Source organism: Gnatocerus cornutus, chromosome 1, assembly GCF_029298725.1.
Source record: "Gnatocerus cornutus isolate USDA-ARS CGAHR chromosome 1, icGnaCorn1.1, whole genome shotgun sequence".
Classification (NCBI taxonomy): domain Eukaryota; kingdom Metazoa; phylum Arthropoda; class Insecta; order Coleoptera; family Tenebrionidae; genus Gnatocerus; species Gnatocerus cornutus.
In genome coordinates, this window is record NC_142233.1 from 19,810,260 (window position 1) to 19,954,438 (window position 144,179).

Sequence of the window (144,179 nt, forward strand, 5' to 3'; positions counted from 1 at the left end):
ATTATTCCTTGTTGCGGCGTTTATATCTTGGTCTACATCGTAACAAAGAACAATTTGAATGGCTTTATAATTTCGAATACGATTTATTTTTCGAATTAAATACAGGTGTCCGGAAGGTCGCGCACCACCGTGATACTGTATCATCGGACAATGCCATAGGGATATCGCACATTTGACTTCAGCGCCGCCTACCGCCAAGTGATTGCATATATTGAAGCAAAACAAAGCATTTCCCGCGTTGTCGCGTTACTTTCGGGGCCTAAATTGCAGAATTTTTGTTGTACACTTTGCATTAAAAATTTCACATTGTTCGTGGAGTATTTTAAATGAAAGATCTCTTCTGTAAACGATTTTGTGGTGTTACTTAAGTAAAAGACATGAAACTAGATAAAATTGTGCATTACTGTTTAAAAAGCCTATTAAATAAGCTTGCCAACGAGCTATAGAACTCAACACTGGGGTCAGTAATTTCAAAAATATGGATTAATAAAAAACTAAAGTCATTTCCGAAATCCAAAATGTTACTTTTAAAATAATTCCAGGCAGCGACACTATTGGTGGTTTTGTTTTGGGTACAAAACAAATTCTTTTATCGGTTTTCTGGTTTTATGACAACAAAAAGTTCATCTTGCACGAATAAGGGCTTTTTTATATCTTTTTTTACAGCCGTGACAAATAGATTCCTAAACCACAATAATTGATTGATATGATGGAAAGAAAAAACTATTATGTTATACAGGGTCCGGCAACACTTGTGTTCACCCCTAAAATCGTCTTTAATTTTAAAGATAAAATTTTGAAACTTTGCATACGCTCATAGTTGACAAAGCTCTAGAAGCTACCGCAAAAAATTTATTTTTTATCACGGTTTGGTTGGCGTCGCGACGTCTAAGAAGTATAATTTTTAGCGATTTTTGAGTTTTTGTAGAAAAATTCGCGAATTCAATTTTTTTTCAACATAACTGTGATACAAATATCTGAGTTTTTATTTTAAATCTAATACAAATTGTGTTTAAAATTTGCGAAATAAACGTTGTTTTATCAAGTTAGTTTTCAAAATTCTGACAGCGCAGTGGCAAACTACATTTACACCAAAATTTCACAAGTCACTTCATTCACTCTTATAAAGGTTAATTTTGAATATCACGGGCATGTTGCACTTTATGGACACCAGAATTCATTAATTAACATCGACAAGACGACAATTTCACCAAGTAAGACTTTTGTTACAATCTAAAGCGAACCAAAGGATAGATGTCATTTGTGACACAAGATGTTGACAGATGGGTGTAAACGTAGTTCCCAATTTTGACGTAATAAAATTGGAAACTAACTTGATAAAACAGCATTTTTTTCTCAAATTTTGAAGACAATTTGCATTGAATCTAAAATGACAACTGAGATATTTTTAACACATTTATAATGAAAAAAAAAAAATTAGAGGCTGATATCACAAACCCTCACAATTAACTAAAAATTACATTTTTAAGGCGTCGCGCAATAAAATTGGAAACTAACTTGATAAAACAGCATTTTTTTCTCAAATTTTGAAGACAATTTGCATTGAATCTAAAATGACAACTGAGATATTTTTAACACATTTATAATGAAAAAAAAAAAAAATTAGAGGCTGATATCACAAACCCTCACAATTAACTAAAAATTACATTTTTAAGGCGTCGCGACGCCAAAACTATTAGTGATAAAAAACAAATCTTTGCGTCAGCTTCTAGAGCTTTGTCAACTCTGAGCGTATGTAAATTTTCAAAATTTTATCTTTAAAATTAAAGACGATTTTGGGGGTGGACACAAGTGTTATTATTGCGATAGTAATTACAAATTGTAATAAAAATGTCAGAGCCGCCGCGTGAGGGCGCTGATGCAAGTTTTATGCGATACGCCTATAGATCACCGAAAAAATGTTAAAAAAAATCCATGACTTTTGTCTTGTCAATTTTTTGACATATGTTGGATTGGAGATTAAAGTTTAATGCCAAAATTAACAATTTCTGTGCGATAATTTTACGTTCAAATGAGTTCATGAGCCGACCTAACGCCAATAATACAACAACAACGTTACTATGGCTTTGAATACAGAAAATTAAAATTATTGCAGGAACAGTTCAGCAATGTTGACATTTTTGACAAATGCTGTAAATTGTGAAATTAATTTATTTTCACATAAGATAAAGATAAATCATCGAAAACTGCTCCCAACGGTTTGTAATGCTCATGGGTTTAATACTATTCAGAATAAATAGATACGTGATAAATAGATACGTTTAAAATTCAATTCTCAAAATCTTTTTTGATTTTGCAAGTATACCTACAGTTGATAGATAGATAAAGCTAAGCTCTCTTAAATACAGTTGTTAAAGCAATGATAACTCTGAAATTTAACTAGAGCTTAAAAATAGATATACATGAGTGCAAAACGAGCATAACTTCTGCTTCAGTAAGGTAAGTTAAACCAAGCTTTTCTCTTTCAATTTTGAGTCAATAAACTTCCCAATTTATAATAGATAAATGAAGACGTATAGTCTGTAATTACCCCTCTTTAACGAGAATCCGAAAAGTTACCAAAGCCGCTCGTTAGTTAAATTTTATGCGTTTATTGGAGATTCGAGCCGGTATGTGAATGTCTAAATTTGTCGGTGGTACAAAGAACCGATCGCGTTATCTCGAGGAAACGAGAATCATCCTTCAACTAATTAAATAAATTCGTTTAGATAGTGCATGTACAATATTCTCGATTAATTAAAATTGTTAAAATTTCGTGTCCCACAATTAAGATAACAAGCCGCTGACAATTTTGCCATTCGTTTATAAATTGAACGCTGTTGTCGGCATCGACTTTTTTTTAATGATCGCTATTATCAACAATTAAATTTTATATATAAATCTTAGGGTCTTATTACACACGTACCGCCTAATTATCATATTTCAAGAAAGCAAGCACGGTTTGTAGAAAGGAAATGACATCGATACGTGATGAGATGAAGCTAATTATTGAAAGGTAGCGATCCTTGTTTATAATTAAAGAAATTCTTCAGTTTTTGAAGCACAAGTCTGCCGATATCAAAAAGCTACAATTACAAAGTAGCGTCATTATACCGGACATAAAATAAACGGGCCAAGTTTAAAAAGCGGATCAAGTTAAAAACATCTCATTAGTGGATTCAGCAACAAACGACGAAATAAGAAATAAAAAAGCGAAAGTAAAAAAATTAACTAAAGAATATATTGGACCATATTTTAACATTAATAGCGTCGATTTCTTAATACAAAATATGATTATGTGTCACCTTTAAAGAAAGTTATTATGAGAAAAGAGAAGAAACTATTTGCTAATATTCTGAAGTGTCAGCTAAACATTGCTTACATGCCAAAAACTAGATTTACATAATTAATATCCATGGTGTGGCCGCACACGAATTTCATTCCAAGCTCATTAAAGAAAATAAATATTTTATTTCTAAAATTCCGTTCTTGAAAAGTTGACGAACTCAAATTCTTTTCCAAAATTTTAGAATTGTTGCTCCGGTTTATCAACAGATGTGCATTATAATTCTAACTGTTCTAAAATAGTTTCAAACGAATACAATTTCAACTATCTATGCAATTAGTGCTGTAGTGTTACTATGTCTTGCAAATGTTGCGGTTTTTTCAGTGGTCGTGACCTTGTAAAAACCGTAAATTACAGTCTTATTCTCCCTAAATTAAATTTTTGCACAGGAAATTATTATTAATTTATTTATTCTGCTTAAGCAGAATTGAGATAGATAATGTGTCAATCTTTTGACGTTTGAAAAAAAAAGTCTTTATAACAAGAGTTGTGTTTTAAAAGCCACAAACGTCATGTAGAGATTTTTTAAACGTTCTTACAACGTTTTATTTACACTTGTTTTGTTTTAAAAAGTTTATTATCAATCATTTGGCATTAAAGATCAAAATAAATAAAATTTGACATCTAATTTCTTGGACCCAACAATAAGCAAAAAGAGTGTAACAATTCAGTTTTTGCAAAAACGTAGGTAAAAAACGTAAACTGAGCAATATTAGTTCTAATAATAAATTAATGCTACTTGAGATTTTTCTGGTTGTCACTTAACAAATGAAATGTACATATTATTATGTATGTATGTATAAAACGACGAGATACGCTATCTATTCTGACGCTGCTTTGACGTTAAATTTACATGAATATATAGTAAAATAAAAAGTTGATAAGATGATAAGACAAAAACGCTAATTGTTCATAAAAAAAACAAGCTCTATTGGAGCATACTGTGCTTAAGTAAATTATCTTCAACATGAACGATGATAGACATAATCTTATCAATCACTGCCACTTGTACATTCGTTGATAAAAGTACAGGTGTCATAGAACTCGCGAAGGACGCGTTAACCGCTCATATATTTAGTCTTGCATCCTACTAGTAGGTAAATCTGCGATTTTTTTTATACTCATTAGACTTTAAATTAGAGCATTTTTAAGTTCAAAAATCAGAAATGTCCCATTTTAAAATTTATGTTTTTAATTGGTATTTAGTTGCACCCTTATTCAGAATTAATTAATTTAGACAAGTATCCAGGGTCCGGCAATACTTATGTCCACCCCCAAAATCGTCTTTAATTTTAAAGATAAAATTTTGAAAATTTGCATGCGCTCACAGTTGACAAACCTCTAGAAGCTGACGGAAAAATGTGTTTTATATCACTGATAGTTTTAGCGTCGCGACGCCTTAAAACTGTAATTTTTATGTCATTGTGAGGGATTGTGAAATCCACCGCTAATTTAATTTTTTTTCAATGTAAATGTGTTAAAAATATCTCAGTTGTCATTTCAGATTTAATGCAAATTGTATTCAAAAGGGCAAAGCCGGATTAATATGTTAAATCTGCCCCAGTGGCTTTTTTGACTTATACTTATGGGATCGATTGGGTGTCAAATAAAAATAATTCACCTCAATTTTTAGGTCTTTAACCCAAACGGTTTGCGAGATTTTTTAAAAAAAGTTTTATCGATTTTATTTTTATTTTTATAGTAAAATTTAAAATTAATCAACCATGATTTTTTTCCTAATTCTTAGGCGCCCAAAACATGAAAAAATCATCATTTTTAAAGGAAAAGCCGGTTTTTGGCGGACGAAAGAAAATTAAAATCTATTTATTTTTGCCTTCTTGAAATATGTCAGTCACCAAAACTCGTCAGAAAATGTCTTCTAAACTCCTCTACACTCAGGAATTTTTTCGAATTTTTTGAAATGGTGGAACAATATAAAAAAAATTAAAAACACATTTTTTTTTAAATCTCGCGTTTTAACTTATATTGTTTTAGTTCAAAAAAATACGTAAAAAATACTTTTTTATTTTTCTACTATTAGAAATTATTTTAAATCAACCAAAATAAAATAGTATATTAAAACACCGAGTTTCATAAGGCAATTTTTTAGGCACGAATCCAACTTTATAAAACGAGCGGCAAAGTGCTTAAATGGCCTTATGAACGAGGTTTTTATATTATTTTTCCTAATTTGTTCTTGTAACCGCTATTTTCGCTATTTTCGCATTCGTTTTTAGTGCTATAATATCCTATTTCAATACACGATGCTATAATAGCTTTGTTTCTATAGCAACTTGGGAATTTTTAAAATACAAATTAGGAAAAAATATTTTTTACGTATTTTTCTGACCTAAAAAAATATAAGTTAAAACGCAAGGTTTTAAAAAAAAATTTTTTTTTCATATTGTTCTACCACTTCAAAAAATTCGAAAAAATTTCTGAGTGTAGAAGACATTTTCTGACAAGTTTTGGTGACTGATATATTTTAAGAAGGCTGAAAAAAATAAATTTTAATTTTCTTTCGCCCTCCAAAAATCAGCTCTTTGTTTAAAAATTATGATCATATTATTTTTTCATGTCTTGGACATCTAAGAATTAGGAAAAAAATCATCATTGATTAATTTTAAATTTTACTATAAAAATAAAAATAAAATCGAAAAAACAGGTATTTTTAAAAATCTCGCAAACCGTTTGGGTCAAAGAGCTAAAAATTGAGGTGAATTCTTTTTATTCGACACCCAATCGACCCCCTAAGCGTGAGTCGAAAAAGCCACGGGGGCAAATTTCACATATTAATCCGGCTATGCCCTTTGAGGAAAAAGTGCTGTTTTATCAAGTTAGTTTCCAATCTCATTACGTCAAAATTGGGAACTACCTTTACACCCAACTGTCAACATCTTGTGTCACAAATGTCATCTATCCTTTGGTTCGCTTTCTATTGTAACAAAAGTCTTTCTTGGTGAAATTGTACCTTTGTTGATGTTAATTACCGATTTCTGGTGTCCAAAAAGTGCAACATGCCTGAGTTAATCAAAATTGACCTTCATACGAGAGAATGAAGTGAGTTGTGAAATTTTGGTGTAAACGTAGTTTATCACAATTATGTTGAAAAAAATTTGAATTCGCGAATATTACCGCAAAAACTTAAAAATCGCTAAAAATTATACTTTTTAGGCGTCGCGACGCCAAACAAACCGTGATTAAAAAACAAATTTTTGCGTCAGCTTCTAGAGCTTTGTAACTATGAGCGTATGCAAATTTTCAAAATTTTATCTTTAAAATAAAAGACGATTTTAGGGATGGACACAAGTGTTGCCGAACCCTGTATATATCTTGGAACACATACGATAAATAAAGTTGAAAACTTGAAATCGTAAAATAAATATAGGTATAGATTTTGGATAACTATTCAGTTACACCTTAAATTTGCTGAGAAAAGAAGTAGTCATAACAAAGAAAAGCTTACAAACTGGTTATTTTTCAAAACCAGAATTTCGAAAATACAGATTCTAAAAATTTAAAATTTGAAGAACCAAAATGTTGCATACAATCTTTTTTCTACGACCGTTACAAAATATTAACATTCTGTGATGGTTTTTGGTTACAAAACTATAGTGATATTCTATCAAGCTGTGATGGAATCACTTATTGCAGCTATGTTTAGAATTACATGTTACTGCAGTAGTGAAAAACTCAAATTAAAAAATGGAAATTTCATATTTCCCGCTTGGAATTACGAAGGTTGAAACTATCTTGAAATACAAAAAATGGAAAGCATGAGCTCGTGTTGCGATTAATTCTCTATAAAGCAACTTTTTAAAAAACGATTTAAACATTATTTGACAGAAAGACATGACTTAAAATTTCAAAGCCAAGGATATTGTTTTTTTATCGCACGTGTTAAAAGACTTGTCCGGTTCAAATTGTCTGACGACAAATGAATTCAGTTGCATAAAATTAAAATAGTTTTATTTTGGAAATATTGGTGCAATTAATTTCGTTGAAAATTATTTATTATAATTCATAACTAAAGTTATTCTGTGTTATTTTCAAAGTATTCTTCAGTTGCTGAAAAGTTTTCCAAATGACCTTTATTTTGATTTTTCTGTATTTAAACAGAAAATTAACCTTTAACTTAAACGCCGCCGACTTTCTCTTTAAAGAATTATAAATAAACATTCCACGAAATTGATAATCATGTTAAAATTTATGGAAAAAAAACCTCCCCCTGTTCGATTTGCGCCCGTTCGTTGAAACATCCTCTGGTAATAAATTATAAGAAAAGATTACTAATACTATATGCAAGGAATTCTTCAATTATTTACCCAATAATTATTATAGAATTTAATTACGTTCGTGGTCGTAACGAACTAGCGCGTTACTATTATAGATATTTGTTGACCACTCCCACATACTTTGCGGATCAGAGGTGATGCTGTTATATAACAAATATCTTGCACATGTTTTGGAACAACTCTGTATGTATGTACCTATCCAACATAAAATTTTCTGCCGTGTAGTACAACTGATGTCATTTTTTGTTAACCGCCGAACAAAACTGGGTCAGTTTTTGCAACAATGATTTACGTGAGATCTGGTCATTTCGAAAGTCATTGGAATGATCGAGTACTGGCAATAAACTTCTCAATAAATTTTACTAAACGATGGACAACTGCTTCCATTTTCAAATTTTCATGGTATGTAAGTTTACCTTTGTTGTTTAGCGTTCATCCTTGACTGTTCTCTTTTTTGATGTTAATTGTCTTCGATGAAATTCTTCAACAAGCTCTCATTATTAGCACAATTTTTTTGAAATACAAGCCTGTGTTTGGCATTTTTTATCGAAATTATAATAAATGTGATATGGAAATTTGTGGCGACTTACATCCTCTTTCTTTAATGATAGAGTTCTAAATCAATATGAAGCAATACTAAAACTGATGCTTGGTATCGATATTCACGAAGTTTATGTAATTTATGGGCACGGATTTATGAACTGGATTTAACATGGACATGTGTTTAGATTTATACTGTCAACATATTTTAGTCAACCTGCAAGTTAGTTGCAACTATGAATTATGGACAGGGCCGGATTTATCAAGTCAGTGCATCGGAATAAAATCTAGAAGTATGTACATACCTAGTTACCTATATTTCAAACCTAAGGATTGTGCTTAATTTATCTTTTTTTGACTGCCGCTTTCGCTTTCAAAAATTGGGTTTTAAATACTTAGATTTTTACCAACGTTACATTGTCTCATAAATCATTTCTTTTTTGATGTCAAATTGGTATCAAATTAATTGAGCTTTACATCACAAATAGGTTTTTACACGGCAATCAATCCAGTTAAAAACAATAAAATCTCGATTATTTCTGATAAACAGAACAATACAAATGAACAATTTAAAATTGGAGTACATATTACAATAATACTGTCACTTGAAAATTTACGACCATTGTGTACAAAGTTGCAGTTTATTGTGTAATATTTATAATTTGACTGATTTTATTTGTAATGTAATTTATACAAAGATTAAATAGATAAGAAACAGAAACATAAACATTTAAAAACAAAATAATTTGTTATGGGTTTTGTGCTTTCTGGATTTCGTTTCCTACTCTATCATTTAAATCTCCTGCGATAGTCAAGTTCTCTTAAGGATCTAAATAGAATTCAATGAAACATAAAAAATACAACAAAAATCTAGATAAATAAACAGAAGCGAAAGATTATTTAAAGAATTTGACAAAAACATGAAAAATGTAAAGAAAACTTTATAACTTCTCCAAAGAAAATCTAGAAGCTTTAAAAAGTAGGTATATACTGAGTGATTCTTATTAATATTTGTCATATATCAGCAGTTCCACACGAATTGAATCTGACACATTAAAAACTAAAACATCTTGCAAAAAAATAATTTTGTTAAAAATCGAATATATCAATGTTAAATTAACCAAAACCATGAATGGTTGAATTGTTTGCTTTTTGATACTTTAAATAACCACCTTCTTTTAACTACACTTTCGTTCATCTATTTTAATTAAATTTTTCGCACTTATTTTTTTTTCACTCAGAATATAAATTCCAAGAATTTAAAATTAGTGGACAAATCAGTTTGAACTATTTACTTAACACATCAGATACTGAATACATAAAAAAGTAATTTCGTAATTTGATTTTGAATTAAAACTTTGTTCAGAAAATTTGTCACACCCGCGACAATATTTTAACAAAAGTTGGCAAAACTGGTTGAAATCTGTGGAGTTAAAAACTGATAATTTGTATACAAAGTAACAAATTGATAATGCAGTTTTTGAACTAATTAAAGTGAAAAAATATATTAGAGAAACACTGAAAATAAATGTCACGAGTGTGACAATTGTTAGATCGGACTTTCCAAATTTGATGATTTAAGGCTTAAACATGTACACACAGTTGGTTTTAACAACTCCTATTAAAATGCTCACATGTTAAAGAAACTCTGGATGATATGGGAGGCACAAATAAACGTATCGTTCACAGAAAGGTAATCAACAATTCTGCTAAGGATTTCTTCTTGAAAGCAAAAAATCAATTAATAATATAAATATTTTGTATGCTGGTAAATTCAAAGTCAAAATATCTGAATCAGCTAAGTAAAAATATTCAAGCAATCAATACCAAACATCTAACAATATCTCATATTTTGTCCAAATAAAGAAGTTAGTTTAGGGTGGATGTAAGTATGTCTAGCGGATATAAGTACACTCGATCAATTTGTGAAACCGAAACTGGGGGCTGCGGGCGCCTTCGCCTGTGTAAAATATAACTTACTTTGTTCAAAATGTTACAAGCATTAATAAAATTAGTCTTTCTGCTACATTATTTTCATTTTTTAGCAACGTTTATTTAACAAGTTTTGCTTTGTCACGCCCGTTACAAATGTATGTCACACCCGTTACAGTTTTCTAAAAAATACAGTGCACAATTGAATTGGTTATTCTAATTGCAAAGAAGCTTAAAATGTGTGCCTATAGTTCATATATTTGTGTACTAAAGGAGAAGGAATCTGACTTTTGTTATTCGCAGAAATATAGAAAAATGTTATTAAAAACAATAAATTTAATTTGTACGCGTCACACCCGTGACACCACAAATTAATTTGCTGCTCTATGATCTGCAATCGTAACTTAACAAATTTTATTTAGATAATTTGCAGCACTTTAACCTACCTGATAACAGTGTACTTCTGCTTGAAAAAGCTCTTAATCGTAAAAATAAATTAAAAAAATGTTGTCATTTTGTCACACCCGTGACATATGGAATTGCTGATATGGCTTTGCAAATTTTGACGTAGGGCGTAATGCAATTCGCTACTTAGTTGAACGTGTTACAAATAAGCGTAGAATTGACGGGGGTTAGGGTGCATGTATTAATGAATTAGTTTTTGTCAATATTGAACATTGAATAACTGCTACTTGTTTTGCACCATTAAGGCGAGTGCCAAGACATTTTTCTTATGGAGAATCCCATGTAAAGTATCGTCTAAATATTTCGCTTATTTTTTCATGTATCAGTTTCGTTCTTAATTTCAACTGCTTGTATTCATATTTTCTTCTAAAACTAAGAATCAAACATTGGAAAAAACATTTAATTTAAAAGTTAAAGGACTTGAAAATTCGATAATTTAGGGGTAGTTTTACGAATAGAAGTTTATGTCCGATTTTTGTGAATTTTTAAACTTAGAATTAGTAAAGAATACTTTCAAAATCACTTTCCCGCTAAATTTAAATCGATATCATTAAAATTGGTCTAGTTATGAGTGAGATAAACTAAAAATTTTTCAATCGAAGCTCTGAGCTTTGCAGATAATTTACGACTAGGTTGATTTATAAGCGTACCCTCATTTGCGGTTTCTTGACCAGCTTTGGAAGTTGTAAATCCAGGGATTTCTTCTAAAATTTTTACCTGCTTGTTTCGCACAGAGGATAACAAAATGGTTACAATTAGAAGAGCGTTATTAAAAGTGCTAATAAGTACAAGCACATCGAAGTTTCATAATGCTTGATGTATGAAATTATAGAAACAACTATGTAGTTCTTGTTACATATTTTATTATTTATCTTTATTTTTTTCTTATTTCACTAGAATTTAAAAGTTCATCAATGAATAGAGGTACCGCTTGACAACCTTCCCGATGTGACAGCTCAGCTCGAATTCTGACCAGCGACGAGTCTTGGCACTCGCCTTAATGCGAACTGAAATGATACAAACCTAGTGTAGGTAGTTAAAGCACATTTTGAACAATTAAAATAAATTTGCTTTACCGCAAAATGTTACCACATGATACGCTTTTGGGCTCCAACTTCGCTGTCACTGATCTGGCATCTGTCAAGTCAGCTGTAAGTGTTACATTTGCGGATTGCGGTTGTTACAAGAAACATAAACACATTAATAAGAATCACTCTGTACATATAGAAAAAACAAGGAGAGAATTTCAAAATCTAAAGAAAATACAAACATGCTATACAAAGTTCAAGTAAAATAAAAAAAAGAGCTAGAAGCTCTAAAGGCAATAAAGGTGTCCCAGAACTCGTAAAACTTTTATTCTAAATTATGGACGAAAGAGTTAATAAAATGCACTCATTTTATAGAGTTGGCCATTTGAACTATTATAGAAGAGTTGAGATAAGCAGCTGTTGACAGCAAAATAGGACAAACGACACTGAACAAGCACAACGGTTTTTGCCCACAAACCTCGTGTTTACCCGAACCGATGGAACGATGACGGATGGATTTCAAAGATTTCTGATTTTTTGGAACGACGGTTTTTGCCCACAGCCTCGGTTTTTCCAACCGTTCGTTCCAACATTCGAAACTGTTGTTCAAAAGCGTCGTGCAAGAACGAGGTTTGTGGGGCCCTTAATAACAAGATTAAGAGGGAATGATGGATTATACACCCATACTCTATCACAATGTTTCCTGGTAACCTAGCAATACAATATTATCATAAATTGAGGATAAAACCAAATAAACTGTGTAATAATCATAAACTTTCATTAAATTAATTTCGTTAGCATTGTTGTAGTCCCAATCCAATAATTAAATCGAAGATAATGAGAAGTTATGACTCCTAATCTCGTACGTCTTTGTTTTCAACTTTTACTAAATCAAAAAACAATGCACAATTAAAGATTGGAAAAATAGGTCAAACATAAATGTATCAAACAACAGTAATAATGCTGATATCTTTTTCAGTCGGCTGATTAGTCGTTTTAAAGCGGAATCTACTTGATTAAGTTAACTAAATTAGATTCAATCTTTTACAATAGTGTTAATAATTTGACGTGTTAATCTCAAGCAAAGTTAAAAACGGACTAAATTGACACAAGACAGCTCCTAACTCGCTGCCCAGGTCACAGGTTATTGGGCTATTGCTTAAGCTCGTGACCATTTTAACTACCTCACGATCTCCATGGACTTAAAACTTGTAGATCGTCGGAAAAAATAACACCTTTGGTCTAACGGTTTGATCTTCTGACAATAAAAGCTGGTCAAAATAACCATCAATTTCGCATTGAAACTTCCGTTGTAATTCCGAATTAATTTCGACACCCTAAAATTAGAGATACTTAAACATGTTTGTTCTAAATTATGAATAGTCCTTGACAGTTTTCTAGGAGAGATAATCATAATGTAACATTCTCACACGTTACAGGTTTGTATCATTCATAATTTGATACTTCTGGGTCGATTAGATATGTTACAATTTATGACGATCATAAATCAAACAATTATATGAAATTAATTCTAACCGCGTACAGTGGAATAAGACAGAGCCTTGAATATTTCCCAAGAGTATCAATGAAAATTTGTTGTATTAACAAGAAGAACAAATCAAATAAATTTAGGTTTAATTGTTGACGAGTTGAGACAAGAATGTTCAGTAAAAGTTCGGTGGCGCGTATAAGAAACATCACGATCTTCCAATTCATTTGTAAATAAAACAGTTCGTGTTGTCCAAATCCAAACCGAGCTCGACCTCCATCAACGTGAAACGTTCACTAGGTGCGTGTTTACAATGTTAAAATCGTACCAGAGCGGTACACTCTCCTAATCACTGGTACTCCGGAACAGAATTACCGTCAAGTAGATGGCCACCATCATTAGCTATTTTTTCTAAAATCCAATGATTCATAGCTTTGCACTTAATTGCACATATTATCTCATCGTTTCTCTGCTTTACTAAGCATGAAACATAAATCCACCATTTAACATCAGACGTAATTTGTGGTAGGTAACAGGAAAAGTTTTCAAAAAGTAAGAGCAAACGACTGGAATGAGAGCGAGAGAAATGAACGATGGCCAATCAAGTGTTGGATAGATTTAGAGAAATGAAGGAGATGTGTACGTTAATTACATTTTATTGATGCAAAGAATACTAATTAGTGGACTGTAGTTTGAAAGGCTTTAATTGACGTTATCAAAAAACACCATCTGTTACCATTTTTACAGTTTACAAATTGGTGGGTAGACATTTATTAAAAATTCGGACTTGTTAATATTCGATTTTCTAATTAGTATTCTGAAAAGCTCGGTTATTTGCATATGGGCGTACACTAATAGATGGAATATGGAGCTGTCAGAATATTTTACAGGCTAATGTTGAATGAGACTACCATTTTGAGCAGTTATCTTCCTGGAATGTCAATGGTGTGGATTTGCTTAGCATGAAATCAGCAAAATCGACTTTCATTTGATGAATTACTAATAACCAAAATATACAGGTGTTCTGTAAGTTAAGCGCCAATTCTTACCTCGAGAATCAAATTCCCTACAGAAAGAGGTCTAAGTAAAATTATTCTGATTTTAGCATTTTTCTCCTCGCTTACAAGAAGAGCTGCAGAAAAAAAATCTTTGAGGTTTCAATTATTACTATCAATTACTTCTAACACTACTATGTATTACAGTTTGGTGCTTTAACACTTTCATAGAAAACAAAACCGCGGGACGTTTAAAAGAGCTAGGTAATGGATGCTTTTATAGATTTTTTATACTTCTGTAGTTCATTAATACATGCAATATTTCAAAGGAAAAAAGAATTTATTTGTAAATATAACAATATTAAAAACTTAACTTAGATGAGATTCAAAATCTGTTGGTGTGCTTAATTACCGCTTGACCCAAGTGCACTCTAATTAATATCGTGAGGTTAGTAATTTGTAATTATGTAATTAGCGTTAGGATGAAATTGATATAAATCGGAAGATCGAAAGCAAACAACTATTTTCAAGCAGAAATGCCTGGAAGTCTGCAAAATCTAAGTGTTTTCCATGTGCTTGTGTCAGCAACTTTTCAAAGAGTACGGCTTTCGATTTTTCATTTGATACCAAGTTTATCTTGGTACTAATTACTCAAGTCTTAATTATCATCATCAAGATGCCATTTAGAGAACTTCAGTCAAGCTACGATTACGCACACCAAGAGATCTTGAATTTACTCATAAAAATCTTAAAAAAGTTTGTTTGATTGAATTAGGTAGCTTAGAGTTGAGTGTCATCAATAGCGATCGCGAAAATTTTTCTTTGTGGAACCTTTCACACAGAAAGTGGAGTATTGAGGAACTTTTCCTCTGTATTTAATTTATTGGGTTTGTTGGGTTGCTAGAATTTTTGGAGCTGTTGGATCGACATCATCAATTTTTAAGTCAAGGGAAGTAAAAATTTTGGTGAACTGGCCTGAAATGTGATACGCTTTTATATATTTTTATACACATATCAGATGAAATCGATTGTATACCATTGACTTAGTCCAGGGTGGTGTTTAAACGTGGGACTCGACAAGTCCTAAAATTATTATTATAAAACTGTAAGCATTTCCAGTGTTACTTACTAGGATGAAGATATTAAATACGTCACAAGAAAGGAGAAAGGTTAGAAATAACTAACAATTTGGTAATTGCCGCATTTCTTCAACTGCAATGACAATTATTATGACATGAGTTAATACTCTAGATATGAAAATTTGAGGGTAATGGTCGATACTGGCCAAAGTAGTAATTCGCCCATCTGCGCTTAGTGTCGCTCTATTCTTCTAATTTTATGAATGGACTGAATCGTCTTACTACTGCTTAATCGTCTATGATAAAAGTTAGTAAAGTTGGCGAAAACAAAACATTCTAAACGTGACAGTTGGCGAGAGTGGAAACTACAGGTTAGTCTTTCAGCAGAGATTTTACCGACTTACAAAGCAGCAATTTTATAAATTAGCAGGATTTGAAAGGGATAAGTTAGATACCTGTAATAGATACTTGTTAATTTTGAATAATTTATGGCTCCACAACTAAATGTTAAGTTTATTAATAATCGCAAAATATAGGGTGTTTAAAAATGACGGAAAAACATTTTAGTACGTTCTTTAGAATGTACTGAAGCCTAAAAAAATGGTAAGAAAAATTCTCACATAATGGTGGAGATGATTCACCTTAAAGGTCAATTCTTTCGGTTCATTTAACAACAATATAAAACGTACATTATGAAAATAACGTTTTTTTAAGAACTCTGCTTGTGCGCCACTGATTTAAGAGTAAACAAAATCGAGATGCTGGTTGCTTAGGAAACAAGTCATTCCAGGTGCGTTTTTTGCCAGTGGTGTAGAAAGTTTGTGGGTTGGGGTTAATTTTATCCTGTCAGTTTTTTAATTATAAAATTGGTTTCCCTACTTCATACTCCTTCTGGAATAGCGCAGAACTGTTTTAAACATGCATTTCAAAAAGACCTGTATGTATAAATTATACCATTTTTAAAATTGATATAAGTACCGAAGTACCTACCAGTAGGTACTTTGCTGAATAATCATAGATGTCATTAAAAATAAAATAGTAAACAAATTTCTATTAAAGATTTTCCAAAATAATTCATTAGTGATACCGGTTTTGCACAGATAAATGTAGTTCACCTTATATATTTTTTATGATCCAGTCATCTAATAAAATTGTATCATGTCAAAGTGATTTACTCAATTGGTTACAATTCATTTTCCCATACTTGCATACACACGTTTATGCAAATGATTTTATTTATATCTATTATTAAAAGCCAGTTTTCTAATAACAAATTCATTCACGATTGAAGATTGGATTCCTCATTTTTACGTTATGGGACAATTAATCACAGTAATTAAAAAAGTTTATGCTCAATTTATTTCTTTTGTTTTTATACACTAGGTTACCACATATTACATATTTTTAAAAAACCATATTTCTAATTAAAAAAGTAGTGTTGAAGCCTTCAATGTAAAATAGGCAAATTATATGTATCTTACATACAGTTCAGGGAAATCGCAAATGGGTGACAAATTTTAATAGAGTTTTTCTTTTGACACACTGAACAAAAAATGTAAATAATGTGTGAAACTACAAGACATTCGACTCCGGATTTAGAACCACTGACGTTTACCTTACAGTTCTTTGAGATTAGATTGAAATATACATAGGTACTAAATGAGATTCTATTTGATACTCATATAAATGTGTGCAAAGTTCAATCGAGAAGCAACATAATATGTAATATGTACAACTGAAACATTTTTTTTCTACGACCTCATATGAAAGTGACATTTTTCACACGGTTAAATGACTCCGAAAGTTGATGTTTTCGTACATCCATTTCCGAAAGTAAAAGTCACTAGTGTGATATGAATATATCAAAATTGACAGTTAATTTCAAATACAAATGTAACTCCTGAATTTTTGTTTCAAATATCTAGACGATTCACTGTAAAACAACATGCATAACGATAAAAATGAATTGGTTAGGTCGTTTTTGACAAATCAGTTTTGACAGGTCTGTGTGGATATATTCATATCACACTAGTGACTTTTACTTTCGGAAATGGATGTACCAAAACATGAACCATCTAAATATGTGGAATACGTCACTTTTTTATGAGGTTGTAGAAAAATGACATTTAGAATAGATAAGAAATGAACTATTGTCGAAACTTATGGTTTCTTTCTGATGATGAAAGGTCGTAGGACAAATAGTGTACATAACTCGTCGGAAAGTGTCTTTCTTGCACTCGTGTAATATCTGCACTCGGCTGGCGCCTCGTGCATATACTTTTACACTCGTGCGAATTTGGTCACTTTCCGTACTTGTTATGTAAATATCTATTATCATACTCTTGGAGATACTTTTTTCAATTTTCTTATTATCTCATATTGATAAAACACACAAAGCAAATATACCGGCCTTCTAATAAAAAATATAAAAAGTTGGCAATGAAACCAGGTGTAAATGTGTCCCCTTTTAGCAAGGTTACTAAAATTAACAGGTTTGCTACAAAGTTTTAAGCCAATAGGAACAGGCCTCTTGACCTGGCGCGAATACGTCATCGGAAAGCTCTTTTAAATTAATTGAATTTCTTCATTGCTATTATTATTTAAAACAGCAATATTTAACACTCTGATGCTTTTACAAGAACTTTGTTAAACAACATTGGCGATCAACAATGTTTTTACACCCCAAACCAATTGACAGAACTTTCTTGTGACGTCATTTATGGTCCCTAGCAACCAAAAGAGGGTGGAGTTTCAGCCTTAGTAACGAGGAAACCTGCTTAAATTAGGAACCTTGCCCTTTTAGTGAACTCAAACTTTACTAAAGTAAGAAACGTCAACTGTCAAGATTTGACAGTTGTCTCCACTCTCGTTGCATGTTTTTACAATAAATGAGTCGAACCCAATTTCCGTTTCCGTCTATTCTAGGTCAACAATTGATTCTTCCAATTCTTTACCAGCTTTAAATTCATGCATAATCTCTAATTAAAACAGTTAACCTCAAAATTTGCCACTGTTAAATTGCTCACTAGTAGAGGTAATTGGCAAATCATGGTTTTTGTTTACCAGAGCACATTGAATGTTTAGTCTTTTATAGAAACCCTATACCTACACACATAATAATAATAACTTAATTCTTAAACATTTAATTAATGCCATTGCGATTATGACTTTCTATAAAATAACTGTTATCCGTTATGTTTTATTAGTTATTTTATTACGCATTGAAAATGGGAAAACATAATCAAAGCTCCCATCAGATAAAAGATTGAAATTGTAAATATGTTAAGAAAATAATAAATTACTACTTTGGAATAAAACAGTTTCACCTAAAATTAATGTAATTTGTATCACAAGGCCGGAAAATCTTCTTTTTTTGGAGGTCTGAGTGAAATTGCGAAGACGAGGCGGAGCCGATAAACCCCGTTTTCCAGCCTATTTATGTCTCCAAATATGTCAAAAAAAGGACCGCGGCCTAAAAATGTATTTTGTGCGCCTCCGTCATTTTTCATGAGATTTGTGATACTCATTTGCGGCAAGAAAATCACCTTTTGAATGTCTAGGCAGTCAAACGTGACATTTCGAATAGTTAGTTTTATTTTGCAAGTTGACATCGCTGCATAAATGTCAATTGTGTCAATTTGTGTGCCGATTTAAAGACCAATGACCTTCGAAAATAATAAAGGTAAATTAATTAAGTAATGATACCACAAAAATTTACTGAATCACATTTGAATTTAAATTAATCTGCAATCGTTTGATTTGAATGGGGTGCTACCAACCTATTTTCCAGCTGATGAAATACCCCCAAATGAGGAAATGACGTTTCAAATTCAAACCAAAAGTCAAAATAAATAACTTAAAAATTGTCGGCGCACAAAATTTCGTGTTTGACACGGCTAGAAAATGTTTTGGAAATGCTCGGATGTCAATACTTTCCTAGCATTTCCAAAAGACCATTTTCTAGCCTAGTGAAACAAATAACTATTGAAGAAAAGTTTGTAATTATTTTCAAATTAAGATTGAATGCTACAATAGTTATTTACAGTCGCGTGTGGTAACTTACATTTTTCGTCGTCGTGCTTCAAACTGATTTCGCGCTGTAAAATGGTTAACGCACAAGAGTTGTATTAAACTTTTTGGCCGAAAAATTTTAATTTAAATAATTGGATTTTTCAAAATTTATGAGAACTGTCACATCTGACATTTGTAAATTTCATCATCTGTCAATTCTGTCAATTTTGTAGTTGGTGCACAAAAAGTACACAAGATGGCGCTGTATAAAAAACGTTTTAATATTACTTTAAAAATAGAAATATTGTCTTAATTGAGATAATAATTTAGGTAGATTCCACTTTGGTGATCAATCTTCATTATGGCAAAGTGATTTTAATTTATAAACGCATCTGAAGAGCAGACGATTTGGGCAATTTTTACAGCACGGCGTGTGTAAACGTCCAGGGCGCTTGTAAATCTAGTGTTTCCGAAGATGTCAATTGAATGTTAATTTGACGTTTACAATTCATGAGGCCAAAAATAAATATTTCAAACTTGAACATAAAAATGATAAATTTAATTGAGTAAAAATTAAAGCTGATTAGTAAATTTCGTATTTAAATATATCCGCCTCTGCGGTTAATATATCACAATTTTTTTTATTACAAAACAGGTTCATCTTCATCTACTCTAAATGCCATCTTTCACACTAACGATCTCAATTTGCAGCACGAATGAAACCAAAAACCCATAAAAATATCCAACAGTCTACGTCAACACATTTTATGTTACCTTCCCATATTAAAATGCAAATAATGTCACAATCGTAGTTCGAATCAATAACTTTTCACAGCGGGTGGTCTATGGTCTGATTTTCCTCGTTGTCTTCAAGTTTGGTGCGAAAACCAGATCGAAATCAATTCCAGCTTTCCCACAAATGTCTTTTCCATCGTGCAATTTCGCAAGCACCGTAACTCGAAACCTGTACAAATACAGAAATCGAGTGCGTGTTTGAGAATATTCTCTGTTGTAGGCAATAACCTCGTGATTTTTCCGGTAGTTTTTAGCCTCACGATCGATATGTATTGGTCTAGTTGCAGGATCTGTACAATCTGCACGACTGATTTATGCGACTACCAAAGGTTCCAGGATCGTAATAACAGCTGTACACACCCGACCTCTATTCATCTTTTGCTGGATGCCATTTCTTATGATGCAATAAGAGTAGCTAATGTCAAAACGAGAACGATAAATTATTAGCAGGTTAAATAAGATAAGATCCTTGATCCTTGAAGAAAAGGGTAAGTGCTAAGTCGCACGGAACAACTTGTCAGCGGGTGTCCTTTTGCAGAAATTCAAATTGTTCAAAAATCGGGATTCGTTTCAAGCCAATTTACATGTAAACGGAATTGATGCCAAGTAATTAAAGTCGTGACAATTTGATTGCCGGTTATAATATAGGTACCGAAAACCTTTCGAAAAATCGGAAAAAAAATTAAATTAAATAAACCGTTACGGCATAGTTACACTCATTTTTCTTGCTCAAGTGCTCAGTTCTTCTTGATTTATTACTTTAAAGTGATATTTTTCTGCTTCAAGCTGATTAATTGACCAATTTCATTAAGTTAATAATCTAATACAATAATTAATAGCCAGTTCGTAATGATGTTCTCTGCACAGTATTGAGATTAATCGTCCAAACAAAGATAAAGGAGTCGATTACCTCGCGCTTGTAAATTATTTCTAATTCCACAAAGTCTGCTTTTGAATTAAGTCATTATCATTTTTTAGACTAAATTGCTATAATCCGCGATAAATCATCCGAATTTGCGGGAATTAGAGCTCAGAGCTTCGTTTTGGAGAAATTCTCACCTAAATCACAGTAATCGCACTCGGATAAATTACGAGCATTACTCTAATTTGTGTTGCCAAAGAAGTGTTTCACCAAAACTGTACTTATTTGTAATCGGTCCGTGTTTTACTAAGGGAAGATGTCGTAAGTGGGACGAAATTATGTAATGGATTGGGCGAAAACGGCACGAATTTTTTGGTGTAGAAATAGGATTGGGACATGAACGTCTTCTAGTGGGAAACCTATGTTATTGTTTATAGGTTCAATACCTCCAAAACGGTTTTTGCAATTAAAATTCAAATTTCTGTTTGTTTATTTAAGAGGAGTTGTAGGTTGTAAAAAGTTGTTAAGTTGACACTTCTGGATTTTAGATATTTATTATTCGAAATACTATTTTTGTTTTTGTGCTTATTTTCATGTTAATTACGTGAGATTTGTTAGTGGGTTACAAACAATAAAATAAAGTAGGTAAAGTTTTTTTCCCCAAGTTGTTGAAGCCAACAATTACAGAGTTCACTGAACAGTAATTATTTTCGTGGCTATTAAACAAGGAATTTAGCATGACTGAAACAGTTAGATTTAAAAACATTTAACCTTAATAAACTAGATCAAATTTTTCGGAAATCACGATTTCTCAGATGGTTATGCACGGCGTGGTCAAGCATTCTTTGAACTTTCATAACACTGTGATTAATCGCCAACACGTATGGTTTAAAACAGTTACAGATAGAAAAAAGCGATAGCTAATTACTATAAAATTATGGATTATAGACACGTAGTGGCCTTCTTCTTCTTTAGTTTTGATTCTACGGATTCCGAACTGTCAGAACACACCTGCATTGATTTATTTATTATTGGAGTCACCTTGTTGAAGGTCGATGAGTAACAAAACATTGCGTGGTGAAATTTGGAGTTGTGGTGAGTCAAATACTAATTAATCGAAAGTAATTTAAAAAAAAATAGAGCAACAAAAACTTAATAATTGTCATTTTTTGTTGCAAACTAAAGTGATAATAAGGGACTGATCGAATAGTTCAGTGAGCAAAAAAATCTATCAACAAACTAGGAAAAATGTGAAGAATTTTAAATGGGGGACCAGGGAATTAAATAATAAATTATAATTAATAATATTACTTATTAATAATACAACTTATTTTACCTGGTAAGACGCCAAATTTACAATGCGGCTTTGTAGTACAGATCAGTTAAACTTGTTTCTGGTATTTTCAGTGTTATAGTTTAGTAAATAATTTATTAAGTATAACTTTATGTTTCTCATCATATTTTGCGAATAATATAAAAAACTTGACAGCATAGAAAAATAATACTACGTAAATTCAATACAAAGTCAGTTATAATCACAGACTGATCAACCGAATTATTTATGTACGTAGTTGGCTGACACTTTTTGAACGTGTGTCTGAACTTGACATTTAAATGTTGAATATAATAATTGCCAGACAGAGGAAATGGCAGACAACAAAACACACGTTCATATAGTCACAGCCAATAGATAAATAATTCAATTCATTACTTTATAAGTATACATAGCATTGAGTGATGAGTGATGAGTTTCCATTTTTTGTTAATTATAATTATTACAATCTTGTAAAGCGTTTAAAGTAGCTCTTATCGCCTTGGAAAAAGAAGAGTAAAGAAATGCTGTTAAATGCTCACAAGAAATAAAAAAAACATAGTTGGGTTTTATTTTAAATTACAGGAAATCAGTCAATTTTCTTCAAATTAAGTGTGCAAGAATCAGTGGAGACTTTATGCAAATCATTGTCGTTCATTTTCCTGTAGCGAATTTACCGATTTTTAAAAATCTCAAGTGTGGGATATGAAGAGGATATAAAACAGTATGCAATTTTTTAATAGCCGCAGTGCGATCAAAAATTAATTATATCGCTAGGCCGTGACGTCCGAAAAAACAATGCATACTATACAGGGTGTCCCAGAGAGCAAGGGAGGGTGCCGACAGCAATACAGATGGTAAATTTTAAAACAAAAATTGACTAAAATTAATAGTATTCGAGAACTGATAAAAAGTTAACAACCAATCCCAAAAACTTATTCAAGAAGTGGAGTAAATGGCCATCCCAATTTCCTAGGCAACGAGAGTCTAATGTTTAACTGACCAATGGATGATAGAATGTGTCCATAGTTACCGATTTTCAAATTCTGTTCGGCTTCGGGATTGGCTACAGTTTTTTTGTCTTATCTCGGTTATTTTTTGAGTTAAAAAATTATGGTTTCAAAATTTTGGTTCAGAATTGTTGCCTCCATAAGCCCTTTTGCTCTGGGGCGCGAGTTCTGGGACACCCTGTATAATATGTCCCCTAGATTGAGTTCGCAAGAGGAAAAAGTACTTTATTTTTCATTTTACAAAAAAATGACAAAGAAATAATAGTTTTTGCTTAATTCAAATTAAATGAATCTTTAATTAAAACTTTAATATTATCAGACTGTGTTCTTAAAATCGAAAAAAATAAAAACTAACAATGATCTTTTTTATTTTCAATTTTGCAACAAATGACAAAGAAATAAAATTTATTCTTTAATTCAAACCAATTTTAACTATTCGATTAACCCACCACCACTTTCAGCACATAGTTCAATTCTAACTCGTAATTCTTTAAGACTGTTTCGAATTTTCTCAACTATTGTTTTAGATGCAACTGCATTTATTATTTAATATTTACACATTATTGGGTAAATTTTCCTTTAATCTTTAATGCACTATTTGATATTTTGAATCCACAGCCTGTTATTATGTATTTACGATTACAAAATTCAATAAATAAAAATATGAAAAAATTGATTTTAAGAGTACAAACTAATAATTTTAAAATTTTAATTGCAAATTTATCTGTTTTGAATTAAACAAACAATGTTATTTCTTTGTCATTTTTTTGTAAAACGGAAAATACAGTTTTTTTCCCTCTTGTGAACTCAATCCGGGGACATACTGTAGATTTATACAGGCTCCGGCAACACTTGTGTGCACCCCCAAAATCTTCTTTAATTTTAAAGATAAAATTTTGAAAATTTGCATACGCTCATAGTTGATAAAGCTCTAGAAGCTAACGCAAACAATTGTTTTTTATCACCGATAATTTTGGCGTCGCGACGCCTTAAAAATGTGATTTTTAGCTAATTGTAAGGTTTTGTGAAAGCAACCCCTAATTTAATTTTTATTCAATATAAATGTGTTAAAAATATCATAGTTGTTATTTTAGATTTAATGCAAAGGTGTAAACGTAGTTTGCCGCTGCGCTGTCATAATTTTGAATACTAATTTGATAAAACAACGTTTTTTTCGCAAATTTTAAACACAATTTGCATTAGATTTAAAATAAAAACTTAGATATTTGAATCACAGTTATGTTGAAAAAAAATTGAATTCGCGAATATTTGAATCACAGTTATGTTGAAAAAAAATTGAATTCGCGAATATTTCCGCAAAAACTCAAAAGTCGCTAAAAATTATACTTCTTAGGCGTCGCGACGCCAACCAAACCGTGGTAAAATAAAACAAATTTTTGCTTTAGCTTCTAGAGCTTTGTCAACTATGAGCGTATGCAAATTTTCAAAATTGGAACTTTAAAATTAATGACTATTTTAGGGGTGGACACAAGTGTTGCCGGACCCTGTATAAAAAATCTGCTAGAGAAAAAATTCAGTACAGTCGACCCTCGAAAATTTAAACCTGAATAATTTGTTTTTGTGTACTTATATTTTTGTTATATTTTCTACAGGTGTGTCGTAAGTCGCCGATAAACTTGACAAATTCGTAATGGCCGGCCTTAAAAAAGCATAAAAACGTGGTTTTTGTTCTTATATCAGTTTCATTTCTTAAGATAGAAGCAGTTGTAACAAGCAGATAAATACCTTTTTATTAGGAAATTCAGTGAACTTTAAAGAAAGCTGTAACCATAATAATGAAGTTTTAAAGCATTTGCAACGAATGCAACCAATTTTATTAATCAAAACGTCATAACTATTGAGTATCGAAAGTGTTAAATTTGTAAAAAAGGTTGTGTGTACAACATGGCAACACCGTATAATCACATCTTTGTTAAAAACATATGGAACTACGTAAACTGCAAAATTTGATTTACAATAGTCAATGAAATTGACTTTTGTTAGGTTTTCACTTTCTTGTTTGCATACATTCACATGGTAGAATTTTCTGCAAACGAGTCTTGTGCAATGTACCTAATGCTTGGGAAGTACTAAGTATCAAGATTCATTAAAATCAGCCTTTATAGGTACACAGGTAGTAACAGTGTTGCCAAATTAGCTTAGTAATACTACTCAATATCTCAAGAAATATGCTATTTACGAAAATAATTTTTTCAACAATACTTTATATTTAACTTTCCAAACATGGTGACGGAGAGTTTATCCGCGACTTACGACACGCCCTGTATATACAAATAAATTTTCACCTTCAGTTAAGTGGAGAAATTTTTAAATTTTAAGTTTAAAGGGATCTATTATTATTATTGCTTATTAAAAAGTGATTTCCCATGAAGCATGCTGTTTAATGTTTAATGCCATTAAAGTTTAAGTGTTTTGTGTACGATCTGAAACCGTTCCTTTTGCATAATGCAGCGACCGTCCCAAAAACCTTGTGCAATTCCTGTTCCGTTTTCGATAGTGGTCTGCAATTATATGCAATAATTGGCAAGATCACGTAGTTGTGGTACAATAACGGAGCCCGAGAAGCACGACAATCGTGAGTAGTGTTAATAATTAAAACAAACGTAATTACAACAACCCAGTCGCTCCAGAGGTTGCTTTTATTCTCCTCCTAATACCACATAATCTAGACATAATAATAGCTTTCAAGTTGTATATAACCAGCTAGAATTAAATCACAGATGGTATTATACGCCTGTGGTACTGCTTCCGGAAGGGAGATGTTAAGGGCGCGCGACCTCACATATTCGCACAGCGAATGTATGAAGCTGGATGATGATCTTTATCCATTGCAGCCAATGGCCAGGTCTTACTAGATCAGACAAAGAATTTCATCTCGTGATCATTACTGGCTCCGCCTCATTCGTCCCACTTCGGCTAAATCAAAACCCATATCATAGTCTATGGGAACCGTTGTTGGTACCACCACAATAAATTCGCTTTGGATTAAAGGAAGTTCCATGGGTTTGGTGAACACGAAAAAAACCCTGCGGTCAACCACGTCTTTAATATAAGCGGTTAAGTCTTAAAGTCGAGTTCCGACCTTCCGCAAAACCACAAACTGTTATTGGTCGTTGTTTATTTTGACATTTGCAAAAGGTAAAGTTTTTGCAGTGGCCGATCCTTCAAGCTAGGATATATTATTTCGTTACCTTTGGCTGCATTTCTTTACGAGGAAGTTGTTAAGTGTTTGTGTGTTGTGGCTTTTTATCCACCTTTGAAAATTTATCGTATCTGATACAGCCTCAACATTCTCTTAACATTTTTAATACCAGATTAAGAGCCTTGTACTTCAAATAGAAACTGTTTTCTTGTTATTAATCACTTTAATCATTAATGCAATAATTTATCGAACTATTATCTACACGGGAGTTTCATAAGGAGGTTCCATTTTCTGCAACTACCGGCATTTTGTGTCGCTCTACGGGTGGGAAATACGAAGATAGGTGCTGCGGGTTATGACAAATATGCATTCGTTAATAAAACAAAAGTGTTTATATTGGTTTTCAGAGAGCAAAGCGTGTTGCTGTCGCTACTTGTGCAAATTTATGTTTCTTTTTAACTTTTCATTGCTGTTACAAAGACTGAAAATTTACACCAATTATTAGCTTCCTTATTAACAGAAATAAGCAAGAACGTAGAACGTCAAACGTACTGCAACAACTGAATTCTCGACAGAACGTTTTAATTAAATAAGCCAACAACCTACGGTCACACCAATTAAGTGCGCGGTTTTCAATGAAAGAAATCATAACAACTCATAAGAGTTGCTTGATTTAATTAGCATTATAAAATAAATGAAGAGTTTTAGGTTCCAGCAAGTGCTTCATCACAATGCATGAAAACTGTTCATATTGTTAGAGATATCTTTATCGCTCAGGAAAATGAAAAACGTCTACAGCGGAAATAAGATTTAAAAATTATTGCACAATGAAGAAAATACTTCTGTATAATAATATGAATTTGCACATTCCATAGGAGCAGAAAAAATTAGAGCACAATAAAAAGAAACTCGAGTAGTATTTTTATTTTTAAAATTTAAAGTTACGTAAGTTCATCTTTAAGTGCTTCTGCTTTCAAATGTAAGATCGAAAGCTGCACTGTCAGAAAAGTTTGGTTTACCTTACCGTTAACTTCAACAACCACGAGGGGAAGACCTAATTTCGCACATTTTGAAATGTGTGCCATGTAGCTATTTCTGCCAGGAAATGGTGAGGAACACAAAACTTTCTGACTTCTGATCTTTCAATGAAAAAAGTTTTTATGATCGAATTACTTGTGCCCTAGGACTGAGTGTCTTTTTTGCCACACTGCTGCAGTTACAGTTCAAGAGCCTAAAAAAAAACTTATTTTAATATTGACATTATTACAGTTATTTATGTATTAAGGGCATAATGTGAATGTTTATGTTCGAGGGCAACTAGATTACAAGGTCGAGGGTCTTCGGCCCGAGACTTTGTAAGTTGCCCGAGATACATAAAGATCAAGTTATGCCCGTGGTACATACAACGTTTTATGTCTTACCAATAAATATTGATTTTTCAAAAATAAATAATTTTTCCACAAATAGAAATTTCTGTTCTTGAATCTACATAAAGACTTTTAAAAAATACTTCACATGTCGTTTTGTGTTAGTTTAAAGATTTAATCATTTTGATTACTAATGGCTTTATATACAATTTCTGATTTCTACACTGTTTATTTGCGATAATTGAAATCACAAAATACTATTGTAGTTGACTTATAATTCATTAATCATTAGTTAATTCGTTAATTACTAGGAACTATGTTATTAGCATTATTTTTATTATTGTTATTAAAATACTCTAGTGTCATGTCAGTGAAATTAATCTTAGAACGCTTTGCAAAACAATTGAAAGCATATCAATATGGCAGATAAAATTCCATCTAAAATTGTTGAAAACGCTGCAAGAGCCACTGAAAGTTTATTGCCAACAAAATCTAAAGATTTATACGATAAAGAATACGAAAAATTCACAACATGGATAACCTATTTGACATAACCTCAAAAAAACACGCGCGCACAGTGGAGCATAGCTATGCAACGCAGCGAACTGCAAAGCATGAATGTGTTTTCTCAAAACGGAGAATTAAGGACAAAAAAAACCATTACGACCAGTTTATTTATTCAGGTACCTTTTGAATTTGACTGTTTGATGATAATTAAGTTTAAATGCAATTTGAATATGGCGGGCAAAGAAAGCAAGTTGATTCGTAGCCAGTCGCTGTTTGTTGTGAGGTTGCTATGACACCTTAATGCCCTAGGGCGTAATTGTACCTCTAACGTACCGCAAATCCGAGCCATAAAGAGCCAATAATTAAACGATAAGACATAAAATGCAATTTATGGCATTGCTGTGTAATCGAAAAACGTGAATTTTTGCCCTAATGTGGGAAGTAATAATAACAAAAAATATCCACCACCCGTGACTAAAATTCAACTTACCTCACACATTGAGTATTATGTATTATTATAAGAATCTGTCCCTACAGACGAATCACTTCCATGCATCAAAGTGGGCTATTAATGAATGATTTAATGTGTTTTTTATAGCCAACCACTTACACGCGCAATTCAATAAATTCAATAATGATATAAAGACGTGGTTCTTAAAACCCTGGATCTGTTTGTTTACTAAAACCAAATCAAAACTGCAATTTTTAGACTTCACATAGAGACTCTTAGTTCGATAGACATCGTTTGGAATTACACTCAAATTTGACAACTGCGGACACATCCATCATACACATAACCTCACTTTAGTTTTGTATATTTGGTTGCATAACCACCTTTGTACCAATTTTCTTTTTTTAGTGAATTTTTAAATATTCGATCACCGAAAAAGTTTTGTAACTAACTCTATGGTTAATGAACGATTAATAATCTCACTACGTTCGTGTTGGTTAAAATCGCTCAATTATTAATCGTTTTCATTAACCAACTTGTTTGTTAAGTAGCTATTAATGTGATGATGAAGTTAGTAACGAGAACGTTTTAATTTTCAGCATAATGTGGCATTGCCTTTTAATTAACTCTTGGCCTTTTCCCAACCATAATAAATACTCCAGTCTGCACAAAGTAACATAAAATGCGGAAATACATATCTCCATATTTGCAGCAGACATACGATTAAATTTAAATCACATTAAATCACATTATGGCCCCTAAAAGATCAATCAAATTATAAGAGGCTTGAGACAAACATAAAATAACACTTTCAGTCCATTTAAACGATTTGTGACTTTAATTTTCGCTTATACAGTTTTGTCGTAAATAAGTAGGGAGTTAATAGCTGAAAAATACATTGTTGCTTGAAAAATTAATGTCTTACAATATATCAGACATAAACTGACCATGCGAAAAATGCTCATTAAATCTTAATGAGCAATCCGTATACATCAGAAGATTATATAAGCTGCTACTGTTATAGCCTCCTTGCAGTGCTCCCTTGCACATAATTGATAATAAGCTACAATATTATATTAGAAGCATAAATATTATGACTCTCAGAGCTATATATATTTAATATAGTCATTATATCAATAAAATAGGGTAGTAAACTATGAAATTTGTTTTAATGAGACATCAAATTGTAGAAAAATAAGCCTTCAAGTAGTATCGAGTCGTTAATAATAATATGAAAAAACTTAATTATCACGCCATTTATACAGAAGACGGAAACTGCTGATTGAAAATTAATCAAAACTGGATTTCATGTGGCGGGTTAGATGTCAAGACTCAGTATTTCCGCTTCTCATAAAACCGGCTTTATTTGCAACAATATAAATTTACTATCCGAGTAAAAGCAAAGATGAATAATCCTTAGAAACTACGAATCAAAAGTAAAAGCCCTGAAGAAAGAACCAGCGGGAATGTTATCAAAACGACAAGGATTCCTAGTGTGGTCATCGTTCGTTCTTACGTTTACCACCTGGGCACCAACATCCATCTTACGTATTCTTCCTGATCTTTCTCGACAGGATTTCTTATAGACTCCGCTCTGCTCAGGAACGAACGTCGATAAATTTGTCTTGTCGTTGAATTACTACGGAAGAATATATTAACACTGCCTATTATACCTAATAACGGAGGAATCTGCAGAAAAGTGCGTTCATGCAACAACAGTTGCGCATTTGCATGTGGTATTATTATTATCGGGTGATTATCAATTGGTAATTAATAATAATTATTGCCGTTTGCTCGATTTTTCCCCTTCATCTATTATAGCATGAGAGACGTGGGAGATAAAACATAATGTCCATGATAAGTACCACCCATTATGGTGGCAGCATCGCTCCCGAGGAGCTTCCTTTCACATTTGAATCGTGTTTAGGCGTGTCATTACATGTAAAGTGCCTTACTCTTCGTAAGAAAGTCAAATTGTGTAATGAAACAGCTGGAGATCTTGCGAAAAACTTATGAAGGATCAGAATAACGACTTTGCTAAGAAAAAATATCACCTTCATTATGACAAAAATTAATTGCAATAGCGTGAGTAGCTTGAAAATGAAGCAAATTCTGAACCTATTAAGTCTATTTTTTAGAAGTTTTGCAAGATAAAAAGTCAAAAACATACAAATTTTACATTTTTTGAGAACTAGTAGGTAGCTACTTATTTGAAATCGTATCGCTTGCAGGTTTTAAATCCTTGTCTTTAATGTCACATTGTAGATGCATCAGGTATAAAATTGTTTTTGTTATTTTCAGTGCAAATTCGAAGATATTTTAGCATACAGGTGTCCCAGAACTCGCGCCCCGGAGAGAAAGGGCTTATGAAGACAACAATTCTGAACCAAAATTACGAAACCAAAACTTTTTACTTCAACAAATAATTAAGTTATAGCGAAAGCTAAACAGAATTTGAAAATCCATAAAACACGCTTAATGGCCCATGATCTTTAATTCGGTGCAAAATTATTGTTACTACAAACCTAGGAAAGCGAAGAATTGCCTTAATTTACGGAATTAAAAAATTAAAGGTCTTTATACAACTTCGAAATACTTTTTTTAAAAAATAAACAAATATTTGCTTAATTTTTCTGAACATTTTGATTATAATTAAACATTTCAGTGAAAACGTTTTTCATGAATATTTGCATAAATTTAGCATGAAATTTAATCTGAGAATCTACACAGATTTATTGCTTGCTTATTTTGTTTGGTCTATTCATACATTTTTTAATTCATTCTTACTTTTACATTAAATGATTGAAAGGTTTTATAACGAAAATGTTCGTATGTACAGGTTGTCCCAGAACTCGCGCCCCAGAGAAAAAGAGCTTATAGATACAACAATTCTGAACCAAAATTTCGAAACTATAATTTTTTAATTCAAAAACTAACCGAGATAAGACAAAAAAACTGTAGCCAATCCTGAAGCTGAACAGAATTTGAAAATCGGTAACTATGGACACAAACTATCACCCATTGGTCAGATGAACATTACACTCTCGTTGCCTAGGAAATAGGGATGGCCTTTCACTCCACCTCTAGAATAAGCTTCCGGGATTGGTTGTTAATTTTTTCTTTTTTTTCGAATACTATTAAACTTAATCAATTTTTGTGTTGAAATTTACCGTCTGTTTTGCTGTCGGCATCCTCCATTGCTCTATGGGGCGCGAGTTCTGGGACATTCTGTATATTTTTAGCTTTGTGTTATATCATTATATTTTGCAGTTACTAAAAAACTTGTGAGTTGCTTGTGGAGCCATCTATTAATCATCTTACTTATCCCTTTCAAATCTTGCTGATCATTACATACATAAAATTAAAGGTTTGAAGTTTTTAGATATTTTTTCAGTCTTTGTTTTTTCTCATTATACTATATTATGTTTTGATCTCTTTACATTATACATTCGTTAAAGTTAATCAATCACTAACGTCACAATTTAAAATTCACCAATCACAATTACAAATTTTGCAAAAAAGTAACTAAAAATGTTAGTTAATAAAACGTTCGTGATTGGTGGACTTGCTCTAATATAAAATTTGAAGAGTTTAAAATTTTTTTGTCGCAAATTCACTCTCAGAATGCAAGACAGAATATTAACATTTTTAGATGTAATAATTTTCAGAATTTTGGAAATTCATGCAGGACGTTTTCTTAAGAAATTCCTTTTTTTTAATCCTCCTCTGCAAGCCACCGTTAGTGATTGATTCACAAGTCGAAATACCGGTCTCTTTTATAGCTCTGAATCAATCAAACTTTTAAGTAAATACATCTTATGCAACCACATTTTTGAAGCTAATTGTTGTAATCGATTTAAAAATAGTCTGGAGTCCCCATCAGATATTTAATGCCTCAATTAGACATATGATGGATGAACCAATATATTTTAAAATCGAAATTGATGTACGAGCTAAACATTAGTTTTGACAAACAATTACGCCAAGTTTTTTCCCTTCAGTGCATAATTTAAAGTGATGTAATGCAAATGAAAATGAAGAGTGAACTCTTTGTTTTATTGCATGACTGTTCGATTGGTTTTTTTCTACGTCAACGTGTGCATTTACATAATGTAAAAAAAGACCGCCTTGGCAGACGTTATGAAGTTATAGTAGCAGCAAGGACCTCCTGCTGAGGAAACTTTTCGCTACTTGACAAGAGTTGATCGCTTTAGACCTCTTGAACTTTGTTAGTTAGGAGTATGATCTTGATTTTGTAATTTTTTCAAACTAGTAATTATTGAGCGGATTTCTCAACGTTTGGAAGCGGTTTTGCAACGATGCAGAGCCGGACTGAGTTATTCAACGATTTGAATTTTTATCAGATCCGATCGCAATCGAGTGACAAAATTATGGGTTCGATATAGTGTCTGGGAAAAAAGTGTTGTCCACAATGGACGACCTGTTTTCAGGCATTAACGACGCAGATATAGAAGAACTCTTTAATAAATCATAAAATAATATACTTTACGTTCTTGAAAAGTCATAAATGCTTCTTTATACCGACTAGTCAACGACGTGGATATTTTATAGCTTCGCTTAATTAAATTGTACTTTTTTGATAAGTATGCTGTACACTTGGGTGCAGACATTAATGAACAAAGGTACATAAAATACTCTGATGTTTATGGAATCTGTCAGAGGGTAAAAGATGTCCGGAACATGAATTAACACACAACATTAAACCTTAATCAAAAAGTCGTTGTGCACATGACGGAAAAAAACAATTCCCTTGCCAATTTTAATTGCTTGACAAATTCGGTGTTCTCAAAGAATGGCGGTGATGAGTTCGTGTCGTCAGACTCCGCACGCTCATCCACCATCAGGCACCATAAACGTTAATTTAGAACCGTAAAAAAGGTGACTTAATGACCGTTAACGTCACTTTTTTTACTTTATTGGCATTTACCGACTCACTGTGATTCCAAATGAAGAAAATACCAGTACGAATACAATATATCAAAACTTATAACAGCAAGACGGTTTTTCTACAAAATGACCTTCCTGAAACAAAGCAGCAAACAAATAAATCTCAAGACTCTGTGCTTGCAAAGCTCACTTAAATGAAGGATGTGGCATTGCAGTTTTGTTAAAACACGTGCAGGACGTGCAGGAAATAAAAATTTAACATTAGTTCTTTTTATTTTCAATTTAAAAATAAGACAGAGCTTAACCTGAGCGATGCTAGTGATAAAAAATAAATTCCTGCTACCACTTTTTGTGCAGATATATTAACTGTCTCCAACTAATCCTTGTCGACCACTAGTGCATCACCTTAGTCGCGTCTATTATGCAAAGCACTTCTTTTAATGTATGCACTTTCGCATCCGCCAAAGAAATTGTCAAGTTTATTTTTGATTCATTGACTGGCTACTTTAGAGGTTTATTTTGTCTAATCCAGCACATTTATTCACGTCGTAATTCTTGAAACTGGGTGTGAACCTGCCGGGCAAACTGTTATTACTATTATTATAACCCAGCCACTGGCACTGTCTTGTCGCTATTTATTATTTAATAATGCATCAATGAAAATCGAACAAGTGTTTAGGAAGCAGTCCACGCATCCACATTGCGGGATTTCTGCCAGGAAGAGCGCCGGTTCTCACGATCTTTGCCGTAAACACGTGCATGGCAGGCAGCCTCTGTGATCAAGAACGCGAAAAATCCTGCAACAGGCCACTAAGTCATCAACGCTCTTGCTGCTTCGCATACTTTTACCATTTACGTTTATTAATATTCTCTTGCTGCGACGAAGTGAGCAAAGCCCCTATCTTTACTTCCTGCGACGTATATTTTCCCAAAATTATGACAAAAACAATTTGTAACCTGTTGGGTAATCGGCAGGTGCTGAAATTCTGCAAGTTACCACACATACAAAGTATGCAAATGGTGGCGTGTCTTCGGCGATGGTGCCTCAAAGACGAAAAATTTTAAACGTTCAAAACATGTAATGTACAAAAATGTAACACTTTCACGTTTACTTGTGCGTTTGGTGTGAAATCTTCTAAAATGCTTCCAGTTACGGCAATTACAGATCAGTTTCTCATAACTCTCGTTGGATTCACAGACAGACTTGTTAATTTATGCAAATTGTGGACTGCAAGTATATATTACATCGTTAACAGATGATTTTAACAGCTTTGTTCAATGTGAAAGTGTTGTTTGACATGAAGTGTATTTGCCCACTGCAGACTTTTTATAATTACATACCTATTAGAAATTAAAAAATTTGCATTTTCGTCTTTTTAGTTGGACGTTCATCATGCAAGTGTGCTATTAATATCTACATATTTTCTTTGTTTCGGCAAAAAGTAAGTTATTCTCGCTAAAGCAAAACAGTCCACATTAGCACACACATACTTTTCATGAATTACAAACTACAGGGTGATTCTTATTAATATTAATTAATATTTTTGGATATGTGTTTTCTTTCGGCAAACGTTATTTTGTTATTTGTCACCAAGCTCACAAAAAGTGTTCATGTGTCTTGTACAACCGCAATCGCACTTACATCTTACTTGACAGATGACAGATCAGTGACAGCGAAGTTGGAGCTGAATGGCGTATCATGTGATAACATTTTGCGGTAAAACAAATTTATTTTAAATGTTTAAAATGTGCTTTGACTACACTAGATTTGCATCATTTCAGTTCACATTAATGGTGCATAACAAGTAGCTGTAGTTCAATGTTCAATATTGCCGAAAAATAATTAATTAATACAAGCACCCTAACCCCCGTCAATTCTACGCTTATGTGTAACACGTTCATCTAGTAGCTCTACGTCACAATTTGCAAAGCCGTCTATGTATGTCTATGGTTTTGTAAATAGAGATAAAATATACAAACTGATGTAAAACTCGGAATACAAAATAAAAGAAAATAAATAACACAAATTTGAAAGGCAAGGCAGAAGAAGATTGAAAGATTACCTAAACGAAAATAAATATTGGTAAACTAATCTTCATTTTTTCTGCAGAGATTTACTTATTTACAAAGAAGCAATTGTAGAAATCAACAGGATAAATATCTCAGTTGTCATTTTAGATTCAATGCAAATTGTCTTCAAAATTTGAGAACAAAATGCTGTTTTATCAACAGGATTTGAAAGAGATAAGTTAGATGCCTGTAGTAGATACATGTCAATTTCACTTAATAGATGGCTCCTCCAGCAACTGTTCTTTTACTTATCGCAAAATATCATTATACATGGTGTTTTTGAAATACACTATCAAAAATTAAACACGGTCTTAAGCAGTCTTAAAGAATCTAATTGACTATTTAAAAAAAAAATTAACGAATAAAAAAAACACCTTTTACCACTTAACTTGGAGCATGAAAATATCCACCTAAAGCACCAAAGCAATCAAGACTAGAATCTTTAAACCAGTGGCGAACTGAAAATTTTGACCAAATATCCGATTAATTTTATCTCGAAAACGAAAAGACTTTTACATAAATCATTTTTGTCAATTGATTGTACTTGTTTTTACCTATTACCGTGTTTGTTTGGTAGTGTATTTCAAAAACACCCTGTATGTAGTTTCAGTAGAATTTTATGTTTGACACCTACTATTGGCGACACCGAAATGTGATCGACTTTTTCGTTGTCATGGATTTTTCTCTGAATTTTCATAATGTAAGTCAGACTTTGAGCAGTGGCGTTCTTTTAGATTTTTCTCTAAACATTTTATTTTACCTATACAACTCTTACTAATTAGCAGCTACTGCTCTTAGCGACCGATTTTCATCAAATTTTGGAATAGCTCTTGGTTTTTTCACTACAGTTCAATGTTTAGCCGATTTTAACTAATTACTGTCACCAATTGTCATAAATGACAATTAGAAGTGCGCCTATGATTAAAAATGAAAATTACGCTAGACAATTTTGCCGTACACATTTCGTTGTCGTCGATAGTACAAAAAAATTTCTGCAGAAAAAATGAGGGTAGAACGCCACTGTTGAATACCTGACTCACATAATAAAAATCAAAAGAATATTCCATGACAACGAAAACAGTGGTCATTAGTAGTTTTGAGGTAACAATAGCAATCAGTGGAAAAAGAATAAAAATATGAAAGAAAGCGAAGACACAAAAATACAAAAAAAAGAAATAATTTACGTGCACCAGTTGTCAGACTTATGGTAAAGAACTCTGAAAAAGATTTTGGAGAAATGGAAACGTATACAGGGTCCGGCAACACTTGTGTCCACCCCCAAAATCGTCTTTACTTTTAAAGAGAAAATTTTGAAAATTTTTTGAAAAGCTGGCGCAAAAATTTGTTTTTTTATCAAAGATAGTTTTGGCGTCGCGACGCCTTAAAGATGTAATTTTTAGTTAATTGTGAGGGTTTGTAATATCAAGCCTATAATTTAATTTTTTTTCAATATAAATGTGTTAAAAATATCTCAGTTGTATTTTAGATTCAATGCAAAATGTCTTCAAAATTTGAGAAAAAAATGCTGTTTTATCAAATTAGTTTCCAATTTCATTACGTCAAAATTGGGAACTACGTTTACACCCATCTGTCAACACCTTGTGTCACAAATAACATCTATCCTTTGATTCGCTTTAGATTGTAACAAAAGTCTTACTTGGTGAAATTGTCGCTTTGTCGATGTTAATTAACGATTTCTGGTGTCCATAAAGTGCAACATGCCCGTGTTAATCAAAATTAACCTTTATAAGAGTGAATGAAGTGACTTGTGAAATTTTGGTGTAAACGTAGTTTGCCACTGCGCTGTCATAATTTTGAAAACTAACTTGATAAAACAACGTTTTTTTCGCAAATTTTAAACACAATTTGCATTAGATTTAAAATAAAAACTCAAATATTTGTATCACAGTTATGTTAAAAAAAATTGAATCTAGCTTTTTAGTTTAAAGACCCTGTGAAGCTGACTAATAAGACTCGAAAAAAAAATAGAGACATTTGCCAATCACATTTAGAGAGTTTTTGAATGTTTCGTGAAAATGTTGAGAACTTTCCTGCCTTGTTCTGAACAAATTGGAATTTTTTGCTTGCTTCACTGGTTCTGCTCACCAAAGGGAAACGCAAAATTTTCATAAAGATTACAAAACTTGAGCTCAAGTTCAGTTTGAACATGCTCAAACGTTTTAGGTTCCCGAATTATATTTTTAACCTTCTACCAATTAACTAAGAGTACTTATAATAAACCATCTAGGTAAAATTTATCGTTAAAATGCCTCTTTTCGAGCTTTCTGTGATTATACAAACACATTTTCATCTTGTATACGTACACACAACAGTTCAGCTTTGCCTGACAAAATAACTGTAAAGCTTTTATAAATTACAGTATTAAATTTGCAATGCAAAATGGTTTATTACCTTATTGTAGTCTACAAGTCATGACGAGATAATCCTTCAATTAGAAAAATTAATTTAATTAATTTTTTTTTTACTTTGATAACAGCTTCCTATCTTCGATTTTCATTACTTCCTTTTCTAACTGATAGTTTCATTAGTATTTACGCTAATAATTATTATGTTAAAATAGTTCTATTATTATTTATACTAAAATATAGGTAATTTTAAACTTTTTCACGGAGGATCGATTGAACAAAACTTTAAAACGAGTTTAGAATCCTTTATGAGATGAATGAATTTAATGAATGACCCTGGAATAAGTACCCATAATCCACGAATGTCATTTTAACCTTAACATTCTTCTAGATCAGTGAGTGAAACAAGTTCAATACCAGTACTTAGTTTGATTTTAAATAAAAATAAGGTAAGCCAAGATGTTATATAACCCTGATAACTTATTTGTCAGTTTAGAATAAAAACCGACTCTTTATGTAATTGCCATCAGCTGCATTATCAATATTATCATTTTTCATTTTAGTCACACGCTGTCATCTATCGGAAAAGGTTTTAAGATGATTAAAGATATATATAGAGTGCTGTAGTCACATAAATGTTGGGAATGCGAATGTTAAAAGATTTATTACCAGTCCGAAGAAGAATTTAGTTTCTATTCTAATTAACAAGATCATGCTATAAATACACATTTAAAATTTGCAGATCGTTACAAAGAAAAACAATAAATTTTAAATTATTATAAAACTGACTCAATAGATTATCGTTGACGTGGGACAACAGTAATATACTTATCTTACACAGCATCAGAAAGCGAAAAAAAGTGTATGTTGTTAAATCAGGTGGATTTAATAAAGAAGGCAGTGCAAGTGAGCGTAAGTTGTCCAAGAAGATATATGACTGCATTACCAGAGAGTCGGTTTTCCAAGTAGATAATATAGAAGTGTGGTCTGGGACAGACATACGTAAATACGTGCACTGCAATCTATATTTTGGTATGAACGTGACTACACAACGACATGGTAGTTGACCTTAGTACTTGCCCATCCTGTAGATAACTGAGAACATGCTAAGAATTGATACCAAAGTAATTTGTCTACTGAAACTGAAGAGAATCGTTTAATTATAAGGGCAATTAATTGTCATGTTGTATACTTTTGCAACTGAGCTAAGGCTATTTTGCACCTATAAATGATGGTATCTGCATTGTTGAGAGTAGTTTGGGGTTTTTAGGCGACACGCACCCCTAATAAATCATGTTTTTACAACCAGCTTTTTACAACTCGAAAGCTTAGATAACTTTTACACAATGGCAGAATTTTATGACAACCATATAGCCTTAGCTCAGTTGGAAAAGTTTGCGAAAGAATATAAAAGAATCTGCTGGGAATGTTCAAATTTGTCTATGAGCAGTCTCTAGCTCGTCTAGAGTAGAACTTAGGATGTCAGTCTAGTCATCTTAGATCATGTTTCCATTAACTATTTTATATTTTCCATTAACTATTTTATATATTGCCACAACTTTTGCTTGTTAAAACCGATCAGACTCATTTTCAATCAAATATTTATTTTTCAAGCATTTAGGCTTTGTATGGATAAGTTCTGCTTTTTACAGATTGATAAAAGAGTAAAATTATGGACGACAAAAAAAATTTCAGTGTAAAATTTTCAATTTTTGCTCGCTTAAATAGGAACGCTCTTAATAAACTTCATATTATTATTATAATTAATATAATTAATCATGGATCATACATTTACGAAATGTTGAAATAGTTATTTACACTCGAGCAACTAAGTAGGATTTTATGGCGCAACAGGCCGTTTCAGGCGGCATTTGCTGAAGAGACGTAAAAACCGTACAGTGCGAAATGTGTAAAAGCTTTTTGGGCGATAAACCATCATAAGAGTGAATTAAAAATGTTGATCTGACATATCTGGCAAGTCTTTGACAACTTCACTTGCAATTTTAGAATCTTCTAATACTAATTGATGGCGTCACCAAAAAAATAGTAATTTTTATTTATAAGAAAATCTCTGAGCGGCCAGTAAAATCTGATTTTTTGCCGCACTGCTGCAACTTTTTCACACTGATAGCGCACTAGAATTACAATTGTCGTGTGCAATGGATGCTTTACTGTTCAAGAAGCCAAAGAGTTGCTTTTACATTTTCTTTGTATTTTGAATCAGAAATAAGTGTTCGATTTTGAGTAAAATCAAGCAGTTCAATATAATAGCTTGGTGTATCGCTGTCTTGGTTGCAAGGATGTGAGTACAAGTACCGTTCAATACAATATATTACTTTGTATCTGGTAGGATATCAATCAGGAAACAATCTTAATAAATTAGGTATAAAACGAATTATATTGCCTCGCTTTATGACCCTATATTTCAACCAACTCAGTTATCAGATCAATAAAGTAATACAGCTTACGCAGTGTAGTGATAAATGACCGAAAAATATAACGACACTTCCAGATATAAATTAAATCAAAATTGAAACGTCAAACCAGTGATGAATAATAAAGCTCTGACTGGAAGTAATGAAGTCAGGAAGTGTACAGACAGCTCCACCAACACCGAAGATAAATCTAAAGAATCCCACGTTAAATTTACACAAACAGATACTGTAATAGTCAAAATAAAGGAGCTAAGTACTCTGGTGTTGATGACAATGATTCTTGGGATAGATCAAGATGGAGAAAATCGATTTTTAGCAATCTTCCAGCACATGTATGTTGGACCGCGGTAGAATCTGATTAATCGAGAATTTACACGTTAGATGCAATTAGCAATAGCAAACATGCAATAGAATTTTTTGTAAGAAATCCTGTGAGATCAGAAAGGTTTCTCTAATTAACCTTCACTTAGTAACGGTGATTTTGCACCTGCATCAGTGTTGTACCATCAAAAGCTCCAACAAAAACGCTAACTGCGTTTGTAGTCTGAATTCCCAGCAATCTGTCAAAATAGGAATGTTTCCCTTTTGCAATCGTCGCGAATTCGATTAGTCTTCGTGGATGTCACGACATGGTGATGTGCAAATGTGCATTCAGTTAGTTTCAAGTGCGAACCACAAGACATGGAGATGGGAGTATCGCACCCGCTCTCTATAGGCACGCCTAGCAGGTGTTGTACATGTCAGATCCAGCGATAATTTGAAATACGAACTCGGAAATGTGTAGTCGAGCTGTTTTCTTGAATTAATTTCCCATTCGCTAGTACACGATTCAGATACAATGGCATTTAGGTGCCGATTTATTTGCATCCAACACCGTTACACCTATCAACAGTTTTTATTTCTACAGTTTCCGTTTTCCGTGGAGGCGTTCGATTTTCCGCCACACCGTGAGAAATTATTATCAATCAAACGTACAATTAAAACAGGCACGGATCAAATAAACGAATGTGACCTAATTGAGTATCAAACACAAAGAAAAACAACAAATCTGTTGCACCTACAAGCAAATGTTTTTTCAAAAAAGTACCTATGTAATTTCGAATAGGTAATTGCTAAAACTACTTAGAACCTAAATCATAGAACTGAAAGTTGCTATATTAGCTTTTACTAATAAATTCTCTAAATTGAACTGATCAAAAAATAAAGAGAACCTACTTTTTTTCTCATTCATTTAGTTCATTTTAAAGTTTCTGTATTGTTTAAAATTTGGCATAATCTATTAGTAAGGGCCAAAAATTTTGTTGTTACAAACTATCTATAAGAGTTATGAAATAGAATTGTCGAAAATTTTGAGTTGTCCCAAAATAGGACATTTTTTAATTTTTTTTTTATTACAAACATTTTTTGACGTAAAAACTGTCTGACATTTGTCATATTTAATTTTTGTCATTTAATGAGAGATGATTTATAAATTAGAAATAGTGACTATAACTATAGTCGTCTACCGTCTACACCTTTTGGGCTATGCAATTAAATTTTAGCTGGAAGTCTGATTCACTATACAATATTTATTCGTTGTACAGGGTCCGCCAACACTAGTGTCTCGGCCCAAAATCGCTATTAATTACAAAGTTATAAACATTTTTTTTTTCTCCAAACGTCACAAAAAGTCACTAATTTTCACATTTTTGACAGTAAAGTAGGCAATTTTATTATAAGTAATGAAAAACGCTAGTTGACATGGAAACACTTTTGCTACCTATATATTAAAATACCGAGTTTCATAAGGCAAATTTTAAGGCACGAATCCAAGTTTATAATGAATGAGTGCTTGAATGGAATTATGAACCAGGTTTAGGATATTTTTTCTAATTTGTTCTTGTAACAGAGCTAATTTCGCTATTTCTTCATTCATTTTCGGTACTATAACAACCAATTTCGATACGCGATGCTATAATAGCTTTGTTTCCATAGCAACAAGGGAATCTTTAAAAGACAAATTAGGAACTAGTATATTACAGAATCAACGAAGGTTTTACTATTAATTGAATTCCCGCAAAAACGCAAATCTTCTTGACAAGTGTGACATTAGAGCCGTCAATTTTTTTATTATTTTGGGTAAAGGAGGTAGCCATTCCTTGATTCGACAAATTGAAATTGTCATTTGTTTATGTGGGCGGGGTTAAACCAAAGTTATAAAATTTCGACTTTAGGTTTACCTACATTAAATATCACTTATGTCAATGACGTTTTAGTTACATTTTTGTGTCTAAACTTTTGATTTTCAGGCTTAAAACCATAAACTTTGCTCTATTATTGAGGTTAACTACAGATGTCAGTTGAAAAAACTTTAAACCCACATTTGTAATGAGCGGCTTTTTTTTACATTTCATAGCCAGCCTTAATGCTAGTAGGTAACATTTATAAATCCCTTGTTTTTTCTTGCAATCTATGAAAATAATCCAAAAACACATGAAAACATGTAAACTGTAAACTGTAAAACACCTAGTTGCATAGAAATTTGCAAATTTCGACTGTAGAAAAATCTATCAACTATTTCTTATGTAAAAAATCGCGAGAAGCGTGAAATTCTACGTAAAATGAGACCCCAATTTGTTGAGTTTTCTTAATAAATAAACGAGGTATCGGCCAAAAACTGTTTTGCAAACATCATTTCAGGGTGATTTTCAATCAATGTTTTCAAAATAAATACGACGTTTAATAGCATTGAATTATACATCAGTCGAAAGAGGAGCTCGAAATCTATCTACTGGCCAAATTTGAGATCTATCGGACAAATAGTTTACGAGTTATGGCCAAAAATTAAAAAAAATGAAAATTTTTCATCGTTTGAGTCGCGATTTTTTTTCGCGAAAAATCGACTATCGATTTTTGGGCTTTTGAGAACATTTTCTAACGTAAAATGAGCCGAGAAAAACGATGGCGCAAACCGCATCTCAATATCTCTGATAGTTTCGGAGATATTTAACTTTAAAAATTGGGAAAAATGAGAAAAAACGAAAATCAACTTTCCAAATCTTTGATCAATCATAACTCGGTTATTTGTTGTCGGATCTGAATTTAAATCCCAGATTTGGAATCTGCATAATATTCTGCGTACACTGATGTATAATAACCTAAGTTTACTCTAAAAAATAAGCGAGATATCGATACCAGAAGTTTGGCCATAGTTTTAGCCATGATTTTTGCGAAAATTTTGCAAATTTCGACTGTAGAAAAATCAATGAACTGTTTCTTAGGTAAAAAATTGTAAGAAAAACGATGGCGCAAACCGCATCTCAATTTCTGAATTAGTTTCCGAGATATCGAGCAGGAATTGTTTTGAACCGTCGAAAATTTGGCCCTCTAGCGACAACCCGAAATTTCAAACAGCCATAACTCGGTTATTTATTGATAAAATTTAAAAAATTATTATGTTTTTGAATTCAGCGTGAAATTCTGCGTAAAATGAGACCCAAATTTGTTAAGTTTTCTTAATAAATAAACGAGGTATCGGCCAAAAACTGTTTTGGAAACATCATTTCAGGGTGATTTTCAATCAATGTTTTCAAAATAAAAACGACGTTTAATAGCATTGAATTATACATCAGTCAAAAGAGGAGCTCGAAATCTATCTACTGGCCAAATTTGAGATCTATCGGACAAATAGTTTACGAGTTATGGCCAAAAATAAAAAAAATTAAAAATTTCCATCGTTTGAGTCGCATTTTTTTTTCGCGAAAAATTGACTATCGAATTTTGGGCTTTTGAGAACATTTTCTAACGTAAAATGAGCCGAGAAAAAGAATGGTGCAAACCGCATCTCAATATCTCAAATAGTTTCCGAGATATTAGAAAAAATGAGGAAAAATGAAAATCAAGTTTTCGAAACTTTGATCGGCCATAACTCAGTTATTTGTTGTCGGATCTGAATTTAAATCCCAAATTTGGAATCAGCGGAAAATTCTGCGTACACTGATGTATAATAATTCAAGTTTACTCGAAAAAATAAGCGAGATGTCGATATCATAGTTTTAGTCATGAATTTTTTCAAAAATTTGCAAATTTCGATTTTTAAAAATTCTATGAACTATTTCTTATATAAAAAATCGCGAGAAGAACGATGGCACAAACCGCATTTCAATATCTGAAATAGTTTCCGAGATATCGAGCACGAATTGTTTCGTGTAACATATAAACTCCAGAACATTTTTTTGGATACATTGACAGTTGTCACTTGAATGACGATTCACTTGTCGCTAAACGGAAATTTCAAATCATTTTTTCATTCTGAAATTTAAAATAACGAGTGATCAAAAAGTTTCTAGATTAGGGTAGGCTTTGGGATGATTTTTTTGTGTCTGTATTAGGTTTAATTGTAAAACTTTAAACTTGTCATTGAATTTTTTGAAAGCTTAGACATTGCTATTGAGTTAACATTGGTTATTATGACTAAATTACAGACGGAAAAAATTGTTCTAAGCCGACTCCTAATCTGAAAATTTTTCGATCACCCGTTATCCTACTTTAAAAAAAAATGTTTTGAGAATGGCTGATGAGCAAATTCCAAAATGACAAAACTTAAAAAGTAAAAGTGTATCAAATGTTAACTTTCAATGTAAAGCAAACGCTTTCAAAAAAATTGTGTTCGTCATTAGTCGTTAATATTTTTTCCAAAGCTTCTCATCCTTATCCGCCGTTAATTAGCAGTACCACAAAAATTTCTAAAATCTCGCTTTTACCGATCGCTGAGGCAACAACGTTTGTAGAGAATGGAATAATGACCCGTTGACATGAATTGACCAACTGTTGAACCAATTTCAATGGTACGTTTGGATTTTGTAATCCATTAGGTTGTTTTCTTGTGGAAGTTTTGACGGGTTGAAAGGATTGGCTTGAGAGTAAATTGATTAGGATGGAACGGCATCTTGTGGAATCTGAGAGGCCATCAGTCAATGCAGATACTATCTGTTCTGATCAATCATCATACCATTCGATAGATACAGGTTCTCTAAGTCGACCGGAGCGCGAACCTGTACGTGAAACTTGGGAAGAAAAATTCTTCAAGAGCCATATTTCTTGGTGTTGAGAGCGCAACTCGGCGTGCGTTGTAGACAACCAATCATACAGCAGCGTAATTGATGGGAGTTTGAGGAAAAATTTCATTGATGAATGATGAGAACACATAATTTCCCACTGTTCTCGTTGAAAAAATTATAAAAACAGCTAAAGCACAATTTTCACGGCTTTTTAAATTACGTGCAATGTTACTTTAAGTTTTATTTCAGTATCCACCAATTATTGAAAACAAGACCAACAAATAATTGACTTTCTAATTGGTTTTAAAGTAGACGTACCTTATTCCCGCTCATAATAATTATATCTATTTTTTTAACCTAGAGAGAAAGATAACAGTCATCCTGATAACATTACTATCTTAATTTTAATTCTAGTTTCGCCTTTCTTGGACACACCGCTATGAAAATAGCGATAATTGGAGCTGGTGTTACTGGTTTATGCTCCGGAAGACATTGTCTCAAAGAAAATTTCCTTTTCGACGTCTTCGAGCAGACCGGAAATGTTGGGGGCACTTGGAACTACACTGATTACGTCGGACTGGACAAAAATGGCATTGCTGTTCATTCTTCCATGTACAAAGGACTCAGGTTAGTAAAACAATTCCACATGAAAACTGGATACAAGATTTTTATCAACAGAACGAATCTGCCAAAGGAATTGATGACATTCGAAGGTTTTTCCTACCTAGAATTAAAAGAATCATTCATATCACAAGAACACGTTATAGAGTACATACAAAGTTACGCAAAATTTTTCCACATAGAGCGTCACGTGAAAGTATGATTATGTACATAAAAATAACGAGTTTAAACAATGAAAGATTGTAGTTTTATAAGCAAGTCCTTCTAGTAGAGCCAAAGGACGATTTGTGGATGGTGGAAGTTCAAGATGTTAAGACTAAGCAAAAAGAAACTGGTTATTACAATGCGGTGATTGTTTGCAATGGTCATAATAAAGAACCTTTCATTCCGGAAATAACAGGAATTGAAGGGTTTACAGGAAATGTTAAACACAGTCATGATTATCGAAGCCCGGAAATTTACAAGGATCGAAAAGTATTAGTTTTAGGAGCAGGTCCTTCAGGATGTGATATTTCCCAACAGATAGCCAAAGTCGCATCTAAAGTTAGTAATAATATTACGCGTTTTTCATGTTATAGTTCGAACAGTAAGAGATTGAATGACAGAAAGTCACTAAATTCACGCGCGAAATTTAAAATAACAAAATAAGCCCACTTACTGTCAACCCAGTTCGCGTGGGAATTTAGTGTTTTTAGTGTATTTTGTAGCATAATTTGCGGCCAACCTATATGTCAACTGTCAAAATCTCTCAATCTCTCACCGGATATAAAGTGCAGCTCATTGCTGTCAGTCCACTCTCCTGTGTAAATTTTCGAAAATTTTTGGTTGTAAATCAGGCTTTAAATTCTTTAGGGAGAAAATTAGGGGAAAGTTGAATGTGGCGATTTTTGAGGTTAACACGTTGTCAAAGTTGAGTGTATTAATCAATAATTAATCAAAAATTTGTTGCAAATGAAAGATTTCAATAGAGATTTAACAAGTTTTGGCAAGACGATTAACTTCTACGCATGCCACAGTTGCGTCAAGGTCAAACGCTTTTGCTGCCAACTGTTACTGACAAAAATCGCTAGGGGCTGCTGCCAACTTAACTTTTTAATGAGTGGACCGATAGTAAAATACTATAAAACCACTGATTTTAGGTTTATGTCAGCCACAGATCAAAGCTTTTTCTTGACCTGGCGGCTTCCGTACAGCCAAAACCACCTTTGTTAAAATTGGAAGGTGGCACAGGTTTTTTTGAAGACGACACCATCGAAGACATTGATGATATTCTTTTTTGTACTGGGTACCAATTTGACGTTCCATTTTTGTCAGACAAATGTGGAATTACTGTCAAGGAAAACTACGTTTCTCCATTATACAAACAAATAATCAGCATTGAAAACCCGACTTTGGCTTTCATCGGGCTTCCTATCACAGTCTGCCCATTTCCTCTTTCAGACATACAGGTAAAAATAGTTTTGAAGAACGAAGATAAGATAAATTGTTTGTTCTTTCCGTTTGCATGACCTTTACTCAATAACAAACATGTTATCAGGTCAGATTCTTCTTGTCAACGCTTACTGGTCATTTTAAATTACCATCGCAAGAAGATATGTGTAGAGATCTCGATGAAACAATCGCGAAGATGACTTCTAGACCCATGCGAAAGTACCACCAGTTGGGAGAGGATCAAGGAATTTATTTCGAAGATTTAGCCAAAACTGCCAACATTATAAGAATGCCTCCGGTGATTCAGAAGTTATACCTGCAAGTTCGAAAGAATAGGAATTTAAATGATCGTTTCCGAATTATCGACGACGAAACGTTTGAACAAATACTCTAACAGTCGAGAATTGTTTGTAATCTCATTGAAATAAACAGAGCAGTGTTTACCAATTAAATCTAACTTACATAAGTATTAATTTTCTGTGATAAGATACCATTGGATCTAATTTATTTTCCAGAATATGAATTAAAAGAATGATTTTTATTCATAATTTGAGATAGCAACAATACCTTCAAAGATAAAGAGTGTTACACATCTTTAAATTAAACTTAGTTGAGGACAGCTAGATATTTAATCGTTAGCCTTCATACGCTCATAACAGTGCTCTTCCTTTTCTAGTAGCTTTCCTAATTGTCTCCAAGATGCGCGTTGCAATAATCGGTGCCGGTGCTGCAGGTTTAACATCAGCAAGACACGTTTCTTCCCAAGGAATTTCGTGTGATGTGTTTGAAATGGCACCAGAATTGGGGGGTACCTGGGTGTATTCCGATGAAGTGGGTAAAGACAAATATGGGTACCCTGTTCACACCGCCATGTACAAAGGCTTAAGGTATTTTTGCAGAAACTCTACTCTTAGTAACACAATCGACCTCAAGATAATGTCATAATCAGTTTGATCCTTGACTCTTTCAATTTTGGAACCTTGAATTGTTTTGACGTCGCTAATGCCCTCATGTTTTAGAGCTAACTTGCCGAAGGAAATTATGGGATTTCCTGATTTTCCTATTCCTACGACTGATGAATCTTTTCTGTCTCAAGAGAATATTTTGAATTTCTTGAATCTCTATTCTAATCATTTTAAGCTGAGAGAACTTATTAAAGTGAGTGCTCAATCGCTTGGATACTGACTAAAAAGTTTACTTTTTAGTTCAATGAAATGGTCACTGATATCCGCCCTGTTGAAGAAAAGTGGCAGATAACTTCTGTCCATAAGCCCACCAAAACAGAATCTATCAATGTCTACGACAATGTGATGATCTGCAATGGCCACTACAACACCCCCTTGTCACCAACATTAAAAGGGGAAGAAAAATTTAAGGGTGTGATTGAACACAGTCATCGATACCGATCAGCTGATCCCTACAAAAACCAAAGAGTTCTTGTAATTGGTGCTGGGCCTTCTGGTCTAGACATGGCACTCCAGATTTCAACCGTTGCTAAGTCTGTCGTTGTTAGTCATTATCCAGTTAAGCGAGAAATTAAAGGCGAATATCCAAGCAACTTAACCAAAAAACCTGAAGTTCGTCAAATCAAAAATGGGGAAGAGGTCGAGTTTGTTGATGGTACTTGTTGTCTTTTCGATGTCATCTTGTACTGCACTGGCTATAAATACAGCTTCCCGTTTCTTCATCCTTCTTGTGGGGTAAAGGTTGAGGATAAGCACGTCCATGGACTTTACAAACATGTCATTTGCATTGAAAGACCGTCTATGTGCTTTATCGGAATTCCGTACTATGTTTGTGCATTCCAAATGTTTGATCTACAGGTGGGTAAAAAAACTAATTTGGATGTGTTAATGTCTGAGTGTTTTAGGCTCGATTCTATTGTCAATATCTAAACGGTTCTATGACTTTGCCTTCTAAAGATACAATGCGTAAGGAAATGGAGGCAGATTTAAAGAAACGAAAAGAAAAAGGATATACTAAAAGTCAAACGCACTTGCTTGGACATGGACAGCAAGAGTATTTTGATGACTTGGCACGTTCTGCCAATACTACGCCAATTCCTAAAGTGATTAGTAAAATCTGGACCGACTCTGATAACAGTTTTTACAACGATTTGGTAAATTTCAGAAATGATAAATATAGAATTGTTAATAATGATACTTATATTAAACTCAAATGATTTTCTTTATTGTTTAAATAAAAATTATCTTGATCATTAACTGTGGATTTTGATTTAAAAAGCGCTCGATATTTTTATTTCTATGCTCTACTTGTTCTACTAATTGTACAAGGTGTTTATAAATGTTTCTAGCATCAAGGGTGGCCATGAAATAAATAAATTTGCCGCTCGTTACTAATGTCGGTTTAGATTTTTTAACTGACATTTGTAGTTAACCTCAATCATTGAACAAAGTTAGTTTTCAAGACAAACTGTTCAAGTTGTGGTTTGAAGCCTGAAAATCTAAAATTTTGACACAAAATTGTAACTAAAAAGTTGTAGACGTAAGTGACATTTGAAATAATTGTGAACATAGTTATATTCGCTATGAAAACAAAGCGGCATGACTGGATTCCAAAGCCCCTCTTGATGCTAGAAACATTTATAAACACCTTGTAAGTACACATAAATATTTTATAATAATAATTGGTTTTGACAGAAAATAATTAAATAAAATGTCTCCTAATTAGAACACCGAGTCTTTTTTATGCAATTAAAGTTAATTCAAATATTTGCAATTTATACATAAGTAGTTTAATAAATCAATTAAAAGAATTAGAAATCAAAGTAAAATATTAGAAAAAATTCATATTAGGTAACTGGTGCAATCATAGAATAAAGAACAAAGTCATAAAAAACAGTTTTATGGCATGCATTGTTATTCGATTTATGCCGAAACCCAAACTTCTTAATTTATTTAACAAACCCTCACGACATGACAGAATCGAACTTAATTTTTTTCTCGAAAGACTAAATATTACCAACAATGCTCCGGAACGTCCTTATCTTGTTAGGTCCGGGTTTAGCACATCTGGAACCAGGCTTATCCAGGTAAACCCACCGACGTTCTGGAACAACCTAGAAATTCTGTCCATTCACGTGAACATATCGGCGTTCTGGAAATTGTGCCCATTCTGATCGCAACCTGGAAATTGACTGTAGGATATTTTTCCTGCAGAGGATTTCCCTATTTACAAATGAGCAATTTTAGACCTCAGCAGGATTTAAAAGGGATAAGTTAGATACCTGTATTGAATACATGTTAATTTTAATTGATGGATAATTCCACAACTAAATGTTAAATTTTGAGTAATTGCAAAATATAATAATGAAAAATACCTGCTAGTCTACACAGAAAATAACTAAAACTAATTTATTGCTGATGCAATTTGGTGACAATGTGACCAATGTGAGAGTTCTTTTTTAACATTCCGCAGAAATTGCAGGAGTTTAAAAAGCTGCTGAACCAATCACATAGCCGCATTTTACATTTGGCGCCTACAAAAATACACTGCAGAAAAAATAGCCTTTAGTGTAATTTTTTATTTAAAATGGTTTAATAAATGTAAGATTCTGAATTAGAGAAAGTCTCACATCTCCTTGTATTTTTAAAATATACTGATCATAGTTTAATTAAAAAAAATAGGAAAAAGTGTAGGTATATCTGAATTAAATAGAACTACTAAGAAAAAAAAAAGAAAATAGAAGTAATGTCTTAAATCTGAGTAAAACGGACAACAGATAAATATGTGCATTATGTAAAATCTATAATGTAAACTTACTTATCAGAAATTTGCTTAGATCAAAGAAATGGTGACAAAGTTTTCTTAGGCCCAAATCATGCATCGCACTGCATGACCAACTTTTACATTCCATCAGAAAAAATCGATATTTATGTCAAACTATTAATAAAGATAAGTACAATGATAAGAAATGTAAATACTAAACTATTCTAGTTCTTCAAAGTAGTCCTCTGAATCACGCAACAATTTGTGTTGTAGTTAGGCTTACTACACAACTATTATGTTAAGAAAACCAAAAGCAATTTTCTACGGTTTATAAAAATCACTATTACTCATATTTTACGTAAAGCACCTAAAATTCTTTTATTAATTTGTAATTTTGTTAAAAGTAAAAAGACCTTTATCATGATAACAAAATGAAAAAACAATTTCAACTGAACATTTATCGCAAAAATGCGATGACAACAAGGACAAAACTATAATATTCTTTAAAATCCTTATTGATTGCATCATATAGTGTTACGGAATTTTAATTTCGCATTTATGAAATGGCAAAAGAAAGTCAATAAATATTAGAAAACGTTACTTACGTTTCAATAAACAATAACAACAAAATTAAAATCCCCCAATAAACGTGAAGTTTTTTAGTAGTAGAAAAATCGGTTGGCCTCTGAACTCCTTAGTGGAAAACCCGCCTTCGACAAGATTATGCAACTTTTCTTGTTTATGTAAATATGTTATCGGCGTGTTATTTTGACAAAAATATGATAGATTATTTTAACATCGACGAAAGAAATCCCCTGACATCATAAATTTGCCGTTTCAGCAAATAAACTGATAAAATAAGTGGATCTAAAATAAAATGATAAGAAATTGTAACTTTGTTATTAAGTAAAAATTAAATATAAAAACTGTAAAATAATAATTATAAAGTGAATATGGGAATTACAATCATCCCTATAATTGATTTTTATTGAGAAAAATTTGTGACAAGTAATATTAAAAAACTCAATTTTTTACAAGAAACAGTTATATTATAAATTAGATTTAAATTATCACTGAGTACCTACAATTTAATAAATGGCTTCCGGCTGCATCTATAAAACCACAAAACACGTAAAAATGTACTTTCCCACAATGAAATCTTTTGCTGTTCTGTTTATGCTGGTCATCACTTTCGTTCTTTATGATGCACTTAGTAAAGAAAAAATTGATCAAGAATGGAAAAAGTTTAAAGTAAGTTGTTTTTTTTTGTAAATAAATTTTATTTTTCAGTTTACAGAAAGATTATAACAAACACTATCCTAACAAAAAAGAAGAAACAATGAGAAAACGAAATTTTGTTAACCACTTAAAAGAAGTTGAAGAACATAACAAAAATTACGAAGAAGGCCGCACAACATATACGATCGGAATAAATCAGTTTTCAGATCGATCGAAGTCAGAACAAATGTACGGATAAGTTCTCTTACTATATTTACTTCTAAAATAAAATTAGTATAATTAATATTAATAAAGGAATGCTTTTTATTTATAGTTCATTATGTCACTAAGAGCAAAAATAAAGCTTTGTGTGCTGAGCCTGTTCGTGTGTCTGCCAAACGTAGTGGCGAAGCACACAAAGCCATTTTTGCTCTGAATGGCATATACGATTTTTTTTGCAAACGATAGAAAATTACTATATTTTACTTTAAAAAAATTAAATTCATGCAGAATCATAGTGCAATGGAAACATTTTTATGGTTACAATGGAGCCCAATCATATAAAATTATTCTGCTTAAGCATATAAGTGACTTTTACTTGACAATTGAGCTAGATGTGTCAATTTTTTGACGTTTAAAAAAATGTTTATATCGTTGGCAATTCCCTTAATGTAGATTAACGCGATTTCTTAATATGTTTTCCTTTAATTTATGATTGACCTTTTATGAATAACTACCACTACAAACAATAAATTATTATCAAAGATTGTTCTGGAACAAGCCAAGGAAAGTTTTATCTATTTAGAACAATAAAATAAAATTATTTTAGCGGATTGTGCTTACCTATCCTATAAATAATAATTTAATAATTTTACCTATGTATATACAGAGTGTTTTTAAAACGTATGTACAGTTCTGCACTATTCTAGAAGAAGTAATCAAAAACTCTAATCCACGTATTTTCTACACCACTGGCAAAAAACGCACCTGGAATGATTTGTTTTCTAAGCAACGAGCAACTCGATTTTTGTTTCATTTTAAATCACAAGCAAATGTATTGAAATTTTGATGTAATTTTAACTTCAAAACAAAAAGACCTTTATCAATACTTTTTTCTCTTAATATGCTTAATTTGTGACAAGGAATTACCACTCTTTTTGTTCACGCACCTGTATTTAAGATGTTCTAATAAAAATCTGTAATAAATGTTATAGATTATAAAAAAATGTAAATATGCGCTTGTTGTTTTCAGATATGAAAATGTCTCTTTCATGACGATTTTTTCTTCATTTATCATTTTTATTAGATATAGTAATGTAAAAATAATCGCTCTTTTTACTCTATCAATAAAATAATAATTATCGTAGTCGTTCAAAGGTTACAAGTCTCGCAAATAATCAGTATATCACTTCAAATTAAACCTGATGAATTTAAATTCTGTAGACAGAAATATCAGACGTTTTGATGTAAAAAATTATTTACTTAGTTTTATCTCAGTTCAATCACGTTTCCATTACTCCTTTTAGATACGCATTTGGTTCAAAGAAGTAACAGTCATCGTAAATAGCAAATCATAAAAGTAAATGTTTCTACTTTTGTAATTCCCATTGAATGAATTTTCAAATCCTAGAGTTTTATTTTTTTGTAATCAATTCTGAAAATAGCACTAGGAAATATAGTGGAAATTCCTTATAGGTAGTAAAATTTCCTATCTTTAACCAACACGGCGATAATGACAGCCTTGCAAAGATTAAAGATAATCCAGCGACGTACGTTATGGCGAAGGATTTAAGGTCATTTCTCTTTAAAGCTATTATCATGGGAATATTTCACTGACTTAAAAAACAATTCATCAAATACAATAAACCCGACAAATATTTAATTTACATAACCTTCAATCCAATAACAACTGTTTATTATTTACTACATCTTCAGGAAAAAATTGTAAAAACAAGACGTCAAGCTTCCGATTTGCTGCATGAGTTTGAGGGATTGCTTCACTAATGACGATTGTAAGTACGCTGAACTACCCAACTTGCGAAACCGTTAGTTTACGCTAAAAATGTAATAATTGTAGAAAACAATCTTATTTTGGTTTGCAATTATAACGCAGAGATCGGTAAACCTATACTATAATTTTGAGTTTTTTGTCTATGGAATCGACGCAATTATCCGCCATTCACTTCCTTTAACCTGTTTATGCTATTGAATAATAAAAATTATTTTCAATGACCCGTCATGATCGAAATGTCGTAGTAATGATCCTAAATAATTTATTTCTTTATCTAAAACCAGATATTTCTGGTTTGTGGAGCTTGGAGCATGTGTCAACGGAGTTCGAGACGTAAAAATTCATGAATTAAATCATTCCGAATGAAAGTGATGAAACATGGACGTAGTGAGGGAAAATTCTTATAATATTGTTCTAGAACAATTAAAACGAGAGAAAAATATGCTCCATACATAATAAAGTCTATGTTTGTGTACTTGCTTATAAAGATATTTTTTCTTCAAACGTCACAAAAAGTCACTATTTTTTAATCGTTTTTAGACAGTAAAGTAAGCAGTTTTGTTATAAGTAATGAAAAGCGCTCGTTGACATGGAAACACTTTTACTGCCTAGGTAGCAAAAGTACTTTTTGTGACGGTTACTATTTGCGACTTACATTTTGTATGGCACTTGCTCGATCTTAACTTTGAAACTCTTTGAAACCAATATTTTTCACAGTAAATGTCATCAATGACAACTACATGCATAGCTTCAATTTGCGTTCACTCATTGTCGGTCGTGGAACTGAATTTAACGTTTGGAGAAAAAGTAGTATTTGTTATTTGGTCGAAAAGTGGCTTTGCTGTCTCGCAATTTTTGCATACGCTTCGCCTCGCTACTGCAATTTAATTGCTCGACAAAAAGTACCACTTTTCTGCCGTATAACAAAAACTACTATTATGTATGTACCTATAATGTAAATATTGTTACGAGAAGATTCTGGAAGCTTCGAGCGCCAGCGCTGGAACGTTCCGCTCTGCTCTAGAGCGAGCGATTCGTGGAATAATTCTTATTCATACGCGGAACTCCCGAATATTCTCGCAGCGCTCCAGCATTAGGCTAGTGGTAGGGGAATATCTGTATATAGTAGAGTAGTGATAGGATTGGGGATAGTCAAGAGATAGTCTAGTATTTGGAAATCCTGAAAAGTGTTGTAATTGTGAAGTACGAGAGTGTTCATAGTGCACAATAAAATTGTTATTGTTACAAGCGAGACTTTTGATTTTTCGGCCAACGTGACAACTGGTGTCAGAAAGTGGGATCCCGTCCAGCATTGTGATCGAGAAAATTCTGGAATTTTCGATCGGAAAATTCGTGACATTACCGGACTGTGACATTGTTACTTGATTGTGGACAATTTTTATGCCTGTTCAAACCAGACAGCAAGCCGCAGAAATGGAGGCGCTGCAAGAATTGATGGCTTCGATGATGGCGAAAATGGACACACAACAAAAATTGATTACGAATTTAGAAGAAAAAAGACAAAGAGAAAAGCTGGAAGAAGAAGAACGAAGACAAAATGAAAAACATGAAACAGAAGAAAGAAGACAAAGAGAGAAACTAGAAGAGGAAGAAAGAAGACAAAGAGAGAAACTAGAAGAGGAAGAAAGAAGACAAAGAGAAAAACTAGAAGAGGAAGAAAGAAGACAAAGAGAGAATGCAGAAATCTTGAACCAACTTAAAGATATGGAACAAAACATGAACGTAACTATTATGGTTAAAGTCGACGAAATTCAAAAAGAGGTAACAGAGCGGTTAGGAGGCGTTGAGGGAGAACTACAAGGCGTCAAAGAGGAAGTGAAAGATTTGGAGCGATTTAAACAGCAAGTGGAAGACGAGTTACTGCGCTTAAGACGTCAAGTTCCAAATAGGACCGGCCTGACCACAACGAAAGAAATGAAACCTCCGACTTACGATGGGTCGACTTCATTCGACAGCTATAAACTGCAATTTGAAGTTGCAGCTAGACACAACGGATGGTCGGAAGAAGAAAAATCGTCATTCTTGATAGTCTCATTGAGAGGTGCAGCTCTCGACTTGTTAAAGACCATTCCAGATCGAGACAGGGAGCGCTACGACCAATTGGTGGCAACGTTGGAAGATAGATTTGGGGACCAACACCTTCAGCGAGTATATGCCTGGGAGCTCAAGACTCGTCGGCAGAGGGTTGGAGAATCGCTGCAGGAATTTGCGGCAAGTGTTAAACGACTTATTTTGCTGGCCTATCCTTCGGCGCCGGAAAATTTTGTCGAACGAATGACCATGGATACGTTCCTGCAAGGTATTCGGGATCCGGAGTTACAGAGGATCGTGCGTGTTGGCAGATACAACACCGCAAAAGAAGCTTTGGTGTGCGCGTTGGAGATGGAGGCCGTTTTGAAGTATTCTGTAAATGTTCCCGACTGCCAACAAATCCGAGCCGTTGATAAAGAAGAGACAACGTCTACGGCCACAACCACAAATACGGACCTGAATGACATCCTCAAGGAGCTCAGGAAGTTACTGAAGTCTCAGGAACAACGAACTAGCCAGACCTGCTTTCGTTGGGGCAAATCAGGTCATTTTGAACGTGGCTGCAGAGTTGTTCTCGGGAACGGCCAGAACGCCTCTCAGACATCAAAGAAAACCGTGAAGTCCGTCAACAAGTCGAAACCGACGAGAAGGCAACGCAATAATGATGACGCACTCTCTCGTAGACTTTCCAATGACTGCAAGCAATACTCGAAGTTCGAAGGACCAATACGAGTAAACAGGATAGTCATGGGCTGTGATGATGATTGGACTGCTGGGAACCTTCGAAGGGATCAACAAGCAGACCAACGGATTGGGCCACTGCTGGAGTGGAAGGAAGCGGGTAACGGAAGGCCGTGTTGGAAAGATATCTCGAAAAGAAGTCCAGAGTTGAAAGCGTTGTGGGCGCAATGGGACTCCCTCCTAGTAGAAAATGGAGTGCTGAAAAGGGCATGGGAAAGCGCAGATGGGAAGAAGATAACCTCGCAGTTACTAGTACCCAGGAGTAGAGTTTCCCGAGTCCTCAGAGAGGCCCATGACGGGACATCAGGCGCTCATTTCGGAGTGAACAAAACGTTGAGCAAGATTCGAGAACGGTATTACTGGATTGGCTGTCGTGAAGATGTTGAACGATGGTGCAGGAGATGTACGGGTTGTGGGGCAAGTAAAAGACCTCGAACGCGAACGGAAGGTGGTATGCCGTTCTACAACATGAGAGTTCCGATTGAGAGAATTGCCACGAATGTGCCCGGGCCTTTTCCAAAGACGAATGGTGAGACCCTCTTGGGAACACATCATCATATGCGACAGAGGATGAAGTTAGCTGACAACAGAATACGGCCCAGGTATAATGTGACGGCTAATCGTGAAGGATTCAACGAGGGAGAGTTGGTGTGGTTATTTAACTTCCAACGGAAGAAGGGCCTATCTCCGAAGTTGACACCTACATGGGAGGGACCGTATAAGGTGATCAAGCGGATCAACGACGTGGTGTATCGGATCCAACGCAGCGCCCGTTCAAAGATGGAAGTGGTTCATCTAAATAGACTTTGTAAATATCACGGAGAATCATCTGTTTGGTCTGATCGGGACGATCAGAACTAAGAGGGGGGCAGTGTTACGAGAAGATTCTGGAAGCTTCGAGCGCCAGCGCTGGAACGTTCCGCTCTGCTCTAGAGCGAGCGATTCGTGGAATAATTCTTATTCATACGCGGAACTCCCGAATATTCTCGCAGCGCTCCAGCATTAGGCTAGTGGTAGGGGAATATCTGTATATAGTAGAGTAGTGATAGGATTGGGGATAGTCAAGAGATAGTCTAGTATTTGGAAATCCTGAAAAGTGTTGTAATTGTGAAGTACGAGAGTGTTCATAGTGCACAATAAAATTGTTATTGTTACAAGCGAGACTTTTGATTTTTCGGCCAACGTGACAATATTATAAAAATAATACAGAACGGCCCTAAACCCAAGACTCAGAGAACAAGCGTGCCGACAAATTTCAACAAATTGGCTGCTGTTTTGTCGTCTTAACTCAATTATTATTTGAGCTAACAAATTTTTGTTTCGAGATTTTGGTTCAGAATTGTTACCTTCATAAGCTTTTTTTCTCTGGGTCACGAGTTCTGGAACACATGTACATATGTTCTAGAAATATACAGGGTGATTTTGAAATGCATGTACAAAACAGTTCTGCGCTATCCCAGAAGAAGTATAAAAAACCTATTTTTAAATTAACTAACAAGGTAAACCCTAATCCACTTTCTACACCACTGGCAAAAAAAGCACCTGGAATGACTTGTCTCCTAAGAAACTAGCAACTCGATTTTGTTAACTTTTAAAATCAGTGGCGCACAAGCAAATTTATTGAAATTTTTGTGTAATTTTACCGCGAAAACAAAGACTTTTTTCCTTAATAGGCTCATTTTGTAACAAGGAATTATCACACTCTTTTTGTATATACATTTCAATAACACCTGTAGATTCTAAAAATAATAATTTAAAAATCTATACTTTTTCTACAAAAATGTACAATTTCTATAAAATGAAAGTAAAAAACTACAAAATAATAAACAAAAATTTAGAATACATTATGTAGAAAACAGAATTAATAATAAATTAAAGAAAAAACGGAATTGAAAGAAATTTACCGATCTAAATACAAAGTGAGTCACATAATAACGAGACTCTAACGAATTGAAACTGCAACATAAAGTACACATTTCATAGACAACTTGCACAACTTCTACACAACTTGCAAACATAGTTAGTGGTTAAATTTGACATTAGCAATAAATTTGTCAAATAAACAAAGCAAATTGTTGCAAGTATTTGTGTTATTGTAGATAGAATTCTCGTGTTCAGTAATAAATGCTCAATAAATGCTTGACGATAACCTGGTAACACCATTTAGAGCAAAATTTTAGGTGTTTAGAGACCACGATAATAGTAAACTAACTAAAAGAAGAATGACTACGGCTCGAACAGTCACAGACATGCAAATGAGTTCTAAGTAATCAAAATTCATAAAATGTACAAAGTGAATACCCACCTGCGTAGGTCTTTAATATTTTTAGAAATTATTTGGTATCTAATAACAAGTAGAAGATGTATTTTGTGTTGCATTTCTAAGGCGTTAAGGTCCCGTTATTAGACGACTCACCTTGTATGTGTATAAAATATATATAGACATATTATATAATATTATTTCAATGATTTAAAAAAATACAAAGAATATAAATAATCCGAATGAATGTGTACTTACCTGATTGACATTTTGCATGTTTTTAGAAGAGTAAGTAGAAAATAAACACTTTAATATAACTTTATTTAGAACTTGAAAGAATTCTAGAGAACTTCGGAAACAAATACAAACAAAAAATAAAGAGGATGTTGTAAAGGAGAGGACAGTATGGCAGAATGTGTATATTTATTAGGTATACTATACATATACAGGATGTCCAAAAACGCTCGCACCACTTTTTAATAGGAAATTCTCTTTCCTTCTGTGTTGATTTTTGTTTTGCACATAGTTTAGGCACTTGTAGTTGAATAGAAGCACTTTAGGTTGCCCAATAATAGCGCATAATTGGTTAAATAGAATTCCGTCGCTAAGTTACTTGCGAAAATATTTCCTTGTATTGCATGCAAATTAAAAAAAGGAGAAAAAAAATTGGCCCACTCTCGAATATGCGGGAAAAATCGCAGAATTAATTGAAGTTTTTTTTGATAAAATAAAATAAAAAATGGCGAACTTCGAGAAAATAACTGTTTTTCTCAAAAAAAAGGGAAAATTTCATTGAATATATCATCTTATTTTTTTTTGAAATTTTTTCTGAAAAGTACAAACAAACATTTTGAAAAAATTAGCTATTTGCTATTATAGCTATTTGAAAGTATAAAAGCCATTTTTTGGAAAAATTTAACATATTTTAAATTTAACAATAACATTTGAAAAAATTGTTAATAGGGTAGAAAAAGATTTTTATCTTTTAGCCAAATCGAAAAGGGTCGGGGTCAAAAGTGGTCGATTTGGTTTGAAATATACTACCTATATACAGGATGTCCGGAAAGTGACGCACTACCTTAAAATGGGGTAATTGGATGGTCCCCCAGAGTACCAAAAAAATGTTAAAAAAAATCCAGACTCTCTGTTTTCGCAGGAGGAGCAAAGGAAAATTAGGAAAATGGCAACATTGCAGAACTGTACCCCCCATAATTTAAATTTCCAGTATTCAAAGCCATAGTAACATTGCTGTTGTATTGTTGTCGTTAGTCAGGTCGGCTCATGAACGAGTAATGTAACTATAGTTTCACGTGAACGATGCCACATTGATCGAGATTGTTGATTCAAAAATCTAGTTAACAGTTTTCAGGCATTTTTTACAAGATTTTTCCGATTTTTTTTGCACCATGCCTTTGCGCAAAATGTCCTTTCATTTGAACGTAATATTATTGCACAGAAATCGTTAATTTTCGCATCAAACTTTGCCTCTTCAATCCATCATATCTCGAAAAATGGAAGACATGGATTTTTTGAACATTTTTTCGGTGATCTATGACATTGTCCGATGATACAGTTTCTCGGTGGTGCGCGACTTTCCGGACACCTGTATCTACAGACTGTCCCAGAACACTTGTGAAATTCTCCATCAAGATGAGATGATTTTTGTATCGTATGTACAATGTTCAGAGACTTATAGTTTTTGAGCTAGAAACACTTTACTAGGACCAGACACAGTGTTTCGTTCCTAAGTTACCAACCTAATTTTTTTCCTTGCATTACACGTAAATGCACTTTGATTGATCAACTTAAAATGCTTGTGACTTAAATACTAGGTATAAATGCATGGACATTGTGCAATACAAAAATTATCTCAGATTTTAATGGAACTTTCCATTAAAGAAAGTGCGAGCGTTCTGGGACACGCGCGTATTACTTAAAAAAGATGTGAGATGTATTATTGGTGGCTATTAAAATCTGCTACATTTAAAAAAAATTGTTGTAAATTGTGCTACAGAAACTCCGAATGATCAACATTTTCAAATTTAATTTTATTTGGAGATTATCTAGTTGCAAATGTGTATCAGTTTTTATGGTCACCTATAGTATCTCACTAAAATTTAACACTTTTCCGAAGTCGGTGGTCAAAAGAATATATTTCACTTTTGCCATGTAATTATGTAACTTTAATGACATTCATTAATCTGATATTAGTACACTATACAAAAAATAATTGCAGAAATTATAAGTTTGCAGTAATTTTCTCATACCAAATGTAGCGTAACAGTATATTGTAATCGTAGTATTTAAAACTTCCCATGTTTCGAAATCATTTAATTTGAAGCTTTAATATCTTTTTGACCTAAAGCCCTCATATTATCTCTTATGTCCTGAATTCCTTCTTATTCTGCAATTTTTTACTGCTGCGCAAATAAAAAATGGCACTTATGCCCAGAAGATCAACGTCTTGACTTTACTGATAAACGTAAAAGTATCATTTCGACTTTAATTAAATAAAAATTCAACCGAAGTTAACAACGGAAATATCGTTTTGCACTTTGAATGTAATTTAACATATAATTATTTACATACCTATAGGGCCTATTTTACAGCCTGATGCAACATCGATCTAAAACCCGTACACCAAAGTTACATCATCCAAACGCTTACGAACAGCACCTCCTAGTTTCATCAGATTAGATTAAATTTAAAAAATCGGCTAATGCCCAACAAATCAAACATTGCAAGCAAATAATTGCCACCAATTTTCTTTTTTCGGTTCGCACATCATCTCACGTTTTAGATAAAGACGGAAAAACAACTATTAGTGATGATAAGTTTATAATTTTAGTCCGGAAGATTTACATATAAGTGGCACCGACTTGACAAGTCTGATCATTTACTGCTAGACGCTTATTCGCGGTGGTAACCCTCTTGAGTTTTTCAACTTTACAAAATGCGTGTCGCTATTATTGGTGCTGGTGCTGCCGGTTTGGCTTCTGCCAGACATGTGAGTGCCCAAGGAATGGAATGCGATGTCTTGGAGATGGCGTCTCAACTTGGAGGCACATGGGTCTACACGGATGATGTTGGAAAGGACCAGTACGGATTTCCTGTTTACTCTGCAATGTACAAGGGATTAAGGTAAATTTTCTAAGGAAATTACATCACTGTGGTTGCATCAATTAAATTTACTTTTAATGTAATTATGAGATAGTGATGATTTGACACAGTTTTTTTCGCTTTTTATACAAAGTTCCGTAAACACTGAAATTCCGATAGTAACAGAAATTGACCAATTTCATCAACTCCAAGCGTATTGACCTCAAGATTATTCCATAGTTCACTCTTTGTGATCTTTGACACTTTTTCCGTGATTTTTGGAATGTCGCAGACGTTGATAAATTTCTTTCGCAGACGCCCTTCATTAGCGATAAATCAAATTACGTGTTCATGACGAGGGAAAATGAGAAAATATTTTATAAATTAGAAAATCAATCACGTGCTTATGCAATTAATCACAGTGCGCCTTAAATTGCATTGTTGCAGTCATTTATCATTAAAATAAACTTATTTCAAAAAATCTAGGTTACCATGTAATCAAATGGTCATTAACTGGCATCGATAGCTTCATGATTAACAAGAATACAAGCTGATTTTTCTTACAGGACCAACTTACCCAAGGAGGTCATGGGTTATCCAGATTTCCCGATTCCTGAGCAAAATAAGTCATATTTGACCCAAGCTGAGATCCTGGAGTTTCTCAATCTTTATGCTGACCATTTCAAAATTCGACAACTCATCAAGGTAAATAGAGCAATTAATCATTTCTTGAGATAACATGTACATAATAGGTTAAAAAAATTGTGAAATAATTATCATAGTAGGAAAAAGTTTTATCTCTTGCTACACAAATAAGCGTATTTGTTCCAACTGAGGTAGCAACGTCCAGTCTAATATTTTTATTGCAAAATCAATGAATAATAAAGTAATATTTGCTTCGCTGATAATAAAATATGAGCATTCTCAAAGCTGAAAGTTTCATCAATGAATATTCAATTGCAAAAAGTATTTGTTAGCAATCAATTATACAGAGTGTTTCACAAAGAGACGGTAATCCGTAAAGAGATATTTTGAAGTTTTTTTGTTTTAAAGGATTTCGTGTCGAAATTAAAACTTTTTCAAGATAGCCAACGAGATGCGTTAAAAAATGAAGACACACTGTGTCCAGTTACGTTGCTAAACAAAGGAAACAAGAATATAAAAAAGTGTAATAAACCAAAAACGTACAACAAAAAGTTCTGTTTCCTCAAACTATCTCAAAATCTTGAGGTCTCTGATAGATTTTTGCTAAATACTCTACGATGTGGTATCCCACTTTTGGAATTGCTTTATAATACTCCCACAAACCAAGATTTTCGTGTAATAGCGTCTATTTACAAAACACCCTGTATTCAAGACTTTACAAAAAGAATCAGACGAAACTTAACCACATACCTATAATAACCAGAAAAGTTCATAGTATCTTATAAAAGCTGCTTTTCCCAGGATGTGGTCAAATAGATATTTACATAACAAGTGCGGAAAGTGACCTATTTCGCACGAGTGTGAAAGTAGATGCACGAGGCGCTGGCCGAGTGTAAGAAAGACACTTTTCAACGAGTTCTGTACACAATTTTTCCTACGACCATCTATCATCAGGAAGAATCCATAAGTCTTGACAATGGTTCATTTCTCAACTACTCTAAATGTTATTTTTTTACGACCTAATATAAAAGTGACATATTCCACATAGTTAGATGGTTGATGTTTTCGTACACCTATTTACAAAAGTAAAAGTCACTAGTGTGATATAAATATATCCGCACAGACCTGTCAAAATTGTATTGTCAGAAACGACTTAACCAACTCATTTTTACTATTATGCATGTTATTTTGCAGTGAATCGTCTACATATTTGAGACAAAAATTCAAGAGTTACATTTGTATTTGAAAATAACTGTCAATTTTGACAGGTCAGTGCGGATATATTCATATCACACTAGTGACTTTTACTTTCGGAAATGAATGTACGAAAACATCAACTTTCGGAGTCATTTAACCGTGCGGAAAATGCCACTTTCATATGGGGTCGTAGGAAAAATTGACAGTTATTTTGAAATACTAATGTATTTCTTGAATTTTTGTCTCAAATATCTAGACGATTCACTGTAAAACAACATCCATAATCATAAAAATGAATTGGTAAAGTACGTCACTTTTATATGAGGCCGTAGAAAAATGACATTTAGAATAGCTAAAAAATTATTGTCAAAACTTTTGGTTTCTTCCTGATGATAAAAGGTCGAAGGAAAAATAGTGTACATAACTCATCGAAAAGTGTCTTTCTTGCACTCGTGTAATATCTGCACTCGGCTGGCGCCTCGTGCATCTACTTTCACACTCGTGCGAAATTGGTCACTTTCCGTACTTGTTATGTAAATATCTATTTCACCACACTATTAGTATTCAAATTTCTTTTTTCTTTCAGTTCAACCGCATGGTGGCTGAAATTACCCCATCTGAAGACAAATGGCAAATAACATCCGTCGACAAGCCTTCGAAGACTACTATTGTCGAAATCTACGACGCTGTCATGATTTGCAACGGTCATTATAATGACCCTATCACTCCCACAATTCTTGGTCAAGAAAAATTCAGCGGAAAAATATGTCACAGTCATGATTACAGAACTCCGGAACCCTTCAAGAACCAAAGAGTACTTGTAATAGGTGCAGGACCGTCTGGTCTGGATCTTGCTCTCCAAATATCGTCAGTGGCTCAGTACGTTGTGCTCAGTCATCACACAAAAGAAGCTGTTAACACTGAATATCCTTCTAATGTTACCAAGAAACCTGATGTTGTCCGTGTTAACGATGCTGAAGAACTAGAATTTGTTGACGGTTCTTGTTGTCGCTTTGACACAATACTGTACTGCACCGGTTATAGATACAATTTCCCGTTCCTTCATGAGTCGTGTGGGGTGACTGTTGACGATAATCATATCCAGCCCCTGTACAAGCACATGGTACACATTGATAGACCTAGTATGTGTTTCATTGGTATTCCATTCAACGTTTGCGCGTTCCAGATGTTTGATCTACAGGTATTATATCACACTGTTACTTTAGAACACATGTTAATAGGTCTTCTTTAGGCTCGCTTTTTCTGCCAGTACCTCAATGGATCGATGCCACTGCCATCAAAGGACATGATGCGAATGGACACAGAAAAGGACATGCAAAACCGCTGGGCTAAGGGATACACCAAGAGACAAGCACATTTGATGGGTCCCGACCAACAAGATTACTATGAAGATTTAGCGTCTGCGGCAAACACAACTCCTATCGCTCCAGTCATCGTCAAATTAAGGGATGAAAGTGTAAAGAGGTTATATGATGATCTTCTAAATTTCCGACAGGACAGGTACAAGATTGTCAACAACGATAATTTCGTAAAAGTGCATTGACCACAGAAGGGATTGTATTAAGGAAAAAAGACATTCAATGCGTTGTGGGAACACATGTGAGACTACTTATGAACTGTAATACCTACATAAAATTGGCCCTGGGCGGTGTTAATGAATACTGGGTCAAAAGTATAAATAATGTAATGTTATCGGCAACTTTGTATTGTGAAATATGAATTAAGAATTGACATACATTATTGTATTTATTAGTGGTTACCTATAATTTGTATTTATAATTGTCTTTCATATAATAATAAACAATAAAAATTTCCTATACTAAACTTATGAACCCGAATGTTTTTTAATTTATCTTCAATTTTAAAACGAAAAACCGAAAAATTATCTACAGTAGACTCTAGACAATTTGAAACTCAAGGAACCTGGCAAAAAGTTAAAATTGTCGAGAGTTCAAAATATAGTGTGATTCAAATAATCGAGAGAAGTGAAAAATGAGGAAAAATAAAAACTTTCCGAGACTTTGATCGGCCATAACTCAGTTATTTGTTGTCGAATCTCAATTTAAATCCCAGATTTGGAATTTGCGGAAAATTCTACGTACACTGATGTATAATAACTCAAGTTTACTCGAAAAAATAAACGAGATGTCGATATCAGAAATTAGGCATTGTTTTAGTCATGAATTTTTGCGAAAATTTGCAAATTTCGACTTTTGGAAAATCTAAAAACTATTTCTTATGTAAAAGATTGCGAGAAAAGCGATGCCGCAAACCGCATTCCAATATCTGAAATAGTTTTCGAGATATCGAGCATGAATTGTTTGGAACCTTCAAAAATTTGGCCATCTGGCGACAATCCAAAAATTCAATCGGCCATAACTCAGTTATTTGTTGTCGGATCTGAATTTAAATTCCAGATTTGGATTCAGCGTGAGATTCTGCGTAAAATGAGTCGAAATTTATTAAGTTTACCTACGAAATAAATAAAGCATTGAACAAAAACTGTTTGGAAGTGGTCATTTTGGGGTGATTTTCAATCACTATTTTTAATGTAAAAACGACGTTTAATACCTTTGTATTATATATCATTCGAAAGAGGAGCTCGAAATCTATCTACTGGCCAAATTTGAGATCTATTGGACAAATAGTTTACGAGTTATGGCCAAAAATAAAAAAAATGAAAAATTTTCATCGTTTGAGTCGCATTTTTTTTCGCGAAAAATCGACTATCGAATTTTGGGCTTTTGAGAACATTTTCTAACGTAAAATGAGCCGAGAAAAAGAATGGTGCAAACCGCATCTCAATATCTCAAATAGTTTCCGAGATATGTAACTTTAAAAATAAGGAAAAATGAGAAAAAATGAAAATCAACATTTCAATGCTTTAATCAGCCATAACTCGGTTATTTGCAATCGTATCTGAATTTAAATCCCAGATTTGAAATCTGCGTAAAATTCTGCGTTTACTGATGTATAATAACTCAAGTTTACTCTTAAAAATAAGCGAGATATCGATATGAGAAGTTTGGTATAGTTTTTTTAATCATGAATTTTCGCAAAAATTTGCAAATTTCGACTGTAGAAAAATCAAAGAACTATTTTTTATGTAAAAAAACGCGAGAAAAGCGATGGCGCAAACCGCATCTTAATATCTGAAATAGTTTCCGAGATATTGAGCACGAATTGTTTCGAACCTTTAAAAATTTGGCTCTCTGGCGATAATTCATAAATTCAAACGGCCATAACTCAGTTATTTGTTAACGAAAATTGAAAATTGTCATGTTTTTGGATTCAGCGTGACATTCTGCGTAAAGTGAGACCAAAATTTGTTGAGTTTGCTCAACGTCATTTTAGGGTGATTTTCAATCAATGTTTTTAAAAGAAAAACGAGGTGTAATAGCTTTGAATTATGCATCAGTCAAAAGAGGAGCTCGAAATCTATCTACTGGCCAAATTTGAGATCTATCGGACAAATAGTTTACGAGTTATGGCCAAAAATAAAAAAAATGAAAAATTTTCATCGTTTGAGTCGAAATTTTTTCTCGCGAAAAATCGACTGTCGGATTTTGGGCTTTTGATTTCATTTTCTAACGTAAAATAAGCCGACAAAAAGAATGGCGCAAACCGCATCTCAATATCTCAAATAGTTTCCGAGATATTTAACTTTAAAAATTAGAAAAAAATGAGAAAAAATGAAAATCAACTTTCCGACTCTTTGATCGGCCATAACGCATTTATTTATTGTCGGACCTGAATTTGGATTTGACAGATTTGGAATCTGCGGAAAATTCTGCGTACACTGATGTAAATAACTTAAGTTTACTCTAAAAAATAAGCGAGATATCGATATCAGAAGTTTGGCATAGTTTTAGTTATAATTTTTTGCGAAAATTGCGTTTTGTATGTAGGTGATTAACTTTGTTACGCTATTGGCTACTTCAATTTCTCCACTGTCTCTCATTGGTCGCTGTCGGACCGTGAATTAATATCGATCTTATTTCGAAAATTGCAATCTAAACTCTAAAAATTGTTATATTCGTTCATGGCTAGAGTAAAAAAAAGGTTTCAGAATTTTGGATAGGCACTTTCATTCCTTAAATATTTATATCAAAGGGACAGTGGCGCTAAAAAATGAGACTTCTAATTCTGATTCTTATGACAAGATACAATAAAGTCGACTTTTTTCACGGAAATTTGCATTAGGAAAGCGCTAAACTTCAAACGCGACTTTATGATAGGTAAATTTAAATTAGGGAAAAATTGAATAACGATTTTTGAGGTTAACACGTTGTCAAGGTTTAGTCTATCAACATTTCACATTAGTTAAGAATTAATCAAAGGCAAGTTCCAAAAGAGAGATTTAAATAAAGATTAAACAAGTTTTGGCAAACTTGCGCAAGACGATTAGCTTCTACGCATGTAGAATTGCTGCAAGGTCAAACGCGCCAACTGTTTTCAATAAAAATTTCTAGAGACCACTGCCAACTATACTTTTTAATAAGTGGACCGATAGTAATGAGCTCTAGTACAAGGTGTTTATAAATGTTTCTAACATCAAAGGTGGCTATGAAATGTCAAAGAAATTTGCCGCTCATTATAAATGTGGGTTTAGATTTTTCAACTGACATTTGTAGTTAACCTCAATCATAGAGCAAAGTAAGTTTTGAGAAGAAAACTGTTCTAGTTGGTATGAAACCTGAAAATCAAAAATTTGAACACAAAACCTTAACTGAAATGCCGTTGACGTAAGTAACATTATAAATAATTTTGAAGTTAGTTATATTATTAAAACTATTATACTATGAAAACAAAGCGGTAAAGTAGTGCACGACAAGAATTCCAGAGCCACCCTATATGCTAGAAACATTTATAAACACATTGTATAAGTCAACAACTAAATTTTTACAATTTTTTTTTAAATTTTTAAATATTTCAACTTTTTGTTTGATTGATTAATATCTACAAATCGTTTCATTTTATTGTTGTAATTCATTTTATTTGTGATAAAGATCAGAATCTTCACACCAATTCTGCGCGGTGTTTTTCCACCGTCATGTTACAACCGAGCTCGATACCTTACCCACTTCCCGAATTGACAGCTGTTTGTTTGATATCAACTGTCACTGTCATTTTTACGTCATTAACACATGTTCAAATTGTGATGTAGAATTTCATCTAATCCTCTAAAGCCTTACAGTAATAACAGTAAATTTGAATATGACACAACAAAACACGAAAACTCCAGCAATGGTGCTCCAAGAATTTACTGTCAAACATGGATACTCGCCCCCAGAATACATTTTGGTCAGAAGTAAAACCGGCACTCACGAAAACGAATTCCACTACAACGTAAATGTCGCAAGGGTTTGTGGAAAAGGTTTTGGTCGTTCTAAACAAGTGGCTAAACATAATGCCGCAAGCCAAGCTCTGGAGCTTCTTGCAGATTGTGGATTGTATGATCCAAATAGTAATCCAGCTCAGGAGTTCAACGCACAGTCTCATAGGAATGAATCGGACAGCCCCTTGAAGCCTCCAATTAATTTCATAGGAACGTTGAAAGATCTCTGTGCAGAAAACAAACTGCCATACCCTAATTTTGAGGAAATTTCAGATGTAGGACCTCCACATGCTAGAGAGTTTACTTATGAGTGTAAAATAGACTCGATAACTACCCAGTCTACTGCCAATACGAAGAAACAAGCAAAACAACTTGCCGCCAGAGAAATGCTTGATAAAATTAGGGATATATGTCCAGATTTAACAGAACAGTATGCAGCTGAAGCAAATGCTATAACTGATAAAGATCATGAGGCTATTAGAAAATATAATGAATTAGCCTGCACCCTAGATGTCATGCCAAATAGAGCACTTACAATAGATGACTTTACATTATCTTTGAAAAAAATAATGACGGAAAAAAATATTAAATTTGAGGACTTCAGTGAACAATTTGAGAAAAGAGACAAAGACGGATTACGCTATATTTGTGATGTACTTGAAATAAAATATAAAATAGACTTATGGCAAGAAAACCCACCAATTGCATCTGCTTTATTTGGACTGGAAACTCCTTTTACAATACTAGCTCTAGGAAGTACTACAGAAAATGCAAATGTAAATCTAATTAGCGAAGTTTACTCAGTTTTAGAAGCTTATATGAGTATTGCAGATGAGGCAGTGTCTATTTTTTAAGGAACAGAAACTTGTTTATGTTTAATTTTTAGGATTATCTTTTGTTGTGAGAAAAAGTTGAAGTAAAATTAATAAAAATTGTTTATTCAAGAAATTATTTTACTCATAAACAAATTAACCCAATCCACGAACTTTCTACACCAGCAAAAATTGCACCTGGAATCAAGGTTACTAAAATTAACAGGTTTGCTACAAAGTTTTGAGCCAATAGAAGCAGGCCTCTTGACCTGGCGCGAATACGTCATCGGAAAGCTCTTTTAAATTCCGTGTGACTTTTTTCATTGCTATTATTATTTAAAGGAATATTTAACAATCTGATGTTTCTACAAGAACTTTGTTAAACAACAATGGCGATCAGCAATGTTTTTATACCGCAGAACGATTGACAGAACTTTCTTGTGACGTCATTTATGGTCGCACGTCCCTAGCAACCAAAAGGGGGTGGAGTTTCAGCCTTAGTAACGAGCAAACCTGTTAAATTTAGGAACCTTGACCTGGAATGACTTATTTCCTAAACAACCAACAACTTGATTTTTTGTTTACTTTTAAATCAGTGGCTCACAAACATTTTTATTGAAATTTGTATGTAATTTTATCTCGAAAACAAAAAGATTTTTATTAAAACTTTTTTCTATTAATAAGCTCAATTTGTGACAAGAAATTACTTTACTCTTTTGGTACATACATTTCAAAAATACCTGTATAATAAATATCTATTATTAATGCACAAATAATATAAAATAAATGTAATACTTAAGTACTAAATAAAAAGTAACACCGGATTTCGGATTTGTTTATCATCTCAAATCCTGAAACACCTGGTAGACACTTCGATTATTGTATGACAAATCTGATAAGTCTACATACCTATAATTGCTTTTGAATGATGGAATCAATCATGATGACATTTCGAAAAACTATTGATAATCTTGATAACTAGTAAAAATGTTTTCACTGCCAGAAGTCATTTTGGTTAATTTAGACAATGTTAGAAAATGTGTTTCTCTGGAAATATAAAGTAAGTTCCTATCAGAAACTTTGGGACATTACTGTAGTCTCGTTTTCCGCTTACAGTTCTTTGACTTCCACAAGGTTGCAGGTGTTCTAAATCTTAGTACTTATAGGTTGATTAGTCAGAATTTGAATTCTTAAAAAATAGAAGTAGGTAATCTAGAATAAAAACATTTCGAAAGATTCCATATCAGATACGTAAGTAGATCAAAATTAAGCTAATCTTTTTCACTAATACTTTTTGTTCTTAATAATGGTTATCGAGTTTTATCCACCTGTTTTTCTTAATTTCATCTCCATTCATTGCAATTAATGACGATATCTGATCTTGATTTATCAATTATTGCTTTCTAAAAATTTTATCTTATTTTGTCTGTCTCTTTAGACCACAACCACAGCAACAAGTTTATTGTAACAATTGAATTACTACTTTTAAAACATTTTTAATAATGAAAAACATGTTTGGTAATTTGACAAAAAAAAATTTTTCCTTGCTATTTTCATCTTGCAGATGAATTAAGTAGAAGATATAATTTCTATTAGATTTTCTCAGAACTAGATAATTTTTTCGAAAAAGACAAACAGTGGATTCGAAAAAGGATCAAAGATTTTATTATAATTCTTACAATATGACAATATTCTAGATAGAAGAGATTTGTACGATTAGACGTCCTTTTTTTAAGTTTCTCCTTAAGTGCCTACGTACAATAACCTTTTATTAGAGTGAATTCTATCTATAAGAGATATGATAGCGCTGTTGCTAGAAACTATCAAAATCAGTACAATTAATCTCAACTTAAGAAATACTTGTTTTAAGTGTAATTAAGTTACTTTGTAATATAAATCATATCCAAATAATGTTGACAAATTTTATTATTCAGACAAATTGCTTAATCAATAATAAATCAAATACTTATCTTCAAATAAGAAAAACAATAAAAATATGTTCAGTTATTACTTAAGACCACCTGCACACACCAGGTGCACTAAAGACAATCAGTAGGTATGATAAGATACGACAAAAGTACAACTATGATTGTTTAAAATCGCCACATTTGTGCCTTTAAAGTTTTGGAGTTAACGAACTCGCGATGAGTAAGCAAACAATTTTTTAATTTTTATTCGCCTTGCTAAACAATTAATTTTGCAGAGTCCGTTTATCAAATATTTTGTGCAATAGCATGCCTCATATTTTTCGTGTCTTATGTGTCAGGAACTTGTTTAATGCTTCACATTTGCAATGTAGACTCTAGAGGCAAATCTCAAAACTGTTGGAATGAATCAGAACCTGAACCCTTCGATTCAAATCACGACCAATACGACAAAGCCGTTGAGTTAATGTTGGAATATTGTCCACATTTTTATGAGGAAACTGGTACGTATTTTATAAAGTCCACAATTTGTTCAAATTGCTGAGTTTTAGATGATCCTGAGTTTTGTTGCGATATAGAACAAGCTCTTGTCATGATCGAGGGTTTTCAGAGTACTGTACCTTTCAAAAGGTGTCCAACTTGTGTGAAGAATATAATTAAAACTTATTGTATATTTTCTTGTGCACCTAATCAAAGAGATTTTTCAAAAGTGTTAGATCCTGCCATAAATGCAAACGGGGAATGTACGTATTCATAATTGATAAAATGTATCTACATTTTTTATTCCAGACTACATAAAAAAAGTTCAAGAAACGATTGACCATAAAACGATAACAACAGTGTTCGATTCTTGTAAAGGTGTCTCTTATCCAAGTTCCAGTGGTTTTGTTATCGGATCCGTATGTGGTGAATATGGAGCTGAATATTGTACCGCTGATAGATTTTTCAACTACATGGGCAACACTGACAACACATTTGCACCTTTTGATATTTCATTTATTGTGGTCAATGATACAGACGATTCCATTAAGTTTGATGCTCTTCAATGCGACCAAGCTTATGTAAGTTTTAAAAGTATAACGAAACTAGATCTTAACGAAATTTTAGAAAAACGCAACAGCATGCAGTTGCGTTGACTGCGAGCTAAATTGTGCTTCTGACGCAAAATTTGAAGATTTGTCCACTGCACAAACAATCTTTGGTGATGTGCATGAAGATTCTTTTATAGCAGCCTGTGTACTGCTTGTTGTTGGTTGTAACACTATCATCGCAATCCTAATTCTTCGTTTCACATATGGCGATTTGTTCAACAGGTATAAAAATCAATACCAAAAAACGTCGAAAAACAAGGGTATTCAAAATTTGGTGAACACGTGGTTGGAAACTTTTTTCCGAAAATGGGGAACAAGTAAAGGAATCTACAGTAAAATTAAGTCATGGAAATAAAACTTAACTTTTAGTCATGGCTCAAAACAAGACAATAGTGCTTGTCGCAACAGTTATCCTATTTGTAGCTCTACCTATTGGAATTATTTTCTTGAAAGTTGTTACGGACCCTGTCGAAATTTGGGCCGCTCCTCACAGTAGAAGTCGCCAAGAAAAAGATTTTTACGACACCAACTTTCGACCGTTTTACAGGACGAACCAAGTTTTTCTGAAAACAGTTGGGATAGACAGCGTAGGTAGAAATTTTTCTTTTGCTTGCATCTCATTTTTTATTTCAGTTCGAATACAATCAAACAATTGCTAATGGCGATAATACCGATATAATCTACCACGTGTTTGGACCAGCTTTCAACAAAACTTTCTTACAAACCGTGTTTCAACTTCAGAAGAAAATTGAAAATGTAAGACGTGCTCGAAAACACCATCAAGTCTGATTTTGAGTTTCTTTCCAGATAAGATTGGAGAGTGGAGTCGGTTTAGAATCAATGTGTTTTGCTCCCTTAGTCACAGTGTTTTCTGGACCTATAACAATCGACATGTGCACTGTTCAGTCTTTGTTGGGATTCTATGATAACGATCTGGATAAATTTATTAATTCAACCAACTATGAAAACAGATTTATTGAGTGTCTTTCGTAAGAAGTAAAACTTAGAACTGTTTCTCAATGCAAGAAAAACTATTTTTAGGAGTCCTTATACTATAAAATGTTTAGCTCCTTACGGCGGTCCGATCCAGCCAGGGTTGGTTCTTGGAGGGAACCTGTTGAGTAATTATACTGATGCAACGTCTGTGAGTTTAACATTTTTAATAAACAACGCGGTCAACAAAGATGACTTGAAAGACGCTTTGGAATGGGAAAAAAAGTACTTTGAAGTTAACTCTAAAATTATTTTCTAATCTCCTATAGATTTATAGATCTTATGAAAAATTGGGAAGCAAACGAAAAGCCCTCCTTCACGGAAATTGCATATAGTGCAGAAAGATCTATTGAGGACGAAATTGAGCGAACCTCCACATCTGAAATGGGAACAGTTGCCATCAGTTACATTGTCATGTTTGTATACATCGCCTTCGCTCTTGGTCGATACACTTTCACTGATAGACTTTTGGTAAAATTGAATTTTGTAGTTATCAAAAATGATTTTATCTTCTAGGTTGAAACTAAACTCTTCCTTGGAGTGGGAGGCGTTCTAATTGTCCTAGGATCGGTTTTATGCTCTGTTGGTTTATGCGGCTATGCTGGAGTTTCGACAACCATGTTAACAATCGAAGTCATTCCTTTTTTGGTACTGGCGGTGGGAGTCGACAATATCTTCATCATCGTTCAAACACATCAAAGAAAGAAGCAGTAGGTTTGGTTGGTGGTCACTTGAGCATTTCTGATTCTCTTTTCAGAAATAAAGAACTGACTTTAGAAGAGCGTATTGGCGAAACAATGGCTCAAGTAGGACCCAGTATGCTCCTAACAAGCTTTGCGGAGATCTTCTGTTTTGCGATCGGTACGCTGTCAACCATGCCGGCAGTTAATACATTTGCAATTTATGCGACTATTGCCATTTTCTTCGATTTTCTCCTGCAAATTACTGCATTCGTCGCACTGTTTACTCTTGATTTGAAAAGGTACGAAAGTAATAGACTCGAAATTGCGTTATGTATTACAAGTAAGTCACCTCCTAAAGAAATGGGCCCTGGGCTAGTTTACAATATGTGGAAAAACTACTTTACACCACTTGTCATGAAGTAAGATTCTGTTACCGTTTGATATGGTTTTAACAAATTTTTGTAGCTTTTGGTGCCGTTGTGGTGTTTTAACAGTATTTTTGGTTTGGATGTGCATTAGCATTGCCGTGGTTCCCTCAATTGAGCTTGGATTAGATCAAGAACTTTCGATGCCTAAAGATAGCCACGTGCTTACCTATTTCGAATTTATGAACGATCTTATGGGTACTGGACCCCCTGTTTATTGGGTAACAAAAGGACAAGTCAATTATTCTTCAAGTGTGTACCAAAATAGAGTTTGTGGAGGCGTAAACTGCGAAGAAGATTCTGTTACTACACAACTGTATCGAGCGTTCAAGCAGTCAAACTTGTAGGTATAAAACCCACATTATACTTATTTTCAATGGAAAATGTTAAAGGACTAGCATAGCAACGCAAGCAACGTCTTGGGTTGACGACTTTAACGATTGGTCTGGTGCACCAGGTTGCTGCAAGTATTTTATAGAAAACAATACTTTTTGTCCTCATAATTACGCCGACGACTTATGCGCTTCTTGTTTGTTTGATATCATGAACTTAACTAGCGTAGAGTACTTTAATCAATTTTTTTCATTCTTCTTAATGGATAATCCTGATGGAAGTTGTGCTAAAGGAGGTCACCCGTCTTATTTTTCGGTAATTTATATTAATTAACCAGGAGTTCATATGTTTATAGTAATTTCTAGGGTATCAATTTCGAGTTGCTTGAAACCGGGACCGCAACAATAATTTCGTCCAATGTCATGTCTTATCATACAATTTTAAAAGGGTCAAAAGATTACATTAAAGCACTCGAGTATGCTAGATATATTGGTGATAATCTTACAAAAACTCTAGATTTGCCAGGTGTCGAAATTTTCCCATACAGGTGTGCTACTCTAATTGCCGAAATAACAACGATTGGGTATTACTGATAATTCATTTTTAGCATATTTTACACGTACTTTGAACAATATCTATCGATTTGGACAGACGCCTTGGAATCTTTAGGATTGTCTCTACTTTGTGTTTTCGTGGTATCTTTTGTAGTCTCTGGATTTAACTTTTTCTCCGCTTGTACAATTCTTGTTGTGGTTTTCATGATTTTAATTGATTTAATGGGGCTCATGTACTTTTGGAATATTAGTTTCAATGCAATCTCGTTGGTCAATTTAGTGATGGTAAAATCGTCATTGCTTTTGAATACATTTATGTTTGATACAAACATTTTTAGAGTGTGGGTATTTCTGTAGAATTCTGCGGACACATAGTACATCATTACGTTCATTCAAAAAAGCTTAATTCTGTGGAAAAAGCTTCCGATGCCCTCACAGAAATGGGAAGTTCTGTAAGTTTTTAAGCTGTGGATTGGAATTTTGTTAAGTAATTTCATCTTTTAGGTGATGTCGGGAATTACACTGACTAAATTTTGCGGCATTGTGGTGCTGGCGTTTGCTCAATCTCAAATATTTCAAATTTTCTACTTCAGGATGTATTTGGGTATTGTGATAATAGGTGCATTACATGGACTTATCTTTTTGCCAGTTTTTCTAAGTTTCATTGGTAAATGTTACTTACTAAAGTATGTTTGAAATGATTATTTTTGTTTTTAGGTTTGATCAGTTTTGGCTTTAACAATGTACCACAGGGTGACAAAAAAGACAATGACGTGCTATAAAACGAAATGAACTAAAAAGTACAAAATTCTCAGTATTCCAGTAAATCCTAATAATGTTGTATACGAATGTAAAATTATAATATAACTTATTTTTTATTTTACTTGTTTGTTCTAAATCATCTTAAAAAATACCATAAAATCAAGAAGAAAGGCTCAAGGAACGAGAGCAACCAAACGTATAATAAATTGTTAGTAGAAATGTTTTACGAAAAAACTTCTTTTTTTTAATATTTTAATTTCGTGGTGGTGTCTGTTGAATGCAATATTCCGCACAAAATGGACCATTAATTTATTTAAAAAAGCATTTATTATAAATTAAAATTTTTATTCAAATACTGAAGAATGCCTACTAATCTGCTAATTCAAAAATAACTGTAAAAATTTTTTCAATGTTGCAATATTGTAAAGCTCTTAGTAGATTAGTTGCATCTTTAGTTTCGGAGACTGCGGAATGTAAAATTTTATTAGAACGGGTTGAGCAGCATTGCTATTTTTATTTTTTAAATTCATATTGTAAAGAAGAATAAGTTTAGATTAATTGTGTTTTGATTTCTGAGATGGTTTAACAGGAAAGATCACCATACTTCCACTCAATTTAAGTTGCAGACAAAAATGTGTTTAACAATCCTCCCGCATTTGTAATTTTGATATATAATTTTTAATGAAAAATGTGTTTTCTTTATGTGCAGAAAGTATTAATTATCTTAGGTCTTCAAAGAATAGAGACAAAAACTGCTAAAAATAAATATTTTGATTTTCAGTAGCAGTTATAGAAAAATTAAAGTTAATAAATCCGAAAATTTTAATTAAAACATATCGCGCGCTTTATTCAAATTAGGTTTCCTTTTATTGACGTATTTATTATGTCATTATTTTTTATTTCTTTTATTGATTTTCTGATAATCTAAAACAAAGTTAATCCTATGATACATTATTGTTATCATTTTTTGTCAAATTGTTACATCCACGTTTTATCTAGGGATTTTCGCTCTTGTCATGTCCACATTTGGCATTTCTGTTTAGAATGTTGACATGAGCCACCTCATCGCTTTGGCATAATTCCACCTGTTTCATGAATTTTTCCGATATTTTCTTTTTAATTTCTGCGCACTTTAAGGAAACTGTTAGAGAAAGGACTTAATAATGAATTTGTGGTGTCAGTTGTGCGTAATCTTTGTTTTCTTCGCTAGTGCAGAATGTATTATGTGGACATTGAAACCAAATACACAAAAATGTTTAAAAGAAGAATTACAAGGAAATGTGCCGGTTATTGGAGAATTTGAAGTTTCGGAAGCAATGGGACAAAAAGTCGATTGTATCGTAAGTTGAAGTAACGACGAAAATCGTCTTTTTAGAATTTTTTTTTAGGTTAGGGATTCAAAAGGTCATATTTTGTACCAAAGAGACGACATTACGAAGGGAAAACTGACGTTTAACACCGAGAGTTACGACACTTATGAAATTTGCTTTATTTCTCGCGTTTCACAAAGTAAGGAGAGTTTTTTGTGATAGCAATTATTCTAATTTTATTTCTGCAGATGTCAGAGGAATTGGTCAAGATGTCTCTCTTGTTACGAAACACGGAGTTGAAACAAAGAATTATGAAGTGGTATGTATTCCCTTCTAGAGTAAACACCCAAATTATGATTGCTATTTAAGCTTGGAGAGGCAGCACAACTCAAACCTATTGAAAAAGAGTTGAAAAGATTAGAAGATTTATCAAATGAAATTGTGCAAGATTTTGCACTAATGAGGAAGCGAGAAGAAGAAATGCGAGATACAAATGGTATACAATTTTCAAATGAGTCAATTTAAATCTAAAAATTATGTTTCAGAATCCACAAATAGTAGAGTTCTCTATTTTTCTGTATTTTCAATGTGCTGTCTACTGGGATTAGCAACTTGGCAAGTGCTATACTTAAGAAGATACTTCAAAGCGAAGAAACTCATTGAATAGATTTTTTAGTGAAATAAACTCCAAATTATGTTTCTATCATTGCCACGTTTATTTTTGGTTGTTTATGTATGCCTTTAAATCTCGTTTCTTTTCTAATTTATTTCTCTATTTTGTACAATTAGGATCCCGGAGATAATTTGTAAGGTAAATTTATAAATAAATGTTTCGTGTTTTTAATCGACTTTCATTTCTGTTTAGGGATTTTTAGAGTAAACGCCTTGGCACCCCTGTCTGTCATTGTGTTTGACGCTGACTCGTGTTTTCAAAAGTTTTGCCGATTAAACTCCAAAACGAATAAAAAATGGATGAATCCAGTATAAACGAATTGATCATGTTCTTCATCGCTTCAATATTGTACTAAAAATGTTCTCTAAAATCCACACAACATTCCGTTTCCAGCCGTGATGCTTTAAGGTTATGTTTTACAATGACTTCTGAACATTCAAAAACAGTTTTGCTTACTGAAATAAAACACAGTAAATGGAGGAAAAGCATCGACGAGCAAGACTACAAAAACACGTGTGATCTCGTTCAGCAAATTCGCAAAAATAATTTGGATGAAGTGTCACAAGCTAACAGAAGTTTCAAGCAAACGAAGTACGTTAAAAAGTCTGTTTTGTGCAGAAAAGTTAGTGGTGATGCTCGAAAAGCATATTACAGTTGGCGAAAACAAAATGCGTCGAAGAAACAGTGCCCTGAAGTGTCTGTCCAAAATTTGCTTTGTCTGATACATTATTTAAATGCAGAACCAGATAAAAAGCACAAGAAGGACATTCACGAATGTTTGAAGCGTCAAAATTCGGAGTTTGAGATTTTCTGGGATGCACCATCCTACATTCTGCAGGCTTTGAGGAAATGCGTGACAACACGCGACTGGTCCAATATGACGCATTTATTATTGATTTTGTTAAACTATGATAATAAATATCTTCATATAATAAAAAACGTACGTATTTTCCCCACTATCATGCAATGTAAACAAAAAGTTAATTACAGATGTGTCGAATCATGGTGAAATTCAACCCCTTAATCCAAGAATGTGGGCTGGAGGATCAGTTCAGCACGTTCCTTGACAAATGCGAAGAAGACCTCGTCGTTGTTTAAATAAAAGTCGGATAAAAAATGGACAGTCTTTATTACACAACACATTTACAAAAGTTCTACTCTAATATTAGTAAAGCGTCCTTTCCATCAATTTTCCTTTCTTTCCCGTGCTTTAAACAAAATTCTCGTTTCAAATAGGCAAACAGAATGTCTGTAACTAGGAATATCTGAGCAATAGCAAACGCCAAAGTCACCCCAAAGTAAAAGTTGGCGTTTGCCGAATTCGAATAAATCCATAAATGCCACAAAATGGGACCCAATGCTGTGGTGATGAGGAAGATAACCCCAACCAGGAAACCTTGTTGGGAGTAATTAAATAAATGAATAAAGCACGGCAACAAGCTCAAGACAAATCCAACATCGCCAATGCAAGGATAAGACTTGAAAACTGAAATCAAGAATAAAACTGCCGTTGTTAACAAGAAAGGATCATTCCTAAACTTGATTGAAAGAGGAACTAAATAAAGAATCGTTGCGTTGATTTGAAACGAGCATATAAATAGCTCTCGGAAGTGGTCGAACATTTCTGTAAAAAAGTACCAGAAAAGTCCAATATTTGGTTGCAAGTCTGGTACTGTAAGTATAAATCCATAAACATTTCCTAGAAAAGAGTCACCTTTGGTTATTACAGATGAAACGTTCTTTAAAGTGTACAAAGTTGCTGCAAATACAGCTACTGTAACAAAAGCTTGGGTTTTGTTCTTGTAAATAACGAAAAAGTAAAGGAAAAGTGGGATTATAAGTACACCGGGATACAATGACATCATTGTGCAGAAAGCAAGTGCAAAGGTACTAAACACAATTCTCCCATGAAGCATAGAAAATAGAAACAGGGATAAGAAAAAATTGTGGAAAACAGTAGTGGAGAGCCCAACGCAATTGAAAATGGTGTATGGATTAAACAAGAACGCCGCTGCTACGTAAACGGGTGAGTTACAAAAATCCAATCCAGAGAGAAGGAATTCCTTGCTGTCTTCTGAATATTCTTGTTTGTTCTCTTCCTGTTGTACAAACAACTGAAACATGTACTTTCTTGCTACAAAATACAGCAGAATTGCCGTTAGGGCGTCTGTGATTAGAAAGACAACTTCTACTGGTAGTGATTGTGTCAACATTCTGTATAGAAGCATAGTGATGGGGGCTTCATGTAATAAATCGCCATCATATGGGTTAATACCTTTTGACTGGAGATAAAGTCCTTCAGACACACGTTTCCACGAGTTTAGTGGTGTAGATACTTCGATATGGTTTCCAATTATTGACTGATATCTTGAGAAAATCAACCAGTACCGGATTGAGAGTCCTATTAGGTACATTAAAACTATAGTCCCGGCCCTGTACGGTTTTTGTCCAGTCTGTTGTTCTTGACATTTTTCGCTCTTCTCCTTTGACATTTTAAAATGATTTTGCCATCGACTGTAAATATGGAATGTAAATAGAAAAACAGTTTCGGCGTTTACTCCATTATAAAATTCAATACTTTGAAAACGCCTCAATTTAGGTTAGGAGCTGGTTGAAGTTACGTTGAAGATGACGTACAGCGGTGAGAATGCCTACGCCGGCGATATTAATACACAGACTTGGATGCCGGCAACAAAATTTTGTTTGTTTTGTTTAATTTCATCTGTTTTGCGGATTATGCGTGAAGGATGTTTTTTATTTAACTGTTTTTCGATTATTCATGTTTTACGCAATCACGCAAAAATCTAAAGTAAAAAATGAAAAAAAAAACAAATTTGTCCGATTGTAGTGAAGACATTTTTTTTTCAAAAGAATTAGATTTGACATCGAAAATTGTATTGTTTTTAAAATGTGTGGTTTTTACTGTTTTGATTACAAACTGTGTTTACATTCAAAGCGAAAAAAACATAAATCGTGCAACGAATCGAAGAAATACATAGAAATCCAGAAGTGTGTATAAAGAAACAACGCATTCAGAAATGAAATTGTACTTTGTCATGAATTTATTTATAATTATTTGACACATAAGCGGCCATTTTACTTTATCATTTCGGACGCCGTCTATAAAGAGTCGCATTATGGATGCTAAACGGTATCGCAAAACATAGATTACACTGGGCAAAAAATCCAAAGTAATTTTTTGTGCCATTAATAATAATAGCATCAGATCTAGTTATGACAACAAAAATTCCAAATTGGCAACGGTCTTCGAAATAATAAAAAAGCAAAATTTTCTTTATCAGTGCTAAATGTATGCGACCAAAAAAGTTTTATATAGGCAATTTGTCTTTTTTTTTCGACTTTGTCGCTTATGATGAATGTCTTGTTCGCCAATGAACATGCAGCAAGAAATCCGCTCAATCTTAACATTTTTATTTCCGGATTTTATTGCATTTCGCCCAAAATTTTGTTTTGTGACACTCTTAATTCATAGAATTGGAACTGAAAATTGAGATTTTGTAATAACTCCAACATTTTTACTGGTGTCATTAACCGTTTAATGTAAAATATTTGTTTTCTATCCTTTATCCGTGTAAGCTCGTTTGTATTTATTTTTTGAAGTCCGCACAAACGAGTTGAATTTTTATTTGCATAAAAAGTAATTTCTGTTAATCCATTTACATACAATATTTTATTTTTATTTGATTTTATCAGGTAATGTGTTGACTGAAAGTGTTTTTCATTATTTGTTACATTTATTTTTACACAAGAATCACAACATACAAATATAATATTTTAATTATATTGTTCCGCATACCAGATGGGAATATATCTTTATAACAATATGACTTTGCTTAAATTACTCTATAACATTGGTTAGCCGGCTTTTTTGTCAACGTTTTCTTGAAAGTAAAGCGTCACCATTGCGACCGTGAATTTCACAAAAACCGGAGTCCGAAAATAGATTAGATAAATATTATTGACAATTACAACATATTTGGCAACCGTGTGAAGTCAATACGTTTGTTGAAGATTTTGGCAGTGGTGCGACTTATTCTTATTTTTTCTAACATCATAGCCATTTAACATAAAAGTTGCCATTGAAATTTTAATTCTATTCCCATTTCACACCAAAATATCACTCGATTAAGTAAATTAAGCAAAGTTTGCTAAAATAGAAAGGTACATGTACAAGGACAGGAACAATCCATTAAACCAAAAAATCATAAAAAATGTAGAAGAGAAATAGTCTGGATCTGCTACCAGCACAGTCCATCGAAAAAGTGGAAGATTTTTCCAAAACTATGACAAATAAGCACGACTCGGAAAAATCTTAATTACATTTAAACAATTCCTGCGATAATTGAAAAGAGTTAAACTATTTCGGTCAGCACGCATCACCCTCCTTAAGTTCAAATATTTTCTCGTTATTTTCTGCCACACCATACACTTCTATTTCTTCGCTGATGTCCACGTTGGGCCCGGTTAACTGTAGAATTGTCACTTCTTCTTGACCATCGAGGGCCACGACGACATGGTGACCGTTTGACGTTAATTCGCAAGCCCCAATGCTAGTTTGAGGTGTGTAAACCGACACCAAGTTGCCTGGAAATCGATCAAAACAATAATTAGACCTATTTCTAGAATGTAGACTACCTTTATTGAGGTCCCAGAGCCGAATTGATCTATCTCTGCATTCTGAGTCTGTGGATAAACATACACCTCCAGTGGGATCCAGTTTCAGCAAGGAAACTGGAGCGGTGTGGCCGTACAAAGACCATCGACAATTACCTGCAAGAACTTGTAATAATTGAGCAAAATGAAAAACGAAATAGTACCTGTAATCAGGTCCCATACGAGTATTCTAGCGTCCTCGAGACCGGATATGACACAGCCGCCTTGTGAGCTAATTTCTAAGGAAACCGTATTACATGATGGTTTCCATTTTTTAAATAATGTACCACTTTGCAAATCATACACAACAATGAAATTCGGATTGGGTTCGTCTATTTCGTGGCAAACACAGCATACGTAACTGCCTGAAAAGTACAAAAGGTGTGTGTTAAATATGAGTTTAGAAACTAAAAAATCAAAAGCAGCCTGTACTACGAAGCTAGGTCTGAACTTCCAGGTAGATTTGGGTTATACTTTTTTCACTTCCAAAGGCTATATAATAACTGTTTATGTAGTCTTACATAGATATTAAAAGAAATTTACATTTTCAACATTATCTTGGGATTTGTACACGGCATCCGCAATACCCAAAATTTATAACTCGAGATTTACTATTTCCATACCTTTAAAAACATTCGCGAAACCACACATTACTTCGTTTTCCTCATACAAAATGGTCCCCTTTTTTAATTTTCTCGATTTCCAAGTCGATTTGTCGTTTTTGACGGAATAAAATTTTAAACTGTAACTCGAGATCTACTATGCATTTCCAAACCTTAAAAAAAATTTGCGAATCCACACATTACTTTGTTTTACTCATACAAAATGATCCTCTATTTTAATTTTCTTGATTTCCAAGAAGATTTGTCGTTTTTGACAGAATAAAAAGTTAAGTGAAACTAGAGATCTACTAATTCCGGACCTTAAAATAATGTTCAAGTGATACCGTTTACTATTAGCATTTAGTCGTACAAAATGGTCTCATCTTTAGGTTTCCTCAATTTTGAAGGCGATTTTGTTTTTAGAGCGAAAATAAATTTCGGCGTTAACACTTGAACTACACTAGAAAAACGGCAAATATTGTATATTTATACATAATTATAAAGATGGACTTTTAACAAAAATGGTGGTAGATGTAGATTTTAAAAATGTTGCGTTTGAATTTTTTTATAATTTTATTTGTGGCGCGGCGTCGCGACGATCAGTCCGTGGGCCCAAGGACGAACACGAAAATGTCGACTGATGGGCAGTATGCTTTGAAAATCTGAATGTCGGACTTAACAAACGTCCTTAAAGCTGTGACACTGACACATGTTACATGTGGTAATAATACAATGAGATTTTAGATAACAGTTGCAAGTGTTTTTGTGTAGACACATATCGGACAAACACCTGTCGAACAGTAAACATTTTGGCGCAAATTTCGAATTTTTGAAACTGATGTCTGTATTAATAACACTGTGCTAGCTGCAAAATGCAACAAGCTGGGCACTTGGTGGGTCAAACACAGCCGCATACGCTGAATCCAATAATATGAATTTTATTTAAAAGTTACCTCGCATTTGCGAATAATTTAAGTTTGACAATTTTTAACACTAGACCCAATCAAAACGCAATTTTTAAAATTTATTGACTATTTATTGAACTTAAATAATAGAAAATCAATGCCACACACATAAACTAACAAAATTGTTAGCACACAACTAGATTCAAGGAGGTAAATCGGCTTTACTAAAAGTTTTTGCAGAAAACAGATTTCTCTTAGTTTTTGTTTTTTTTTGTCATTTGCAATTCATTAAATGCATTTCCTTCTGGGTTTAATGCTTTTTAAGCATTTTTAATATTTTTTTTTTACAATTCCTAGTTTGATGTAAAGCTGTGGTAATCAAATTTCTTCGATAGGCACTTTTATTATATTGTTTTGACTCAATCTAAATTCCTTCCTTAAAGGCCAGCACATATAGCACATATTTTTGGTATAACCCGTTTGTATACCTTTTAAAAACGCCACTACTTTTAAGTCGACACACATTTTCCACTTATGGTCATTAATTCTATAATTTTGACCACCTGACCTGACCACGGAGTAGGAGGTTGGCTGAAAACTTCTAGAACGTTCACGCATCGTCTATGCAAGGTTCTCGAAGGTTTAGGAAAACTCTAAAAGAGTCCAAAAAGTCAAAATTAAAAAGCAAAAATTTTAAAACGGAAAATTTTAAAATTGCAAAATTTCGAAAACGCGAGCTAACATTCAAACACGGTAAGCACTGTTGTATTTAACATACTTAATTAAGATTTACCCAAGGGATGCCCAACCTGTTGAGGAAAAAAAGATTCGAGCACAGTGTAATTAGTTACTTCTCTACAATATTAGAACTTCATGTTGAAGTTTTTAGGGAGAAAAACAAAACGAACTGCATTACCAAAAATGATAACACTGGGTGACAAGGTTTTGGTATCCTCAAATGCAATAAGTGGCCCACATTTTTCTAAGACAAATGACATTTACCGCAAGCCTCTATCGTCGCGTTTAGAAGTTGTAGATATCTTTTCGAGAATACTAATTTTTAAATTCAGTCTTTAAATCAAGTCGGTTATGAGTATATTGCAAGTATTAAACCTTTTTGTTTTCAAAATAAAAGTCATTATACAGCTCAAGTACAATTCTTTCAAAATTAGTGTAAAAAGCACGAATTTTTGTGTGTGTAAAAATTCGCATCAAAGTAGGCGGTCCAAACCAATTATGATTTGCATAGATTTTCATCTTTTTTTTAATTCTTGTTTCTTTTCTGACATATTTTGAATCTTTATGACCATAATTACGTTAAAATCTTAAATAAACCTAAAAAAACAAGCGCTTTTGTATGTTTTTTTAACTATTTATCAAAGTGACGTGACAAAAAAATGGTACGTGATACGAACTTTTTGAGGTAGAGATATTGTTTGGCACCTTGTTTAGATCACAAAGCACCAACTTTCAAAAAAAGTACCCAAAATTAATTTGAATTTGTCGCGCAGTGTAATTAAAAAAAAAAAGTGTTTTGATTTTGATCGCTTAAGTGCATTTGTATTGCGTTGTCTAAATCTAATTTTGAATTTAGGTAAACAAATTCGTATTTCTATTTGTACTTGTCTCTAAAATTATACTATAATCGTTTGAAATGTCACTTTATTTAAACCTCAAAAATTAGTACCTACCTAATCACTTATTAAAAAGCTTAGCTTCACGTACGTGAATAGTTTTACCTAATATTGAATTAAAGCATACACTAAAGTCCCCTAAAACTTTATTTTCCGCACTTAAATACATAAAATACTACTTCTTTGATAATGAATTTTATTACATTACAATAATATTTAGTATTATTGTCCATGAGTATGGTTTAACTGTGTAGTAAGTACAAACATAACTACACACTACTATTATTTTTTTTGGCCTCATGAATTGTAAACGTCAAATTAACATTCAATTGACATCTTCGGAAACATTATATTTACAAGCGCCCTGGACGTTTACACACGCCGTGCGGTAAAAATTGCTCAAATCGTTTGCTCTTCAGATGCGTTTATAAATTAAAATCACTTTATCATAATGAAAATTGATCACCAAAGTGGAATCTACCTAAATTATTATCTCAATTAAGACAATATTTCTATTTTTAAAGTCAAATTAAAACGTTTTTTATACAGCGCCATCTTGTGTACTTTTTGTGCACCAACTATAAAATTGACAGAATTGACAGATGATGAAATTTACAAATGTCAGATGTGACAGTTCTCATGAATTTTGAAAAACCCAATTATTTAAATAAATTAAAAGTTTTTCGGCCAAAAAGTTTAATACAACTCTTGTGCGTTAACCATTTTACAGCGCTCAATCATTAAAGCACTCCGGCTACGCCGTCGTGCTTCAAACTGGTTTCGCGCTGTAAAATGTAAGTTACCACACGCGACTGTAAATAACTATTTTCAAATGATTAAATATTTAGTTACAATGGCATTTAAATGTAATGGCAAATGGAAAATACAAATAGCCTAAAGTTATCGTATAATTTTCAAAATAATATTCAAGTTAAGTATGTATAGAAATATTGAAAAATGATGACCAAAAATCTTTTAAAACTGAAATTAGTTCACATTTTCTTTTAACTTATTTATTTGATTTATGTTCAAAAGTAACAAAATACCTTCTTGTTTGGGGTTATTCTTGATAAAAAATACAATTTTTTACTGAAATGCCAATTGTATTGGGCAAACGAGCGAACGCGAATCCAAACGTGGCTCTGTGACATTACCATAATTTTGACTTCTTTTGTTCCCAAACAAGACACATTAGATTAGGACCATCGCGGACTTTTTTGTAGAGAATTTTATAGCCTATAAGAATGTCTTAGGTGTTTTCCTGCATTTATAACCATATTTGCTACGCAAGCAAAACAAAGAAATCTTGCAACGTTTAAAATCTAGTTAAAAACATGTTTTTCAAAAGGTTTTTAATACGTTTCTTCTTATTAAAAATTACAAGCATTTACAAAAGTCATTAATTTTGGTATTTTTATAATAGTCAATTAATTTATCATAACATTTCAATCATTTAAAGGGCGTTTTTGAGCGCGTGGCTATGCGCCAATGCTACAATGTAACTCCAATAATAATAGTAATAATAAGTTTGTTTGGCTCAAAAATTGTCGAAGTTCAGACCCATCTTTAAGTTCGGTTTTGTTCTCATATATTCAAACATTGGCTTTAGTTAGCAATGGACTTGATTTCACAAAAGTTATAAATACCTTCATAAGTGATGGCCGACAAAGAAGTTATAAAATCGTGATGAGGTATTCTAAGATCATACAGCAATTTTCTGGACTGTAGATTCCAAACAAGGAGAGGAAACGGTTTCTGTGTTTCATCACCACATACAAGGACTCTGTAAAATTTTGAACATAGAAATTTGAAGGTACGATTTTTCATCTTACCTCCCATCCCCCGAAACCAGCAGGGAATTGAGAAAGCGGTCCTCCCCAGCTTTGAATGTGGTAACACAGTCACCTGCAAACTCAATGTTTACAGTTATGACAAAAATTAAAGTGGTGCTTACCCGTTTCCAGGTTCATAAGATTGACATACATCCGGTTTCGACTAAGCGCTACCAAGTGGCTTTGGTCATGAAGCCCGAAATAAGGCATTTTTTGGTTCATGACTCCTTTTAATTTGGTTACGAAAGTACCAGAGTTGAGGTCGTATATTCTCAGCTCTCTTCTGCAGAGTACAATGCATCGGAATTGGTCTATTGGTATCAGGTTGGTCGGATGCGGTATTCCTTTCAGAACTCTAACGCGTTTACACCTGAAAAAATCAGTGGAAATTGTCAGTTCTTTCTGACTGTTGACTTACTCTTTAACATCCCAAACACAGATCTCTTCTTTGTTTGTGGAAACGCTGACGACAAACTGGTCGGTGTCCGGTAGTCTTATAACCAAATCAAAGTTGTTCTCTTTGAAAGCTGGTCCGGATACATCACTCTCTTTTTCTTCTTTAATACTATTTAAGGGAATGAGTGATAAGACAGGTGGGCTTTTCGTTAATCTGTACACATGGGCTAGGGTGGAATCGTTTGATTCTAAACTAATTTCTTTACGTCTAATTTTATCTTCTAAATATTTGTACAAGTGCGAATAAAACTGTCTTCCATCGTAATTGAGGACGCTCGCGTGGGTTTCGATAAAATGTCTCAACATTAGCGTCAATTCATTCTTCACACTTGAATGCATGTTAATATCTTCTAGAATTTGATAACAATTGGAGCCGCAGACCTTGTCGTAAATCCACGTGATGTCCGTTATGTAAGGAGAATTCTCGATTTCTCCCTTCAGTTGGTAATAGTGGAAAGGCAATTCGTCCAGCTTCCGCCTGTTATAACTAAAAAGCAAAACGGCAACAGTGAGCCTTGACTAACCAATGAAAAAAGTTTCTAGGAAAATGTTTAAAATAAAAAACAAAAATCAAAAGTGAACCCAAAAGCTTTATTCGGAACTATGTACATGCAACTCAAATAAAGGAGTACAATTAATTGTGTGGTGTTTGGTGAAAATTGTGTTAGGAAAGCATACATGCAAAGACTACCGTACCATTTGCCCAATAGCGTCTCTTGAGATACCAATCGTGCTAAGACGTTGGCAGGCTTATCAGTCCACCATTTGCCCTGAAAATGGAGAGAAATCTGTGAGGTTTCGAAGGAATGTAAAAGAAAGAATTCAAAAGCTCTAAATTGCTTTTGGTGACTTACTGTGTAATAATCATAGATCATTTGATTGGCCCAGTTGGCATGTTCTTTGTATCTTGCCCTAACAGCTTGTCTCAGCATGTTATCCCTCCACTGAACACCAAGAACTCCCCCTGTTAGAGTCCATTGTAGAAACGGGGCCAAATGTTTGTTAAGTCTGGACCAAGTCAGACAAGATGGAGCCCATTGGACTAGAAACAAGTTAACACTATTCAACAATCTACTAAAGTCGCCTTACCATAAGTATTCGTACTATGAAAGCTATCATCAAACGCCAACAAATCAATCATTTCCGAATCCGTAATACCGTGTTTGGTGCTTGTAATTATTGCAAGAGCGTGTTGAACTTGAGTGATTCCCAAAATTTTTTCGAGTTCTTCCAACATCAAGCTCAGTTGATCATTAACGTTTCCTTTGGGAACAATATCATGTTCTTTGTCCGCCCACCAGGAAGTTTGCCACGCTAGAACTTTGGAGTAAAGAGGAAGAGTGCACTCTTGAACCGATTTGAGAACGCAGTCTTGTATTTTAGAATTAACACTATGATTGTATTGCATGACGCTGGACATGAGGATTCCTTTAGCTTCTGCTTCGCCTAAAAGCGGCATTTTGATGAAGGTGTTTTGGTTGATCTTTTTAGCGATCTGCACGTAGAAATCGCTACCCTCTGATACAGAGAGTACAAGTTTGATGTTTTCTGGTAATTTAGCAGGAAGCCACTCTATTGAATTGGAACTATAACCACGGACTTGATCTATACCATCTAAGATTATTATCAAGGGTCGCTGAAGACAACTAGCTGCTAACAGAGTTGGAAGGATTTTCTCATAAGTTGCTATATTCTGCAAAAGTCGTAATATAGACATGATCCTGAAGATAGTTCGAAGGCTTACATGAATACAGTAACATTTATGTCCATACGTTAAAATAGAACATTGATTCGTTATTGAACTCAGCAGTTGCTCAACTGTGCTCGACTGGGCGCTAATTCCGATGAATCTAAAAATTAGAAAGGCTTCCGGTAGCCACTGTTGGCAACACTGGGCTACTCTCGCCAATAAAGTGGTTTTACCGCAGCCACCGGGACCGTATAATACTAAAGGAGTAGGGCTATCTCCGTTTATATACCTGCAATAAAAGAATTAGACCAAAAGGGGATTTCTGGGAGATGAATTTTACGTTTTAATTTCGTTAATCGTTTTCTCTCTATTAATACTACATTGTGCGGCCTTTTGGCAAAAGCTCGTCTGTTGGTTGAGTTCCTCGAACAAAGGAGCTTCAATTCCATAGCTCGGTTTCAACATGGTTTTACCCTGGTGTTCGTCTATGATAGAGTCCACCATCTCCAAAAGATGCTTTTCGAGATGAGCCGTGACTTGAGCGATGTATTGCGCGTGTTCCGATATTTCTAGATTTAATCCACCTTCAACGTATTTCACAGGAATCCTTACTATGTGCTTTTCAGCTAATTGGTTCTGAAACGGGATTCGTCGGGTTCGTTTTTGCACTTTGAGGATAACTTACTCTTAGATCTTTTTGTAGCGTGTTAAGTCTCCTGTAAAGTTCAGCATCCCCCGGACTTAAATTGTCCGGAGTTTTAGCTGTCGGAGTATAAACGCGATTAATCCAAATGCATCGTTTCGCCAGCTCTTGACTCATGAAGACTGTATTGTGCACTTCTTGTTCCACTACTGTCGTTAAGTAAGTGTCTCTGAGCTCTTGAGAGAAGACAGTTATGAGCACTGCCAGCATCTTATCGATTTCTGTTCTCCATTCTTCGAAAGCTCTTTCACGCTCTTCTGCTGATGTCTCCTTAAAGCCTGGTATATGGTAAGATATGGGTTGCAATCGGTAGCAGGGAGGTTGAGCATCGCTGTCTAATTGGTACCTATAAATAAATTCTTGTCTCTTCTGGAAATCGACGACAATTTTTAATTTTTCTTACCATTTGGAGAGGAGAGTTTGAGCGGACTGATTTTCAGCGCTCTCCATGGCCATTTTAAAGTCGGCGCTTTCGATTGTGATGGGCAAAAGTGGAGTTCCAAGAGAGTTATTCAGGAATAGCACAGGGATTATATAAGCAACTTCCATTTGTCCTGTAATATAAATTCCGAAATCGGTTGCCGTCAACAAATTCGTTTTCCTTACTAGTGAGTTCGCCAATGCAGAGTTCTGGAAATTCATGATCTTGTTGCTTTTCCAAAAGGGTTTTCCAATGTAAATCGACAATGTGCAGTTCGTATCCTTTACTCCTACAATGGGCTCGCAGTTCTGGATAGACGTTGTTATGGAGCGCACCTTTTTCCACGTAACAATCTGAAATTGAGATTATTTATTATTTATTATTATTTGAGTTTATCCCAATAATCTAAATTGGTGACATAAAACTGATCCCATTATTTTAATAAATAAAAAAACTAATCTTTTCAATGCATTTCATTATTAATATGCATGTGCTGATATCATCGATACTTAGAACATTCATAACATGTCAACAACGGCAGATTTAGATTTGTTTCACGATTACACGCTGTGTACATTAGCGTTTTACGCAAATATCACATAATCAATTTATCTCAATTGAGTGCAGATGATTTACGATTACTTCTCTGATTAAAATACGAAATTGTGATCTAAAACTAAAATTTATTCTTTTGTACCTTGCGAATCAGCAGCGCAGACATAGATGACGATTTTTCTTGTCCTCGAGGCAGTTTTAGCTTGCGATACCCGTCCCATTATGAGATTCTGAAGATGTTCTGAGAGACTTGATACTTCTTTCGGAACATGTCCATCGGAGAATTTATCGAAATCTTTAGGACTCTGCGTGCCTGGTGGTGAGCTCAAAGACATGGAATCAGCTAAAAATGAAAGATGGCATGTGCCCTCAAAACTCTTGAAACTTACCGGAAATGCTGGAAGCCGCGACTCCTTTTAGAACTTTGGAAATATTTGGTTTTCTATCGGACACTGTAAGCGTTGATGGCGCTGCAGGTGTTGGGGCTGTGGGGGCTTGCAAAGGGGGTTGTCCTGCGGTGCTGGGCTCCAGAATGACTCCAGAGTGGGGTGTTATGTGATTTAGAAGAGTCTGCTGCTTTTCGGATGGTAGGCTCGACCGGACTTGATAACTGCCAGACCTGAGTAATTACAATTATTTTTCTTTTAATGGGAGGGTAAGGGACTAATTCAATTAATGGAATCTGCTTTTTCTCTGTTAAAGCGCCAAGTTAAACACGTCGATTCATAAATAGACCACAAGCTTCAAACTCGATGCAGCTACTATGCATGGACGTTCCGTCCGGTGGCAAATCGGCTTAATACCAATTTATTAATTAACCTCATTTGTTTACCGAGATAATATTTATCTTTATAACTAACGTTTGCGTCATAGACCCAACAGCTTCAAAATCAATCCACTTAACCAAACAGATGGATATTGAAGTGTATTGTTTGATATTACTCTCATTGTCAATTGAAATTCAACCCCACCTCTCCAACCAGAACATTTTCTACGTTACTATTACATTACAACTTTATTCAAGGAATTGCGTGTTTTAATAATATTTGTCACGTATAAATATGTAGGCTGCAATTATTTGTTTTTGGTAAATATACCGGTAGAGAAGGAAAGATTTGTTGACGTCATTGCCGTGACGTCAAAAGTGGGAACCATAGGAGCCCGATAATCCTGTGACCTATTTTCCCTGGATCCAGGCCACTAGGAATGAAATAAATAGATGTTTGTCCTTGAACAGGATAACAGCGGAGATGTTTACCAGGAGCGAACTTGCAAGGGCTGTTTTCAACGCAAAATCACGTGCGTGATTAACAGATTAACATGCATGAGTACATGAAAGTATTGACCATACTAGCTTAAAATCAGGAATTATTCGGTCTCGTGCATCTCGACAATACGATTTTAGTTTGCGTAACTATTAGCCAACCTCTTAAGACGTTGCTTGGATAATTTTAGAATTGGATAAAATCTACATTTTGCCTGTGTTGACATTTTTCTGGATTCAGAAGATAGAATCGGGGATAACGGAGATGATAACGAAGGTGACTAGGTTTGAAAGCTATAGAATTGATAGAGGAAGTGAACGGAAATTGAATTAGTTCTTGGCAACGAGTTTGTGTTTCATCCAGATTGATTTACTTCGCTATTTTCTATTGGAAAGAACAGAATTATGTGCAAGGTCTCGTGAAAATGAGATTTTCTGGGGTTAAGTCTTTTGGAACGTCGTTTAAATTTATGTATGCCATCGACTTATTAAATATTTTTCTAATAACAAATAGGAATATGAAATAATATTTTTGTAGAATTTTATCATTTATTTGGAACTATTTGAAAATTGAAGAGCAATGGTTGAAATAATAAACCACTTTTTATTGTTATTTAGTCAGTTCTATAGACAGGTCAGTTGGAATTAAATATTTCTAAAAATGATGGGCTGTTAAATTTAAATTGAAAAATATTTCTCTTCTTAAACAATGCAAAATGTTTAAATTTAAAACTTCCAAATAATATTATCTAATCGGTAAAATAAAAATTAAAGGACATTTAGGAAAAGGTTCACAGCTAAAAAAAGCAAAATGTTGTTTCAACTTGATAGGTTTGACAGGTGCACTAATTTTTTTTGACAAATCGAATGGCACCAAAATGAGTTGTATAATGACAAATTAGTGATGTAATGTAATGAGTATATACAGGGTGTCCCAAAAGTGACGCACCACCTTAAAAGGGGGTAATTGGGTGGTCCTCCAGAGTACCAAAAAAATGTTAAAAAAAATTCCAGACTCTCTGTTTTCGCAGGAGGAGTAAAAGAAAATTAGGAAAATGGCAACATTGCAGAAGTGTACCCCCCTATAATTTAAATTTCCAGTAGTCAAAGCCATAGTAACGTTGCTGTTGTATTGTTGGCGTTAGTCAGGTCGGCTCATGAACGAGTATTGTAACTATGGTTTCACGTGAACGATGCCACACTGATGAGATTGTTAATTCAAAAATTTTCTTAACAGTTTTTAGGCATTTCTTACAAGATTTTTCCGATTTTTTTTGCACCAGGCCTTTGCGCAAAATGTTCTTTGGGTAACAAATTTATTTGAACGTAAAATTATTGCACAGAAATCGTTAATTTTCGCATCAAACTTTGCCTCTTTAACCCATCGTATCTCGAAAAATTGAAGACATGGATTTTTTTTAACATTTTTCCGGTGATCTATGGCATTGTCCGATGATACAGTTTCACGGTGGTGCGTCACTTTCGGGACACCCTGTATAACTCATGGTCACAGATTGATCATAGATTTTATTATTCTTTTATTCCTAAACAATTTCTGAATATTCTGGATTATTTTCATTTTTCATTTTTATGGAATCTGGATGCTGTGGGTGATTTAGATTCTTTTTTTTTTCCTAGATATAGCAGATTTTAATAATGTAAGTCGTCTTTGATATCTTTACATTTACTATCGCTATTAATTGCTTTAGATTTGGAATTCAGGTTTTGCTTTCTTTTTGATTGTTTTCTAACTTGTATACATTTTTGCTCTCTATAGATATTTAAGATCTTGAGCATCTCTGAATAATTTTTTTTGCATTTTTTTAAGAATTTGTATTCTCTACATTTATTTAGCAGTGTTTAAACTTTATTTATTTATTTAAGTATTTATTTTCAAGATTTTGTAAATCTCGAGCTTTTTGGATGTGTTGTACATATTTTTTTTTGTTTGGATCCTCAATTTCTTTACAATTGTCGTATCATTTGCCCTGAATTGTGATTCTTTTCGACTTTTCTAAATTCCTTGTTTTGTATTCATTGTTTTTGAATGTTTAGATCTTTACAATCTTGTTGATACTCAAAAATCTAACATCTTGTTTAAATAAAAGTGCTTTCAAAAATTATTAACACAATTATTCTGTATTTTTACCGAAATCTCTATAAAGTGACGTGAAATTATATTGTGATTTCTTTCATTACCACTACTACCCGAATAAAACTCACTTTATTTGACCGTAGCAGTGGCGATGAAACGAATATTTACTGACAATAAAAAATTGTTATGCTTACTAAAATCATAAGTTCATTTACCTTATCGTTTCTTGAATATTATTAAAAAAATCATTATTTATGTTAGTAAATATTTACATTCAAAAATCTGTTTATTTATCCTTTTTTAAAATTACAACGCTTACTCGCATCCTTGAAAAAGAAAAAAATATTTTGATTTTTTTAATATTTCATATTGAACAGGTGAATCTGGTGCGGTGCCAAATTTAATTAGAACAATTTTTTGTTTTTTGTTAAACAAATCATTATAAAGATAAAATTAATTGGTTCCAGGGTTATTACCGAGGCCGGCATATTTTCCTATTTATAATGAATTGAGGCATCGAGCTACTTCATCTGTGATATATGCAGTTACGTCGTTCCAAGTGTGTATAGATTAAATGGGGAATATATAAATAGCCTCGTCGTTGAATTTCTCAGTATTTTTGGAATTGTAATATACGATTAACAGTTGAATTTGTCCTTCCAAATATTTTATTTCTTTTAAAATACTAACCTGCAGTTTCGCTCTCGATGTTACATCGACCAAAATCTTAATAATTCAACACAATTACGATAATTGGTGCGAGGAAGTGAACCGAATTAATAAACCACTTGATAAATTTATAAGCTGCTAAGGAAACTGTTTATTGGTTTTCTTTACTCCAAGTACCTCACATTTTCGCTATTAATAGGCTAATAAAAGTCAATTTATCCTGATTTACTGGACGTTAAATTCGTTTTATTTAAAAAATGTGTTTTTCCAAAATAACAATAGATTTTGCATGGTTGGGAAGTGCGATATTCTTTCACTAATAAAAGTATTTGTCTGGTAATTTTAATTTTCCGACGCAAGAATCGATTAGTTTGAATGGGAGAAGGTTGAATGAAATCAAGTTTGTTAGATAATGCTTACGTTGGATCTATTGTCAGCGGAACTTAAATCTTTCATAAGATAGAAAAATAAATTGAGGACTTATTTGTTGAAAAAATTCTTTTTTTTTTGAATTGGGAAAATTAGAATCCTAACTTCTGGTCAATTATTGTATAGAACTTCGACATTTTATGAAACGGTGCGTGTATTTAAATTGTGTTTTGAATTGTATTTAAGTACAATGAAACCTAGTGAATTAATAAATAATCATAAACTCATTAATTTTAATCTCACTTCGCCTACGAATAGACTTCAGTATATTAAGTGCCGTAGCAGATTAAAGTTTTTTTTGCAAGTACGGTACAGTCTGGTTCTTTTAGTTGTTAACTTATTTACTCAAAAGTCAGGAAAATGGAGCATTTTTTAAAAAGAGCACGAGGCACATTGTGCCGAGTATTTTAATGCTCCGAGTCAAATAAAACAAATTTTGTAACAAAATGTTTAAGTGTCAAAATGTTATCAATCTGTCATGTAAATTTGACAAATCGATACCTAAAGTTGAGAGCTAGGACAGTACAAGGCAGGGAAATTCAGTTTGGCTACTGTTAAATTGATATGGATGTCAACAAAAAAATTGATTATAGGCAATTGTTCTTTTTTTCGACTTTGTCACTTATAATGAATAGACAAGAAATCTGCTCAATCTCAATAGGTCAATATTAACATTTTTATTTCCGGGTTTTATTGCATTTCGCCTAAGTCAAATTTTTGTTTTGTAACACTCTTAATTCATAGAAATGAAATTGGAAATTGTGTTTTGTAATAAACATTTTTACTGGTGACATTGACAGTTTAATGGAAAATATTTGTTTTCTATGGTATCTAGACATAGAAAAAACAACTTCGCTAACTTGAATTTCAGTTTTATTTTTCAAAGAAACTGTAACCAATAGAAACTTTTTATGGTCATTTTTGTATTTGGCTAACCTTTATTAGTAACATTTGATATACAGGATGTCCGGAAAGTGACGCACCACCTTGAAAGGGGGTAATTGGGTGCAAAAGAAGGAGCAAAAGAAAATTACGGAAATGGCAACATTGCAGAACTGTACCTCCCCATAATTTAAATTTCCATTATTCAAAGCCATAGTAACGTTGCTGTTGTATTGTTGGCGTTAGTCAGGTCGGGTCATGAACGAGTAATGTAACTATGGTTTCACGTGACCGATGCCACACTGATCGAGATTGTTGATTCAAAAATCTTGTTAACAGTTTTCAGGCATTTCTTACAAGATTTTTCCGATTTGCTTTTGCGCAAAATGTCCTTATAGATATAAATTCATGTTAACGTAAAATTATTGCACAGAAATCGTAAACTTTGCCTCTTCAATCCATCATATCTCGAAAAATTGAAGACATGGATTTTTTTAACATTTTTCCGGAGATCTATAGCATTGTCCGCTGATACAGTTTCACGATAGTGCGCGACTTTCCGGACACCTGTATAGTTTGGCAATTGCTTTCTCGAAATTATTGCACTGCTATTAACTTTACAAAATGTTTACCTACTGTTTACCACAGCGTCATAAATATCGGAAAAAAGATTAACAAAGGTCGGTAGTAAATACAGGACCGTCTTTCACTGCTGGGTTCTCCGCTTGTAAACTTTAAAGGAAGAATTGCGTTTTGGTACGTATCGGCTGAAAGTGGTAGTTCACACTTATGGCACAAAATGCCTGTTGACCAGTGTAGTTTACAGATGTTTTGGATTGGACTAAAATTTTGAAGAGATTTAAGCAAACTAATTATTGTTAACATGATAAAATGTGGGTTCAATGTCATGAAAACAAGTTTTATAGATAAAAAAATGTTTGAATGTAGATTTTCAAAATGGAAGTTTTAGGTTTTCACATTGTATTTATAGATACATTTTAAAAAACCACTACCAAACAAAACACGGCAATTGGTGAAGACAAGCAGCATCAAGTGACAAAAAATGTTGTAATGTTGAAATTCATAAGTATTGACGGGTAGATATCTATTTCTTTCGACTGTATCTACTTCAAATAGCTACCTAGGATAGACTAGGGTAAGGCGTCGTGACAAAATGCTTAACTTGTAAGTGCGCCGCGGGCTGAGTGCTTTTGAAATACACTACCAAAAATTAAACACGGTCTTTGGCAGCCTTAAGGAATTGAATTGTCAACTTTTTAATTTTTTTAACGATAAAAAAACACTTTTTACTACTTACTTAGAACACCACTGATGAAAATATCCATCTAAAATAACAAACCTTGTATTGTTGCTAAACAATCAAGATTTGAATCTTAGATCCAGTGGCGAACTGAAAATTTTGACCAAATATTCGATTAATTTTATCTCGAAAATAAAAAAACTTTTACATAAAGCATTTTTTGTCAATTGATTCTACTTGTCTTCACCAATTACCGTGTTTTGTTTAGTAGTGTATTTCAAAAACACCCTGTATTATTACATTGCAAATTGAGGGTCACTTTAGGTATAACGTGCTATTCCTAAATAGTACCATTTCAGAGATCTCTTGATTTTTCAAAAAAAATAGTTTGTAAAACAAAGAAATTATTTATAGTCAAATTGAATGAAATTTAGCTGTGTTAAAAGGTATGAGATGAGTTAATAGTTTATAAAAATTAAATATATATTTTAGACAAAAGAAAACGAATAACGGTTTGAAAATTATAAAAGCAAGAATAGATTTAGTTGTGAACTTGAATGACCTAACCGACGCGATGTGAAAAACGTCGAAGGAATGATTGGAATGAAAGAATAAAAGGAGAGATAAAACGAGAAATAATGATGACTGATGAGAAAAAAATATCTTCATGTAATAAAAAAAACGAAGATAATTGGCAGTTTGTGAAGAAAATGTCGATGTTCATTACAAAGTCAATTAGTCAAAAAACTGACTAAAATACTCACGTTGCGATAGTATCTAATTCCGAAACAATCTAGCAAAGCAGGAAGTAAGAAATAAGAATAGAGTAAAAAAGAGGTCAAAAATTTTAAGAACATGTTTTTGGAAGTTGACGTCAGATAAAAAAGAAGAGAAATTTCACAGGAAGAGAAACATGTTGCGATTAATCTGTCCATGTTATTGAAAAACAAACAAGAGGGAAGCAGAAAACCAGTAGATAGGCAGGTGACACGCTCTCGAAACGGGTAAAGCTGCACTGAATGAAGAAAGAGCAGAATAATAACGAGAAAAAAAAAGAAAAATTTTAAAGTACCACCCAATGATTTGATGGTCATAAGTGTTGGCGGATCTTGAATAATTATTATTATTCTGTTTATAAGGGGTATATAAGGTTTGATGGCTAAGACTTACATACCACTCTGTTAGTCTAATAGATCGACAAAAATATGCTTTAATTTTCTACTGACTTCATATAAAAAATATTTCTTCATTTCCAGATTAATGTAGTCTTGGTAAATTGATTTCCACCCTTTCGTTCCATTGAAATTTCCGTTTGTTAGAAATCTAATAAAAGGGTAAATTACCACGTTTTCAAGTTTTTAACATTAAAATCGAATGTTCTATAATATTGAACAAGCTAAAGCACTATGTAAGTATGAACCAACGACTTCTAAGCCTAAAAGAAAGTCAAACAGAGGATAAAGTCGTCATCAACAACATGTATGAAAAAACAAACGACATGTGGCATGTTGGGCAAAAAATATCAGGTTTTTCAAATACTAAGTATATGGAGTTTCATTTTGAACTTTCGAATGAACGCATTCCATTTAGTGTTTTTTCCGTTAACCATTCATTAATGCACGATTTTTGATCCTCATTAATGAACTATCGACGGATACAAAATGAAATGCACAAATAATGACCCTTATTAATGAACGATTTTTATTGTACTAGTGGGGACCACGTAAGATAATTTGTGCCGCTGCGCAATAGGTTTGCGTCAGTCAGACCTGTAGAAATATGAAAAAAACGCGATTCGACTGGGAATCGAACCTGACAGTTTCGGAAGCAAAAGTCCTCGTGAGTTATTTCGCCCATGGCAAATTTTAATTTTTTAACTGCCTATTCTCTATTAAATGCCAAGAAATATGTTTTTTTTTATTTTCTTAATTTTCTCAAAAGTCGATGGTTCGCAACTAACTCATTTATTACTGAGTGATTGAAAATCTCGATTTATTGAAACGATCATTAACCAACTTGTTCGTTAAATAACTATTTATATTCCTCTTACAAGTCCTGTAACTTTACATGTCATTTCTTATTTAAAAATCTTCATTGGTCTGCTACTTGCCAACCGTTTGTAGTACTCAGCTTTAAACTTAATTTCTGTAAAGATTTGCCTTGTTATTGTTTTTGGCACAAGCAACTTTGACACATGCGCCTTGGATTATTGACAACATTTTAATTTCTAAACATAAACTTGGATATAAACTTTCTACTTGGCTCGAGTATACACGTCTTAATTCCAGTCATAACTTTAAAAATTCATTTCAACTAATTTTTATCTTGTGATTAAATGACGTAGTTAGAACGTAAGCTCTATTAATTGTTGTAGTTTTATGAATGGCAAAGTTTATTATTTCACGTAATAAAGCAATCCTCATGTGTTGTTACTATTAATAAAAAGAAATTAATAACTGCCATGAACGAACCACACAAAGTTATTTTTATTCAGGTTATTAACGAAGAGGTTGAATATGTGCCCACAGTTCCTATTGATATCTTATCTTAGCTATTGAATTTTTTTTCTTAATTGCGAAGAAAATTTGTGCTTATAAAAATTCTTATCGCGGCAATTAATGTTCCATAATACTGTCATTGCAAGTTCGACAGAAAAATCTTAGTTGATAAGTCGGTCGTTATTTTATCGCAACGAATTACCGTAGACCGTCGTCCTTACAACAACGTGTATTTTTCCTCTCACTATTATATATTTTATCATCACAAATAAATTGATGTAGATTTGTATGTGGATGAATTTTTTATATGTAATACGTACATAGCACTGTCATTATGGTCTTAGAATTGTCAAAGGTTCTTTAAAGTTTTAAATAAATTTAGTATTGACGATTGACGTCAGACACGGAAATTCCTAAGGCATCGAGGAGTATACAAATTGATCTATCGATATGTTCTCTATAATTACTTTATAACTTAAAATACTGTCGACATCGTTTACTGTCTGGGTTTATCAAAAGTTTCAACATATCAAAAAACATTTTTGAAAAAAAATTATTGTTGAAACCTTAAAATAAATATATTTTTAAGTAATCTAAATCTAAAACTAAATAACCCATGCGATTTTAAATCGTTTTTTTAGTAAAGTACAAGATAGTTTTTGTCTAAAAAAATTTTTTTTCGTAATTATGTGAAAGTATGTACTACCATATTAAGTACCTAAGTATATAATATGTCTTACTAATTTTTGGTTTAAAAAATTCGAATTATTAGAATAATTACTTTCTGTTTAAAATTTTAGTTTTTAATTTTCTGCTTTTAATAAAAACAATTAACTTTTGGATCCCCAGATTTTTGTTTGTATTTTTATTTAGGAGTTTGCCTGCGTGATGTTGTATAATATTGACTTCTTTTGATATAAAAGTTCACAGGTCAAGAGCTAAATTTTTAGTGTTTACTAGAGGCCACAAAACTTTGATCGCAGAAATTAGTCAACACCTAGCTATCTATGAAATAATCTATTCTGCAGTCATATGTCTACAGGATGTACGAGAACTCGCGCCCCAGAGAGAAAGGGCTTATGAAGGCAACAACTCTGAATCAAAATTTCGAAACAAACATTTTTTAACTCAAAAAATAATCGAGTTAAGGCGAAAAAACCAGCCAATCGCGAAGCTGAACAGAATTTGAAAATCGGTAACTATGGACACATACTATCATCCATTGGTCAAGTGAACATTACACTCTCGTTGCCTAGGAAATTGGGATGGCCTTTTACTCCCCCTCTAGAATAAGCTTTTGAGATTGATTGTTAACTTTTTGTCCTTTCTCAAAAACTATTAAACTTAATCAATTTTTGATTTGAAATTTACCATCTGTATTGCTGTCGGCACTTTCCCTTGCTCTCTAAGGCGCGAGTTCTGGGACACCTGTATATGGAATAATAACAAGAACAACTTGAAACACAATTTTTGAGTGTTAGATATTTGCTAAAATTCGACATTATTTTATTTAAATGTAATTTACCTTGATAAAAAATGCCTACGAAGAATTTCAAATTTCAAAACAATCATCAATTTAAAAAAATCTACACAAAACATCTATCGAAAACCAAATTTTATAATAGACTTCAGAAATTTAAAGAAATCTGGAGCATCCAATGTACTTATTGGTTTTTTGTTGGATGACTCTCAAAGTTTGACAACAGGAGACATCTGGAGTACCAACTCACAAAACAGTGCTTTAAGTGCTTTCTTAAAGAATCGGAAACAATTGAAAAAGTCTTTATAAAGCACTAAATTAAAAAAAACTAGTTTTTATTCGGTGTAAATATTTGCATATGGTTGTATGGTTCTTTCAAAATATTTTGTGTAAATTTAATTTAGGTATTCGCATTTAGATAGATAGGTAAATCTTTTGGCATATTTTCCGCTTTTGTAAACTTTTGCGGTTTAATTATACCTGTACGATAAATAGCAGTCTTAATTTATTCATGAACTGTCCCCGTTTAATTAGAGATAAAATTAGAGTGTACCTACTGTTGTAAATTTGAATTCTTAATTATTGTGCAAGTTTAAAACAGTTAATATATTTTTATAATTATTTAAATGTAAAACGTGCGTAGAATATTTGTTAAAGTAATTCTGGAAATAAACAGAATTTTGTTGTTTTTTTTGTCCAATTTCAACGAAACTAGGGTATCTTCAAAAATGTAATACTTTATAAATTTCCTGCAAATAGTTTTGACTACTACCTAATAGGTATGTTGGTTTTCTAATTACCTGATTTGTCAAATAAAATATCACAGGAACAAAAAAAATTGAACAATCATACCAATAAAGTGAGCTTGTTCTCCAAAATTTTGAATGTAATATTGGATCAAGATACATTTTAAAAATAATGTACGTAGTTTGAATGTATATCATCATAGTTCTTGACAACTTGAAATCGTTTAGAAGCCTAGGTATGCTTAAAAAAATAGATGTATGAAGGTACGTACATGCAATGTAGTAAATACACAGGCTGTTTTTAAAATGCATGTACAAAACGAGTATGATAATTTTTTATCACAAGTTTAGCCTATTATTAGGAGAAAAAAGTTTTAGTAAAAGTCTTTTTGTTTTCTAGAAAAAATTAGACACCCTGTAATCCTATTTAACTAAAAACAATCTTTTTAATAAAGTCGAAAAACTTTTCCACCCTCCATTAATTTAAATTATGAATCAAACTTTTTTGCTCTAACTAATTTCTACTATTAGGAAAAAAAATTATTATTTCATACAAGCGCTTTCTGACATATCCAATCAAAATAATATGTTCTATTGTTAGAATAATTGTTTGCTGGTTTTGTGTTAACCGTAATGAGAACTAGAAATAAAATAGAATAAAAATAAAATTCTATTTTTCCACAAAACGGTAGTATCACGTCATTGTCACGAAACCTGGCGTTTATAGTTATTATTTATGTTACTTAATTATTTACAGGTTGTCTATAAGCTTGGCTTCTTGCCACTTACCTACAAGTCGAAAAGTTCGAATATAGCTAAAACAACACTTCTATAAAAAAGATTAATTCGATAAAATCGTTGATTGGTGATTAAAATTTAATCAAGGTTATCCATTCCATAGGGTTTTGTACGGAGATTTAAGAACGAACAAGGGAAAACAGGTGACCTTGAGATTATCTTAACGCGAACAGTTTTCGAATGCAAAGATTATTAACAATTTGTGTCGCAGCTCCGCTAGCAAACGAATTTTAATCATTCATAATTGTTTTATTTTTAACAATTTAGTTGATGAAAATGGCTAGAAGTCCAGTGGTAAATTCACATAAATTACTAGCGGAAATCATCTCTGTGTAACGAGTATGAGAAAATAAAAAGCTACTTACTCTTCGGACCTTTGGGACATATTGTCCTTATCCTTATGAGCCTGTCCGCTGCTGCAAGAATTCCCCATGATGACTTCCTTTTTCAATTCACACCCTTCTCATAGTAAATCAGGTCGACGCCTCCACCATTTATCAAAACCAAAGAAAATTTAGCCATTTTCCACATATTTGGTGCCATATTTGCCGCGTTCACTCGAAAAAAGTCACAGACTTGGAAAAATTCACTTTTTTTGACATCTTTAGCGCTTGATTCAACCCGGTTACCACTTCTTAATCTTTACTTGAAGTTTGAACTTGTTGAATTTTTCTAAATTGAAATTTGGCCGTACTTAAATTTAAAATTGCGTAGTGGAATCTCGGAAATTTCCAAAATTCGAGGTTTCTTAAAGAAGCGATTGTGATATTGCAGTTGACGTAACAATTCGGAGGCAATTTTCTACACATTTACACACTACACGGACATAAATAAATAGTAGTATCTGTAACCGCTCGACTGCATGTCTGCCTTGATGTATGTCACACACACACAGTGGGCAATAATCAATGCTTGGAGCGGTCGAATCAAGCAAGCGCGTCGCTGTGACGTCAAGAGACGCTCGAGTATTTACGGGACTGGCGCCGAGACGCCGGTTAGCAACACTTACGGCGCCAGGAGTCAGCCGGGGGAAAAGAGCGCTGTAAGCGACGTTTGGAACAAAACTTGAGATAGGAAACTCATTATTGCGGTAAAAGAAGAGCCGCCCCACGGCAAAACATGGGACTAACTAAACTAAAAAACTATTTTTATCTCCGATCTCCGATTACCCTGCTGATTAATAATGAATGGTTCAGGCACTTGTTCTGATTTAAAAATATTATCTATGTAGTTATAAAAACATAATTATTTCGTTATATTTTCTCAAAACACCTTTATACATATTTAGAATTAAGTAGGTATATAAAAATATGCGTGCTAAATGTAGAATTCAATTCCTTTTTAAAAGTGGTGTCGCACTCTATACTTTCTATTTAATTCTTTTAGACAATAGGCTATGTCTGTAGCGCCACCTATTTTTATATTGTCGTACATTTTGTTCAAATTTTAATATCTGCATGTTTCTTGAAAAATACAAACCAGGAATACGTTTCCTAAGGAGGACTGTATAATTTTCACGATTACATCTTTATTTAAAAAAATCGGTACTCTATTAGAGTTGTTCTATAGTATATTATGAAACGCGTTTCATAATGAACATTTTGCCGCACGCACGTTTTTAGGACACGACGAGCGCAGCGAGGTAAGTGCGGCAAAATGCATTATGAACAAGTATCATACGCTATTTTTTCTATTTCGCCTTATTTTAAACGAAAAAACTTGATTTCGAAATCTGGGGAATTTTAGGGTAGTTGGCATTTGCAAAATGTTTAGGAAAAAAAATCGAATTAGCCAAATCTAATTTCAGTCAGTTTGACAGGTGTGACGTTTTGAGGTTACCGGAGCCAAGAGAGCGAAGATGTTGATCATGATGGTTCTCTTGCATCCAAAGAGTTTTTCTCTGATGAATTATTAAGCCAAGTACAACAAGAAATAATAGTGTATTGATCGATTTATCATGGTTTTTCAAAACCAAAATCTAAATTGTCAACATTGACGGCAGGTTGACGGATTTTCTGCTGCAAACCTAAGAAACATAAGTTCCTGGAAATATTGGCAAGGGATTGGTCCATTACGATACCGAAATACGCTCAAAAGCGTATCGAAATATCTTCATTATGAACGCGAAATTGAAAAAATTAGTTTTTGAATTCACTTGTTTTAATAGAAATGTATCATTTATCGGAACTCATCGTGTCGAAGTCAAATTGTTGTGCACTTTATTGCCTAGTGAAATTGGTGGAATAATTTGTTTTTTTTTAATACCTATCTAAAAAACTAGACGTGTTAAAATGTTTCTGTTTTAAATTTTGAATTTCTTGGAAAATGGATTCCAAATTTCATAAAATTTGTCATGTATTTGGTATAAAACACTAAGCTATTAACAAATCCAATGTGAAAATGTCTATTAACGAATTCAAAATATGAAAATATCTATTTTGCACCAATGTGTGACAAAGTGGCAATAATTAACTTCATTTCAAGGCTACAGAAAACCGCTAAACTTGAAATTGAAAAGTATATTTGTTTTCCAAGGTTATTTTTTAAAAACGGCAGGCGTTGTAGAATTTTTATTTATGAACCGATTTCAAAAATTTAAAAAACAAATTAAATGGTTTTTAATTTCCTATAAACCGATGATTTTAAAATTTTTGTAAATGTCTTTGTATTTTTTGGGTGATACTCAACTTTCTTATTTTAAATTGGACCCATAATTTTTTTTTTCATAATTTGGAAGATATTAATTTTTTTGATTCAGAAATGTGTAATATGTTCTACTTATACAAAATTTTTTTTTTTAAATATTAAAAATGAAAAAATTTAGGCAATAAAAGTTAATAAAATCTGGGTGTATGGTGTCAAATAACACAATATCGTTATTGTAATGCCAAAAAGCTGCAAATAACAGAAAGAACAAGTTTTTCTTTCAACAAGATGGGGCTACACCTTACAATGCACAATGCATTTCTCGTAGGTGTCAATTGTGCAATGAAAAAGACGGGATGGTGTTTCAACAGTATTTTAATTAAATTAGGTAGTTGTTTTTTCTGATTTGTAATTATTATTGTCTTTTGTTACTAATAATTTCAAAAAAAATGCCAATCCTTTCTGTTATTTGCTGCTTTTTGACATTACAATAACGGCATTTTTTTATTTGACACCATGCACCTAGATTTTATTAACTTTTATTGCTTATTTTTTTTCAATTTTGATAATTTTTTTTAAAAATTTTTTTTGTAAAAGTAGAACATATTACACATTTCTGAATCAAGAAAATTAATTTCTTCCAAATTATGAAAAAAAAAAAAATAAAAAAATAAAAAAATAAAAAAAATAAGAAAGTTGAGTATCGCCCAAAAGATACTAATACATTTAGAAAAATTTTGAAATCATCAGTTTATAGGAAATTAAAAACCATTTAATTTGTTTTTAAAATTTTTTAAATCAGTTCATAAATAAAAATTTTACAACGCCTGCCGTTTTTAAAAAATCACCCTGTATATGACAGTATACAAGATGTTAGAAAAATAAAGCACCAAACTGTAATTACAGCAGTGTTGGGAGGTGGTAGTACAGTAAATCTGGGACTTTTACATCGATTTTTTATTAATATCGATTTCAACAAAAAAACATCGATTTTTAATACATATATTTTTATTTTCAATGTATCATCAAAAATCGATGATTGCGGTTTCGATGTATGTATTTTATTTAGGTATAGAACCAAAGCAAAGCAGGATTTACTTGTGCTAAATAAAGAAGACTGAAATTTATTAAGAATTTTATTTATTTTTGTTTTTCACAACAAACTATGCTATATTGAGTTTTATATTTACTATTTTTTAAAATTGATGTTTTCTCCGATGTATTGGAGATCGATGTAATTGTATTCTTGTTGAAATTGAGTTTAACATCGATTTTTTTTACTCGATGTTCCCAGATTTATAGCACCTACAGTGAACATTTGATATAGTCTGACTACTCAATTTAAAAAAAATGCTTTCATCAAAAAATTTTGTTTCACACGGTGATTTAAAGCCTGGCAGTTGATGTAATTATATCGAATGACCGAAACAAAATTTGTTGACAATACTAAAAAGGTTGTATACAGGGTGCAACGCCAATCATAAAGGTTACTATGCATAGGTACATTATTAACGAACAAAATGCTCTACGTTGTTAAGATTATTTTGTGCATATCAGTAGCGTCGAATAAGGTCGGGATTTTAATTAACAAAAATTACCGAAAACGTCTTCTACGTATTTCCGTGAAGCCGTGATTTTTTTTACGCTTCTATTTCAAAATCACCCTGTATATTAACTATTTCTTTAATCATAGGTGACGGTAGCGAATGTTCACTGTAATTGAAATCTCGATAATTTTTTTTGTGCAGCGGTTGTTGTAACGATGTAAAATTAACCAATCACACTTGACATTTTGTGAGCTATCATTGAAGGTTTTTTTATAATTTCCCACATGATCTATTATTTGAATAAAATATTCAATTCTAAGTAGGGATTGGGAAAATTGGCGAAGGGTGCGACATCTATCGTCGTTCGTCTGAAACGCCGAAACGGTGAACAACAAAAACGGCCTGTCTTTGAAAAGTTTTTTTGAACCGTTTTCGTTGTTGAATTTTGCAAATTAACAATTTGAAATACTTTTACTTTGTGTCTAGGCCCTTTTCTGCGTATGACAAAAGTAATTTGTCGTTTTGTGTAGTAATATTCAATGGTCAAATGTGTCATTGTTCAAGAGTAAATTGGCAAGAAATGTTAACATAACTAAACGAATCAGGCTCACTGACGCTGTTAAATGTTGGAAGAAGTCTTGTAGTAACAATTTGTTTCATGAGATATTGAAAATTGGCAGAAAACGCAGGCACTAAAATTATAAAATTGAAAAAAGCCAAATACAGCTACGTTGATGTTAGTTCATGGATTTTACTTGCAAAAAAATTGTTGGAAAACATTCAATAGCCACAGGTGCATCATTTCCGTGACTATTATATAAATATGTAACTTTCTTTTAAAACCAGAGCCGAATTACAGAATAAAATCGTCAAGAACTATTAATCTGAACCGGCATAAGTCCACAACTGCCTTCTTTTAAATGTCCGAAGAATGCTTGTTTCTTTAAGACAATTATCTGCATCGAAGGGCATTTTAAACAAACAAAAATGCAAATTTTTGTTGCTTGTTAGATATTGTTGTTCACTGTTAAAACCGCCATTTTGTAGTTTGGTGGCGCCATCTATTGACACCCGAATAGCCCCAATCTTGTGCTGCCACTGACTAATCGAGAATAGATGTCTGTCATTCTCGATTTTGTCATAACCAAACTACTATGTTTTTAGTCAGACATTTAATTAGGCGAGTCCTGATTGGTCGACTTTACAACCTTATAACTTGTACAAGAAAAACTAAAAAGAGAAAATTTTCACTTAAAATTCGACATATTTCTGTCAAAGGCCGTCTGACACGGGCCACAATTATGAACAAAAATGTGAACAGAATTTGGGATATATTTCTGATTTAAAAAATGAATAGTATTTTTGAAGATATTTTGTGCACATGTATGACACGGCTTCCAAATTCTGTGCATATTTCTGTTTTTGCGCTTGCGCATTCGAAAATATTTTGACGTTTAACTTAGGGATTTTGTTTCTGCTCAGAAAACGAGTGCATCAATCCTGACAATTTAAAACCATAAAAGTGTAGCGCTATATTTTTTTAATTGTTCCATATACAGGCTGTCCCAGAACTCGCGCCCCAGAGAAAAAGGGCTTATGGAGGCAACAATTCTCAACCAAACTTTCGAAACCATAATTTTTTAACTCAAAAAATAACCGAAATAAGACAAAAAAACTGTAGCCAATCTTGAAGCTGAACAGAATTTGAAAATTGGTAACTATTTACACATACTATCATCCATTGGTCAGATGAACAGTAGACTCTCGTTGCCTAGGAAATTGGGTTGGCCTTTTACTCCACTTCTCGAATAAGCTTTCGGGATTGGTTGTTAACTTTTTATCAGTTCTTGAATACTATTAAACTTAGTCAATTTTTGTTTTGAAATTTACCATTTGTATTGCTGTTGGCACCTTCCCTTGCTCTATGGGGAGCGAGTTCTGGGACAGCCTGTATAATAAGATATGGACAACGAGTTGTTTTACTCTTCGGCGATTTTAATATCAATTGTGTTAATTTCCCGTGGTTTGCTAAGTTAAAACAAAAGCGACGACTTTGGTGTAGACAATGGTTACAACGACGTCAAGAAGGAAAAGATGTTTTAACTTTATTAAACAAAAAGCTGTTGGTGGAAGATCCGAATTCGTACAAAAATTTTCTTCGCTTAACAAACGATCAATTTAAATATCTGCTGAAGTTCATAGAACCTCATATATCAAAGTAAGATACTTCAATGCTGGATGTATACTTTTTGTATACATTCAGAAAATTGGTCCTCAAAGCACCTGTCTTTATTTCTTGGGTGGTAATATTTGGCCGCAATGGTCTTAATGACGCTTGAATTTTTTCAAGTGCTGCTTGCCGAGCATGTAGATTTTTGTACAGCGGCGTCTTTACGGCGAACAAATATGTATGTTTTTGATATTCTTTAATTAAAAGAGTAACTTGATCTCTAGACCACGATATTATTATTTGAGCACAACACAAGTTAGTTGACTTCAAGCGCAATGACTCAACTTCATGCGCAACTTTGCCGCGCACTTTCTGTACAGAATTCTGGAAGAATTTAGAACATGTTCTAAAAATTTTTCATCACACAGAATTATGTACAAAATTGTGTGCAAAGTGTGTATGACACGATGAAGATTTCTGGACATAATTTTTCAGACTAAATTCTGTGCATAATTGTGGACCGTGTCAGACGGCCTTTTATACGTAATTTTTCTTTACAAAGAAGAAATCAACTGGAGTTGAAAGTAACAAAATTCCAAAATTCTGACTAATTGAGGATTACCTCGAAGTTACCGGTTCAAAATAGGCAACTAAGCCTATCTAATTTCAAAACCTGCTGATTGCTAAAATGTCTCCTTTATAAATTGGTATATCCAGGTAGGTATGTATCTACAAAAAATTAAACAAAATCGGACATTGGACAAGTTAATAGATAGTTTTTGAAAATACTGTTGCGGTATTGCGCAACGTTCTTTTTACTTCGTTTTGTTAAGAACATAATAATAGAAGCTTTATAACAACAATCGATCTCATTCCCATGACACGAGCTACCAGAAACCGTTAAATTATTTTTTTATAAAAGTATTTAAGATATTATTACATCCGACACCTGGTATATGGAGAGTCTCACTTGATTGTCAACTGTGCATTTACCTTTTCATTAATTCCTAGAAATTGTAATAACGTGTCTTCTTCGACATTACATAGGATTTTAATTGGAATGTCCATACAATGATACTAATTCTTCGAAATTGCAGATATTGTTGATCGTTAATATGTCTTTCTTCAAATTAGTACAAACAGTAAAATACAATAAATTTATTTTTCCTTAAATCATATACATCCATAAATAATATACAAACAAAAATAACAAGATAAATCTCTAATACATACAATATAAAAATTTTGTTGTACAGTATGACTATTATTGACGTAAACTTATCTAAAGAATTTTTATGATACAGTTTAGTGACTGGTTAAGTTAAACTAAACGTAACTACTTACAATAAAAAAATAAATAAATCTCGTATCAGTACAGTGACGAAAGTCTATCTAATTACAGAATCTCTATTCGAACTTCTTTATACAATATTTATCGTAAAATTACATTTTCAAAAAAATCTTTTCCTTCTCTAGACGAAGAATGACGCTTAAATGGCATCCAATTTAAGCCTTTCCTATTTTTGTGTTGAGCCATTGATCCTGAAGGACTAGACATACCGCTAGACACCCCTGAGCTGCTACTATGCGTAGAAATTGACCCTTTGGAGGATTTCGTAGGCTGCTAACACATAAATTTAATAACTCAATTACAGACAAGATCTATTCATACTTTGAGATAATTTCTGTCCATGGGGGTAACCAGTTTGAGACTTAAGGAATCTCCGGCATTTTTAATTAAAGTAACGACTTCATCGTGGGACGACCATTTAACATCTTTATCGCTAATGGCCACGATAAAGTCACCCTCTTTGACACCACCAAACTAAAATAAACAGATTATGATCTATTATTACTCGTTTATAATCTTCATACCTCTGCCAGCGAGTTTGATTCAACAATCGCCACGATAACGGGAGCATCGCCTCTTACAGAAAACCCAAAACCTTCAGACGTTCTTCCGCGATGCAACTGAACCAATCTCGGGGCGGTCCAATGCCTTTTTGCTGAGAAAATCGCGATGGGACCAAGAGCTCGGAATAAATCGTTTACTCTGTATTGGGCAAAGTCTGGAGGAGTGAGGGCTAGTTGAAACTTGGTGGCGGCTGAAAAAATGGTCAAAACGGGGAGGTTTGAATTTTTGTTTTTTACCTTGAACTTGTGCAGGGTCTAAAACGTCACTGAAATCGTCTTCGTTTTCATTGTCTGCGTATGCTTGAAGGGCTGTTTTGTGGGCGTTTCGTAAAACTACCGTGAGCGCTTGTTTTCCTCGAAGCTCTCGACACATTCGATGTAACCTTTGGCATTCTTCGTGGAGGACTAAAGCTTCGCGCAAATGGGCCCTACCTGCAATGCAAATTCAAATTGTAATCTTGTAAAATAAATAAATATTATTTTGAGAACTTTCTTTGCGGTTGAAAATGGAAAAGAAAATTTTAGAACTTATTTTTTCTCACCTAAAAGCCTTCTTTCCGCAGCGTCTTTGGGCAACCTTATATCAAGTTGTGTGGATTCAATTTCCGCGTGCAAGAATTGAAGAGTGTCCTTAGTGGTCGCCGACATCTTTCCTGCTTCTTTGTGCAAAACACCAGAAGCGACATGATAATGTGCCATTCCTGTATAATATTCTTTTTTAACTTGGACCAAAGATACCCAACTATAAGGCACATAATCATGAACGGCTTCGGTTGTAATGACTTGGTGAACTTGACTATAACATTCTGCCAAATGAGCTGCTTCTTGGGCAAGATCCAGACAGATGTCAACAGAACGATTATCCTTCGATTGGAGGTCTAGTTTTTCGAGCAGACATTCTCGTGCCTGAGCCTGGAATAAAAAGTATTGTGTTTATTGCGTAGATATAATTAAAAAAGTACCAGTTGCAATGTTTTTATCTTTTTGCAACTAGGCCTAGTAGCCCCCATAGATTTACAAACACGAGCGTGTCTGATTAAATATAACAAAGGCGGATGTAAATAGCGTGAATGCTTGATAAACATTACTGCAAAATGGTGGACGATAGTAAATAAGTTGAAACGTTTGTTTATAATTACAGTAGAAGTAGAATCCGTGAATGACCGTATATTATGACCAACTTGTAACAGAAAGTTTGGTTTCCATCTAACTTCAATGAATTTTTGCCCTGTTATAATAAATTCCCAGCAAATCGCACCTGGTATTGTGACTAGCTTTTCTTCTTCCCCCATACATCTTGTTCCAACGCCAATTTTTTTTATTTAAGGTTGAAATCTTGATGAATTAATTTTAGAAATTTTAAGATGACATGGTTGGCATCATTACGTTAGTGCGACTCCTTAAACATGTTCCAAGTGAAGTGAAATTTTTCTCATATGCGATTGCTCGTTAAAAATAGTAACAAACAATTTTTTTGCAATGCATTATAATGACCAAACTTATACAATCGTCTTTTGTACCCCAAAACAACACTGCCATTGCAACATTTGCAACAGGAACGAATTACACGATAAAAATTTTAAAATTTGTGACCTTAGGTGGACATTTGCAACCTAAACCAACTGTAGGTATATTTTTTTATATTTGTTATAATTTTTTTGTTACAAATATGATTTTTTTAACTTTTATAATTTAGTTTTCGTTGTCAAAGAACTCCTTGAAATATATATTTTGTTATCTGTTTTTTGAGAATATTTTTTATTACATTAACACATTAGTGTTTTTTTTGTCATTTTATTTTACAAGTTTGCTTTTTATGACGTTCGCTTAATGTTAATATTTTCATTCCCCTTCGCCGTCATTATAACCAGATTCTACTGTATTAAATCGGTAGGTACATCAGAAGCATAAGAGTCTATCTCCAATTTTTGTGAAAAATGAGTTAAATAATGTTTTTTATTACACTTTACATCTTCTTTAAGACATAGAAAAATAATCCCCATTAGATGAAAAACAAACGATTTTAGGTTTCTGAAAGGAACTAATTACCACATCATGTTAGAAGCATAAAGAACCACAACTCCTTACAGGTCTACATTTGGTTACTCAACTGATTCAAACTTACTCAAATTGATGATAAACACAAGTATATTATTTGGAGATATTAAAGAAAAAATCCGTGTATTGGAATAAAATTTTCGTTATAAGACCAAAAAAATTTTTTTTAAGATCTTGTAATTTCTTTATTTTTTATGCAATTTTAACCACATTTGTGAAGATTATCACTCTTGACTGCCTTATTAAGAGTGTCGATTTTGAAAAATTTAGACCAAAAAAGAGAATTTCTAGAAATTTGGATTTCGATGAGCAATGAAAAATTTTTGTTTTTTGACCAAAAATTTTTAATGCCACTTTAACCAAATTTGTGGAGTTTATAAATCTTGACTGTCTTATTAAGAGTACCGATTTAGAAAAATTTGTACCAAAAAGGAGAATGAATGAATTTTTTATTTAAAAATTTTTATTTAGACAACTGTGAAAATCTCAATTTTTTTCAACACTGTAATTTCGTTATTTTTAGTGCGACAGGAACGAAATTTATGTATGTTGTTTCTTTTGTTTGTTTTAGTAATATCACTAATTTGCAAAAATTTAGATCAAAAAGTCGAATTTTTAGAAATTTTCGTTTTAAGACTAAAAAAATGCCACCATTTTTTTAAAGATTCTGTAATTTCCTTTTTTTTATGTGATTTTAACGAAATTTGTGGAGATTATCACTCTTGACTGTCTTATTTACAGAGCCGATTTACAAAAATTTATTTATTTCCAGCAGCTAAAAAAAATACAAAAAAACTTGAACGCGCTTTAATTTCGACATTTTTGGTGTCACAAGAACGAAATTTGTGGGAGTTTTTTAAGGTTAGTCTATAGAAGTCGCTGAATTTAGATTAATTTTATTACATCTTTGTTAGCAATTATTTCTAATAACATTTTACCTTTTTTTTGTAAAAGTATTGTTAATTTTTTTGAAAGTTTCTATTACTAAGTGGGACTTAGACCAGATAATCTAATTTTTCTTACAACCATAGCAACCAGGTGTAAAAATATGCCTAAAAATTTTTTTTGGATCAAAGGTTACGACTATTACGCACGATTTGAAATAAATAGTCATCAATAACTCGCAATTTGCTCTTCATTTGCATATTTGAAAAGAGATAATAACACCAACGCGATTTTTTAGAATATCTGTTTTGTTAATTTTCAAACTATAATTTATGGAGATAAACCCTTATGCTTCTGAGGTACCGAAATAGTAACTTCAACATTGATTGTAATTTTGTACTATTATGAGCCCATTTCAGTTGTTCTTGTAAAATAAAACTTTGTATGCAATTAGAACACACTTGTCCTGTTCAACAGACTCAAAGTATTTTAATTTGAACTTGAGCAATAACTTACCAACATTAACTGAACGAGCATTTCCAACATCTCCGGTCTTAGGTCCATCGACGGCGCATTTGTAAAATTTTCATGAATATACTTAAAAGTCCCCGCAGCCCTTAGAAAACTATCAACCGCAGCATCCAATCCCTTCGCCGTTGATCGGTCCTGTTTAGCCCCAATTTGGGTATATATAGCCCCCATATTGAATAACACACACGCTTTTTCGAAAGCTACAGTCCTTTGACACGATGGCACACCAGTTAATGAATCAAACCACTCGAAATAAATTCCTAATGATCTGTCCGGTGGAAAAAACCGCCTTTCTACGAAATAAAGCTGATTGTAGTAACGAAACAGAAGTGAGATTCCTGTAAGGTCTCGTAGAGGCGTCCTTATGGCTTGTCTGGTGTCCATGAAGTCGGCTATGGCATCCTCGTATTGGCTGGCGTCTTCACTGTAGTGTTCTAGAATGAAGTCCTTGAAAGGGTCCCTGAAGTCGATTTCCTTTGTTTCTTTAAGGCCCAAAGGGATCATTGGCATGACTGCGTCCGTGCTGAAAAGAAGAATGATTTAGTTTACAAGATGCAAATAGTTTCCGTTTTTTTTATTGTTGATTATGTTGATACGGACCACACGTTTGCAGAATCGTGGTTTGCATTCCAGCATTTCGCGATTTTCCACACTCGTCCATCAAACTACTCGTAAAATCGTAAAGATTGCAGTATGTCTATTTCTTTGTCCAACTAGACCTTGTCATTGGTCATCTCGCCCTGTTGCGCGAAATTGACCATTGCTAAATTGAATAAAATACACACAGTGTATCCTATCTAGTCCAACTAGATATTATGTATAATGAAGATCCCGCTGTGTAATTTTGCCTGCTAACGACTTTATTACTCTATTTTTCCCTTTAAATTCTCAAGATGAACACATTGTGTTCTTGCAGAAACTGACCACACCCGCGTCATCATCATCATCAAAACAGGTACTTACATAATGAGTACCATTGTACGGTGTCGATGTGATGTCCGTAACAGTTACGTGAGATGATGGGATGTGGGTCAGGCTAGTTAGGGCCTCAGGCAAGATGAAGAGAAATATGTTAATAGAGCCGGTGCACAGCGCACCGATCGACCTACAACCACAAAGAAGAGGCCGTTCTCTCAACTTGTGTCCTCGACATTCCATGCAATTCATTTCGCGCCACATAATAAACAAAAATCGAAAAATCTTCACATGTGACCTACTTTTACATAAAGATAGGTGCGCCGACATACGGTGCGAGATTTTTGGGGACGAAATTTTTATGAGGTTGATGACTTGGGAAAAATTGGCGCAGTGAATGGTGTTTTGGATTAATGATGAACTTATCGGAAATGCATCAAATCGTCTTGATATACAGTGACGGCCAAAAATTTAGTTGTGGAGAATTGAATGAAGTCTACATAGGCTTAGTGATTATTGCGGTAGGTTTAACAATACAACCAATGAAAAAAATTAGAATACATTCTTCTAGTAGTTGAAGTTAAGTGTCTTGGCGATGACATAGTTTGGTCTTTTATTTCCTTTTACTTTTTAATGTTTCAGCACCTACAATTAATCGCTTACTTAGTATTAGTAGTTCAGATGATGACCTATTGGTAGTTCAATAGATTAATTTTTAACCTGTTCTACAACGACAAAAAGTATACCACTTACTTTGGTCGTCAATGAATGATACAAGCACAAATTAAGGATTTTAGGTGCATATATAAAATTTTTTTGCTTCACTGTAATTAATTATTTATTATAGTGAGATCCTCACGTATCTACCGAAGTTATGTACTCACTTATTAGTTCCTCATTAATTTTTTATACATTTTTAATTCATTAAAATAGTCACGTAAAAGTGAGCGCAAATACGTGAAAGTCAAAAATAAAAACTTCCTATGCGGATAATAAAATTAACTTGCAAAGGAAATGATAATCATACCAAAGTGTAAAGAGAAATAAATGTACAGAGAGCGTTCCACTTCTAAAAACGCTGTCATGTAAACCAAAATAACTTTCTCAAATTCACTATGTCGTTGTATCAAAGAATTCTCCTATCAGATAATTGTAAAAATTTAAATTTATAGTGAAAACTCGGAACATAAAGTTGGAGAATGAATAATCTTCATAACCTGTAAGAAAACACTTAAAACGTGGTCGCACTTTATGATGACAATTGTTCATTCTTCATTGCAAATGCACACTTTCATATGGTATAAAGGATTTAATGGCAACAAACAGCAATAATTTATTCCAAAAATAGTTTATATATACTTGGTTTGATAAGAAAAGTAGCCGTAGAGCGTTTTTTTATTTAGATAGTGCTGGGTTATCCAGAGGTGGATTTAAAGAAGGGCGCCCCATACGCGACTTGGAAAGGGCATCGCAACTTTTTTAATATGCAACACCAAAACTTAATTCTAAAAATTGAAGAAGAAAATTAAAAGGAAATCTGAAAAGAATAAAAAAAAATTGAAAAGTGAAAAAAAAAGAGTTTAAAAAAAATCTATTAAGAACTTACAAATTCTAAGGAAAATCTTACAGAACTCGGAAAGGTAAGAAAATCTGGACAATACAGTAGACTCGCGATAGTGTGAACTAATTAAGGCAAGTCATGTTCACATTTACGAATTTTTATCACGTCTTCAGTGATTTTTATTAATTTTAAGGTAAAGATAAAAATTCCAAAATCCGGACCTAAATCGGCACCACTGACATGCATAAAATAACTTTAACAACAAAGCAGAGAATTTTGTTCGTTAATAATGTACCTATGCATAGTAACCTTAGTAATCTTAGTAATCATTGGCGTAGCATGAAAATTGGATTTAATTTCTTTTATTTTTTTCTTAAAACTAAGACAGCAATTTAAAAAACAGAACCTGTCAACTTCCTTCATTTACAATAAGCTGTAATGGATTTTTTTTCTATTTCAAAATCACCCTGTATAAACTTTCACATAAATATAAAATATATTTAGGAGAATTCAATTCTCTAAAAAGGCCGAATAGCATCTCAAGGAAATCTGGAGAATCTACAAGAGAGAATCTAACCAAGAATATACAGGTGATTTTGAAATAGAGGCGGAAAAAAACATTACAGCTTATTGTAAATGAAGGAAGTTGGCTCGTTTTTTAAATTGCTGTCTCAGTTTTAACAAAAAAATAAATGAATTGATTCCAATTTTTATGCTACGCCAATGATTACTAAGAGTTCTAAGGTTACTATGCTTAGGTATGTATGTATGAATGTACATATCAACGAACAAAATGCTCTGCGTTGTTAAGACTATTTTGTGCATATCAGTGGCGCCGAGTAAGGAGCGAATTGTGGAATTTTTACCTTTACCTTAAAATTAATAAAAATCTCTGAAAACGTCTTCTACGTATTTCCGTAAAACCGTCATTTTTTTTTCAGCCACAATTTCAAAATCACTCTGTATAATGAAAATCAAGAGAATTCAAAGAAAGAATTTAAACACAGACCTAGAAAATTTGAACTAATTAATTGTTACTTGTGAATTTAAAAATACTTTAAAAAGAAACCAGACAAACTAAAATTAAATTAAACAGATCTAGAAAACATGAAGACCATTCTCAAAACAATCTAAGAAAAATTGTAGGCAATCCAAGTAAAATCTAAAAACAATCTAAACAATGAATACAAGAAGAATCTAGAAAACCCAATAAACCCAGATACTACTGAGAATTTACAGAAAAGTAAGAAAATCTAAAAGGAATCGAAAGAGAATTACAGAAGAAATCAAAGAGATTCAAAATAAACGTATATCTAGATCAGAATGTAAAGAAAAATTACAGTGAATTTGAAGAAAACCTAGAAAAATCAAACAGAACAGAGAAGACAATCCAAAATACATACAGGGTGTCCCAGAATTCGCGCCCCAGAGAGCAAGGGAGGGTGCCGACAGCAATACAGATTTCAAAACAAAAAATTTCAAAACAAAAAATGCCTAAGTTTAATAGTATTCGAGGACGAATAAAAAATTAACAACCAATCCCAAAAGCTTATTCGAGAAGTGGAGTAAATGGCCATCCCAATTTCCTAGGCAACGAAAGTCTAATGCTTAACTGACCAATGGATGATAGTATGTGTCCATAATTACCAATTTTCAAATTCTGTTCAGCTTCGGGATTGGCTACAGTTTTTTTGTCTTATCTCGGTTATTTTTTAAGTTAAAAAATTATGGTTTCAAAATTTTGGTTCAGAATTGTTGCCTCCGTAAGCCCTTTCTCTCTGGGGCGCGAGTTCTGGGACGGCCTGTATAAGTATCCATTTGTAAAGGGTTCAAAATTTTATCATTTAGCTAAAGTCTTTTGAGGTCTTTTTAGAGATTTTTTTGGAAATATTATTAAAAATGGAAGCTACTTTAATCGTATTATTTGTTGCTGGAATTAGATTTCTTAAACTTACATGTGGTTTTTATACCGGAATGTTCCAAAATTGCCGCAAAAAAACATACGCGAAACAGAACTCAATAATATGAACAATAATTTCTCTTAAACAAAATTTTTTTTGTAGCGCTTTTAAACTGATTAATAACCCGTTCACAACTTTCATTTACCTATTAAAATCTACATTTTCATGCTTTGCCAAATTATCTCCGATAAATCTTCTAATTTCTTTCAAACCCAGACAACATAAAATTTTGATTGCAAATTTCTGTTAACAATAAATCAATTGTAATTTTTGTGGCAATTTTGGAGCACCTATACAGAGTGTTTTTGAAATGCATGTACAAAAAAAGTGTGGTAATTCTTTGTCACAAGTTGAGCCTATTAAGAAAAAAAAGTTTTAGGAAAAGTCTTTGTGTTCGAGACAAAATTACACAAAAATTTCAATAAATTTGCTTGTGCACCACTGATTCAAAAGGTAATAAGATCGAGTTGCTGGTTGCTTAGGAAACAAGTCATTCCAAGTGCGTTTTTTGCCACGGGTGCATGTAAAAAGTACGTGGATTGGGGTTAATTTTACCTTGTCAGTTTTTGATTTAAAAATTGGTTTTTCATACTTCATACTCCTTCTGAAATAGCGCAAAACTTCTTTGTACATGTATTTCAAAAACACCCTGTATAGATACATTAGAATTAAATGTTTTATCTCCAATTTTGTTCCTCTATAAGAATTTGAGAATCTAACCAGTGCACTAGTCTTTATTCGATCTGAAAATTGGTCACATTCTATTGAATTTTTTTTGAAGATTTTTCCCTATTTTAGTTTCATACATTATTTGAGTTGCTCTATATTGGCCTATTTCGTAGATTTATTTACGAGGTCGATAACACCACGAAATTCCACAAACCTTGTCAGCCTTCATTAAACTTTTCAGAAAACTTGGACTTTCGAATTTGCAATATCTTGCATATTCATGAAAAGATAAACCATAAACGGTTATTTTGAAATCTGCTCGATAAAAAAGTCTAAAGCGTGCAAAACACTGCGATAACTTCCAATTTCTCCGCCATCAAAAATGTAAAAACGAAATATAAACACGCGAAGTCAATAATGATATGTTGGAAGTCCATAAAGCGATTTAGATAAGCTGTTTTTAGTGGTTTCTAAAGCTTGCGAAATAATTTTTTATATGCTGATTGCTCGGTCAGTTAAACAAGAAGAACTGAATCATCAGAACCGTTAATGTATCGCAAAAACGGAACTAAAACAAATTAGCGGTGAAATTAAATTGCAATTTTCTTGTTGGTGTTGGTTTTAGCATGGCCACACACTTAGACACTACTGTGTGAAATTGCTCACTGTTGGATTTGGTAGACAACGTACCATCGTTAGAATTCCTTTTTCGAAATGAAAAACTGGATGGAGATTTCTAATTTCATTCTAATAATAATAGTATTATTTCAACAATGCAATGTGAGCGTGCTGATAATTGAATGTCATAACTGATTACAATTCATCTTAGTAACTCTTCCTCTCATTTAAAAACACGTCCTAAAGAAATTCCCTCGCTTTTCTTAGTCTGATTACCATTCAATAAAATTACCTGTCACTCTGATACAACTCCACTGACGAGTTCAACTCAGCTAATTGCTCCTTGAGTAACTGAAGATTTGAATTAACAAAACTAAGTTCCAAAGCCACTGTTTCTTTCAACTTTCTGTTGGTAGTTGCTTTGAAGAGATTCTCAGCTCCGGCTCTCAACCTTAATTCTTTGTTGATCTCTTGGTTGAGTTTGGAACGACGATTTTGGAGTTTTCCTCGACATGTCGCCACCCGGGGATCCGATCCCTGTAACATAAAAACAATCAATAATAACAATGTGGGTACAATTATTGTTATTTAAATGCGGGACCTCAACCGCTTATTATCTATAAATGACGTAATGAAATGGTTGGAGATGATGATGGAGCGTGACAATACTCAAGAAAATAAACCGCAGAACATGAGGAAGTTATTCTAGTTATGGTCGTAATTCTGAAAATTGCTACAATTTGTACAATTTTTCTGTACCAAGGCGAACTAATTGGCTTTGGTATAGGTCCAGTTTTCTTTTTCTTTGAGAAACATTTTTGTCAATAGACTGAAGGCCAATGGTGAAGGTAACTGTTTCTCACGTTTATTGATTGTTACGCTAAATTGACGTAAAATCAGTGCAACAATAAAATCGACACCGAAGAATGCCAAGAAACGCTAATTGTAATTGTAAACAATTTTCTTAGGAGTGCACAGGAAACACTTTTACTTGGACTTGGAACTGTACAGTACCTACTCTAGCTGCAGGAAAAGTACAAGCTCAACAAGCAAAAAGATTGTATGAAGTGATATGATTTTTTTCACACTTCATAAAGTTCACAGGATTCTAATTAAAACGTTCGCTGTCAAATGCAATATAAAATGAACAATAAGGAGGAAATTCTTACAAGTGCAATGTCAACGCTTTTCTCACCAGTTGACAACTAAAACAGTTAAGGATGTTAATTAGAATTGAAGTATTTCCTGGGTCTCAATCAATCATCCTTTAGTTAAATAAATCTTGATAGATAAGTTGATTTTAAAAATCTTTTAAAATTCATTCTCAGCAGATATTCTTTCAGTTGAAATAAGAGGTGTTTCCCCACATTTGTAGTGGAGTTTAGGTACAATTCCTACAATTTTTATTTTATTTGATTTTTAAGTATTTAGTATTTTGGATTGATCTAAAGATTGTATTTTTGGAAGGTAGGTTTAAAAGATCAATATTTGCCGATCTCTGGTATTATTTCCGTTAACACACAAAACTCATCCTCAAATATTTATATATCAATAGCTTTATTAAAGACTTATTAATTTGAGTGACAAAGAAACGAGTGTAGGTATCTACAGGGTTTTTATAAGAATAAACAAAAGATTTAAACCCATACCTACAAATTGCCACTTCTTAAAAATGCTGAATAATTTTACAAATTTGAAGTTCAGTATTTTAATTAAATATTACCCACAAATTTAAAGTCAGTAAAGTGTTGGAAAAATTACTTTTTTCAAAAGCTTGCAACTAAAGACTGAACAAGACGGCATTTTATTTCCACTATTTTCACCGCCAACGACAATGTTATATTCCTTTATAGAAGCCCGGTATAATAATAATAAACATTATAGCGTCCAATATCAAATTATGAAATTCACAGTGCGAACATTGTCGAATAGCACTGATTTAAAGAAATAGTTCGACACCCAGTTGGATGCCGTTAAAATTAATTAGTGTCTTAATTAAATTACTAACGATCTAGAATCTTGTGATTTGGTGTTCTCAACACTTTTATTTGTTCGGAATGCTGACAAACACAATTTAACTTCGCGGAAATTATGTCAAAACAAATTATTTTTTGCTAGGAGTCATGTTAATGTGTGTCTTGTGCGAAAAAAAAAACGAAAAAAGATGGTGCGGTGATTCTACTAATCGACAATTATTATCTCTGTTAAATTGGTTTTTAAAATCAAGCTTCAACGAAAAGATTTTATGGTTTGTCACAGTATTATGTGTCGGTAATTGAAAACGAATGCGCATATTATTATTATTATTTTTATTAGAACTGTTCCGTAAGTGCATAATTTTCACATATACATAGATATACCTAATTAATAGAGAAAAAATACAATAATAATTTGGCTAACCTTTGGAACTAATGAGAGCTATATTTACATTAATGTTGAATATATGATAAAACGGGTAAATAGATCACTATCTGAGACACTTATTACAAGCTTTTTTTGGAAAAATGAGGTGAGTCATATAATTAGTTGTATTATATCTCACAATATAAATAAAATAAATTCTTGATAACATAGAATAAAGCCTTGGAACGCACATACTCGTCACTAGTATAAATTGAAAAACAAGTTCATCTTTCTTGATTGCTCAGGGATTATTTTTCTGTACTATATATCTATAAATCTTTACAACTGGGACATGGAATCCACTACAATACTCAAGGTCATAGTAATTGTACGTAGGAAATGTAACAGGCAAGCGAAAGGAAAGCAAAAAAGAAAGACTCCGGAAATGCAGGAATACAAGCTACATTAATTGATCTAAGTTTACATAAAGACGTGAGACATAAACTTCTATGGCTGCACTCGAGGTTACCGGAACTCACGTAACGGCAATGATATGATCAAGAGCTTGAAGATAAGACGACACCATTAATTTTTAATCCATATTCTTTAACATAAAAGTACTCGCAGACAAAAATATGATTTTATTCGAATATCGCGTTGATTTTATTATAGCTCGCTTCGCTAACTTTCAAAATTGTCATTGATATATGTAATAGTCATAAGTAACAACGTTTCATTCAACGTATTTTCCAAAAATATACCTACTAGTTGAGTACTACAGGTACTCAATAAATGAAGCAAAATAAAAAAATCTGAACCCTGAAAATTTCGTCGGCACACCTACGACTTTTAATCTTTACATAATTCTATTGTTTCCTGTTCTATATGTATGTCTTCGTTAATGACCTTGGTGACGTCTTACCTGTTTTTTAATTTGTTTATTAATGACATTACTAAAAACTTAAGTTGCAAATTTTTACTGTACGCTGATGACTTAAAAATCTTTTCGAAAGTTAATAAACCTTAGTGACTGTGACTGCAAAATGACATCGATAAGATTGCTAAATAGTCGTCGCTGAATTGTTTAAATCTTAACTGTAACAAATGCTTTGCTATGTTTTACACCAGAAAATTAAAGAAGTTCAATTGGTATAAACCTGTATAAACCTCCTGTACAGTCAGAACGGGTAGAGTGGTGTTAGAAAAAAAGTTTGTTGTTTGTTACAATCCAATAATTGGGCGTCGGCCTGTTGGATTGTTTAACTAACTAATAATAATAATAATTGAAAATTAAATTGACCATTGGTACTTCAAGGTGGTTTTCCTTGTTGGGTTGCCAGTGCACTTTTTGCAAACAGACAATACATTTATTGAAAGAGAAAAATCTTCTTTTCCTGTTAGTCAAATTTAAATATTTACATAATGCCGATTTTTGTTACAAAAACGCTGCAGCAGTGTGGCAAAAAAGTCAGCTTACACTGACCGCTCAGGGACATTTAAAAGGAAAGGAACCTTTACCACAACAAAATTACACAGGTTTTAGTCCGGTCAAATTAGACATTCGAGGTTACATAAATTCGCAACAAGCTGAATATTGGTGCAATTGTTAAAAATACAATTATAAAAAAACCCTGACAGTTCCCCATCATTCCCGTGTATGGAATTTTTTTTATTTAAGGTCAACGGTCAAAAAAATTAGTTTTTCTGGATTTTCAGCAAAACGGTAAGTTTTATCATAAAAATACCTTAAACTAAAATTGTGGATCATAAAATTATCTATAAAAAATATATTAACACTTTTTTCCTACAAGCTACCGTTTCAGAGATATAGCAAATTTTTCACCTTTAAAATCAAAATAAAAATTACTTTTATTGGGGGCGCCATCTATTAGAAGATTTGAATATTGCAAGTGACGTTGTCAAAGAACTGTCAGATGTGTCAAATCAACATTTTTAATTCGGGTTACGATGGTAAAAAAGCTTTTTAAAAATCTGTGACGATTTTATGTCTCTTCAGCAAATAGTCATTGCTATCGAGCCGTAAAATCCTACTTACAGTTGCTCCAATGTAAATAACAATTACGCACTCCGTATGTCACTTTTACGCACCTAAGCCTCAAATTGTGTTTTTTCGAAATTCAAATGACAATTAAAATGGAAACTTTGTGTAAAGTCCGTTTTTTTATTAAAAAACCACCAACACCGCACTCTCCCACCACTTTACAACCGGCAACGTCGTCGATGGTGACTTTTTGGTGATAAAATCAAATAGGTTATAGTTCGTACAGTGAGAGTTTGAATGACAGAAAAGTCACTAAATATACCCAATAAAAAGTGTACCATACGCGCGAAATTTAAAATAACAAAATAACCCTAGTTACTGACAACCCTGTCAACCCATTTCGCGTAGGAATTTAGTGTTTTTAGTGTATTTTGTAGCATAATTTGCTGCCAACCTATATGTCAACTGTCGAAATCTCCCAATCTCTCACCGGATATACTATAGCTGCCTAATTGACAATTTGATTACACAAAACGGCCTTTCGGGCTGTGCCGAGTCTTTTCACTATTAAATCATTTGATTTGCAATCCAACAGGCTGTAAAAGAAACGTTTTTAACGGAAACACTGCCTAATTTTCAGAAATGTCAAAAATTTTACAACTATTTTCTCACCATAAATCTCCCTAGGCAACGTTGCCAGTTGTAATGCAGGGGAAAATTGCGGTGTTGGTGGTTAAAAAAAAAAAACGGACTTTAGCAATTGTAGAAAAAGATCATTAATAAAAAATTCTTCGAATTTTTTCAGTATTCCTACACCCACTTCATTATTGTACGGAAAAATCCGAAATATGTTGCTTTTATCTCCTTTAATTATAAATAAATTACAGAAAATAATGAGTTGATTCAAATTGGAAAAAAATTGAGACAGAGAAGGATTAGATTCTATGTATGGTGTGACATTTAAACAAACAATTACGTGTTTGTCTTTATTTATAAACCAGGAATTTATCTCATTGAGAAATTTTATATCTAATACAAATACATACATAGTTGTGAGATAAATCATCAGGCATTATTTTGATCCATTACGACTGACTTTGAAGAAACTACAATAGAACCAAAGTACAATTCTTATGTAGCAATTAAACTTCTGGTGTGTCACAACAAAAACAAAAGATGTGCAAGTAAAATATTATAAACAATCTCACTAACCGGCACAATATTTTTAAAAACAATATTATCAACATGTTAATAATGTTTCGCAAACACTATCACTTCCTTTATCAGTGTCATGCATAAACGTAAAACCACCAGTTGATTCACCTTACCGATACTGATAAGCCACGACCGATGATTCATAAAATGACGTTTACACCGCTTGCACTGTAGACATAAACTTATACTTGTTTTGTTATCACAAAATCAATTTATTGTAAATAATAACAGGTGTTGACCAAGTGAGTCACGTTGCCAAAATATTCAAAGATTATTACCACGGTACGTCGCCAACACAAAATTCATGTTCAATACCCACGACAAAGACTATTCACGTATTCAATCAATTTTACGAGAATTCTTTAAGTGCCTTAAGTTTCTTACATCCAGTCACGTTTCTCTTAGGGCTAACGTTGTAATCACGTGCGAATTTTTAACTTTACGTTACCGGAATTATGACGAAGTCTTCTTCGGTTGGACATTTGAAGTTCTGTCTTTGCACCCACTTTAACATTTCTCACTGTGACACCATGCGGCGATTATGACACTGAACATAATGCTGAGTTTTTCAGTATTCAGTTGAGTAATACGTGTTATCTGCCTGACAAATCGTCGATAAATGGCTAAGTAACAGTTCCTACTGTAATACAGTCATTAAGCGTGGAGAGGTATTATTGCAAATACAATATTATGGTAAGGAGACCTATATATGAACACAGTTGCAGCAGCATAATCATCATTCATAACTGTAACCACGCTTTTTCAGAGTATAGCAGGTCAAAAAAAATCGCGTTTCCGACTCCGCGTGATAAATCGAATTATTCCGGACGACTTGATGAATTTGCATTACCGGATTTTAAAAATGGATGCATCACAGGCACTCAACACCGGTTCATTGATACAGTATGACCACCATAATACGCGGCGCTCGATAAACTAAAAACTTGTGGTTTATTTGTATAGATGCACATGTCGTTTCCTCAATTCAAATATCTGACTTAGCGGTCTGTACGGTACTGTAATAATGAAGGAATCAATTTTGTTTATTGATACCATTTGATAGCTACATAATTAACATGTTCGATTTTACGAGCTTGTAACATATGTGGCCCAATTCTGCAGTTTCGGCAAAACAATGTGACGTTTCTGTGTTAAGAATGTCAAGTGTTATCATTATCATACTGCGAATCCTCGAGCTACACAGTAATGGGTCGATCATCTGTAAATATTTGTTCAGAAATGCGAAAAATCGAACGATATTTGCATAGTTGGCAATTAGAATGTGTAACGGTCTGTCGTAATGTAGGAACTTTATAGTGTCTCTTGTTGAAGATTCTTTTTCAACATTTTAACGAGACGAGCTCTAAAGCTAAAGAACAGTTTCCAGATTATGTTTATAGAGATGAATACAATTAGCATTTTATGTGGAGATAAACTATGCACCACCCAAATACATTTTACGGTGCAAATACTATCAATTATACTAGTTTACTGTAAATATGAAAGTAATTACAGCTAATATCTGCAAAGTTAATGTTAGCTCAATATTTACTTGCCCATTAAAGAGTCAGTACTAACACTAAGCTTAGATGAAGTTTCTATAAATTCCTCTAAACAGTTCGATGAGCAATTAGTCCACAGAAAAAGATCTTTGTTTATAACTGCTCTTTGTGAATATTGGAAATATTATCTATTAATTCCTTCTATAACAACAGATTTTAATGATTCGGTGAGAAATTCTGGCAGTTTTGGTGCATTTTGGGTATCAAAAAAACATGACATGCTCCACTGTTTCTCGTTTTTGCAAAACCAACTTCTGATTCAGCAAAAGTAATGTGTCCAACTAAATTTGAGACGGAGCAGTGAATTATTACAGTTGTGTTTTTCCATTGAAATTGCTGTTTTTGGCAGTAGTTACTCAATTTACCACCTATTGAAAGTAATCGATGTAATAAAAGCTATTTAAAGAGTGGAGTGCACACTGAAACCTTCATCAAGCTTGTGTTGTGGTAGAGGATGCTAAAGATGCAAGTTTTTTAACAAAAATATTGATATTTCAAAATCCTCTAAATTGGTTACTTTCTTGAAAATAAAAAACGACTGTTACAAACCAAAAAAATACAAAAAATAAAACTACCCAGTGTAGGCTGCTCCAACGAATTATGTAAAATTGAAAGTCGAAAATAAAGTTTATACAGTATTGTCACACAGTTATTATATTCGTTCATTTGACATTTAGGAAAATGCCCTGTAATAATATTATAATTGAATCGAAAGGACCTGTAAGCCCAAAAACAAATTCCAAAAAAATAAAAAAAAAATTGTAGAACATTAAAATAATAGTTTATTAATGTTAGTTATGCTCGGTAAAAACCTCGTATTAAAATTACATTAAGACCGAATCAATCATCATCAAAAAAACATTTTAGCAAGACTTTCTAAAATAATGGATGGAAGAAATGCAGACATTTCCACAAACTAATAACAATAAAAAATAACGATGTGAAATAGTCGGTATATTTTATTCTAACGATAAGTGCACATTAGTAGTTATTTCGTACAATTTCATTTCCGATTTGTTCTTATTCTTTTACTCTCTTCCGCTTTCAAAATATTTCTAACTTCCGAAACTATCACGATTTTGTTAACATTCATTTAACCCGTTGCAACAAGATAAAAAAATTCCACGTGTCTACAGGTATGCGTGAAGTGAGTTGTGTATAAACTGATAAATCAAACAAACGTGATGCAATATACATTCCGTAATATTACACGTGAGTAAACAAAGATCAGTTGCAAACAAACCGTAGCAACATTTAACCGCAAATCAGTGGTCCGTCAACAAGACGAAAAAATTCTTAGTCGATAACAATCATCCGACGCAAAATTACTTCAACTGTTATGTTCCCAAAAGAACAAAAGATTTGCATAGGAAACGGAAGCGTGAAATATTCACTCATTGGTCGTTAACCTAGCGCACATTTTGTCTTTGACTTGGAAAGAATTTCGGTATTCACTTTGTATTTGAATCCACCCGTGAAGTGGTAAATCGTGAAAACGTTATTTTCAATTAGCCGCGAACAAGACACTAATCAAATGATAGGAGTATAAAATGGAAATGATTTGCGCCTCATTGGTGTGTATTACATGGGAACATGAAAGTTAAAATTCTAAGTGTGTGTCTATCCATTTATTTAAGTGTACTTAAAGTTGAGTGTGGCAACTGAAGAATAGAGATAATCCCAGGATTAATGATTTCTAAATAAAGAATTGCATGACTGTTCCGTTTAAAAGAATCCCACATGTTTTCAATTGGACACAAATCTGGAAAGCGGAGGAAAATCGGGCATTAGTCCCGGGCCATTAATTAAAAAAACAATACCAAAAAAATAAACGCGAAACATTAATCATGCAAAGAAACTTACTGATGTAATAATTTAAAAGTGTTTTAGCCACAATTTGAATACAATAGCCAGGAAAATTAAACTTTTTTTTGAGAGGTGTCAGAACCACACTCTACACTGCTTCCCATGACCAATAATAATTTGAAAAAAAAAATTCAATTAGCTGAATTAGAAGATGAAATATTACCGACTAAGAGATGCGATTTTTTTTATAGAACGATTCACACCATTCAATTAGCTTTATCGATCTTATTTCGCATTTTTAATTAAGACATATTGTAATTAGGAAAGTTTTAGATTGAAAATAAATTGCCAATTCATTCAATTTTTTTTTTTGCAAGAGGTACGTGCTCAAAAAGAGACCACAAGGTAACCTTAAAGTTGACTTTTTTTTAATTATTATCTTATTTTTATTGGGCAACATTTTACAGCGTTCCAAGGCGGCTCATTTTATATTCTTAAAGAGTATTCTTAAGCAGTGTTGTGCTTCATCATTCTAACAAAGTTAATCATGTTATGGATAAAATATCACGTGCTTTTGTGTTATACAGAGCGGATAAAGAAAAAGAAATGCGTGTTCCGCTAGTTAGAGGATGAGAGGGCTTATTTTTTGGATTTCATATGAACTCTGCGAAGTTTTATCACGAGTTATATTGTTATAGAAGGCGATTTAGTACGGAGATGTGGTAATATATTTGCATCTAATGAAGGACGAATTTTAGTAAATTAGTTTCGTTTTCATTGTGTTGGTTTTAATTGTACATTTTTGAGACCATAATGAAGTTATTAAGGTCGGGCGCTAAGTGGTGTCAGTTTTGCAACTTAAACAGTTTTGAAATCTGCTAAAGGACGTTCTGTTCACAACACAAAAGCTTAGAAATGTGTTGGTTTCCGCTGGAAGTGGAATTTGCAAATTGTAAATCCTAAATTAGTATCAATTTTAGAGAATTATTGCATCATTTTAACTTAAGTTTTTAACACCATGATTGAATTTGGTTCCTTTTTTTCTTTTGCTGGTATTTAACTTTTTTCATGCTCACGACCGCGACGTTCTAATTTGTCCACTCGCTTCACTAATTGCTGTTTTTTGTAGATTAACTGAGCGAAGAGTTTCCCAACGTCGCAGGTGTGCTTAACCACTCACAAATTAGGATTTGATATGGATTTTGAAAATTTTTTACGACTCTGTTTTTCACTTCATTTGGGTCGTAAATGTCACGCACTATTTTATTATCCTAAATTTATATCAACAATTTTTGTTATAATTTCCTGAAAACTTAGTTTCATTACTGATTTATTCTTTCGTAAATGCCATAAGAAATTTACGACGATGATTACTTAATAATTATCTAACACTGAAAACATTATTTTATGGCCAGGATGACACTCAAACATTTATCAGTGCTGTAGTTCGTCACTTTTCATTATGATTCGAAATTCTTTCTATCACATTAATCAAATTATTTTGATGTATGAAAATGCCGAACATTTATGTACCTCTGATTTTATCTTAATTTAGCATCATCGTCGACAAAACCGCGATGAAATTTTATACGGTTATAAAAGATAAGAAAGAAAATATTAATGAATAGGAATGATATGCGAGAGGACCTGGTGTGCCGATGATGGATTAGCCCGTCAGAAGAACTACTTTGAAATGACATAAAACATTCTTTATGTGACTGGACGATAATCGTGCTCTTGACCTCCTCTTACAAGATAATTTAGATTAATTAAATTTGTCCCAAAAGACGAATGTCCGAATGGCAACGACTTCAAAGAATGGAGATGTTTAAAGATGGGACTTTCGTAATATTAAACGTGGTATATTTGTCATACAAACGATCCCATCTTCGCGCTGAAGAACATGGACAGAGATCGATTATTGACTCATTTCAATTCTGTCAGGTTGAATGAAAACAAGATCGGACGTCCCACGTGGCGAGCAATTAAAATTTGTAGTTTAGCAGGAGGTTAACAGCGTCTATTTTGGGAAGCCTTTCTTGAGTGGAAGAAAAATGATAATTCAGGAAGTAAACCGGTCAGGGTCTACATACATCATTATCTTGCGGATTCTCAAAGAGAAAGTGGGAGGTCATCCATTGCATCGCGAAGACAGCTGAATGATCAAGTGTGCTAAATGTAAGCTGGCCAGCAGCCAAATTTCAAAATGCATCAAAGAGCACCGCCGGAATAAATGCATTTAGGAATTGGACGATCTTTCCGTATATGCACTTTTAAATTGGTTTCTGCTCGGCGAATTGCAATTTCGACACCAATTACGGCGCAGAAGTACCACAGGTCGCGAATATACATTAGCTAATTAAGCACTTTTGGTCGCTAGCTGAAGAAGCGGTTTGAGACAGCACATTAGTTTTACTCTCAATTGTTGTTTTTGATTCAATTTGGCAGGATAAATGGTGGAACGGAAAGGGCGTTGACTGAAGTGCGACCCATGAACTTGTCAGAGAATTTGGTCGTAATTTTTTGTAGTGAAGACTATGAAGTCTAGTTAGTAATCTGACTGTAAGATTGAGGATAGTAAAAGTAGACAGCAACAAATAAAAGAGGCCACAACTAAATAAGAACAATGCAAAAGTTTAACCTCGCTTAACCTTTACGAACAATAATTCCAAGAGTAATTGCAGTGCGACCTTTCGCACGGAAAGTGACGGAGCCCGGATCGCCATTTTCTGGAAAACAGCTGTCTTCTGTATCATCAAGTGATGCTTGAGTAAAAATCTTCACCATGTTCAAAGAAATGTCGTCAGAAATTACTCACGTATTGAAAAGGAAGGTTGTTTCTTACGAGACTTTAAAAATAAATAGAAGTGTATACAATGTTCTTATAGTTCCTTAATTGTAATAATAGCCAATAAAACTAAACATTGAAAAAAAAACAAGAGAAAATAAAGAAATCTTGTTAGATTACTTATTTCAATGAACGTCAAAATTATTCCACAAATAAATAAAAAACGAATAAAATTTAAATAATTTTTACACTAGTTAAAGTTTCTGGATTCAGTTATCAGTGGACAGGCGGAAATTGGTATCGCTTATCTTCATTAGATAAGAACCAGATTAGATTTATAAAATTATTATAAAATTGGATTACATGGATTAAATTAGTTATTAACTAGATCAAATTCGATTAAATTAACAACCAGTCAAGGTGGATTAATTTGAAGAAAAAATCAGAACCACAGATTGCTTGAATTAGAAAACATTTAGTTCAAATTGGACCACGAAGTAGTCCCATAAATCACAAAAAGTGCCTTCATTGCAAAGATACATTAAACAAGTTACAACGCAAAATATAGAAAATTGGCAGATGAGAAGAAAGTATACATATACAGGGTGATTTTGAAATAGGAGCGGAAAAACAAATACGGCTTCACGGAAAAACGCAGATGACGTTTTCGGTAATTTTTGTTAATTTTAAAGTAAATGTAAAAATTCCAAAATTCCGACCTTACTCGGCGCCACTGATATGTACAAAATAATCTTAACAACAACGCAGAGCATTTTGTTCGTTAATAATGTACCTATGCATAGTAACCTTAGTAACCTTAGTAATCATTGGCGTAGCATGAAAATTGAAATAATTTCTTTATTTATTTTTTTAAACTGAAACCTGCCAAATTTCTTCATTTACAATAAGCTGTAATAGATTTTTTCCGCCTCTATTTTAAAATCATACTGTATAAAAAAAAATAAAAGAAAGACAACAAATAAAAATAGAATCTGTCAGAAAAAGTGCATAAAAACATAGAGAGAAATTGCTCCTTTCGTAACAGAGAAAAGAAAAAACTGTTTTAATCAAGAAACTTTCTTAATATTATCGGAAATTTAACATAATAATTGTATCCTGTATCTCGCATGGCTTTTGTGGCAAATAAACGTTTTTATCCACAATCAACTTTTAAATCGACGTTTTCTCCCTTATGAACAGTTTAAATTAACATTTTTTCATTAGTAAATGTTATGTTTATGTTACAAAAAATACCGTTTTATTTGCATCACGGAAGGTACATTTTGTGTGACATTTAAATGTAGTTTTTTTATTTCAAATAATTTGCGCCTGTATTTGTGGATAACACGTTATATTTCATTCGTGTTTTAATCACGTTTTATCCACTAAAGAAAATTTTACACTTGAACTACGTTCTCGCATTTAAACATTATTCTGTGGATAAAACGTTGTCTTAAACAATTATACAGAAATAACTATTGTACCTACTTTTGATTGAAGCACGTAGAAGTTCAACGTAAATTTCAGGTTTATCCTCAGAACATGTTTTAAATAGATTTATTTTACTGTTGATTGTAATGCGGTGTAATCCATCATATGAATTTTAATTAAGTGTAATATTGTAAAAGCACGTTATTTATCATTCGCACTGCCTCTGCGATTCAAACCTAATTCCAAACAAATCACCTACATTATCAAATTTTAAACGTGATTAGAATAAATTATAGAATTTTCTTATAACTAAATCAGTGTTAAGATTTTTGAGTATTTTAAAAATCCGCACCAATGGCTATAAATAACAATAAAATTATCATAAACTTTGCCATTTTGAATTTATAACGATCCCGAAAATTACATAATTAGCTTGAAATACAACCCGCTACAGGCTTTTTCTCTAACCATTCGAAATTTTAAAATGTCATATAACTTGTTTTAATAATAATCATAACGACACTTTTTTGCTGCGATTTTTTAGTTTTATTAAAACGACATACTGCGGATAGAACAACCTTCTTGTAACAGCTGGGCATTGTTTATTAGATGGGAGCAGAGAATAGACAACGGTACGACTGTTGTACGTGCTTCAAATGAGTAAAATAGAAAACGAACGTTGGCGCCATGTGACGACCAAATCGAATTAATTAGTCATTTGGTATTACTGAAGAGAGTGGATCTGCTAGAGCGGCTTTTAGAAATTTGACTATTATGGTACTGATAGAGTTTTTTATCAATGTCGTAAGAAAGTAATCCAATTAAGTAAATCAAACCACGGAGCTGTAGAATTGATGATTTATGTCTTTCAGCACGATTTAGCAATAATAATGTGGTCGTTTTTAGGAGACACCGTCAATTTCCATTATTCTTTGATGAATCAGCAAGAAAAATGGATTAACGAGTTCCGCTTATGTCACAAAGACTAAACATGGGATGCTATTTTATCTGGGAACTTCATCATGGTGAGCATACACACCCATAATCATGCTGTAACATTATACAGTACGTGTCGCGTGTCTGTTTAAATTAGACTGTTCCTAACACCTGGCAATTAATTTCATAATGGATTGTCAAACGGGTAACTAATACCTACCATCTTCAACATATCGTTACGAAACTAGAAACATTTCTCGTTTCCTTTCTGGCAGACGGAAAGTGAGTTTTCGATTTCCGGCTTCTCCATAAAACTGAAATCACTCATTATCTAAAGAACTAGAAAAAATTCGTTTGCCGTTAGCTTCACCTGATTGCAGCAACGAGGAAATGTCTGACGAGATGAACCCGTTCTATTCTATCATCGACATCTCCTGGCGTGTTCAGTTTAACACATGTGGAACGGTTCATGACTGAAATATTTTATGCGGTTTTCAATTACGTCTCCGAGATTGGTCAGGTCTAAAGAGCCGACATAATTAGATTCAAGATCGAAGCACAGAGGAAATAGCGGGTAGTTTTTTCATGACTTGCATCACCTAAGTAGATGTAGATGTCGGGGAAAAAACAAATCGAAATGAAGATTATTCGAGAAGCTTGCGGTCACTGACGTGAACACTAGAGAAAAAAGATGAAAGGAGAAGAAAATTAAAGTTTTTGTCCGCGTTTTACCTCCGAGTCGCGATAATGCTGCACGAGCTCCTTCTAATTGCTAAGAGATAAGCGACTTTCTTTCTTCACTGGTATTGCCTATAAATTAAATAGTCACCATACATGTAAACAAATGGTAATTATGTTTTATTCTTCTAAGAAGAGAGAGCTCGTGGAGGTGCAAAAGGAACAAAAAGAGAAGAAAATCTTTGAACGGGCTACTTTGCAATAAGCACCAAATACACTTCGGCGTTTTGCATCTGCTCGAAACTGTGGCCATACGTGAACTCCAGTTATCTGGTGTAGCTGAAAACAAGGTCGAAAGCAAAACCATGACGTTGGAAAGCGCATTCTTAGAAAAACTTGATGTGAGCGGATCGCATTACCCAAAAATCTTCCACCAAAGAAATATCAAATGCCCAAATCTCCCATTTTTTATTCATTCTTCAGCTTACATAAGAGGTACATTAACATTATATTTTAATTTATAACCCTAATAACAATAAATTCCAGTAACAACGAGAATCTCATCATTCTTACCTTTCTAGGAATTAGAATAGTAAATTAAATTTTCGCGACTGCTTTTGTAAGAAAAAAATGTATCTCGCTCTCATTCGTTTCTGATACTCGTGTTATTTTACAATGTCAAGAACACACTGGAGTGTCGTAAAGTTACATAAATATTTCTAATGTTTCCTTTCTGCCGCGACATTAAAGACCTCACGTGTTCAACTCTGTAATAAAATTATTGACTAACTGTATCTTATAAATTGCAGAGAACACGGCGCTTTCTTATAAATTATTGTCAAGAACATGGATAGCTGTCGAAAGTGATTTATTCAGCATATCTGAAATTTTAATCGGTGATAACAGCGAGTCCCTGCAGAAACTCTTTACGGTACTCAGTGTCCTATCGTGACCCAAGACATTCAAGCCATCGTCTAAACGCGAAATACGATACATTTGACGTAATTATCGTGTTTGAATTATAGTTTATTGTCTTCAGCGCTGTTTAGATGGACAAGAGTGCCGCAAGGCTCAACTCTAGGTCCCCGCTTATTTGTCATTAACATTTCCGTGTGTGTGAGTAACGAGTTTTAGTTCTCCAGACCTGGACAGTCTGATTTAAATTTTATCTATATGCAAGATAAGATTTCTCAAGCGTGTAAAATAAATTACATTGAATTCACTAAAAAGGAATGTGTCTGACAGCTTCTCTACAACAAACCGAGCAAATATTTCAACTATTTAACAGCCAAGATCATGTGATAATAATCATGAATTAACGTAAGAATTGTTCGTGTTGTTTACGAGTGCGAAATTGACAGTTGGCGCGCTTTTAACGAGACATTTAGGGAATTTTCTGCGCCAAAGGTGGCAAACTGCTGAGATTACGTGAGGACTAATTGGCGGCATTCTAATGAACACTCGTCGGTAGCTTTGATGATTTACGCACAAACAGATGCCACTTTACCGCTGTTGCAATTTCGGTAAATGAACTGTTATTTCGGTAATTTTCGTATACACATGTTGCGACCTTGTCAAGACATTTTTCGTAATTTGGTTGGCAAACACGGAGATGTGCTCAGACAAGTATGGATTTGGGTTAATAGGAATGCAGCACGCTCTAAAATTGTGCGTGTATATGCATATATTTTTTTTCCTAAAAGTAGGTTTATGCTAAACTGATATTTTTAAAAGTTCCAACTGTCCGTTAGAGATTCCTATCTAAATTTAATTGGGATATGCTTGACATAAATAGAATCTGCCGAAAGTTTAATAAATTAAAGCCCCTTTTTCCAGTCATTTAAATTTGATCATCTGCGTCAAATTTTCATAATTTCTTCCTAAATTAGCTGTTCATTAAATTTCCTAACGGCCCATTTTTAATCACTTCAATAAATCGTGACTTGATCATTTTCCAAGAAATTAATTTTAGAATTAAAACTTTGCCGGTATCTCATACACATGTCTTATTTTTCGTTTGATTGATTTTACGAGCGTTTCTGCTACCTGCGCCAATTAAAACCGAAACAGTTATGTTGGTTTCAACGGCAATTATCATGATCAAAGAAGATTTTCATTCATCCATCACAAACCTGAATCATTTTTGCATTTCGATTAATTTTACTGATGTAAAGTTATCGTCAACGGATTGCGTTATTTTACTACCACGTCGTAAAATTCTCGTAAAATATTGAAAATAAAGATAATTTTTTACTTATGCGCTACGTATCTTCATTTGGTTTGAAGCGTTTCTTCCATTGATGAGATCTCCCTGCTTGATTGCGATCTTAATTGTTTTAATAGCGTAATCATTGTAGCAGTTTGAATCACGCATGGTTGTGTATAAAAAGTATATACTTAATTAATTTAACGTTTTTAAAATGTGGCCTTGTTCACTTCTTATCTGAAATGTCCAATTAAAATCAGTATGGGATAATAAAATTTAATCAGTTTTAGATAAATAAAATAAAAAGATTTGGTTACATTTTATAGGAGTGTGGACGGTTTTTATCACTTTTTTTCTAAATATGGTTCAAGTTTAGAGTTTTAGCATAGTGATAATTCCAAAGCTTTACGACTTACAGGACTGTACAAAACTTTGGCATGGACAAGTCTTTTAGATAGGAAACATTTCGGTTTGTTGCTTCTTACAGAATAATGTAGAATATTTTGTAACGAGTTTAGAATAGTCCATATTTTCTGTACGAGTAGATGGTTTGTCCTACGAGTGCAGAATAGCCATTCCACACGAGTTAGCAGACTATACTTTTTTAGCGACCAACGATACAACACCACGAATAAAATTGATGAATTATTATTTTAGGTTTTAATTTCAGTTTCATAGCATCACAACGCACCTAATTTTTTGTTTTGCAAGCTCTTTTTTACGTTCTTCGACATATTTTTGGATCCTTTCTATATCCATATTTTACACTATTGTTGTTTTTTTCATGTGAATTTATGCTCCATTACTAAACAATTTTATAAATTCATCCTTACATATGGATGTTGCCTTTCTGCAACTTCATGTACTTACTTGGCTGTTTTTCTAACTTTGAAAAGTATCTATTAGATAATAAGTTTTCATAATTGTCATTTTCTCCTTTTTTATGTGTAAAACAAATTAATGCCTGTTTTCATCTCGTGGACATTGTTTGTTTTATTGAAACTTTCTTTATTAAGTACACATCTTGTAATTCACTTTCATGTCTTCTCTGACGCTTTATTGTTTTTACTATCTCCACACATAATCTTTTCGTTTTCTTCTGTTTCAAACATTTTATCGAAACGCTTATACAAGGTGTTTATAAATGTTTCTAGCATCAAGGGTGACTATGAAATGTCAAAGAAATTTGCCGCTCATTACAAATGTGGGCTTCGATTTTTCAACTGACATTTCAGTTAACCTCAAACATGAAGCAAAGTTAATTTTGAGAAATAAACTGTTCTAGTTGTGATTTAAAACCAGAAAATCAAAAACTTGGACACAAAACTGAAACATGATGAATGTAAGTTACATTATAAATAATTTTCACTATGAAAACAAAGCGGCAAAATAGTGCACGGCAGGAATTCCAGAGCCACCCTTGATGCTAGAAACATTTATAAACACCTTGTAGGTTATAATAGTGCATCGAAAAACGAGTTTTATAAACGCGTATTAAAAGTTTTTTATGCTATTTTTGCCAATTTGCTTATTAAATTCAATTTTTTACAAAATTTTTTGGCGTTGGTATAATAACGAAGCTATTAACGCATTCTATTTGGAAATTACATAATGTAAATCAGGCTTTAAGCAGTGGCGTTTTTTTTTTATTTACTTCTAAACATTTTATATTAGTTATACAAACAACTCTTATTAATCAGCAACCACTGCTCTGCAACCGATTTTAACTAACTGTTGACATTAATTGTCAAGACAATAGTTGCGCCTATGATTTAAAGTGGAAATTACGCTAGACAATTTTGCCATACACATTTCGTTGTCGTCAATAGTACCACAACTTGTTGGTCGAAAATGACTTAATTTTTTAAATAGGTACTTTTTACTTTTTATTTTTATTATTTCTTATTTTTTTTTACAATCGTTCCCTTTTTGTCACTGTTTTGTTCAATTTTTGTAATCCACCTTGGAGAAATATTTTGTTCTTGACAAATGTGGAATGTGAATATATACGAAAATTTTTGTTTATCATCATTTAATGTAAAAACAAGAATGAATTAAAAAACGTATGAATAGACAAAACAAAATAAGCAAGGAATAAATCTGATTCTCAGATTAAATTTCATGCTAAATTTATGCAAACATTCATGAAAAACGTTTTCACTGAAATTATAATCAAAATGTGTAGAAAAATTAAGCAAATATTTGTTTATTTATTTAAAAAAGTATTTCGAAGTTGTATAAAGTCCTTCAATTTTTTAATTCCGTAAATTAAGGCAATTCTTCGCTTTCCTAGGTATGTAGTAACAATAATTTTGCACCGAATTAAAGATCATGGGCCATTAAGCGTGTTCTATGGCCCATGTGCCAAAATAAACAATGTTATTATGTTTCACCGACAAAAAATCAACTTTCTGCCTGTATGCAAAAATAACTATAATTTCGACTAATAAAACGGATGGTAGTTAACTATTAATTTTTTGTTCCCTCATGTGAAATGCAATTTCACGACTGTGTTTGATTTACCTATTAGAATTGCTGATTATTTATGAAAACTACAATGTTTCACCTAACTGCAGTCTCTAACCGTTTCTCTGTACATAATTTGCAAGGATACGGTACATTGTTGCACTTTTTACAATTGCAATTGCAATTTTTACAATGACCTAGCCATACAATTCCCATTATTAATCTAATGAATTGTGGTCATCTGGAATTAACACAGTATGTACTAAAAAAATGATGAAACACATGATAAATATTTGTGTTTTAAAAATAAACTAAACCAGACTGTATGTCTCGGAACACCTGCTATTATTGACACTAATGACAGTTTAAATGTCGCTACAAAAAATCATAAATGTAATGAAACTTAGAGTTTATTTTGCTGGCTTTTATTACCTGCACTGCATAATTTATGAGTAGTAGAAAAATTTTAATTAATAATATTGACTTTCCATTTTGATCGAGTCGTGGACAGATAATTGACAGATACGAGTCTGTTTTTAGAAAGGCTGGTGTTAATCAATAGTTGAATTAATTGCATGAATTTACAACCGAATTATATGTTCGAATGAAAGTTGTTACCTATTTATCAGTTGGAGACGCATTTTGTTTAGTTGAAGTAATAAAGTTGGTAGTGGATGTAATAAATTAACACGTCTGCGTGTAGTGTTATTTACAATTATTTAAACAATCAAGAGGTTGCTTCAAACCGGAAACGACATATGAATTATAGCTTTTTAAATAGAAGTTTTGCAGAGGATGTCCGGTTGTAGGTAACTTTGTGGTCATCTATTCTCCATAAGAAAACCAAGAAAGTCAGAAGTTTTCGTTTCGGATGATTGATTCACAGAATAATTTATTTTCGCGGTAAGCTTAATTGCAAGATTCATTCAAACAACATTAATCAACAATGTTGAAGATAAACCGACAGAACAGAAATTCATCTAAATACCAAGAGAGAAAATTGTGTTCTAAATACCTGTGGGATGGAAATGTCCGGTAACAGCAACATCTTCTGCTTATCGTAGTCGCTTTTTATAAAAGTACAAATTTTATTCATTTCGGCGGTCACCAGTCTACACAAAAAATCACAAACCGACACTGCCAATTAATAAAAACCACAACAATCGTCACATCACTCGCTTAATTGAATCGTTGAATGAAACAAATAATAATTCAAAGTGGGCGCGAGAAAACAATAGGGCACAAAACAAACGCTGAGCAATCTTCTGTCGTACTACCATGGGCATCTGCGATGCTGCCGCCGAAGAACTGCAACGGTACTCTCTTCAAGATATAGAAATGAGGTTGCTCAGGAAGAGGTTTCGCCTCGTGAACACAAAGCCTAGAGAAGGGGATATGTGCAATTGCCGTGTCAATTATTCAAAACAAACGCACGCAACGAAGAAAGCAACCGATGGCACTATTGTAATGATAGGACAAGGTTACAGGTGCTTCCGACGATGTGTTGCAAGGGTACCAAGTTCGGAACTACTATACAAGCTGATGAAGGTGTGATTTTTTCTAGTTTCCAATTATAGTCAAGACAACCGATTTTCTAAAGCGGAACGAACACGACTACACTTTACAAATTAGTTAACACGCTTGTTCGGCTGGATTTAATCGATCAAACCTAAACTCGATCATTCTCACTTCTGTTAAGCTCAAAGAAGTATAAAAGAGGTCAATAAATCAATGGGCGGCTCAGGTGAGACGTCGAACAATCCTGAAGTGACGAGTACGGTTAATTTTATCTTCTAGTCTGGATTTTTTCTCTTCAGAATCCGTTGTACTCCTTGATGGATTGTTTTCATTGGGAGTTTAACACGAATACAGCCCATTGTAAAATGTATTTTTATGGTGCTCGGAATGCTTAATAAACACAACGTGTTAAAGTTAATTATTAGTTTACTACTATTATTAGGATCAACAAAATTGATGAAGGCGCTTCTGGACTTTTCGAAATATTGTATATCTACTTATGGGTGCATTTTTATAGAGATATAAATTTTATCGGATTTTTTGATTCTATAGGTAATAAAATTCCATCTAAATTAATTCAGCAAAATTACCATATCCATTATACATACCTACCACGTTGGATATTCCGAAAATTTGAAAATTGTTACCAAAACGCATAAATAACAAAAACGTAAAATGTTACCAAACATATTTACATGTAAAGAAATTCTTGAACTTGTACGGTTGCCGCAGTATTAAATTTCTATCTTTCAAATTCTGAAGCTTAGCCT

General features: G+C 33.0%; 9 protein-coding genes across 13 annotated transcripts; 6 read left to right on the forward strand and 3 right to left on the reverse strand.

Annotated features, from left to right (window-relative positions):
• The first annotated feature begins 38,350 nt into the window (after window positions 1-38,350).
• Window positions 38,351-47,969, forward strand: LOC148180838 (senecionine N-oxygenase-like). The gene is made up of 6 exons (XM_088046854.1): window positions 38,351-38,440; window positions 45,880-46,092; window positions 46,144-46,282; window positions 46,333-46,629; window positions 47,226-47,534; window positions 47,624-47,969. Exons 2-6 carry the CDS (start codon window positions 45,905-45,907, stop codon window positions 47,909-47,911), a joined length of 1,221 nt encoding a protein of 406 aa, XP_087902980.1. The 5' UTR covers window positions 38,351-38,440; window positions 45,880-45,904; the 3' UTR covers window positions 47,912-47,969.
• A 101-nt stretch (window positions 47,970-48,070) lies between these two features.
• On the forward strand, window positions 48,071-49,739 carry LOC148180839 (senecionine N-oxygenase-like). Its single transcript, XM_088046840.1, has 4 exons — window positions 48,071-48,404; window positions 48,537-48,675; window positions 48,723-49,340; window positions 49,388-49,739. The coding sequence occupies exons 1-4, from the start codon at window positions 48,217-48,219 to the stop codon at window positions 49,697-49,699; spliced, it is 1,257 nt and encodes a 418-aa protein (XP_087902966.1). The 5' UTR covers window positions 48,071-48,216; the 3' UTR covers window positions 49,700-49,739.
• A 12,674-nt stretch (window positions 49,740-62,413) lies between these two features.
• On the forward strand, window positions 62,414-66,322 carry LOC148180840 (senecionine N-oxygenase-like). Its single transcript, XM_088049487.1, has 4 exons — window positions 62,414-62,669; window positions 63,194-63,332; window positions 65,056-65,670; window positions 65,722-66,322. The coding sequence occupies exons 1-4, from the start codon at window positions 62,482-62,484 to the stop codon at window positions 66,031-66,033; spliced, it is 1,254 nt and encodes a 417-aa protein (XP_087905613.1). The 5' UTR covers window positions 62,414-62,481; the 3' UTR covers window positions 66,034-66,322.
• Window positions 66,323-69,575: 3,253 nt separating this feature from the next.
• Window positions 69,576-70,776, forward strand: LOC148180841 (RISC-loading complex subunit tarbp2-like). Its single transcript, XM_088038978.1, has one exon. It carries the CDS (start codon window positions 69,708-69,710, stop codon window positions 70,680-70,682), a length of 975 nt encoding a protein of 324 aa, XP_087895104.1. The 5' UTR covers window positions 69,576-69,707; the 3' UTR covers window positions 70,683-70,776.
• A 1,936-nt stretch (window positions 70,777-72,712) lies between these two features.
• LOC148180842 (NPC intracellular cholesterol transporter 1 homolog 1b-like) lies at window positions 72,713-77,527 on the forward strand. The gene is made up of 19 exons (XM_088035806.1): window positions 72,713-72,788; window positions 72,844-73,068; window positions 73,117-73,308; window positions 73,355-73,626; window positions 73,673-73,973; window positions 74,026-74,243; window positions 74,290-74,412; window positions 74,464-74,645; window positions 74,698-74,874; window positions 74,919-75,120; window positions 75,166-75,359; window positions 75,407-75,751; window positions 75,798-76,100; window positions 76,150-76,405; window positions 76,456-76,637; window positions 76,698-76,929; window positions 76,983-77,096; window positions 77,149-77,311; window positions 77,362-77,527. The coding sequence occupies exons 1-19, from the start codon at window positions 72,785-72,787 to the stop codon at window positions 77,424-77,426; spliced, it is 3,750 nt and encodes a 1,249-aa protein (XP_087891932.1). The 5' UTR covers window positions 72,713-72,784; the 3' UTR covers window positions 77,427-77,527.
• An 875-nt stretch (window positions 77,528-78,402) lies between these two features.
• bai (Transmembrane emp24 domain-containing protein bai) lies at window positions 78,403-80,508 on the forward strand. 2 transcript variants are annotated; one of them, XM_088041764.1, is made up of 6 exons: window positions 78,403-78,746; window positions 78,795-78,915; window positions 78,965-79,035; window positions 79,086-79,212; window positions 79,262-80,329; window positions 80,380-80,508. In XM_088041764.1, the coding sequence occupies exons 1-5, from the start codon at window positions 78,570-78,572 to the stop codon at window positions 79,381-79,383; spliced, it is 618 nt and encodes a 205-aa protein (XP_087897890.1). In that variant the 5' UTR covers window positions 78,403-78,569; the 3' UTR covers window positions 79,384-80,329; window positions 80,380-80,508. The 2 variants fall into 2 exon arrangements, with proteins under 2 accessions (XP_087897890.1, XP_087897883.1); XM_088041757.1 differs by lacking the exons at window positions 78,403-78,746; window positions 78,795-78,915; window positions 78,965-79,035; window positions 79,086-79,212 and having other exon boundaries at window positions 79,564-80,329.
• Window positions 80,502-82,045, reverse strand: PIG-U (phosphatidylinositol glycan anchor biosynthesis class U). The gene is made up of 2 exons (XM_088041751.1): window positions 81,968-82,045; window positions 80,502-81,903 (listed from the first exon to the last, which is right to left on the reverse strand). The coding sequence occupies exon 2, from the start codon at window positions 81,879-81,881 to the stop codon at window positions 80,544-80,546; it is 1,338 nt and encodes a 445-aa protein (XP_087897877.1). The 5' UTR covers window positions 81,882-81,903; window positions 81,968-82,045; the 3' UTR covers window positions 80,502-80,543.
• A 1,101-nt stretch (window positions 82,046-83,146) lies between these two features.
• On the reverse strand, window positions 83,147-105,901 carry LOC148180845 (NACHT and WD repeat domain-containing protein 2). 2 transcript variants are annotated; one of them, XM_088040613.1, is made up of 18 exons: window positions 105,349-105,901; window positions 93,251-93,471; window positions 93,004-93,204; window positions 92,492-92,659; window positions 92,289-92,439; window positions 91,868-92,231; window positions 91,523-91,818; window positions 91,237-91,471; window positions 90,582-91,185; window positions 90,347-90,534; window positions 90,189-90,262; window positions 89,455-89,979; window positions 89,159-89,406; window positions 89,037-89,109; window positions 88,851-88,987; window positions 84,228-84,428; window positions 84,046-84,180; window positions 83,147-83,994 (listed from the first exon to the last, which is right to left on the reverse strand). In XM_088040613.1, exons 1-18 carry the CDS (start codon window positions 105,414-105,416, stop codon window positions 83,777-83,779), a joined length of 4,107 nt encoding a protein of 1,368 aa, XP_087896739.1. In that variant the 5' UTR covers window positions 105,417-105,901; the 3' UTR covers window positions 83,147-83,776. The 2 variants fall into 2 exon arrangements, with proteins under 2 accessions (XP_087896739.1, XP_087896730.1); XM_088040604.1 differs by having other exon boundaries at window positions 83,148-83,994; window positions 93,251-93,480.
• Window positions 105,902-112,537: 6,636 nt separating this feature from the next.
• Rhp (GTP-Rho-binding protein rhophilin) lies at window positions 112,538-143,230 on the reverse strand. Of its 3 annotated transcripts, none has more exons than XM_088038355.1 (8): window positions 142,907-143,230; window positions 122,751-122,995; window positions 116,720-117,257; window positions 113,803-114,172; window positions 113,498-113,692; window positions 113,222-113,451; window positions 113,019-113,171; window positions 112,538-112,967 (listed from the first exon to the last, which is right to left on the reverse strand). In XM_088038355.1, the coding sequence occupies exons 1-8, from the start codon at window positions 142,985-142,987 to the stop codon at window positions 112,779-112,781; spliced, it is 2,001 nt and encodes a 666-aa protein (XP_087894481.1). In that variant the 5' UTR covers window positions 142,988-143,230; the 3' UTR covers window positions 112,538-112,778. The 3 variants fall into 3 exon arrangements, with proteins under 3 accessions (XP_087894481.1, XP_087894475.1, XP_087894490.1); XM_088038349.1 differs by having other exon boundaries at window positions 112,538-112,970; XM_088038364.1 differs by lacking the exon at window positions 142,907-143,230 and adding an exon at window positions 128,467-130,161 and having other exon boundaries at window positions 112,538-112,970.
• Window positions 143,231-144,179: the final 949 nt, after the last annotated feature.

Bases quoted from the DNA above. Each gene is read 5' to 3' on its own strand.
- bai (XM_088041757.1), top strand. From the start codon at position 79,811: ATGACTTCTGAACATTCAAAAACAGTTTTGCTTACTGAAATAAAACAC. The intron at 80,330-80,379 runs GTACGTATTTTC...AGTTAATTACAG, and splicing joins ATCTTCATATAATAAAAAAC to ATGTGTCGAATCATGGTGAA.
- LOC148180841 (XM_088038978.1), top strand. From the start codon at position 69,708: ATGACACAACAAAACACGAAAACTCCAGCAATGGTGCTCCAAGAATTT.
- LOC148180842 (XM_088035806.1), top strand. The intron at 73,974-74,025 runs GTAAAGGAATCT...CTTAACTTTTAG, and splicing joins TTTCCGAAAATGGGGAACAA to TCATGGCTCAAAACAAGACA. The intron at 75,360-75,406 runs GTAGGTTTGGTT...TTCTCTTTTCAG, and splicing joins ACACATCAAAGAAAGAAGCA to AAATAAAGAACTGACTTTAG.
- LOC148180838 (XM_088046854.1), top strand. From the start codon at position 45,905: ATGAAAATAGCGATAATTGGAGCTGGTGTTACTGGTTTATGCTCCGGA. The intron at 46,283-46,332 runs GTATGATTATGT...GAAAGATTGTAG, and splicing joins ACATAGAGCGTCACGTGAAA to TTTTATAAGCAAGTCCTTCT. The intron at 47,535-47,623 runs GTAAAAATAGTT...ACATGTTATCAG, and splicing joins TTCCTCTTTCAGACATACAG to GTCAGATTCTTCTTGTCAAC.
- LOC148180839 (XM_088046840.1), top strand. From the start codon at position 48,217: ATGCGCGTTGCAATAATCGGTGCCGGTGCTGCAGGTTTAACATCAGCA. The intron at 48,405-48,536 runs GTATTTTTGCAG...CTCATGTTTTAG, and splicing joins GCCATGTACAAAGGCTTAAG to AGCTAACTTGCCGAAGGAAA. The intron at 48,676-48,722 runs GTGAGTGCTCAA...TTTACTTTTTAG, and splicing joins AGCTGAGAGAACTTATTAAA to TTCAATGAAATGGTCACTGA.
- Rhp (XM_088038349.1), bottom strand. From the start codon at position 142,987: ATGAATAAAATTTGTACTTTTATAAAAAGCGACTACGATAAGCAGAAG. The intron at 113,693-113,802 runs GTGAGAAAAAAT...TTTGCATTGCAG, and splicing joins TGCGGAAAGAAGGCTTTTAG to GTAGGGCCCATTTGCGCGAA. The intron at 112,971-113,018 runs GTATGAATAGAT...TTTATGTGTTAG, and splicing joins TGGACAGAAATTATCTCAAA to CAGCCTACGAAATCCTCCAA.
- PIG-U (XM_088041751.1), bottom strand. From the start codon at position 81,881: ATGTCAAAGGAGAAGAGCGAAAAATGTCAAGAACAACAGACTGGACAA.
- LOC148180845 (XM_088040604.1), bottom strand. From the start codon at position 105,416: ATGGGGAATTCTTGCAGCAGCGGACAGGCTCATAAGGATAAGGACAAT. The intron at 91,186-91,236 runs GTAAGCCTTCGA...CGACTTTTGCAG, and splicing joins ATAAATGTTACTGTATTCAT to AATATAGCAACTTATGAGAA. The intron at 89,407-89,454 runs GTAAGTCAACAG...TGATTTTTTCAG, and splicing joins TGTGTTTGGGATGTTAAAGA to GTGTAAACGCGTTAGAGTTC.
- LOC148180840 (XM_088049487.1), top strand. From the start codon at position 62,482: ATGCGTGTCGCTATTATTGGTGCTGGTGCTGCCGGTTTGGCTTCTGCC. The intron at 62,670-63,193 runs GTAAATTTTCTA...TTTTTCTTACAG, and splicing joins GCAATGTACAAGGGATTAAG to GACCAACTTACCCAAGGAGG. The intron at 63,333-65,055 runs GTAAATAGAGCA...TTTTTCTTTCAG, and splicing joins AAATTCGACAACTCATCAAG to TTCAACCGCATGGTGGCTGA.